Here is a 105,276-nt window from a genome sequence, read left to right on the forward strand (position 1 = left end):
TTTGTATCAGACAGAAAGTATTATTGTGTCTCTCAAAACACACACAGTCTCACTTTAATCAGGGTTCTGACAAGTGAAAACAGATTTTTTTTTTTCTTTCAGACAGAAATAGCGACTAGTGTGTTAAAAGTTATTCAGTTGACCTTTCTGCCGGTTTATGCTTGCAGCAATTCAGACAAGGGAATCATTTCAATCTGTGATCTCTTTAGTCGTACACAAAACACAAAAAGTCGATTTTTCTCAGTGTTCTGCGTGCCATGGATTCATGCCATAATAGCTTATTGCGGCTAAACTGACTTTCCCTGGTTTATGTCTCTGTTTGGTCCCAGGCTCTCAGTCTGAGCGTACACCTCTGCACTTCCACTCCTCAGTGGCATCTCAGTGAAAACCACATCATGCTATCTCATCCCCTCACAGGTTCCTTTGGCTCAAGAACTCTAACCACATTGTAACAACCCCCTCCCTCCCTGTTTTAAACCATCTCCGTCCCTTTCTCTCCAGCTGCAATCTGATTTTACTCCTTTTCCTCAGTTTAACTGCATGCGGCCTGCTTCCCTGCCAGCGGCCGTCCGCACCACACTGACCTCTCGGCTGGCCCCAACTGCAGCCACCAGATAGGGACCGAGTGTGAACACAATGAATGATTTACTGGACGCTGCTGACCGCAAGACAGTTCTTCTTTCACACAGGAGGTCCACAAACGTCTTGTTTTTCCCGCCTATGCTCTCACTTTTAAATCTTGTCGTCCTGCAACAGTAGCACTTCACTTGTCAGGATAATTATTCTGATTTGACTAACGTATGATCCTTGGTCCAGGGTCAGCATGGCTACAATTTCTAAGTAATTTTTGAAAGTATGATAGAAATGGAAGAAACACTGAAGAGAAACTCTCGCGTTACACTAAACAGATGTTTGGATTTATGCTGTAAACACTCCACAAATCACCTCCTCTCATCCATCACTGTGATCAGCAGCTCCCGTTGTTTTCAACCAGCCCGTTTCTGGTTGTAAATTTTTCTCTCAAATACTTAGAATCTCATTGGGGGGATGTTGGTGTGTGGATGTGAAGAACCCTGCTCGGTGCTTCCTGGTCATTGTGTCTCATGCATGTCTGTGGGGGTGCAGCGACCGTTCGAAGGGTCAGAGTTCAAGAGGCAATCCGAATTAAGCCTGCAGTTCATGTGTATGTCTGTACATTTGTTTATTTTCTACAGCACTTGTTTTTAATAACTTTTTATAGCTTTTGCACAGCTTTTAATCTTATTTTTCTCAAGTGTTTCTTTTAGCTGATGCTCTCAAGTCTGCGGTCTGTCTCTTGTAGATATTTTCACACACAAAACGCCCCTCTGTTCAAACCGGTTTGGGTGGAGTAAAAAGGCTGGGCTTTCACACAGTAACTTCGTCACTGCACCATCTCTGCATGTTCCTAAAATGTTTTGTCTGGTGTTAAAGTTATCAGAACTCAGTTAAGTTTCAGCAGAACTGATTTGGCGTTTGCTCAGAGTGTGTGTCACAGTTTGTCATCCAGGACACAGAACTTAAACTGTACTTCACATCCATATTATTCGAACACTGAAAAATATGTGGCAGGTTAATAAGATGCATTGCAGATGTAATATACCTGTTTCTTTTTACTGTGGTAGACTTGTAGGGAAAAATACTGACTTTTACAATGTCTCTGCATGAACACAAATGTAATCAGTGGTGAGAAAAAGAAGCAGGAAAGACAACAGTGTGTTGCTTGTTAACAACGCGCAGTTTTCTTATCTGTGGTGTGTCTGTTAGCACATTTGATCATGTGTGACTTTCTGCAAGTCATTTCTAGTCCGCTGTAACCTCAAAGTCATCTTCTTTCAATACTATTTTGTGACTTTTAGGTTGAAAACATTAATCAGCAGCACATAAAAGTTAAAACTGGTGAATCTACTGGTTGGTATCAGTATGAAGTTCAGAGAGCAAAATATCAAAATGTTGAATGGGAGCACAAAATTAGCTTGAAATCACCATGTAAAATGGATAAGTGCACTACCAGTACTACCCCTCTGTCCGCCCACCACACCCTCCGCCCCCGGTGTGAACCCAAATTAACTGCTGACCGCTGCTGCAGACGGATGACTGGACAGTTGCAGCTCTTCATTGTGAAATCAGTTCTGCAGAAACAGAGCTTGAGTGGCTGCGAGAAAGATGTCCACAAGAGTGACTTTGACTTTTCTTATCTAACGCTGAGAACATCTGCACAGAGAGTGACTGTGAAGGATATTATCTTTCTCTGCTTGAACGGAAAAGCAGAAGATCCTGGTTCCTTTTTTCAGCAGTTGTCGACAGAGCTTACAGATAGACTCACATTGAATAACTGGTTCATCATTTGGGACAGTTTTCAGGATTTTTTATTCCCATACAAAAAAATATCTCAAATGGACAGTTGACAATTTCATGTAACAGATTTAAGCCTACTGAACAATATTTTAACTTCTGATTTCCTCACTGTCATCCTGAAAATATTCACTATCTTTAAAATCAGAGGTGGCATGTCACTAATTTATTCAAATAGCCCATACTTTTATAAATTCCTCTTTAAATAATTTTGGGAAATACACTTATTCGCCTATTGAAAATTAGATGAAAAGACTGATCCCGCTCTCATGTCTGTGCAGTAAATATTTAGCCATGTCCAGCAACCAATTAGGCCATGTCCACACGGAGACCGAACTGATCTATTTCTTTTTCGTTTTGAAAAGGTTTTCTGTAAACACAGAATTGTCTCAAGAAATGTGTGTCCACACAAAACCACTGAAAAAGCTGTAGTATATATGCCAGGCCTGTAAATGGTGCTGCCACAGAAATACACCAAAAACAGAGAATAAAACATGGAGCATGCGCGTAAACATTGTGCTATGTAAACAAACACACGAAGAAGAAGATGGCGGAGAATATGAATCAAGCTAGAAAGAAGACATTTGTGTGGACCAGAAGATTTTGCTGTAAAAGCTATATCATGCTCAGTAGCTTCTGCAGCATGAACGAAATACTGTAATCTGCTATTGTTGTTGTTGTTGTTGTTGTTGTTGTTGTTGTTGTTGTTGTTGTCGTTGTTGGCGGGGTTAGCGCATGCAGGTTAAGAGAGAGGTGGGGATATGGCGTCATCGGTTCAGGAAAGATGCATATGGTTTGTAAATGCAGAAATGCAAGGGTGGCTTCTTCAGATTTAGGCATCTGACCAAAAATCCATCAAAAAAAACCCACTGACTTTTAGACAAGGGAATTTGGAGTGCTAAAATGCTGACCCTTTTCCATTTCAGAAGTAACTAAACTCCCCGCTTTTCGCTTGAGTGCCTCCTTGCTGGAATATGAAAAAAAGTTTCAGGGCTTGGAGGGGGGCTAAGACACAACTAGCAAGCCAGTCATGCCACCTCTCAATCCACAGCACCTCCCTGCACACGCACAAAGTAGTTGGTTGGTGAAAGGGTTTTGACACGGCAGGGACACGGTTAGTGGTAAAAGCAGGCTCCTACTACCAGAATCAGCCAATAGCAAAATTCAATTGCAATAGCCAGTTTTAACCTTTAGAGGGCAGTCACTATGCATATTTATAACACAAAATATAAAATTTTAATACTTTGTACTCAGATGTCAAGACTTGGACCTGAATCAATCAACAACACTACTAAATGCCCATATATATATATATATATATTGGTTTTCAACTGAAAAAAGTGGTTCAGGGATTTAGTAACTGTTGAAGTGGAACTCATGTTTTCATGTTTACAACTAAGAAGTCGTGTACAAGAAGTTGTGAAACTGAAGGGTGTTCATATGGTCACTTCTTCAGAAAAGAGGGTAATCACAATCATCATTCATCATTCCTGGAGCATTTTATTGGTCTGATAGTGCACATTTTTTTTAATAAAGAAAAAAAGACATCTTTCCTGCAGTGAAATACACCTCTAAAAAGCTGGTATCACAGAAATTTGACTTTTTTTTCTTTAAAATGTACTAAACCTGAACACTTCATTATCATATCATAGTTGGTGACTAATTTATTAGTTGATAACTAATTGATTAATCATTGCAGCTCTAATGATATCTAATGATATCATTGCAGCTCTAATGATAAATATGAAGCTCCAGCTATAAGCTGGTTAGCGAAGTTTAGTCACTCTGACTTGTGTAGCACAAAACCTTCCATAATGCCACAACTTGATGTTTTTACATTTTGGTAAAAATTAAACAAACATGATATAAAGTGATAATTAGAGGAGCTGTTTTTCTGTTTCCAGGCTTTATGCTAAGCTAACATAACCATGTCCTGCTTATTTAGCTCACAAATGTGCGAGCCCACTGCTCACATCCATTTCTCATCCATTTTTTGATCAAATAAGCATTATTCCAAAAACTTCCAGTATTTTTAAAAGGACTTCAGTACTGAAATAACTCCAGCTATTTACTACTACAAAATTACTACTACAAATGAACAAGGCCGGACATCCAGTTGCTTTGATTTTGTTTTTATGTATCTCATGGTGTTAGGTGTTCAGTAACTTGAAAGTCTCTCAGTCTGTTCCTCATATTTAGACTCTTATCTGTGTGGATACACTCCTGTCCATGTCCATGAAAACTGGGACCTGGGGAGTCATGAATGATGACCCTTTGAATAACACGGCCAGCATGACACTCACCACTCCTATTAATCACAGCAGAGTTCAAGACATGGATTATAGGAAACACCAGCCTCATGTTTGGAAATAGGTGGATCCATGGTGTAAGAGTCATTTCACTTTTACTGCTTTGGTTACTCATGTCACTCTTAGTAACTGCTGCTGAATGTTGGCTCAGGTGGGATGTGCCGTCTTTGACGAGTCACGCTGATGGATCATGGCCAGATTGTGCTGTATTGTACTGAGATGTGTAACTGACTGTGGAAGTTAAAGTTTCTGTTGTCAGTGTCGTACCATTTTATACATATTATTGTCTTTACACATTCAAATGTAACCTTTGACATGATTGTGAATGTTGAGCATATTGCTGAACCAGCAAGAACCAGTTCAAGTTATTGCAGACTTGTAAAAAAGAGATTTCCTCACTCTAACCTGTATGCAGCATTTCACTTTTCTGTTTCACATGGATGTGAGTGTGCAGAAATCTTTCCTACAAGTTGGGACTTATTCCAGTACCTTGCTAAGACTAAGCTGGATGGAGCGATAGTCGTTCTGCATCATCACAGAGGTTATGAAAGTGTAATGAGACTTTTACAACGTAGTGGTTTCATGTGGTATGAATGTTGGTGCTGCTGTTGCAAAGACAACTGAATCGCTTGCCATTTTACTTTGGTAACTAGCTACGGGTTAAAACAAAAAAGCTGTCCTTTCTTTGTTTTACTTGCCTTATGTTTGACAAACATAATGCTTATTTTTTCCTGGGAGATCGCACCAGAAGTGGTAACATCCTGGACTTTAGTGCAGAGGTGGGAACTGTAGTTCAGGCAGTAATCTAGCTCAGGAGCTGATTCAGAGGTCAAATATTGTGACCTTCAGAAAAGTCATTATTTATTCATTTCCAGCCCAAATGATTACTGTTAACTTGAATTCACAACAGCGATGGATGATACATCAACTGACCTGTCCTTAATCGATCACGTCTGGTCATCTGATAGCAAATAGGCCATCACCATCACCATCACTGTGCACGTTAGGAGACACGTTTGAAATGAGAGAGAGCTCTTCATTAAACCATTTATTGTAATTGTAGGGACTTTTTTTTTGAGTTCCTGCAGTGGCTTCCAATTTGTCATGCATTTAATCTTAATTCTTATGTTAAAAACTCTTCATGTATTTATGAACTTGCCTCAAACCAATGAATCAATATGATGCAAATGGTGGAAGAGCTATGGTTGTGATACTTTAATAAGTCATGCATTTTTTAATCATTTGATTTTGATTGTTTATTACTTTTACCTCCATCTTTTGTAGGATTATTTAAATATTTTATCTCTTGTTAAATTATGTTTGTTTTTTTTTTGTTTTGTAGCACTTTGAGCTAAATTTCTTGTATGAAAAGTGTTAAATGGGAACAGTTTATCAACATTGTAATCATTATTTAGTCTAACTAATAACAACTGGCTCAAATAATTCCATACTCTGGATGTCTATTTCTGTAGGTGTAATGAAAAACAAAAATCCTGCAAATAATTGTTAAAAGGTTTCTTGAAATACCTACATTATATCAAAAATACAGAGAAGCTTTGCAAAAATAATGAGTTTGTATCTTAAAGTAATGAGAAAATCCCTGACAATTAGGACTTTCTCATCATATGAAATAATAACTTAGTAAGTCAATGAGTCAGTATTTCAAAACAATGAGTCAGTATCCCAACATCATGGGAAACTTTGTGAAAATATTGACTAAAATCTACTTATCTCAGATAATGAAAATATTCATCAAAATAATTACTTAGTATTTCAAAACTCAGGAAAAGCGTAATCAAAATAACAACTTAGGCTAATATCTAAAAGTAATAGAAAACTTTACCAAGTCTTTTGAGAAAGTTTCTCATGTACACCAGCGACTCTGGCAGTAATGGACTTCCATAACAGCGCACTCATGCCTAAGCTTTTAGTAAGTTATTTAAGTACTTTTATATGACATTATCAACACCTGGAAGCTTTAAGTTATCATTTCAAAAAAGTTTCTTTGTTATCTTTTCCCATCACACTGGTGGAAATGGTATTCCATAGCAGTCAGCTCTAGAAATAACACAAATGCTCTTTAGCCCCTGAAACCTAGATTGATATCAGTTTTCTTTTGCAGTGTCAAGCTGCCTTTACAAACTATTTACCCATTGAAACATAAGCAAACTGGTTTAATTTCTTTCAAAAACATTAAGAAAAAGGCAATGAGCAAATCTGCAAGAAATGTCCCGCAAATTGCAAGGAATTAGTAAAAGGTGACAATTTTCTTGTTTGTTATTGTTTTAACTTTTATTTATTTATTTAGATAATTTCAGGTAATGTTCTTGTTACCTTTTTAATAAAAAAAAACCCAAACAACTAATTTCAAGCTAGTTTTTGGGCCATTTCTTCAAAACTGTGTTACAGGGGAAAAAAATTAATACATATATTTAAAAACAGGACAAAAAGAGGGTTTTTTTGGGGGGGGGGGGTCATTTTCTTGTTTGTTGTTTTTCCACTTTTCTTTTTTTTAAGCATATTTCAGGTAATTACCTCTTATTATTATTATTATTATTATTATTATTATTATTATTATTATTATTATTATTTATTTTATCATCATTTTATCATCATTTTTAAAAAAAAACCAACTAATTTCCTGCTAATTTTTGGGCCATGTCTTGTTAAGTTGCTTCTATACCCATGTTTTGTTAAAAAAGTCAAACCAATTTGCTCAAATTTTTAAGGGTTAAGGACAACAGCCATGTTCTCCATCGGGCGTTTCCTGAACTAGTCCCAAACAATTTTGTTCGGCAGTTGCACCATTTTATTAAATCACATATTAATATGGTTTTATTCTGCCTTTCAGTCGTTAACAAAGACAAACACTAAATCAGTGCTGCAGAAGTGGCACGAGGTCCTGCGGAGTCTCTGCTGCCCCCTGTCGGCTCCTGTAGTTTGTCCTCCGGGCTGCGGGGGGCGCTGCTGCTCACGAGACATCCGGCTGACGAAAAGTTGCAAAGTCAACCTTCCGCTGTCCGGAGACACGTCCGAGTCCGGGAGGAAGAGGAGCTAAATCTCTGCAAAATGGTGAGTGAAGTATTAAGATATACACTCAGGGCGCTCGGCGTGGGTGCGTAGAGATGTGTTTGATGGTTATAACGTGTTTCCAGCGGTTTGACGGCCAGATGTTGGTGGATGTTTGCGGCTGTTGAGCCGGTGAGCTGCTGGGCTCCAGCGTGGCGCCTCCATGGCTGACGAAACCTCAGTTGACCCACTCCATTCAGCGCTCACACCAAGCTTTTAACAGCTTATTTATGTACTTGTATGTGGCAATGTCAACACCGTGAAGCTGCAAACAGATGGCGTGTTTTTTTAGCGCGTTTTTACACTTTTTTTCCCGGTTTTAGTTAGCATGCTAATATGTTGACTCTGCTTTCTCCTGTCAGGGTTTCGTCAAAGTGGTGAAGAACAAGGCGTACTTTAAGAGATATGAGGTCAAATTCAGGAGAAGAAGAGGTGAGATCATATTTTTTTTCCACACCAGCTTCACAGCCTTGATTGTGTGCATGCATTATACATCTGTACCTCATTTAAATGTATTACAACAATGCTTTAATAAACATTGACCCTTTATCTCCACAGAGGGTAAAACTGACTTTTATGCCCGCAAGCGCCTGGTGGTGCAGGACAAGAACAAGTACAACACACCCAAGTACCGAATGATCGTCAGGTTGTCCAACAGGGACATCTGCTGTCAGGTGGGTGGTTTGGAGGGAAACGCATATTGCCACATTTTTAGAACAACCTGACTCAACCTTTCTCTGTCCTTCTTGTCCAGATCGCCTACGCCAAGATCGAAGGAGACCAGATCGTGTGTGCTGCTTACTCTCACGAGCTGCCCAAATATGGCATCACCGTAGGCCTTACGAACTACGCTGCGGCCTACTGCACAGGGCTGCTGCTGGCTCGCCGGGTAAGAGCTCAGAAAGTTGCAGATGTCAGCACATGCGTAGGACAGGGAGAGTTGTGCTGACACAGTAGTTTCACAGGTCAGATTTATTGTATCATGTGTGAGTGATCGTTGCTGGAAGAGATTTGTCAAATGTTTACTCCCATCCTGTTTTTCGTCATCTTCCGCTCAGCTGCTTCACAAGTTCGGCATGGACCAGGTGTACGAGGGCCAGGTGGAGGTGACGGGAGAGGAGTTCAACGTCGAGAGCGTTGACGGACAGCCGGGCGCCTTCACCTGTTACCTGGATGCTGGTTTGACCAGAACCACCACAGGGAACAAGGTCTTTGGAGCACTGAAGGGGGCGGTTGACGGAGGGTTGGCCATTCCTCACAGGTCAGTATGATAACGGTAGCACCCAGTGATTACTCACTCTGCAGTGTTTCATTTAAAGCTAGTTTTTTTTTCTTTTTTGCAACCCCACCTCAAAGTGCTTTCAAAGTGCACTGACGGGAATGGAAACAAAAATGTGACCTTGAATTGTACTTCTAAATTATGTCTGATGTGTCTCACAGAAGTTTTTTTTTCTCAATCTTCCTCTTACAATGTTTCCCAAAGTACCCAGTTATTCTGCCACATGCTGCTGCGCCAAAGTCCGTTCCAAAATGTAATACTCAAAAGTTTCTTTAAAAATGTAACACATGGCCTACTCTTCCCAAAATTACAAGTCATTCATAACAGTCACTCTTGGCATCAGCATAAATTAGATTCACTACACAGCACGTTAAAAAAAAGACACTTTAAAGCTGCTTTCTTCTGTTATTTCCTTCGTCTCAATCAGTGATGAAGAACATCAGAAGCAAATACCAGGAGTTGAGTTTTCATTAACACGGTTAACAGTGAGTGAAAACGGGTGCGCAGTAGCTCGCCTAGTAGAGCGGGCATCCCATGTACAAAGGATATTGTGTTGCAGCTGTCAAAATAAAAGCTAAAAGGCCTAAAAAAATCATCACTAAGAGAGATAAAAACTGAGTGAAAAACAGCATCACTGATCTGTTTCTGACCAAATGTTATCTGACGTAAAAACTCAACACACACACACACACACACACACACACGGCGTGTTAGTCACTACCAAACCTCTTTGTAATCTGCATTTTGCCAATGTGAGAACCCAACGACCATCCGTCTGACCGGAGATCCACTGTAGCAAGTGGGCATCTGTAATTTCCTCGTCCACGCACCGGTCATTTCAGGTCGTTTAATTAACCCATACTTTCATATGAAGGTAACGGACGCGCGACTGTCCTGTCTCTGTGCGGCTGCAGCATGAGTTTAGGGGAAACGTTGGCTTGCGTAGAGCCAATCTTTATTTTTGTGTGGCGGGTTGGTGACGAGTTTCCAGTCAGCCAAACTGGTGAAGTCTGTGGTTTTTCTCTGCTTCTTGATGATGTTACAAAGCACGCTGAGCAAAATGTAGTTGGTCCTTCATTTGCATTAGCTGATGTTTACTGTCCTTTTCAAGACGGGGCTGAGAGAAGCGAGATCAACCAAAAGAAACACCCGCCATTTTGTTACAGCTGGGTAGATGGATGAACATTGTTCCGAGAAAACGTTTTTTTTTTTTTTAAAACATACATTTAAAAAAAAGGTGCAGAACCTTGTTCATTATCCGAGAGCTGTGAGTTTTTGTAAATGCAGAATATTCTGACTCGCCTGAACCTGTCGTTTTCCTCTGCTCTTCCCCGTTTTAGTCTAAAACGGTTCCCCGGTTACGACACAGAGAGCAAAGAGTTCAACGCAGAGGTGCATCGGAAACACATCATGGGCATGAACGTGGCCGACTACATGTCTTACCTGATGGAGGAGGATGAGGAGGCCTACAAGAAACAGTTCTCTCGCTTCATCAAGAATGGAATAACGCCAGACACAGTAAGATGAACGCTCGTCACCCGTGAATACGGGCCGCACACGACACGTTCAGATCGCAGCAACGCACCCGTCTCTGACCATGTTACACATGCAGCCTCATCAGCCAGTCTGCCTGCCAGATTCGTTTTGTGTCAACTTCTCTTAATTATGATACATATCCTCTTTTCTAACGTAATGAAGTAGCTTGACAAAAAAAAATCTCAAAACACCGAATAACTTTGTTCTTCAGTGGAAATTGTTACAATCAGCATTTATCTCTGCGATAAATGACTGCTGTCTTATCCCTTTTTTTAGTTTTCATTTAAAAAAACAACAAAAAAACTTGCATATAAAAGAATTTTATTGTGAAAAGTGTTAAGTGTGAGAGAAGTGTGATAGGAGGTGATGAAAAGACATTTGCACAGAGATCCCGCTATACGACGCAGAAGAGCCGTGAAGGGCCTGATGTTTAACAAAACACCGTCTGTGTGACGTAATAAATGCGTCCGCAGCATTGTCTCAGTAACAGTGGCATAACACGTCTATAATCAGTCATGATCAATCACTTACTGTCCCCGTTACATGGCGGTTCATCTCGTCCTCTGCTCGGAGGTTAGGGAGTTACCTCCCCAATTTGTGGACATTTTTCTGCCACTCTTTGTGCGGTCCACGGTCCCATCCTGCTGATTGTCCGATTTACACAGACATTTGTTCGGCTCCTACCTCTGCTGCCGGCTTAAAGGCGAAACAACTCTGTCGTAAAAAAAAAACCGGCAGCGTGGAACAACGGCACAGCAGTCCTGCCTGAAGAGTAAGTGTCAAAAAGGCTATGAATTATTATTATTTTTATTTTATTTTTCAAAGAAAACTGCATTAGGATAATATGAAAGCACTATGCATTCACGTGAGAAAAAAATGCCTTGAGATTATTTATTTGTGTCAAATTAAGTTTTAAAAAAAATCAGATTGTTTTCACGTGAATGCACTATGCTTTTGTAGATGCTCATATGGGTTGTAGATGGGTTACATGGAGTCACTTGTAGTCAGGACACCTCAAAATTTAAGCTTAAGCAAGCTTAACTGATATGAAGAGAGGTGATCTCATAGTCACGTGAAGTTCAGCCCAACCAATACGTTTACGGCCGACTGAGATCAGCTCAGTGCACATGTATCACTATCAGAGTACAGTTTGCTTAGTAAGTAACATTATGTGTGTGAGGTGATTTAAACAGTGTCTGTTGCATATTTTGTCCACCAGAGAGCAGTCACATGTTTACTTTGAAACTGTCTAATGTTGCTCAGTACATCTCTTTCTCTCAATTTCTCAAAAAGTTTAAGGGAGTCGGACTACAAATGTGTCTTTTTTTTTTTTTTTTTATGTTAAAACAAATAGACGAAATGTTACTGAAGGAACTTTTCATGTATCAGTATGTACAAGACAACAGCAACAGTCTACCTGTGAACCCACCGCGCCGTCCACAAAACCACCGTGAAGCCGAGCGCCCAAACATCACGTCTCCGCCGCGTCTGCATCATTAGCTGCACATTTACATGAGCTTTACAGTGACTAGTTTGAGTGATTCGCCTGCTGTGTTTGCTGGTTCTTCTCTGCTTCTTGATGATGTTACAAAGCACGCTGAGCAAAATGTAGTTGGTCCTTCATTTGCATTAGCTGATGTTTACTGTCCTTTTCAAGACGGGGCTGAGAGAAGCGAGGCGAATCACCAGGCACAGAGCGAAAGGCCCTAGATGTGCTGGTGCGTCAACATTTATCATTGTTGTTCTTTTCAGGTCCAAGAAATGTACAAAAACGCACACGCTGCCATCAGAGCGAACCCTGTCCACGAAAAGAAACCCACAAAAGACGTCAAGAAGAAGAGGTGGGTTCTTATTTTTACAACTATTGATTTTTCTTTCTCTGCGGCACTAGTGATGCTGTAACACGAGACAAAGCCGAAAGGTCATTTTTCTGTTTCTTGTAGCTACATTTTGACAACATGACACTTAAAAACCGCAGAGCAGTTCATGGAAACCCTGGGAAAATAACCATTTAACGCAAGCTCCCTGTCCAAGTATTGAAGAGCTGTACTGGGAAGCTCCCAGTGCTTCCCTTGGTTGTACTGAATGTTAATGGAGCTGTTGTTGTGTCTCTTTCCGGGCAGGTGGAATCGCGCCAAGTTATCTCTGGCACAGAGAAAAGACCGCGTCGCCCAGAAAAAGGCCAGCTTCTTACGAGCGCAAGAACAAGAAGCAGGCGACGGTTAGGGGCTCTGCTGCGAAAACACCACACACATCACAGACAAATAAATTTATTGCAAACACAAACTGTTGTCTCTCTGTCAATATTTTTTTTAGAGTTTGAGTGGTTGTGTGTACTTTTTAAACATTCAGTCCTTGTTTGCCTCTGAGTGTTTAGTTTACACCCATGACTAATATTTACAGTGATAACCTTTAATCCACCTGAATGACTCAATAATTGCACACATTGTGATGTAGTACGGAGGCCCTGAAAGCCCCGAAAGGTTATTAATTTTTTATTTTTTATCTTGTGCGCTAAAGATAAAAAAAAAAACATTAAAAATTTTTTAAAAAGGGGGGGGGGTTAGTGAGGGCAAGCTTTGCTGTTCAAATTACAACTGAATTCAGAAATATGGGTGTTTTAAATGCCATTAAAATGGTAGAAATCCATTCAGCTAAGACGTATAACATCGGTGGTCTATAAACCGTAGGTGTGTGACTAACACAGTGACTCAGGGAAACATCAACTGAACATTTCACCAAGGGGAAAACATTGCTGAAAACATTAGGAGGCTGAATCCAAATGTGCGGACTTGCAGATTATCTTAAATCTTGGTGCTGGCTCACAGAATAGCTTGTTGCCCCACATTCTTTTAATCAGATCCGAATCAGCAGTGCACCTTATACATGGAATAATCTGCAACACCTTCACCCCGGCCTCTGCCGCATTGATGGCTGTTCAGCCCTCATTCTTGAGATCTTAAATTGATCGTAAATGTATTTAACTACACATTGTTTGTTATCCAATATTTTGACTTTTAGCTGTTACATGTCATTGTTTTGTACTTAATGCATATTTATCCATTCTAACTTATTTTAGGGTTTTCTTATTGTTTTTTGCTGTCTTTATTGATGCTTGGCATCTTTGAAAATTTACTTAAGTGATTTCTCTTGGAGGTTTCAAATGAAAAATTATAGGCAAAGAAAAATGGCTTAAAAAACGCCAATAGATCTTAAAATGTCAGTAATAATCAATTTATTTAGTCGTAGTTCTGCCATAATTTAGACACTTTTTTGTAGTTGAATGTGTACAGCCAAAGTGTCAGAGTCCCCCTGGCCTTCACCTGCAAAAGGTCACTCAAATGATCATGTCCTGAGCAGGACGAGACTCAAAGCGACCACATAGAGATGCAAAGGAACTGCAAAAATAACTACAAAAAGATGCAATATAACCAGAGGGAGACACAAAGGAAAAAGGATACAAAATGACTCCAAAGAGACACAAAGAACCAAGAATAAACGAAATGTGAGAGAAAGACAAACAACAAAGAAGATACAAAATAACCTTAAAGAGAGACTAAATAACTACAGGGAGACAAACCCGCACTGTGAGAGTGTCGCAGCGGGGCCTTTTGCATGTCTGTGCCCAGGGTACCGTTTGAAAGGCCTCCGTTAAGAGTCAGATTGGGAGGATATTTGGCTACAGTAGGACCCAGGGAACATAGATAAGATCCAGTTTTAGGGGTTTCATAAAAATAAAATGTGATAAGCTGTTCTCCTTTCCACGGCAGCTGCGTGTATCTCAAGTTCTTAGAGATGTAAATAAATTCATAGTTAATTGTCTTCACAAGATAAAAAAAAATACTTTCTGGACTTCGGGGGAGTAGTGTCGTGTAAAACAGACCCACAAATATATGACAACTTACAGTGAAGTGGTATGTAGTTTAATTGTGCAAAAATCATGCTGGTCTCTTCAATAAGTAAACTTCATTTCTTTTTCTTTTTTTTCTTTTTTTTTTTTAACATTTTTGAAATTCAAACAGCAGCATTGACCACAAGCTTGACATGCTTTACAGGTCACGTCTGTTCTGTGATGCATTTAAAGTGGTTAAACAAGTCACTCGGTCACAGCAACTTCACAACAGCAATGTCTGGATGGGATCATGGAAAATACTCTTTATACAGCATTCAGATGAGACCATGAGATTCGATAAACATCTCCACCTTCGCTGGTGGTAAACATTCATGAATGATTTCAGCATGACCTCTATGGCACTGAGACATGAACTCAAAATAACCATGTGATACAGCACACCACCACGAATGCTCTTTTAAGTGAGATAACATTCACAAATTAAATACATTACTTCTCTTCGTGTCGTTGATGCAGCATTGGTGATGTCACTAGCGTTAAAGGTGGAAAATGTACAGCAGAGTGAAGTACACTGGAATACTAACAGACAAAATACCATCATGATGTCCGCTTTGAAGCTAATGAACTGCATCATTTCATCACGCAGATAAGTCACAGTTAAAATCCTTAAAAAGCTTCAATGTTCCCCGGTATAGAGTCTCAATTCTAAATAGAGTCATTTGTTAAATTTCTCCACCAATTTATTCATGTTTTTCCTTTAATTTGTCACTAATCTGTACTTTTAAATGTGCGATATTCTACATTTTATCGTATCAATAACAGTACACCCCTGAGAAGACGCAAACCAACAACTGACTCATCTTTCTGTGTCGCCAAAACCAAAAATAGTTTATTTCTAAATGACAAGTTTCTTCGATATGATGAATTAGGCGACGGTAGTTTACTTTGAGTTGATAGCATATTCACTGTCCTGTTGCTGTAAATATTAGGGCTGGGCATCGGTAACTTGAACAAATCGATCAAAATATATCTGTACCAAGTCATACTAAAAGTGTTTCAATGGATGAGTTCATTTTATCTTTTTTGTACCCAGATCCAGAGAGAAAAAGTACTCTTTTTATGATTTTGTTCACAGCCAGCCACCTCATACATTCTTTGATTTAAAACAAAATCTGACTGGCCAACGACCAAAGCAACTACACCCCATACAGTCTGTAGCGTGGTCAAGTTAGTGTGGTTAAGGGTGCGGTGTATTTTGAATGTGGCTATGCTACATGCTTGAGTTGTCTGGTGAGATTTTATGCAAATGAATGCTGCCATTTACATGATAGGAATTGTATAAAGTCCTGTATTGGTATCTTTACCACTTTAAGGGTACTAGTGTTGTTTTTGGTTCTAAGTTTTGTCTGCAACCATTAGCTATATAGCTCTCTCTGTTGATTGGTTCAACCATCCTTTAGTGGCATCAGTTTTTACCCTAAGAGGCTGAAATTTGGCTTTAGGGTCAAGTATGTGTGCTTGCATGTTTGTGTAAAAGTGTGTTTGTGGTCATGCCATTTGTCTTGGAGGGGGGCAGTGGGAGTGGCCTATGACAAAAAGGTACATAACTTCCAAATTGATTCACAGACTTCCACAAAATTTTGTGGAAAGATTTGTCATGGGCCAGAAACAGCTGCTTAACAATCACAGATTGACAGATGTATGTACACACAAACACACACACACACACACACACACACACACACACACACCATTATGCCACATCCTCCTTCATAACTCATAAACCGGTTCTCATAGGGAAACTCATTTGGACAAGTGTTTGTGAGGTTGCGTGTGAATGCATGAAAGGGTGGATGCATTCAAGTATGTAGTTGCAGCTATTGCAAATGCACACTTGTTAAAATAATACCCAGTCCTCATAAATACTCACTAGTGCACCAAATAGAAGTCTGCAGCATTTACCTCTATTTGAGTAACCTTCACTAAAAATTACATTGAACTGTTTTTAAAGATTTATGATTTCAGTAGGCATCAGTGGTTTAGTGGCTGAGTGCAACAAACAGCACAGTACAAATTGGGAAGTACTGAGAGATGAACTAACACACTGTTGGTTTTGGTCTTTTCACAGGATTTGCTTGAAATAATAATCTAGAATATCGCCAGCCTTCATCTTTAACGATACACTCCCTGATTGTGTTACGGTGCTTCGTAGCAACTTCAACATAACAAAATTAAGGAGGCTTTCATAAAATTATCTCATATTGTAACACTTTCAACTGGAGCTATGTACAACACTCACTCTGATCTTCCTAAACATGTTAGCTCATAAATATCTGCAGGATTTTGTGGCAAAAACAGCAATTTGGTCTCTCAGCTCTCGAGACAAACAACAGTAAAATCTGTTAACGAGTCTGTTTTTCCAGCAGTGCCCCTGAAACATTCTTCCGTGGTGAACAATACAATACAATGTGGCTGCGTGGACTGTTTTGAGTGTGACTGATGGCAGCATGCAATCATTCAGTTTGTTTTAGTCCTGTATTCCAAACTACGCAGGCGTTTTTTTTCAGCCCACAAACCTCTGAAACAGCGATAGAGGAGGTAGAGTCTCCATGAGTCTGATCATTCATAAAGTGTTAAAAGTTGATAAAATCTACTTCATTTAATTTGCTATTCCTAAATCACAGCATCGTTAACACTAAGCTCTGTGTGAGGAGCTGACTGCCGAGATTCCAGGAGGTCGTCCTGTCCTCGTCACGAGTCCTTAGTGTGTGAGATCTGTCTCCACAGCAGAGCTTTCAGGTTGTTGAGAATAAGCGAGTGCTCCATGTTCATCTGTCCAGCGTTGCCCTTGAGAGCCATGCAGGCGTACAGCTGCCTCTCGAGCTCCTCTCTCAGTCCTGAAGGCGCCCCACGCAGGAGGTAGTCCTTTAGCGTGCTGCATGCCTTTGCCAAGTTTGGCTGAGCTGGCTCCTCCCTGCACCGTTTCTCCGACACGTCACATGACGTCTGGCAGTCAACACCGTACACACAGTCAGCGTCCGTCTCGCACTTCAGCCCCCGCATGGCGCGTCTAAATTCCTCCTCAGGAACCACCGCTCGGGTGTTAGTAAGACGGAGCTCATGGCGGTCGGTGTAACCAAAGTGCGCTGCTGCGAGGTCGCAGATCAGAAAGCTGCCGTAGGTGCCGTGGAAAATGTCCTCCACTAGTTCCAGGAGGCCCATGGAGATCTTGGCTTTGCGAGGCCATGAGGGCGTGAACCACTGGTCCATAGTGCGCTGCACGCCACTGGGCACCCAGGATACCAGCGGCCAGGGTAGAGACAAGCCATACAGGGGCCCGTAGGCGACTCGCTCTGTCATGTACAGGTCCCCGCAGTAGCCAAGAAGGCGAGGAGTGTGTCCACGGTCTTGGAGCAGCAGGCCCAGCAGTACCTGAAAAACAGAAAGCAGGAATCTCACCAAAAAGCTTGAGTCGAGTAATTTTGTGTTTGCAGACACATTTTTTTTAATGCTAAAGCAGTTTTGACCAAAGATTTGCAATGAGACGAGCTGACACTTGCAACTTCTTGCAATGCACCGGTCTGCAACGTTCTGAAATCGTTTACAACAACGTGACCAGCCAAGACGGTGTATCGTCTCCATACAAAAGACTCTGTACACTGTGCTAACTTTGGCTTTTCAGGTGCAAGTAACCTTGTGTTTTTTTGGAGTATACGTGTGTGTGTGACATGCGCACATACAGCCAGCAGCAGTGACCCACCGTCTGACACAACACACCATTGAGACGGATCTGATAAACGTGTCAACAGCTGCAGGAAAGTAATGAGACCAGCTCAGGGATGGAGGGCTGTTGTCAGAGAATGCCAGAATGCTTACATGCCGTCTGCTGACGGTTTGTAAGTGACTTGGCCGTCTGACTTCTCTGCAAGCTGATTGGCTGTTGAAACAGTTGACGTGCCTTATGTTCTAAAACCAGCCACTGAAGACTTGACAAGCTGAGTTGTGGGCGATGCCATCATACGGCTTGAGTTGAACGGAGATGGGACAGTTCACGCCTCTGCAACTTTTTGTTTTGTCTCTTCGCTAATCTTTGGTCTGAACTGGGCTTTAAGGAATACTTCCCCACAATATGACCATTTGTAACTCAGTTAGTCATGTTACCTTGAATTTGTAGAAAAAAAAAACCCGCCTCAATGGAAAACGGTGAACATACTGAATTATTGATTGACTGGGGTCCACATTAATCAACTTTCAAACTAAATCAAAACATCCATTTTACAAGCTCTCACACAACAGTATAATCAGTATCGCAGTATAATCCAAGTCTCATTTATCAACATATTTTGTCCCACTGATGACAGAAGCTTATGTTCCTAATCATCAGTGGCTTGTTTTTGTACCTCATCCATCTGCAGGAGGGCCCATGTAGAGCGTGCTTCTGGCAGTGATACCCGTCCATCTTTGTTGCCATCGGCGACAGAGAGGATCTGGCTGACGAGGCTGGCGAGGTTAGCCTGCTCTCCAAGCTTGGACTGATGGAAAGAGAGGAACAGAGACTTAGGGCTTTAATCGATTTTCTATTCTGTGCCTCCTTGACTCCTCCGTCCTCCTGCCTGTGACCCAGAGGCAAATTTTCTTTTCTTCAGATAACGAAGGCATAACCAGCCTTACTCTGCCTCTGACTGGCTATTACTCACTGCCTTCATTCATCGGGTTGGTTAAGTGTAAGAATGTCGAGGTAAGCCAACCAGAGGCAGAGTAATGCAAAGCAGAGTGGGTCATGTCTTCACCATCCTAAGAAAAATTATTTTGTGCCCCAAAAATTAATCTCAGAGTGTCATCTTAAGGGATGCTTCAGTTACTAAAATGAGAGGAGAAAGGAGGCGCGCTAGAGATTCCCTGATTTTGAAGCCAGTTCTTTGTAGTGGCCATACAGTTGTACTGCAATGTCTGGGGTCCGTCACGTAATGCCCTGCGGCATAAAGGACTTTCCCCACTGATTTACTTCGCTAAAGAGACATCTGTAAATCAGTAGATACATTTTTTGAGCGTCACAAGGCCCTACTATCAGGATCTGAGCCATTCAGTCCAATTACTTTTGGGAACTCCAGAAGAGCTGAATGATGAAATCATTTTATCCCTATTCAAGCTAACCTTCAAACTGGGAGTTAGCTGTTGGGCAGGTAGAAGTTAGCCGCTCGACTGCCGTAGGTTTACAGTCTCTATGGAGTGCACCGTGCAGATGTAGAGCCGATAATCCCCAGATCATCTGGGTAATTTTATATGAAGCAGTTGAACCATTTTGGGTTCATGTGCCACTGAGTAACTGTCATGGGAATGAACAGGGCCCCACGTTCAACGCTGTATCCAGGTCTCTCAATACATCAATGTGTGCCACACATCATATTTAATGTGCGCTGCTTTAAAATGCCTGCGTCCAAGTACGAATCTGTCATTATGTTAAGTGCCTTTCGCCTTGATTCCTCTCTCCTTGTGTCTCTTCCTTCACTCCTACTCTCACATCTCAGGTAGGAGAGATTAAGGTGTGAGGAGAGGAGGCGAGAAAAGGACTTGAGGATGTACAAACTGAAATGAGGAAAGCCTTTAGAAAGCGTTGTTTCAGGTTCAATCTGTAATGCCACAGACTAAAATATTTGGTTCTAAATTAACCTGAAGTCCTTACCTTGAGGTGATTAAAGACCATCTCTCTGAACTTCTCCACTGAAGTGCCTCTGGTGGGTTTGTCAAACACAGGGGCTTCTCTCCGTGGCTCCGGCTCCTCGCCCAGCTCGTAGTGCACGACCTCCCCCAGCTTACAGCGGATGATCCCATCGTGGTCTCCCCAGCTTCCTGTGTACACCTGGCAAACAGAATGTCCAAAAAACTGTGAAAATTCTGAACATTGCAAGCAGTAGACTCACAACTCTTATCAGAAATGTGTTTCCTACCTGGTTATTTGGCAACGTTGACAGACACCTGCTCATATAGAGTGTGTCTTTGTCACACAGACTGCTGCAGGCAGAGCCATCAATGATGCCCTTCCTGTATTTATCACACTTGGAGGAAGAGAGAAAATGCAGTAGATGGATTTAACCTTTAACTTCTTTATTATAATATTAGATAATGTCTGACATGTCTGCATCTCTGACATTCAGAGAGTGGGGATATTATTTTTCTAGATCTAACATGTTTAGTTGTCACAAGGAATTATTTCATGAAGTTGACTTGTGCAGTTTGATTTAACCTTAGGCTAGATGTTCCTCATGCTGTGTTAATTGCGAAATAAAAGTCCATTACATAAAATCTTACAAAATAACAGGATCCAAACAAACAAAGCCATTACTCACAATGGCGTTCTTGCACTCGTGTCCTCTGCACAGCTCAGTGTAGGCGGAGTATTGCACGTAGAGCACCCAGCTCCCCACCAGCACAGTCAGCCATGTGAGGAACAGGTACTTCACCCGCACAAAGGAGATCCGAGCCTGTGGAGCGCGAGCAAACACAGAAACTCTAAGATCAATCTACAGCCTGAAAACATACCTGCGTTAGAGTCAATAACAGACTGTGCAATCGTTAAAATGTCCACATCAATTTTCAGTGTCTGTTAAGCTCCACACTGAGGTGTACAGGCTGTATTAACATGTTATACAGGCACAGAGCGCAGAAAGGGTTGTTGATTCAAGCTAGACATTTGCACTCCTGATCACATAATAGGTCACCATGGTGACAGCATCAGGGTGTCCTATAACACGCCACTGGCTGACTGATTAGTCGCCATGTGCAACAATAGCTGGAATATGGTTTTGAGGTGCAGATCCAGTTGTTCTAGCGTCACGTGACACTCTGGCTATGGCTCGTAAAGAAAGAAAAATTGAATTACTGCCTGTGTCACAGGACGCACAAATCACATGTCCCACAATGCTGCTTTGGACAGAGCTGTTGTTGTTTCTGGGACATTGTGCAAGTTCCTGTAGTCAGTGACTTATTTGCCACAGTGATGAAGCGGGGAAATGCGGTAAAGTTAAAACAGAATCTTCACTTAAACGAAAATATTTAAATTTGCAGAACAAGATCTAAAGGCAACACAAATGAAAAAGAACAGAACAAGGTAAAACCCCACCAGAGCTGCATTCAATGATTTAATCTGCTCTCTTTAATATACTTTTATAAGAATTTAAAAGGTAAATTTGGTACTTTTCAATCTGGACCCTATTTTCCCATTTTTTGTGCCCTCAGTGACTAATGAGAAATGATTTTTAAAACTGGTGCAGTATTGAGCAAGAGCACTGTAGCTGGCAGCGGTAACCACTCGAGGCATGTTTGCACCATCAATGTGTGTCCACTAAAAGTGCTTGTTTTTGTCACCTACAGGCTCACATTATTATTCTAAGTGTCTGACAAGAATCACTACAGAGAGATAGCATTGCCAAACACACCAGACTCCATATAAATAAACAGTAATTTTATCTCACTTCAAGAGTCAACAGAAACACAATAAAACTCACAAAAACCATCTCAAAAACTGTTTGTCTTTCCACTGTTCTTACCATCTCCAACTGTTGTTTGCTGAAATAAACCCTCAATTCACCCAGTTATATGTGAAAATATGCTGGCTCTATGGGCACTCAAATTACTATGTATTAACAGTTAGTCTGGTTTAATAAAAAGGATCTTACTCCTTGAAAAAAAGTTTTATCTCTGTAGGGATCCTTATGTTGTCAGGCACTTTGAATAATAATCTGGGCCTGTCAGTGGCAAAAACAAACAAGTTTAGTGGAAGTAAATGTAAGTTACAGTGGTTACATTGAAGCCTGTTTCCTTGCCTCCTGTCTGCAGTGATCTCAAAATACTAGAAAAATGAAATAAATTGCTGTTCCCGTTAGTCACTTAGACACAGTAATGTGACGAAAATAGGGCCCAGGTTGAAAAATACAACACTCACCCTTTAACTGGCATTTACAGTCCTATTGAGGTAATCAAAGCCATGAAATTGCTGAATCTGGTTTTGAACAACAGTTGAAGTTAACATACTTCAAATGTGACTATTTTGATTAAACTCACAATTTAGCTGATTGGATTGACAAACCAAATGATCATTTTATCAGTAAGTGACTACTGCAATGCAAGCAGGTTAAAAAACGAAGAAAAGAAAGTTGTTGGAAAGCTTGCTGGAGCAGTGAAAAAAAATTTAGGTCAGACCTCCTCTGTCAGCCACAGTATGTGACTAACTAAAACAAAACTGCAGTGAGTTTTCCTCCAAGGACTCTAACAGCACTTGGGAGGATAAAGTGATTTTGATTCTCACTCTGATCACATGGCAGGAACAGCTTATGTTGTGTATATTTTGGCAGCGTGCTGGTCCTCGCGATTCAGCTCCAGCACAGTTTCCAAATCCCAACAAAATATGCACCCAGTGAGGCATAGACAGAGTAAACGACTTTTTTAATTTAGTTATTTTAAATCTTTGATGTGCTGTGATTACTGCACTTGGTTAAAAGCTGTGATTTGGACAGATGATGAGATTTTTCTGATTTGTGTCCATACAAACTGCAGCAGAGTGTCAGATCCACATTCACACACACACACACACACACACACACACACACACACACACAGATGGTCTGGTATCGTAAATTCTTTTAAGATTAAGGCATATGACTTTTTTGTGGGGTTTGAACTTGATGAAAAACCTAATGAGGTCTGGGGCTTTTGTAACAGCTTTTGTTCACTCAAAATATGCAACACATCCCCACAGTGAGCTACAGACTTCAAAGAGAAGCGCAAGGAGGATACAGGAAAACCAGAATCTTCCTGCCTGCCGTTCCCTTTGGTGCATTTTCATCAAATTGTCCACTGGCAGCAGCAGGCTGTAAGAGTTTTAATAGCAGTTTTGTGTTTTAGACCTGTCTCCTCAGCTGAACTGCACTGTTTTTTTAAATGCTCCGGGAGGAGATGAACAAACAGATAGTGGGCCTCCTGAGAGGGAGCAGAGTTATCAGGGGAGTACAAATCAGCTACACACCATTATCAGATGTGATTTCTTTTGGTATGCATGTGGGTGGTGTATGTAGAAAATGCATGGCACACACAGACAATGTTGTGGGATAAAAGTCATGTGTGCGCCATGTCTGTGCAAACACGTGATAAAGCCTCTGAGAAGAAGTGAAACTTGATCAACGGAGAGCGGTATACTTCCCTGACTCCCTGTGGTCTTTCACATTGTCTCCTGTTCCTTGAAACCTGATATGAAGTGTTTGTCTCAGCTGAGATAACATTAGATAACTTATTTGATTCTACACAGGGGACTCAAGTGCCAAAACAGCAGCTGAATACAATGCAAAGTACAAAGTGTGATATAGAGGTACTATATACAATGCACTGTAGTAAATGCACTGTAAAACTGTTCACCATTCTACACCACTGAGCTGACGGCTTGCAGCTCATGGTGCTAACTCCATAAACAGTTCTAACAACAGCAACAGTGCTGACAGAGCTAAAATTAGCCCTTTTTACACAAAGATTGTGCTTAACGACCACTACTAACTCCCTTCTTTACGGCACCTTTGCATTTTTACACAGAATCAAATAATGGTAGCATTATGCTGCTCCAGTGTGTGATTTAAGACAGCATGCTGTTATTGCGGAAGTAAAAGAGGTGTGAAAGGCATGGCGTTTCACACAACAGCGGCAGCCTTCAGCGTGAAATATAACACACGTCGGCAGCGATCTGTAAACAGTAACAGCGGCATAACATGTCAATAACAATAATGTGTGGACCTTGTTGTTTCCCTACTTTGCAGATGTTTATGGCTGCTATTTTTCTTCTTTGTGTTGGCTGCTAGTTGCTTTTTAAATCTCCTGTCCTGCCCATGGTCACATCCTGCAAGCTGTGCCTTTTACACAGACCTCAATTCGGCACTGTTACTATCTCTGCTGCCGGCTCAACTCTGTCCCCCCATTCCATGATTGTAATCTTTTAAACAGAAAGGCGAGGCGGAATAACGGCACAATATTCCTGCCTTTAACAGGCAGTGTAAAAGGAGCTATTATAACCAGGGGTGAAAGTGGAGGGACCAGAGGGTGGGCGCTATGCTTCCATGATGATACAGTCCCAGTATCAGTGGTAACTGCTATATCAGAACAGTGCAGTGCAGCAGTGATTAGCTTACCAGGGGGATTCACACACACAGGAACTTACATGCCCTAACATATATGTGTGGCAAGATTGTCTATCACAGCGTCAGAGAAGCTCAGATTACAACACACACAGAGGCAGCGTGACTTCATTCTCTGCTCAGGAGGATCCCAAAACTCCACTATATCTTTACATAGCAAATAGTGGTCGGAATTTTGCATCCAATTCCTTAAACTTAATAATAAATTAATACAAATATTGCACTTGAAAAAGTCTGGAATGAAGTAAAATACAAAAACCTATTCCCCATGAATTAAAAGGTGAAAAGATGCAAAATGTAACAGCAAAGGTGGCAGCTGATAATATATCATATTTGCACTATTCATCTCATTTGCACAATCATTCACTGCATAACTGAAATGCTGCTCACTGCTCACTTCCCATTTATACTTGAAGTTGTTTCTCTATACTTGAAGGTGGTGCCTGTATAATTTTAAACATACCTTCCTTAACAGTAATTGTATTACTTTTATTGGGTACTTACCTACTTTTCATACTCCTTTTTTCTATTTGTGTACTTGCATGTTTACACCGTGGTTCTGGGAAAACATACAGCAGAATTGACAATAAAGTTGACTCTGACTTGAATACTGGTGATAAAGAGAGCTGGTTATGGGCAGTGCAGACAGGAAGACTGTTATAGTTAAATGTGAAAAATCCACATAGTTCAAAACCCGCCTTGCAAACTATAGGGTTACCAGCTGTCAACAGTTAGATTCAGTTACGGAGCGTTAACCCTCATCAAGTATTGACTTCATGACTATAGTCCGGCCACTGCAGCAGGGACAGAAGACCTGCAGTATCACATCTTCATATACTGTAGATGCAGTAGAGCTGTCCTCATGGTTTTATAAAGGGATTGTGAGGTGTTGCTCGCGATGAACAGATTGACCATGATCCTTTTCTCTCCTGTGAAGTCTGAGGAGTTCTGTGAACTCCTCAGAGCTTTTCCTGTCTGCAATCCGGGGGTCACTGCCGCAGCAGACCAGAGCATAGAACATGTTTGACGCATCCCAGACTGAAAAAAATGTCCTTACAGACTCATTGCTAGTATGAAAGTCCCAACATGGGGCAAAGGTTAGAACACTAAAAGGGACAGTTCACCCGGAAATCAAAAATACATATTTTCCTCTTGCCTGCGCCTGCATCTACTCACGAATGAGAGGCTCGTGACAGCGTGAGATGTAAACATTAATGACGTTCTCCTTGGCTTTGCTGTAATGTTAGCTAGCTCAAAGGTGCTAGGTGAGGTAGCAGTAGATGCACGCTTCCTTCTGCATGGTGATAAGGTCAGTGGGTGTAGTTCAGTAGGAACAAAATAGTTCCTACATTGAACTGCTTACAACAATGTCTTTGGATTATATTGAGTAACCAAGTCACGATTTTTGGAAAGAGACATTGCTGTTGAGTTTTTCAATTGAGTTGTTTTGGCACTTTGAGCACCACAAGCAGAGAGGCATCTAGTTCCATTTTATTGGAGAAAAGGCAGACAGCTCTACAGCTGATGTCCCGAACAATCTGCAACTCACACCAAAACAAACTAGACTGATAAATAGCACAATAGGTAAGAGTAAAAATATGTAATTTTGATGCGAGGGTCAACTCCCCCTTTAATATCTGCAATGTCGGTATCAAAGAGAGCCAACAGGAAAAGACCGAAATTCACAAAATTCTAAACTGGCTTTCATGTGGCTTTTTGAACTTCAAAAACGCTTTGAAATACAAAAGCCAATGATCCCACTTTAGTCAGAGGTTTTCTACAGTGGTTATGAGGCTGCATGATTTTGTCCAGTACAGTAGTTGTGTGAAATGTGTGTGTGTGTGTGTGTGTGTTTGCTACTAAGTCTTATGAAGAAAACTTAGTAGCACTAAAACCTGGAACAAATCTAGAACATGGACTGATAAAGGGGAAAGAAACGTTCTGGGTTTGACTATGCAAAGTGATCCAGATAACCCTGTAGACTTGCTTCTTGGAACCTAGATGCAAACTAGACACCATGTCTTGTAACAGACCTGGATACCCTACCTCCACCAAAACATTTTGGTGTGTCTCCGTAAAACCACCAGGTCCTCTACCAAGACTTCTTTTAGATTTGTTATCAGCCAGAGTTGGCATTACGTTGGTGTGTTACCTTCTACCTAAATTTAAAAGAACTAATTGATTTGGATGTAAGGTCAGGAGGCTGCAAAATGCACTTGCTAAAATATACAAACGCTGACTGTACTTTTCCAAAGCTGTCCATCTCCTACATCGAACTCTGTACCAAAACAGGAACAGAGGCAACCCTAACAGACTGCACAATATTGTAAACAAACCTTGCAAAAGAATCCACTTTGCAACGTATGCAACGTAATGGTAAAACATTATTTTAAAAAATGTCACCCTATCACTGTAGAGGGTATTACAGTTATTATCACTGTCAGTTGCAATGACCCTTAATGGTGCAGTGTGTGTAGGATTAAAGGGCATGTAATAGGGTAATAGGGAATAGGGTAATGTAATATTCATATCTATGCTTTTGTTTTGGTCCTCTCTCATGGAGTTGTCTCCACAACAGCCCACAACAGACAAACCAAACACTGGTTCTAGATAGGACCATTTGCATTTTTGCGTTGACTACCTTGAAAAAAGGTTCAAGACTATTTGTTTTTGCGGAACATATGCTTTACCGTGATTGAAACTTGAAACCTTTTTTTTTTATGTGAAAGTTTATGTAAAAAGTCTGATGGCAGTTGATGGGGAAAGGAGATGTGCAGGTAAGATTCTCCGTTTGGGTGCATTTTAAACTAATATAATATATAAGCAAATGTATGGGGCAGCTGTGACTCAGGAGGTAGAGCAGGTCGTCCTCTAATAAGAGGGTTGGCGGTTTGATCCCTGGCTCCTCCAGTCAACATGTTGAAGTATTCTTTGGCAAGAAACAAAACATCTAATTGCCCCCAATGGCTGTTCCAAGTGTATGAATGCTTAAAAAACACAGGTGGCACATTGTATGTGAATGAATGTGTAGTGTGAAAGTGCTTGGTCATAAATTGACCATAAATACACTATATACTATATTCAGGTCCATAGTCGTCAGTTTTCATATGATGGTATACTGTAAAACCAGCTGCAACCCAACTGCTATTTTAGGGAATTATTTTAACAAGGAGGTCTACAGGATGAAATGAAGCCTAATTGTGGCTGATCTTGTTAAATAATAAGCCCATGAGGCCACAGGAAACACTGGCTGGTGTCATTAAATGTTGTCTGAAGCCAGATTAAATCAGCTCCACCATCATGTTTCATCTCCTGAACTCTACTAGAGTCAACGGACTGTAGTCCATCCCCAAAGTTTTGATAAGCAGACTGTACTGTTGTAATGTAGCAATATGTTTACCCTTCCCTAGAGCAAGTATAACCCTGTATTCTCTTCCTCTGTCATAAGCTCCTTACTGTACTGGGAGTCGCTGCTGGCGGCAAGCCACTGGTACCCAAATGAGAAGCTTCAACCTTATTATCCAACCAAAGGGATTACTGCTGCCCTGGCACTGGTAAGGATGATGAAACAACAGCGAGTTGTGAGTGAAAGTCTAGGCATGTTTTCAGTCAAATGTGAGGAGAAAAAAGTAAAAATGAAGTGGGATGAAATGCAGAGATCCCTCCCCGGCCTGGCTAATAAATCCTTGCACGGATTACTAATTTCTTCTCATGTTGTAGCCACTCCCAGCGGTAGGGATAGCTAATGGTTAATTCAGGAGTATTGTGGCTGACATGGACTCACTGCATCACTTGTAATATTTTTATGTGATAAAAGTACAAAAAAAATCTGAAATGTGACAGGTTGGCACACAAAGCATAGCTCGTGAATCTATGGCACCTGGTAGTCTAAAAACATGCTGATTTCACTGTTGAAAAATGTCCCATTTTATCTGTTTTTTTGTCCCACTTTACCTGAATGCATCAAGTACTTACTCAAAACCCCTTCTTATAAAAAGTAGAGTGTATTGTGAAAATATTTAAATATTTATTTAACATCCTAAAACCACGTTCTGTTATTATACCCTTACTACTCTTATTACCAATTTAAAAAATCAACATGCCTTCAAAGTCCTGGGACCAGGACTGGTGCAGCCATACAAGCTATGTCACACCATTAAAATGATTGTTTCATGTAAACCACATTTGTAATAACAATGCTGTAACATGTTTGGTGACTAGCTCTAAATGTAAAGCCTTATTTGTTTCATTTTACCTGATGCCCTATATTACCTGACTTCACCCTATGAAACAGCCAATGATACCCATCAGGGCAGCTCAACGAGGCACTGCCAGCTGTCAGTCTAGTGTGACACCACGACGACCCCATTACACACAGGTTCACACTCAATTTAAACACATCCCGGCGATAATCAGCTTTACAGAGCTCTTATAGATCAATGGTATTACCTGGAAGTAGAAAGACTTTTTCACCCAGGCCCGTGGAAACAGACCCTTCGCCATCACAGAAATAGATCATCTCAATACGAGGACCTGGCTGTGGGAGATCATCCAAAACACACGAGAGAGCGTCTTCCACATGAACCGACTCTTCTGGTTTACAGAGCGGGCAGAAACCACTCTGTGTTTCCAGATGTGAGCCCCACTGTGATCCACGGCCCCGGGCTGCCGTTTTGTCTTGTCCGTGTGAATATTGCACTTTGCCTCTGCTCTTTGCAGCAGCTGCTGATTTTCAAGCAAAGCAACAACATACCTCAAGCTGGGGAAAAAAACGTAGGATCGCGGCGCAGGCGCAACGTGTTCGTCTGCGAACAAAATGTTTTTAAGTTGTCAACCAAACTGACGAGCTATTTGTCAACGTGGATCCACTGGTGCGTTGATATCTATGACTCATAATGAGTATTGTGTATTTGCATTGCTAAACTCTGAAACCTTGGCCGGGTCAAGTTTGCAGGCACCAGTAAAACAAACTTCCGCTACGTCTTTCACAATAAAAGCCTCGTTGCAGCCATCTATTCACATTCAACAATAGATTTATTCTTTAATTGTCATTTTATCTGTGGTGCTCTCTGCTGCTAGGATGAACGGTGCAGGACATGAGTGAGGCCAGGGGGGAGGCACTCAGCTAAGCTTGAAATATGATTTGAATTTGTATGAATACTTTTATTTATTCATTCATTTAGCCTATTTATCTTATAGTGCACATGTGAGAAACTTTTCATATGTGTAGTAGAAAAAAGCCCAGGGTGAAGGGGCAGGTTAATGTTAAGAAGCATTAAAAAAATGCAGGTGTATTTTCTCTTTCATTATTTCTCTGTATCTGCTACTGTCGCTGTTATAATAGTAGGGCTGTATTATATGATGCATACATGTATTATTTATTTGTTAAGAGAATATCAAATATGTATTTAATTTGTTATTATGCCTAATTTTGTTGCTGTTGTTATTTTACATGTCACCTGTTTTTCATTGCCCTGATATTTATGTCTTGCTATATTGACAGCAGTTATTGTTTGATGTAAACCTCCAAGTTGTGTAGAAAATAGATGAGAACAATTGGTCCAAAAAAAAGCCTTTATGTAGCCATGTCCAAAGTCCGTCCATCCCAATTTTCAACAGTCTTCGGCTTGTTGTTCAAAATATACTACATGTATAAAGCCTCACATGATTGGTTAAAAAATCAGGATCATTTTGCACATTTTCCGTTCATCTCAGAATAGCAGGACTATCAAACAGTTTGTAGACATGCACCAAGTGGGAAATATGAAGGCAGAATTAATGTGTTTTCATGAACAGACAACAAACAAGCATCCTGTAACTGCAGCAGACATGTCCTGCTAGACATGGCCACAGCGAAGACGGGGTGTAAGAAAATATCGATATATACTTGAGTGTCACAGTTTTATCTTTTGTGATACTGTGTTTTTTGAGAATCAATAGCCTACAGAATTTATTTTTAATTAATATTTTTATGTGTTGTGTTAAAACCCCAACTGCTAGAAAGATTGCTGTAATCTGTCCTCAGTCATATAACTCTGCCGTTCCAACCTAACAACATGTCCTTAGTCTGTTACAAGGCTGTGATAAATACAGATACTTATGTTCTGATTGCATTAAAAACATTACCTTTTTCTACTAATTTTTTATGCATGTGATGAAGTGGTCTTTTTGGCAGTTTTCCCTAAGATAACAGAAAAAAAATCTGTTAGCATTTCAGCATTCTCAGTTCCCTCGTCTCATAGTCAGTGGGCTTTTTGAATGGGTTTTTGGTTAGAGGTCTGAAATAAGGTTAGTGATTAACACAAGCTTATGAACATGCTTTGTTCTACGACATAAAATATGTCTGAAGCTTTTATGTGTCTTTAAAAAGACAGTTGCAAACAAATGGCTGAATAAGACTGCAGAAGACGAACATGGCTTTACAGCCTTTTTTTTTTTTTAATTGCAAGACAAAAGACAGAACACAGACAAAACTAATAAACACCAACATGAAATAAGAACAGTAAAAACAGGTCAGTTAACAAAATTTCCACAAGGGAAGAGGATGCTGATTTGATGTTAGTGTATGTGGTGTGTATGTATGTAAGCATGTGCCTTTAATCTAATAAATTACTAAATACATAACTAAAAAGAAAGAAAGAAAAAACCCTTAATGAACAACTAATAACAACTTTACAGCTTTGTAACAATGGCGACATGACCACAGTGTGGTTTGTTTTAGTCAATAGCTTTAAACTTCTGGCGGTTGTATTTAGGCCTCAAAAACCCTAAGGTGGTGTTCATTTGTTAAGATTATCTTCATGAACAAAATGTCTTAGTTTCATTAATGTTTGTTCACCACAGAGCTTATTTTCTGCAACAATCCAAAGTCAAATGGAAAAATCTCCCATGCTTTTTGACAAGGGAACCAGGGTGATGTTAGTTTCCAGTAAGCCTACAGAAAAACGTCATCCCTGGGGCACTCCACTTCCGGTCAAAACATCCAAAATAATACTAATTTCTAAAAAATACCTGTCAGCACTGCACAATGTTGGTTGTAGCGCCGGCGAGTGGCCACGAGGTTACAAACACAGCCTAATTTAAATTTTGAACGTTTGTTCAATCTGCTAATGTTAAATCTGCAATAATATCTGACCGTTATTTTATAATACTGTTTGTATTTACAGATGAAGTTTCGCAGAACACATGCAATAATCCACGAAAAAGTACATCTTATTCTTCTTTAAGGGGCGGATATGTTGTGTTTGGTAAATGCCCTGCCTACATTTTCAAATGTTTGAAAAAAAAGGTGAACGTAGCAGTCAGCAGCAGTCGTTTAAACGCTTCCCATAATGCACTCCCCGATCATCAGCGGGAAACCAAAATGGCGAATGTGTTGGGGGAAAATGAACCGTTTGTTATCTTCTGAAGAAGGCACGAGCCCCGCAAGTTTCCGCGATATACTTTGAAATAAAAACACCGGCGGAAGAAGAAGGACGACAGCGGCCATTCCTATTTAGTTTTTTTTACTGTACGAGTCGTTTGTAGAAGCGGAGGTGACCGAATGAGGTATTGTTGTCATGTTTTCCTCCTGTCGGGGGTGTGGGTCCGACGGTCAGCGACCTCTCCGGGTTACCGCTTTGCATGCGGATTATTCATGCGAACAATCACGCGTGGGGGCTAGCTTTTTCATACACATGATATTACAACATAACGTTATCTCAAATTGTCCCTTTATACTCGCAAGTTGCTCATATTGACCATGTTCTCCCAGTATCCGAACAAAGGGAATCTCGGACTGACGGACTGTGGCTAAAGGGAAATAGAAATAAGAAATCCACAACCCCTTAAACAACTTATTGAATATTGTTTTGCAGGCAAATATGAAAATTAAGTCATTAATATGTATATTCACAACTGAAAAAAATGTCACTGACATTCAATTATTAGTTTATATGTAGCTATGTGTTAAATTTTTATAGCAACCTTTGCGTGTGTGTTAGTTTTTGTCGGTGGTCAGGCTATTTATTACTTTATTTATTACTTGGCATTTCCCTGCAGCCGTTTTACTGACCGCATGTTTGGGATTAATTACCAATTAGCACTAATTATGAGAATAATCACATGTTGTTTGTATGCACTGAAGGGGAAATGGCATGCGTTTTATTTTGAGTCATTGTTTTTCTGCAACCACACGTATCATGTATTTTCCAATGCACATGCAACAATATTTAACTTGAAATTCACAGTTATATCGGCACATTATTCCTATTATTTGTTACAAAGCAAATTCACCGGTGATCCAAACTATTATGCCGATAGTAGCATTATTTTTAAGCAAAAGATGTATCATTATGAAGAGACAAAGGACAGATGATGTGGTATGCTGCTCAGATTTTAAAGATCCTTGAGGCAAAGTTGTGATGTGCGATAGAAATGAAATTGACTCAAATTATATGTAAAGATTACCTCATCTTGTACTGGCATTTTTACCCTAACTCTCAATGGAATTATTTCTCTGCATTGCTGCATCTATGCTTGCATACATAAATATTAGTGACATAAAGCACACTGTCAGCAACACATAGACAATAACAACTGAAAATAGTGGGTGATGCCTCTATTCCTATTCTTTCAGAGACTCCGGGGTTGTGGATCACCTGTCTGTCCATCACAGAGCTCTCCCACAGCGGCAGCAGCAGGCTGTGTCCTTGTCCCCCACAAGCCTCTCTGCTAGGGGAGAGTATGGAGAGGACAGCATGTCTGACAGGTTCACAGAGGGACAGGACGTCTTGGCCCGGTGGTCAGATGGCTTGTTCTACTTGGGGACAATCACGAAGGTTAGTGTGAGGGAAAAACCCCCACTGATGCTAAAATGAGTTTCCTATCACAGTACACCAGATACTCAAAACACCGGAAACAGTGCAGTGGAAAAGCACCCTAGTAAAGGCTTCAGATGTATAAATTTGACAGTTTTGAAACTTTTTTGGCCACAGTTTTTTATAAAACCTCTGCTGTTACAGATAGATGATGCTTTGCAGTTTTGATAAAAGGAAATATAGAGTCTACCTGGCAAAAGTCTCTAAAGTAGGCAGATGTGACCTGAACTATTTTATCTCATGTCTTACAGGACTAGTCTAAAGATGTGAGATGCCTGAGAGGATGTTAAGGTTTTTGAGAACAGTGTGGTGTTTAGGGAGACAAATCTTTTTGTTTTCCTCCTCTAGATAGATCGAGACAAGCAGCGATGCTTTGTGGTTTTTGAGGATCGGTCCAAGTCTTGGGTTCTGTGGAAGGATATCCAGACAGGTAAGTTCCCTCAACTTCAAGATGTGCATGTTTATGAAATACTTGGATCTTACGATTGAATAAAAATGAACTCCAAGACAATTTGCAAGTAATCTAAAAAACATAAATGCTATTTAATGCCTGACAGCATCTGCAGTCTAGATTCAGTACAGTTTAATTGTGATTTTGCTGAAATTTTAAGAATAGTATTGTGCTGTTCACACCCGTGTCTGCTTTCCTCTGCGTTACTTATCTCCCTGCTCTTGCTGCTGGCAGTTAACTGTCCACAGTGTCTGGCATCAGTACAGTACAAGTGCGCTCCCTGCATGTGAAGATGAGCATAGGGGAGGTACACAGAGAGGACAGAGTCTATTCACCCTCAAACCAGTCAGTTAAAATGCAGATATGACACAGATTTGCTTTATAAGAAATCATAAAATGATTTATGATTGATTAAAAAGTGTAACATATTTGACAAATATCCACCATTTGAATGTGTATTTCTTTTTCAATCTTAACTGATTTTAAAGTGGACTGATACACATTTTGTCACACAGTTTTATGAATACAGTGTTAGTGCTGATTAAAAAGTTGACGACTGTTAAAAGCCTTGTTTTCTGCTGACCTCCAGTGGCTGAAGTTCGCACTCTGCTGCAGTGATGTAGACATGTACTGTTAGACTCAGATTATTGTTCTGTCTGACACCATTATGGAAAGGATCCCTACAGATATAGATCATTTTGTTAAATAGTAATATCATTTTTGTTAAACCAGAAACAGCCCCAAAGTCACTATTGTAAGACCTACCAGATAGATTTAAATAAACAGTAATTTCACCATTGTGAAACACACTTAATCCCAAGTCGACCGAAACAAACGGAAACTCAAAAAAATGTTAGTTTGTCTTTCCACTGTTCCAACAATCACCAACTCTGGTTTTTTGTTAAAATAAATTGTTAATTCACCTAGTTAGAATTGGAAAATATGCTGCCATGTGCATGCTAAAAGAACTGTTTATTTAATTGGAGTTTGGCTGGTTTGTTTTTGGTTAAAAAAATCTTACTTCTTTAATCTCAGCCTGTCCGTGGTAAAAAAAAACAAACAAACATGCTTTTAGTAGATGTAAATTAAAAGTGTTAACATGCCCCAAGTAGTTAAATTTCAGCCTGTTTCACTGTTGCTGGCTGCAGCGCTCTCACTCGGTACAAGACCAGTTTCAAAAACTATTGTCTCCATTAGATACTTTGACAACATGCAAACATGGATGAAAAGGCTCCACTTTGGAAAATATTGTAGTTTGCCTTTATAACACCACTTGTGATGGTCTTATCACCTTTACTCTATCACAATTTTCCCTTTGTCCATTTCAGGGGATGAAGATGATGACGAGGATGATGACGATGACATTGTGTGCTCTATATGCCAGGATGAAACTTCAGATGAACCCAATGAAATTGTCATTTGTGACAAGTGTGGACAAGGTACTGCTCATTGATTCTAGTGCTCTCATACCCATCAAGAAACTAAACAGTAAGGGCAGTTGTCTTATGTTATCCTTTTTCCCCCTTTTTTTAACAGCCAAAGTCTTTTTAATAAAATAAAATTTCTTTATTCATCTACCCATTGAACTGTAATCTCTGGTCATCAAGGGCATTCATGCATCTTCAAACAGTGATCCAGTGGAAGGCAGCTGCATGTAAATGTGTTCATTGTCTTATAGGCTACCATCAGCTGTGCCACTCTCCCATCATAGATGCCTCGGTCATTGACTCAGATGACAAGTGGCTGTGCTCAGAGTGTGAGCTCACTTCTATACCTAAGGTACACTTTTTGTTTGAGTATAAATACATGAAACCTTAAATGTATGACTTGTTGGATTAGATGAGTGGGTATTTACGTGATGGATGTTTTGTGAGACTTAATCTTTTCTGCTTAAACCTGAAAGTAAATTGGAGATAAGAGATTCTGTCGTGCTAAGATAATCCATGGAGTAAATACTGTATATGTACATAGTTTTGTGACGGGGTAAACATGTTTTTTGTCAATGTGGTTTACAGAGGGGCGGTGCACACATTAGGGGATCGTCTGCCAAAGGCTTTCTGCAGCAGCAGCAGCAGCAGCAGCAGCACATGGAGCTGCACCTGTCCTTCCCATACGCTCTGGAAGAACTGGTTTGGGATCAAGGCCATAAGACTAACATCCAGCAGTGCTACTGCTACTGTGGAGGTCCAGGAGAGTGAGTACATACTTACATACACATTACATACTTTAGAGGACAGAATTGAGAATGTGGATTAACTTTTTCCCACATGCCCCGTTGTAACCACAGTACTCTCTCTCTCTCTCTCTTTTGTCAAAGTTGGTACCTGAAGATGCTGCAGTGTAACGGGTGTCAGCAGTGGTTTCATGAGGCGTGTCTCCATTGCTTACAGATGCCCATGCTCTACGGAGATAGGTGCATATACCGTTCTGTATATGTGTCATACTTGTATTTTTATACCATGGCTGGGGAGAAGACTTCTGATTGCCTGGCAGGGGTCAGGTAGAATTACCTGGACACTTCAGGCCCTTATCAGACAGCGGGTTCATCACACTTCACTTTTTAAAGTCTGATCAGACAGAACGCTCTTGTAGCTTGCTATGTCTTTTTATTATTTATTTAAAAAAAATAAAAAGTTTTGCAAGGCAACCACCAAATTACCTGTGCTTAGTGTAACCATTATTTTGCCGAGAAGTAAACTCACAGATCTGTACCTTAAAATCTGCAGTAAAAATGGACAGGCAAAGCGCCCTTTTAGCTCTAATTTGGGGTGAAAGGTTGTTCCCAAATAGTATGTTGCTTACATTGAAATGGATATCTCTTTGGGCACACAAGACCCCGAGGAAGAGGAGAGGGGCGTCCCACCAGAAGGTCAAATTTTCTTGATTGGATAGGTGAAAAAACGGCAACGATGTCAGGTGCTTTTCCACTCTGAGTTCAAGTTTTTCAAATCAGGGCGATCCTGCAAAAACATGAATCGCATAGAGCGGACAAACACAAGGCACTCAGCAACGGAAAAACAACAAGCAAGATTTTTCACACTGCTTGAAAACCATTACAAAAACCTGCAGCAGGCTGCTGAAGAGCACTCTGGTAGGGGCCTTTAGCATCCAGTCAACACATTAACCACCATTTAAGATTAATGTATATAAGTATAAGAAACTGCAGCTAATGGTAGCAACAGCACTTTAACTTCTTGCTACAATCCAAGTTCTTACTAGTGAAAAAAACTTAATTAAATGATTGCACACAACCTTAAAAAAATAAATGGTTTGGATAAAAAAAAAAAAAAAACTGTTCACTCAGCTGTCCTACCAAAGAAAATGAATAAAATGCTTGGTGTGGTGGCGTTCTTCACCTCCACTTTGTGTTTGTGGTCACCAAATCCTTTTGCAATGTAAACCTGACGCTCTTTTGTGTTTGTGTAACTTTAGGTTTTATCTGTTTATTTGTTCCGTTTGCCATGGTGGACCAGAGTACCTCAGCAGACTGCCTCTCAGATGGTAAGTGAATCTTAAGATGCATGTTCAGCTTCAATCCAGACAGCCTTCCTTCAGAACAGTACACATTATTATGTGATTAAATAAGCAAGGGTGTGATTGCCTTTCTTCCCAAGTGCTAGATACCTATCATTAAGTTCCAGTGTTATGATATGTCTGAATTTTCCAACAGTCAGCGCCACTTTCAGGGGATCAAATGGTGATTGCTGGTATATTCACTAACTCTGGTTTAGTTGAAAATCATTGAGAGAGATGTATAAATATGTTGTCTTTATAACGTTTTTCCCTCACTGAGCCGGCTTTCACTTGTTCTTCTCATTGAATAATACCCGGCAATGTAGTGTTTTTTACACTTTAGCTGTCCCATCCCTTTGCTTATTTTCCATGACATTCTTTTGGAACCAGGCCAAGTAAAGAAAGTACAACTTTTGCTCAAATATTTCAGGGAGGATGTCGCACATCTGAGTCTGTACAACTTGAGTGTGATCCACAAAAAGAAATACTTTGACTCCGAGATGGACCTGATGACTTATATCAATGATAACTGGGATCTGCTGCAGCTGGGGGAGGTAAAGGCACCTTTTAACAAGTTGCATGTGAATGTTCAGTAACTGTAGTTTGTAACACACCAGAGGCCAATTCTGGATGGGAACACACACACACACGCACACACACACACACACACACACACACACACACACACACACACACACACACACACACACACACACACACACACAGTATTTGTATTTATTTTTGTAGCATAATATCTAATCTAAAAACAAAGATTGTATATTTTTGATTTGGCACTGGACAAGGACTAAACATTAAGTGTCTATAATATGTAGTTGCTTAATTCACTAATACATAGCTGGTCCCAGAGGGTTAATTATTTTTAAATGATCCCTGTTTGCCAAATCAGCTTTTGAAACCATGTTGTGTTGATACTGTGAAATATTTACCTTATGTACTTTTTTGCACCCTGTCTTTCCTGCTTGGCGACCTGCTCTCCCTCATGTCTTCAGCTCGCCAACACTCCCAGATCACAGCGATATGAAAGTGTTCTGGAGGCATTAAACAACAACAGCAGCATGTAAGTTATTTCTTTACTGGTTAATGCCATGACCCCCAGTCTTTTTCTGAACTCCAATCTGTCCCAGTTTTTTAAAAAACTCTTTTTAATGTGTTTCTACCTGCCATTACCTGCCCTCCTTCTCTCTTTCAGGTTTATGTCGGGGAAGGAGGTTAAGAAAAAGAAGCACTTGTTTGGGTTGAGGATCCGTTTCCCTCCTGCTCCCCCCAACTCTGATGAGCCAACCAGCAGGGGGATGGAGAGGGCTTCACATGAAATCACCATCAAGGGATGCAAGTCCACCAAGGGGCTATCTGGGATGAGGTAAGGCGTCGTGAAACCTACATTTGAACTCATGAAGTTAGATGTTTTGAGATTTCTCAGCGGGACACCAAAATGAATCACCATGCAGATTTCGGTACCTCATTTTGGTGCCAAATTGTGTGCTTGGTGAGTGTTTTGTTGTTGTGAGTATAGCAGAGAGTATAAAAATAAATGTAGCACTGCAACTTGTGAACAGTTTAGGCACTTTGTCAGTGAATCAATGCTACATCTCCTCACAACCCAAGACAAGCTCCCTTGTCACCTGCTGATCAAAGAGCACGTAAGAGGGTTAGCTCCAAAGTTAGTGAGCCAAGTTATCCTCCCTTAAGGTGGACTGTTATGGTGGACCAGCTATTCTCATTGACGATCTCAGGTGCTCATAAACAGATAATGAAGAAATGTCTGGCTGCTAAATCTTTTCTAAGTTAGGGAGGAGTAGAGTACATCAATAGAGAAGCAAAGGGAGATGAAAGATGTCATCCAAGAGGTAGCTAGAGTGTAGTGGCAGGTCCACAGCTTTGAGAAACACAAGGTGAGTGCCATCGAGATTTAGAAAAAGCAGACATCTCTACAGCCGATATCTCCAACACCAAAACAATCTAGACTGATAAAAAGTGCTCCAGGTAAGATGAAAATATGATTTTTGGGTGAACTGTCTCTTTAAGAGTGATAGTGTTATTAATGAACAACTGTCATAACTTGTGAAACTGTTGTTGTTGTTGTTATTGTTGCTCCAGAGCGTGCAGTACTTTAACTAATGGCACAGAGAAGAAGAAGAAAAAAAAGAGGAAGCAAGGAGCACGTTCTCTGGCTAAACCACAACGCAGTGAACTCTTGCCCCAGGTGTGTGTGCGCATGCATTTGAATGTATGTGTTAGTGGGCGTGAGCTGGGTGTGTACATAGAGAGGGGAGGGCATTGTTGCATTTCTCTATAGGTCTGAGCTCACACAAAATCTGTAACTTTTTCAGGGGATATTGAGAAACTGTTAAATTAAAAGGAAACCCACTGAAATGTGATGTATATGTTTTTGTCTTTGACAGGAAGTAAGAAAGTCTCTACCACTAGAGCCCCACACGTTGGATCACTTAACCTCTATCAAGTAAGTGAGCGACTGTGGTGCAGAATTATTATGACTGCTCTAATGTGTAATTGTTAGGGCTGCAACCAACAACTTTTTTTTATTTTCAAATAAACTGATTGACCAATTGATTCAGCTCTATGTACACGAACTGTAACTTAGTTTCAACAGCATTTTTCTTTATTTGTGTATAATTTTTATAACCTTTTGTCTCTTCTCTGCAACACCAGGAGTGAGAGGTCTCTGTTGTCTTCAAGAACCTCAGATGTGGAGTCCACAGGAGCTCTGAGCACCACTGAAACTACCTCAACTAGCATTTCAAGACAGTCCAGGTATGCCTGCTATGCAACTGCAACATTTACTCGTTTCTCACTTTGACATCTATGGCTGTATGTGGGGAAATGTCGTTTGGTTGGCCTGCTTTTGTGGTCCTCATTGATATATCTCAACAGCTTTTGGATGGATTGCAATGAAAATGTATACAGACACACATGGTTCCTAGACGACATATCCCATATCCCCATACCCCTTTCCTTTTCCTCTAGCACCATGATGAGATTGTCATGGATTAACATAAATTTGATTTAAACATTCACGTTGCAAGCAATTCATCCGGACTACCCTGATGTTTCCACACATTTATTCATTTGTGGTGGGCTGCCACGGATAGATTTTTTCATTTTCAGAGGTGGACCGTTCATTAGGAAGCACTGTTGAAATATATATGTACTGTTCAGAGTGCAGAGACAGAGCAGCAGAAATTCAGGTGCATTGAAAGTGAATTTAATCGTTCATTCTGCTGGGTCTAACAGTTTGCTTTGACTCACAAACAGCAGCTCCTCTCATCCATTGATCTGACCTGATCAGCTGTGAATGGATTGACAAATTATAAACCCCACGATTGACTATTGCTGAAGAAAAAAAGAGCTCACAGAGAGCTCCGCCTTCGCTGCAGTCACAGACCTGCAAAAACCTCTGAAATTTGAGAGGGGGCACAGAATGATACAAAGGGACACACAGGCATTTAAAAGAAAAAAAGGAAGTTTGCCCCACCATCCTGGACTGCAGTGGCAGCAGGTGTTTTTAAAAAAGGCTTTGCTTTTTTCGTGAACACTCATGCATGTAGGCAGTTCTCAGGTCAGTTGCCACATGGCGTTGTGAATACAGCTTCAGTTTTGATTTTGTAATTCCCCTCTGTATACTTTTGTTTTTGTTATTGCCCTCAGAATTAAAATCAGTTTATTGACTTCCTCTTTTCCTATCAAACCCCCTACAGCCTCTGTAGCTCCAGCAAGATGCACACCACAGCCTGCACCATGCCTGTTTCCGCTCCACCCTTAAAAAGGAAACGTGGGCGGCCGCGAAGGGCCCTGCAGCCCCCCAACCCAGAGATCCCCCCTCCTAGTCACGCAGACCCAAACCCCTCAGCTACGGAGATGCTGAGCCCACTCCCGGGGCTTCACTCCACAGACATAGTTCACGGCATGGACCCCAACAGCCAGCTCTCCCACCTCAAGAGCTCCATCAGCAGCTATTTCGGAGCAGCAGGGCGGCTGGCTTGTGGGGAAAAGTATAAAGTCCTGGCACGACGGGTCACCCTTGATGGCAAGGTGCAGTACCTGGTGGAATGGGAAGGAGTCACTGCCTCGTAGACCTGACATCATCACTTTTAACTTTTAACCAGCGCCTGCAAAAGGTTAATGGCTGTGCTGAGGACATGTGTGTACACAGCCTGTATTCAGAGCATTAATTCATATATGCCTTTGTTTAGTTTAGACAGGAGCAAGTTTTGCCTGCTAAGCTCACTGCAAAGCCTACCGGTTCAGTGCACATTCAAACATGTCTTTCCCTCATTTCCTTTAAGATTAATTGATTAAGATGAGGCATTGTCATCATGCCATAACATATTTGTGTTTTTCTGCCTTCATTATTTTCTTTGAATGTTTACAGCAAACCCCATTTATTCAGGGGCAAATAACTGATCATTGAACTGAACCTGTAGGCTTTCAGTGAATCATTATTATACTTATTTTTTAATCCAGTGATATGCTTTTCATTTCCAGATGAGTTAACTTTGCGACCTACGTTTTTTTGACAGAATGTATTTGGTTGGCACTGAACCATATATTTTGCAGAATAAGAGAAAAAGGGGATGTTTTGTTCAAAGATTTTTCATTAATTTCACTACTGCAATCATGCAATCAACAATTCATGTTTGGTTAACATTTATATTCTTACTAATCAGGTTTTGAAAAGTCTATCCCCTCCTTTTCTAGTCCCAGCTATGAGTACCTCTTGTTGTCTTGGGCAGACATATCCTTCATTTGTGTTTTGTAAAGAGGAACTCAAAACAAAAGAGATTTGCTGCTGCAAATGTTTTATTTTATATAGAATTATACTACGTTTATTATTAACTTTTCCACTTGTACTTTCTCGTATGCCTTTTTTGTCAGGCGTTTTCTTCTTTTTGTAAATTATGGATTGCACATATCAAATTATATGTTAGGTCGTCATCTCATTCTGAATAGACAATTTGAACTTTTCAGCTCCTAAAAGGCAGCATTTTCATCTGTGATGATGTTCTTTAAATCTCTTTCTTTATTGATCATAGCTCCCAGTTTAAATACAAACGAGATTATGAAAAAATAATATCCCCAAAGTTGAAAAGAAAAAATGGTGTATAAATGATAAATATTCAGGAACCCAAGAGGACTATAAGTAAATTGTGTCCATTCAAAAAAAAAAGAAAACCCTATACAAATTTTGTTTTCATAGTAAAGATTTGCAATAAGCTCCACCGCCTTAGTCTAAGTGCATAACCTTTAAAATATTTTGATTTGAAATTGATTAAAATGACTGTTAAATGTTGACTGAAATCTTAAAGGACCTATTTAGATTTTACTTTGTCTACTCGTTATTGAAATAAAGTGCTGCATAAGATGAATGTCGTTTACCCAGTTTCCACACATAGAATTCATACGTTTTTTGCTTTTTTTTTGTTTTGCCTATGCAAGTTAGTCCTCTACAAACGTGTTGTTTAGCCATATTTGGACCATGCGGCTTAACAAAATGGAGTTTCAGCATTATCTTTAAAATTATTGTGATAATTTGACTCAGTCATTTATTTTTTGTGAGAGGGGTGCAAAAATGCACTTGGATTTTGCTTTTACAGTCAAGTTCACCTTGTCTACACACTCAGGATATGCCCAATAACTTCACTGTATTGCCTAGACCCACATTTGCAGCGTGACAGCAGGTTTAAGTTATTTGCTCAGTGTTGTTGGTCAGTATTTTTATATCAGGTCCTCCATTTGTCACATTACTTTGGACCATCTGTATGTATGTATGTATGTTAGCTTTTTTCTTTCTATGAGCAAAATAACTTGTAGTCCATTTTACTGCTACACTTGTTTAAACTGAGTAAGAAAACAATCACTGGAAAACTAATATGCTGTAATTCATTGCATGAGGTAAATATTCAGTTCTCTTTTTTGAGATGTTTGTATTTTTTGTTAAAAAAAGACAGAGCTTTTTGACATTGATACCTCTTCATTATAGGGATGTAGTCAGTGCATTTGAAGCTTCTCTCCTCAGTTAAACCAGTGTTCCAGCCATCATGTTGCTACCACTGGCTTCCAGCAGGCTTCAGTAGCCAAAGAACATACATGTAACGTCTGCTTTGTCTCTTGAGATTCCTCTTATTACATTTTTATACATCATTATATAGGTTGACGTGTTACTTCTGAACCTGTTTAGTCAAAGGATAAATAAAAGCTGATATTTTGAACTGTTGTATTGCATAATAAATGTTTATTTGCTCTTTATTTGCCTCTTTAACCAAAGCTACAGTTGTGTAGTGATGGACAAAAATGAACGAACTAATCTTTTTGAATGGCACTTTTGGTTTTCTTTTTTAATGTCAGGTCACTTGCGTAACCAGAAAAAATCTGGTTGTGCAGTAAAAAGAGGAAAATGCAGGCAGAGGTTAGAGTCTAAAGTATTAAAAATAAACTGCCACACTCTTCTAGCAGGTCAAAGGTGATCCCTTATGGGGATTATTGTAGCATGTGTCTATATATATATATATATATATATATATATATATATATATATATATATATATATATGCGTGTGTGTGTGTGTTTTGCAGGAAAATCCTGCATAGTATATCTTTAAGTTGTAGTGTGGAAACAACAAACGCTATCAAAAAAGATGTGCTGTAGTTAATTGATCAGAGCATTTAGACAACACTTTGATAATGAAGTGCAAAGTAATGGATCAAATCCAGCTCATTTGTCAGATTATTCCGACACCACATGAATAAGGTAACCGAGGGATGCTGCGGATGGGATACTGAATCAATTCATAAAAATTAATAGTTTATTTTAATTATTCCTACCTAGTAAATGATTGTATTGTTTGGAGAGAAGATTTTGAGGCAGGCAATACTGACTGTCGAATAGATGGTAACAGAGTGTCAGAGAAAGGTGACACAATATTTTGCAAAAAGTATCAAAACTCGAAAGATTCGATACATTTACATGTATCGACTCAAATGAACCGATCCTTTGAAAACACCCATCACTAATAGTTGTACATGTGACAGTTCCAGTGCACGCGCCAGTGTTCGCGGCCACTGCCATTGACAACCGTCTCCACCAATCACTGCGCACGCATCTCCAGCTCATCCAATCACAGAACTCGTTGTTAGGATGTAGGCGGTGACTAAAAATACAAATTATTCCGGCTACCCTGCTTCTATGGCCTCAACACATCTACGTTGTGGCGTTTTATTTAACTAGAAATTTCAAATACGCATTTTTTTTATGCTGTCATAACACCAGGACGAACAGCTGTAATATTTAATTCAAAACGTAAGGCTAAACGTTATCTCTCCGGGTCGTTTGTCCGGCCTTTTACTAGAACGATAACTTTAACTAGCTAAGTTAGCCACCTGTTGATACAGCGAGCATCTTTGTTGACATTCGGCGTAGCTAGGCTAGCTGCTAATTTACCATGCTTTTACTGTAAACACAGGTGTTTTCATGCTGTGTTGACGAGCTAGCTGCTTTACTTCTCAAACATGCCCGAGCAGCTAACAGCAAGCCAGGGCAAGTTGATGGTCAACTTAAGTTAATACGCAACGTCACTTGACATTAATCGGATGTTTGACGACAAGAGTTTAACTGAAGATGTGGTCAATTTGACGAATCTGCTTCGACTGACGGAGCTCAGTCTTGGGAGAGTGGAACAGAGACTGAGGTGAGCTGACTGCCTGACACGAACTCACAGTCACACAGCTGATAGCAACAACACCACTTCAAGTACTTCAGAGAGGAGTGAACCTGCACCAGGAATACTAGAAATGTCCTAAAATCATTGAAATGTCCTAAAATCCTAGAAACGTCCTAAATCCTAGAAATGTCCTGTTATCTGTGAATCTTAAGATGTAAAGTCTTGGAAATGTTCTAACATTCTGGTAAAGTCCAAAAATCTGAGAAACGTCCTAAAATCTTTGAAACATGTATGGGGCTGCTGCGACTGGCCTCTGGACCCCTGTCGTTTTGCAAAGATGCCCCCCAAGCAAAGCAAGTTGAATGTCCCAGGGTATTTCTCAGACATTATTGAAAGTTTAGCATATTTCTAGATTTTTAGGATGATTCTAGAATTTTGGGACATTTCTAGGATTTTAGGACATTAAGGCTTTAGCTAGGACCTGTGTTGGGAGTGCAGGGGATCCTCCACTGTTTAATGGAAACCAAGTTCTACTTTGATGCTTTTTTATGCACTCTGGCACCTTATACTAAAAATACAAGAACAATTCCCACTGTGAATAATTTCATTTTTATTGTGAATTAGAAAATGATTGGGGGGCCACTCGGTACCCTATTGTGTGCCACATTTTGCCCATGGGCCATAAGTTGTATCACTGACCTACAGCCACCAGTTGAGGATACCACAAAGAGTCTGAGTGAAGCTTTATTTCTTCCTCCCTTTGCTGATTTTTCTATGTGCACCATCTACAGTCAGTCAGAAGGACATGATGACAGAAATGAGTGTGAGCAGAGGAGTCCTGATTGCCTGACCTTACAGGACCAGCAGACACCTGATGATCCTCCATCCCGGTCGGGCTGTGTTTGCCAGGAGAGGCCTCTCAGTGGGACGGCTGAGAGACGTGCTGTTGCTGGCAGTGTCAGCCCACCTTCCTCCAACTCTAAGGTAAGAAGAACAATATTTGTGAAACAAAAACAGCCACCCACATATACAGGTGCATCTAAAAAAATTTGAATATCTTGAAAAAGTTCATTTTTCTTCGTAATTTAATTAAAAAAAAACTTTCATTTATTGTATAATCAAATTGAAATATTTTAAGCCATGTTGTAATTTTGATGATTATGGATTATGTAGCTGCATGAAAATCAGTATCTCAAATTCTAACAATATTTCCTAGGATAAAATTGAAAAAAAGGATTTACAGTACAGAAATGTCCACCTTCTGAAAAGTATGTTCATCTATATAATCAATACTTAGTTGGGGCTCCTTTACTACAAATTACTGCTGAGGTGTTATTAAAGCCCAGGTTGCTTTGATAGCAGTCTTCAGCGCATCTGTATTTTTGGGTCGGGTGTGAATGACACAGGTTTTGGTGTGGGAGTGGGTGAGCAGACAGGAAGCTCAGTTTTGGGTGGAGGATTGGAGTATTTTGGTGGATTTGCAGGAGGGAGATGGTGAGTGTTTCTGGGACTGAGAAGGAAAAGGAGGGAGTGAAGACTGGCAATGTTTTTAAAATGAAGAAACGCTTTGTAATCTAGTTAATGTGGCATAGGGGGAGGGAGGATTTTTTTTTTTGGCTGGATTTTTTTTGAGAATTTGGGGCTGATGATAAGGGTGTGTCACTGTTGAGCTTTGGAAGTTATCTTGCATCCAGGATTTATATCCATGAGGCAATATGGAAAGGGTCAAGTGAGCAGTTAAAGTTTTGGATTTGGTCACGATGTAGAGCTGGGTAATGGAGGCCATGTTGGCGTATGATGGGACCCCTGACATATTCTCTTCTTGGATGTGTTAAGTGTATAAATGGGTCAACGAGGAGCTCAGTTGGTTAAGCAGACGCCCCATATGCTGAGGCTACTTCCTCATCACTGCTGTGGGTTTGATTCCGACCTCGGCCCTTTGCTACATGTCATCCCCTTTCTCACATAAACTGTCCTATCAAATAAAGGCAAAAAAAACCCCCAGAAAAAATAATCTTTAAATAAAGTGTACAAAACTGGACTTCCGGTGACGCCATGTTCGAAGTCGCAGCATAACAGTTGAGCTCCGTCCGTACAAATAATTTAACCCTAACAAAAGAACTAAAAACTTGGCAGAATCGCGGAACTCAGGATGACATCGTCTACTAGACACAAAGGTACAAGTAAGCAGGAGCTGCAGAAGGATAAAAGTGATAATTTGAAGCAGCTAACAATTCAAGCATCCAGTGGTGCACTTGAAGCTAACACACAGGGCCAAGAATCCAAAATATTAGCTGAGCTAGAGAAGCTAAGGAAAAAAAATCTGAAGGTCATTCCCAAACCAGGTTGTCGCTGACAAAGCTGGAAAAACTCCATGCAAGAACTGAAAGGTGAAATGACAAACTTGAGAAACGAACCACGGAGACGGAGGGTCAGATGTAGCAATGCGGAAGACGCAGCGAGGAGACATGAGAGAGCGCTCCGGTACTTGTTGCTCAGGGAAATGGATTTAACGGCTAGGTGTGAAGATCTGCAGAACAGATCAAGAAGGAATAACCTGAGAATTTACGGAGTACCTGAAGGAAGTGAAGGAGGAGATGTTAAAATCTTCGTGAAGGAACTGATTCAGTCGGCTCTTCAGCCGGCGCCCGAGGGGAATATACAAATAGAGAGAGCCCACCGGTCCTTGGCAGCCAAACCGAAGAATCCCTCTGCCAGTCCAAGGTCCATAATTGTTAAATTTGTGGATTACTCAGTGAAGGAAGCTATTCTGAGACAAGCATGGGGCCAAAGGCAGATTTTCTATAAGACAGGTCAAATTTACTTCGATCATGATTACTCCCCGGAGCTTCAAAAAAAGAGAGCGCTAGTACGGGATGTAATCAAACAACTAAAGCAGAAAAACATCAGAGCCAAGTGTATCTACCCGGCACGGCTAAAGACGGTCACAGAGACTGGTGAGAAGACCTACCCGACGCTTACAGAAGCCTTCCCGATGCTACAGGAGCTCGGCATCCAGGTCAGGGTGGATGAGCGAGAACAGGTGGAAAGAGAGCTGGCGAGCTACAGATGGAGCGCCGCGGGAGGGAGGAGAGAGCCAGCGGTGCTATCCAGGTCAGATGTTAAAGCCCTCCTCGGTGGAGCGGAGTGACAATAGAGTACGCCAAGTTTTTTTTTCTTTTTCTTTTTATAGAGTGCAAAACGATTAAAGTTAGGAAGGAAAAAAACAAGTTTTGTGTTGATGGACGGAACTTAGACTAAACTTAAAAGTTGCAAGCACTGCCTGCATATGGAGCTGCAGCGATCGTCCCACGAACCAGACGATAGCAGCCCCGACACTGTGTGTGAATCCCACAGAGGAGTAGTCACCACCCTCTGCCCAGATTACATCAGGGACTGGTTCTTTTTCAGGCTTGAAAAGGTAACAGGGAAAAATCGAAAATCCCAGTTGGGAACATGGGAGTTTACTGTTCTGTATTTGTTCTATGTTTTCTATATTGTTAAGCTGACCTTGAGACTAGTTTTGGGCCATTGTCATTTCACTGCATACCTGTTTTTATCTGACTTTATGTATATGTGGATAACAACGAGATGGGAGCACATCAACAAATACAAAACACTTCTTTATGGATAGTCTAAACTTTGTCAGTTACAATGTTAAAGGTATAAATAATCCAATTAAGAGGAAAAAAATATTCAGCCAACTTAAAAAAATGCACTGTTCAATAGCAATGATCCAGGAGAGCCATTTGTCAGAAAAAGAACATTTAAAACTGAAAAGGGAATGGGTGGACCAAGTCTATAGCTCCTCATTTAAAAATGGGAAGAAAAGAGGGGTTGTCATCCTTATAAATAAATCAGTCTACTTTAACCATGAAAAAACAATAGTTGACAGGGAAGGCAGATATGTGATGGTTACAGGGACAGCTGGAGGTACGAAAATTACAATGCTTAATCTTTACGCCCCAAATGAAGATTGTCCAAAGTTTTTTAAGACAGTGGCATCCCTTTTGGCAGATAAAGCAGAGGGAACTCTACTGATAGGGGGAGATTTCAACTGCATTCTGAAACACAATCTAGATAGACTTCCACAAGGAACGCACTCTATATCAAAGAAATCGGCTGCTCTCCTTGCAATGATGGATGCTCTAGGCCTGGTGGATGTCTGGCGAACCTGCACCCTAGGAGAAATTCTTCACCTTCATGTCTCAGGTGCATGGCAGTTACTCCAGACTGGATATGTTTTTAATATCAGGAGTAGACATGTACAGGACTCGTGAATGTAATATAGAGCCAATAACAATATCTGACCATGCACCTGTTACATTAAGGATTGAGATTGGAACAAGTAAACATTTTAAATACTGGAGACTCAATGTATCATTGTTAAACGATGAAGTTATTCGACAAGAAATGTGTAAAGAGCTGGCAGATTATTTTGCATTTAACGATAATGATATGGTTTCCTCTATACTTTGGGAGGGAGCAAAAGCTGTGATGAGGGGTAAAATTATTGCTATCTCTTCTAGGGTTAAAAAGCAAAGGCTAGCTCAACAGAGGGAATTGGAGAAGGAAATAAAGAGACTAGAAACAGAACACCAACAAACAAAAAAACAGGAAACATTGGCTTCATTAAAAGAGACTAGACAGAAATTAGATGACCTGTTAACTTATAAAGCTGAGGGGGCACTGCGATTTACAAACAGAAAGTACTACGAACTAGGCAATAGAGCAAGCCGACTTCTGGCCCTTTCAGCTAATGAAGGCTCAGTCCAATAGAGCAGCAATACGTGAAGATAAATGTCCAACCACTAATCAGATGTTAGCATGACCAAAAGATATCTCCGAAGCATTTTGCTTCATATTACCAAAAGCTATATGAAAAGGAGGATCTGCCTGATAAAAAGGAAAAAATCGACTCCTTTTTTAATTCAGTCAATCTGACTAAATTAACAGTAGATGAAGCAGATGCGATAACATGCCCCATTAAAGAAGAGGAAATTAGAGAAACTATTCTCAAACTTAAAAACAACAAATCTCCAGGGCGATGGTTTCCTGGAGAATATTATAAAACTTTAATAAACTGAACTTACCCCAGTTTTATGTAGAGTGTACAATCACTTAATGTGGAGAGGGATGCCCCAGGGTCATGGTCAGATGCAATTATTAGTGTCATTTATAAAGAAAACAAAGATCCGACCCTATGCTCGTCTTACCGCCCAATCAGCCTCCTCTGTGTGGATTTCAAAATCTTGACTGCCATAATAGCAAAAAGAATACAAAAGTATATCGAAAAACTTGTAAAATCAGATCAGACTGGGTTTATTCATAATCGACAGGGAACAGACAACGTGAGGAGAGCCCTGAACCTTCAATTAATAGCAGCTAAAAGGAATACCCCATCAATGCTTCTCAGCCTTGATGCTGAGAAGGCGTTCGATAGGGTCGATTGGACCTTTTTAGAACAAACTCTCAGATATATGGGCTTTTAATGATTAGCTTGTTAACTGGATAAAAACTTTTATAAAAGCCCAGGTCCAGAGTTAGGTAAATGGGTATTGTTCCAAATTTTCCCTCTGGGACGTGGTACCCGCCAGGGAGATGCTTTGTCACCTTCCTTGTTTTAACAGCATTGAACCACTGGCTGAACTAATTAGATCAACCAACTCATACAAGGAATACCAGATGAAGGAAACGAGCAGCATAAATTGGCTCTTCGCAGATGATATATTAATATTTTTAGAAAACCCTGCTACCTCCGTCCCTGCTCTCCTACACAGTCTTAGTGAATATAGTATAGTGTCAGGTTACAAGATTAACACAAACAAATCAGAAGCTATGATGGTATCCGGGAGTTGGCCTCCCCAGTTAAATGATTGGGTCACCTTTAAAAGGCCTAAACAGGGCTTCAAATACCTCGGTATTGTACTTACCCCTAAAATCACACAATTGTTTTCTTCTAATTATGATAAACTACTTAAAGAAATCAAAAATGATCTGGAGAGATGGGATGTGCTCCCCCTGTCACTGTTTGGCAGAATAGAGACGGTCAGAATGAATATTTTACCTAGGCTATTATTTTTGTTTCAGTCCATACCTGTCCTAGTACCTCAATCCACATTTAAGTTACTAAATAAAATGATATCAAAATTCATCTGGCAAAACAAAAGACCAAGAATACGGTTGAAAATACTGATGTCGACCAAAGAGAAGGGAGGTTTGGGATTACCCAATCTAAAACTTTACTACTGGGCAGCCCAGTTACGGGCTGTGGCAGCATGGGTTGTCAAGGACTCAAAGTCAGGATGGGTCGCTATTGAACAAAACTCCTTACCGGGGGTACCACTATCGAATCTCCCATTTCTTAGTCAGCAGTCTCAAAAAAAAATTAAAATCAATAATATATGGATCAAACACACACTAAAGGTTTGGAATTTGGTACAGAATCGATTAAAAGGGACCCTGGTTATATCTCGAGCAATGCCCATAGTGGGGAATATAGAATTTCTACCATCTATATATGATAAAGCCTATAAAAGATGGGCGGAAAGAGGCTTAATCACAATAAACCAACTAATCGACAGACATTTGTTCAAATCCTTTTCACAACTACAAGAGGAGTTTTCACTACCACCCAGTGATTTATACAGGTACTTACAAATCCGACACTATGTTACAAAAAATACAAACTGGGAAGATATTAAAAAAGAACCCACAAATATAGAAATGCATTTTATACATCTGTCTGAGCAACCTACTTTGCCCAAAAAACAAATATCCCATATATATAAAAAATTAATGATAGATTTATCTGAAAACACACTACACATTAAACAGCAATGGGAATTGGAGCTAAATACGGTAGTGGAGGATGAAACGTGGGAAAATATGTGTACAGCATGTCACAAAGGTTAAAGTCAGCTTTGGAAAGAGTTTGACTGGAAGGTTAAAATTAGGTTCTTTAGGACGCCACTAGTAACCTCGATATTTAAAAACAACTCTGGCAACAAATGTTGGAGGAACTGTGGCATGGTTGGCGACCATACACACACATTCTGGGACTGCCCAAAAATACAGACATTTTGGAAAAACATCAAAGAAGAGCTGGAGAAAATTTTGGAAGTGGATTTACCCCTGGAACCTGTGTTTTTTTTGCTGGATGTACTACCTGACCACTTGTATACTGCAGACCAATGTTATCTATTGCATGTTTTGTTGATGATTGCAAGAAAAATGATTACTATTAACTGGCTGAACCCTAACCCTCCTACCATTACTCAATGGTTACAAAAAGTCAAACATGTATACATAATGGAACATATGACCGCTCAGTTACAACTAAAAGTAAGGATTTTTAAAAGGAGGTGGAGACCAGTCACTGACTATCTGAGTTAGGAATTTTGTATTAGTAAGGGAAATGTTTCTATTTATTATTTTTATTATTTTATTTTCAACTAGTCGTTTGTCTCATCACTATTCGATTTTGTATATGGTATATATGTGTGTATATATATGTATACATATTTCAATATGGGTAGCCCAGTCTCAAGGCTGTTGTTGTTGTTTTTGTTTTTGACTTGTTGTCTGTTAATTGCTTGTTATTGATGGCTGGCAATAAAGTTCAAAAAAAAAAAAAAGTGTACAAAACTGGCAATTGTTTCCTCTACTGAAAACATTGGTGGGTAGATGAATTTAACCACTTCTGTAGGTTGTCAGAGTGTGTTGACGTACAACAGGGTAATTACACAGTGGCAACAGTCCAAGCAGGGATCCTGTTAAAGTTGGTTTTGAATGATGTATATTTTATGAGACAATGTCTTTAAACTGAGTCTGTATCACATAACCAAAAGGTAAACACACACACCTCTCTTCCACATGTGTTCTCCCTTCCTGTTCAGTCTGCCACAATCAAGGCCAGGTCAGAAAAGATGGACTCTTTTTCTGCAAGGATGAATAGAGGTTGTGTGCGTCAGGAGAACGCCTGTCTGACCGTGCAGGATGAGCAGCTCATCAGTGACTTCGATGCTTTGCAGTGTGAATTATTGACCTCCAAGTCACAGGTATGACGAGCATCCCTACACAGATGATTTGTGTGAATAAATGTGAGATACGACAAAATATACTTTATTTTCCTTGGAGAAGGATTTTGCCTAGACAATCGTGCTACATCCAGCTGAAAATTCACTTGAAACAATACAGAGTCAATATGTTAGCTGTACAGACATAATGACTTACATACAGCGAAAATAAAAACAATTAATATAAAGTTCTGCACGTCTTGAAAAAGTTAATCATATATGGGCATTGAAGAAATTAAAGGGAAGTCATAAAAACTGTAAGCCATAATGCATAATCCATAAACAAAGTGCAATAGTGAATGAATAAAAATTACCTGCTTTCTTGTTGAGAAGTATGATAGACGTAGATGAAAAGTTTGTAGCGGCTGCTTTTACATTTACTGGCTCTGTGTGAGTGTGACACAGTCCTTCATAACTTGTGTTCAAAGTTGCTGTAATCTTTAAATTGTATTATCTTGTGCTTCATGTGTAACGTAAAGCTACAACCATAAAATAATGAGAAAGATCTGTGATATAAATGAACAGAAACTAGTGGAAACATAATGCTGTATGTGTTTTCTTTTTTAAGGTCCGCCTCAGAGGCCCCAGGGTTGGGGTTAAAAACAGTGTGGCAGTCATGAGTGAGCAGATTCGACAGCTTCAAGCAGAGCTGGAGACTCAAGCTGCAGAACTAAAGTAACCCCATGACCACACCATAGACGATTGTAGATGTTGCCAATTATATAATTGTAATGTGGCCATTGAATGCCTATTTATATACACTGGATACGGAATTGGTATTTATATTATGTACATGCTTAGGGTTAAAGTCAGTCATTCATAATACTATAATCTTCTTCTACAGGCCCTTTAATGCTATGCAAATACTACTATTTAGTCATGCGTAATTGTTGCTTTCATAATTTGCTTCTTTACCTTTACTTTTTTCTTTTAACTGTCAAACTAACCTCCTAGTTGAACATTGCATTAATATCCTAACATCCTGTATTTGTGTGCGTTTCCCAGGGCAGCAAAGCTGAGGGCCGAGTGTAGCCAGGACGCAGCAGCTCACAGTAACATTTTGGTGGCGACTCTCACAGAGGAGCTCAGCACGCTCAGAGAGGAGCTGGACAACAAGACGATGCTGGGCAAACGGTGAAGCTTTTATTTTGGGCTCCACACACAGTTTCATTAGAGCATATTTCATAGTTTGTTATAGGTCTTTTAACATTTTAGGTAACAGCATGAACACCTTATGAAATTAATCTGCTGTCTTTTGTCTCATAATTACATTTGGTACATGTGATATTTAAATACTTTAATTTGAACCAAATGAAGGCATTAACCCTGGCCTATTTTGAAACATAAGCAGATATTTCATGTCTAATATACCTTCACAACATGATGGCGTTATTGTGTTAGTATTTATGTTCTACCTCATCCCTTACAGGGCCGAGCAACAAAGAAACCAAGCACTTCAAAATGCAGAGAAACTCCAGGAAGCCTTCAAAGATTATAAGAATACAATTTCCATTAAACTTAAGAAGGTAAATTTAATTAATTTGAGTAATTTCATTATTTAAGCATGTAATAACTCAGTCTTAATAGCATGTTAATGCTAAACGTTGTTTTTTTTGTTAATTTTGTTTTTAAGGTGATGGAAAATGAGAGCAACCTAAAAGAGAGTCTTATTGAGTGTGACAGAGCGAAAGAGGAGTTGGGAATGAAGTGCACCATGCTGGAAAGAGGAAAGAGAGAACAGAGCCAGATAATTAGGTGTGTGAGATTGATCTTCTAATTTCATTGCTTCTGTACATTTTTCTTAAAGATAGACTATTGAGCATTTTCCTACAAAACAATGTATACACTCATACAGAAGTAATCCCCCTACAATCATCCCTTGTGACCCAAAAGAAGTGTGCAGTGATATATTTTTCTGCAGAGACTATTTCTTATTATTTGTTTGGGATGCTTCTGGGCTCAGTTTGCAGGGGAGCCTGGGACTTTATAAAAAGACAGCTCCAATATTGTGGACACAACGCAGGAAAAAATGAAAATATAGTGAAGCTAAATGCCAAGGGGACAAAGTTTGTTCCAAAACAAGAGTAAATCTGGGGCTGGCTTTCACTTTAACTTTTGCTGGTGATGTTTACAGAGTGACCAACCTGTGAACTATACCTTTAATATTTCTATGTAAAATTGGAGGACTTTTCAGAAGAAATTGCTTTGATTTGCTGCTTAACATGTTTTATCCCTGATCATTCCCCTCGTCCGCCTCCCAGCCAGCTGAAGGAGGAGGTGATACAGGTCAAGTCTGTGGCTGATGGCCTGCAGACTCAGCTGGAGGAGGCCGCACGAAAGGCGTCACATCTTGAACGGCAGCTTATGGAGCAAGGTGCAGAGCTCAGGGAGCTGGTTTCTCTGCGAAAGGAGCTGGAAGACCTGCAGACTGTGAGCCAGAGCCAGGAGCAGAGGGTGGCCCAGAGCCACAGAGAGGCTCAGCAGAGCCAGGCGGAGCTGGCCAGTCTGGAGGCCATACTGGCCCTGCTGCATCTACGAGAGGTAGGGAGCAACATACACACACAATCACATCGTTGTTTTTGCTCTCATGTCACATGAATTTTTTAAGTCCCCCACAGTGTTTTTGACATAATGGTTTGTTACATGATCAGCTGATTTGTTTTCCCAAACCAGATTTTGCTACCACAGTTACTGCCCAAAAAAAGCTTCCATATTTATCACTGATCTTGCACAGGGGATGATTGTTTACTGTTGTCATATGGTGTATTTAATTTTCAGGGTGCTGTTGGGACACTGTGCGTCAGACCCTGTGTGTTTCCCCCAGGAACAGCACAGCTACTGAAGCCAAAACCAGGTACACCTACAAACCTCAGCTGTACTTTATTACATTCTGGTATCTATGCCTTTTAACAGAGATGTAAATGTTTAGTTCAGTAGATTTAGGAGATTTGAGGACTCTACCTCTAAATTTAGATTGAAATAAAGGCCCCTATATAAACAATCAATAACAGATGGTCTAAAACGTATGGCTCAAGTGCGTGTAATTTCCTGGCCCTTAATTAATCATAGGTGTGTTTTAGGCATCACATCAGAATGTCCCCCTGGTTTTCTACTGTGAGTAATGCTGTAAGAGCAGTGATGTTGTTGCAAAAAATATTGTGGGACATTTAATAAACATAACTAAACTTTTGGCTTCTGAAATAATCTATGACATTATGCTGGTGCTCGTGTGGAAATGTGCACAGTGTTTTTATTAATGTGGAGTCAAACAGCAGCTTTGCATTTTACAGTATGTGATTAATATTTTCCCCATTAAAGATGCATTATTTCCCTTACCTTCAACCCATCCTTGTGTCCTTTTGTGTGTAACAAGCAGAGTGTATGCGTGTTGTACACCCACTTATGAACAATGCACTCTTACAATAGCAGGAAAATACTGCGTCATTCGGACTTTACACCAGGTTTTCGTTGTTTAATGGTGCAATAAATTGCTGCCTTGAAATAGCAATATGCCAACAATGTGTCTGACCACACCTCATTTAGAACCTACACACCCATGGTTGCACAGATGGGTGAAAAAGTACATTTGCTTTTTACACAACGTGGGCATGAGCCAAGAAAATGATAACTGTGTCAGCCTGAAACTAACAACGACTGTTTTGTTGCTTGGTTTGCTGCTTTGCAAAACATGTAAGATGGGCCTAATTTTTAGATTATTGGAACTTAATAAAATTAGAAATAGAGACTCAGTGCTGATCTTTTTTGTGTTTGAGCTGAAAGAAAGAAATGATGAGATGATGGCAATTTACTTACTTGTTTAGCAAATTATAATAGGGGCAATAAGTACATATTTTCTCTTAATATAGGTTATAAAAAGTTTGAAGCATTCCTGTCCTTCCTTTCCCTGTCGCTCATCTTTGCAGGTGAAGGCTACCAGCAGCTTCTACGAGTGCTTCAGTCGCTGGAAGCTGAGCGGAGTAAGCAGAACAGCCTGGTGGAGCGGCTTCAGGAGCGTCTGAGCAGGGCCCAGGAGGAGATCTCCTCCCTGCAGAGCTCCATGGCCCAGAGAGCCTCCCACTACCAGAGCCTCCACACAGAGCTGCTGGACAAAGTCAGCCAAGCCACTGACACAGAGAAAGAGGTCATTTTCCTGATCCGTCATCACCTTTCATCATTTCTTTCTTTCTTTCTTTTTTTTAACTTTTGCACAAAACCTGATATCCTGCTTCAGGTAGATTAACATTCCTTCTTTTTACTTAACTGTCTTGATGTGATGGTCATGATATGTTGTTTTCATGTATTTCAAAACAACATTTTCAGCTATCAAAAGTGGGGGTATGGTATAGTCTTTTAAAACGTTATCATATATTTGATCAAGCTTGAGAATCATTGGTTCTTACATTGTTTTATTCCTGTTTCACTTCAGTTGAAAAGAAAAAGTGCACGTGTGTCTTCACTGGAGAAACAGTTACAGGAGAAAACCTCGGCTTACAGTCAGGCTGCACTGACCAACACTGAGCTGGAGAATCAGCTACTGGTACAACACATGCTTTTTTTTATCTATGGGTTATAATTTGAACATGCTCCCTCTAAATCCACCCTTTACCTTCCTTACTGAATCTTCTTATTTTACTTTTTTTCTCATTACAGGAGAAAACCAGTACTCTTCAGCATTACCAGTCACTGATGACCAAAAAGCAAAGAGAGTACCAGCAGTCCTTGGAAAAGTGTAAAAAATCTCACTCTCAACAATTCACGGAGCAACAGCACAGAATAGAAATGGTGATCTACAGCGACATCTTTGTCTCGCCCGCTTTCTCTCTTCAGAACCTCCACAGTGCAATTCTGCCACACAACCTTGTTATTGCTCAGTTCGTTTCAACCAACCAGTGTCTTTAACACATGTCAAGTGTGATTTAAGCTCATCTGCACCTAGAAACACTGTCTGAGCAGTTTTATGTAGGAACTACTTATATTTTTTTAATTTTTGTATTTTTAACCCATTGTAGCACAAGGCAGTCTTATATTGTACACACTTAACACACTCAGCACATTATCTATATTATAATGTAAATATTCACAGGTTAGCGCTCACTCTCTATTACTGTATTTCTTACATTTATATTTTTACACCCTTACATACTCAGAATACTATACATAATATGTTTTATATATATATATATATAATATTTAAATACTGTGCTAATTGTTTACTCTTACTGTATTTTTATTTTATATTTTAATATACTTGTGCTGGTACTTATTTCTACTTGCGATAATTCTCTATTCTGGCATCAGAGCGACTGTAATGAACCACAGTTTCCCCTGGTGATCAATAAAGTATTTATGATTTTGACTCTGATTTAAAACAGAAAAAGTGACATTACCTGCAATAAATAACAGTATTTTCTCTCGTTTGCAGTTGCAGCTGTCGCTGAAGGAGGCTCAGTCTCGGGTGTTGGAGCTGGAGCAGGAGCTGAGCTCCCTCCAGAAGGAGCGAGATGAAGCTCAGGAAGCAGCTCTTCAGCTGCAGAGCTCTGTGGACCAACTCATAGAGGTCAGGACACTTCTTACAGTATGTAGGACTATGTTGTTCTACACTCACTGGTTAAAGCATGGGCAGACTTAAAGGGACAGTTCACCCCAAAGTCAAAAATACATAATGTATCTTACCTGTAGTACTATTAATCAATCTAGATTTTTTTTAGTGTGTGTTGCAGAGTGTTGGAGAACTAGAACTAGATGGGACTCAGCTTGTTGTGCTCAAAGCACAAAAAAAAAAAACCAATTGTTAAACTCAACAACAAATTTCCAGAAATCATGACTTGGTTACTCAAGATAATCCACAGACTTTGTTGTGAGCATTTCCATGTAGCAAAAGATTGTAGGGACATGATTGCTGGAAAGAGACATTGCTGTTGAGTTTTTCAAATGCATTTTTTGGTGTTTTGAACACCACAAGCTGAGCACCATCTAGATCCATTATGTTGGAGAGAAGGCAGACATCTCTATGGCTGATATTTTCAACACTCTGCAACTCATGCTAAAACAATCTATATGGATGAACAGCTGAGGGGAAACATACATATTTTTGATTTTGGGGTGAGCTGTCCCTTTAAGTTAAAGACACAGAAACTCCAATTTAACCCCACGTGTTTACTTACTATACATATTTTTTATGTACTTACAGCAGAGGCAGACTGAAGTTAGACACAATGAGGAGTTGCTGCAGAGTTTCAAAGAGCAGGCCGCTCAATCTGCCACCAAGGTTTGTACAAAGACCTGATCACCACAGACAAACACAAATAACATAAAGTTAAGTGTACAAAAACATTTTTTAGAAATCATAAATTCAAACAAGTGTGGATTATCTGTTTGTACTTCAGGTGAGTGAACTGCAGTCGTCTCTGTCAGCATGCAGAGAGGAGCTGAACTTATACCTGCAGCAGATGGAGAAGGAAAGGAAAAACTATGAGAGTGATCTGCAGATGAACAAAGACAAGGTGTAGTGCTACAAACAACAAGACAGTCTTTGAGATTCTTTTCTACAGTTTATGCAGAAACCTCATCCTCAGGCTCATCCTCTCCCCTGTTCCTCCCTGTTCAGGTGTCCTCCCTGCAGGAGAAGCTCCACAATGCCACCCTGGCCTGTCAGAGCTCCAGCAAGGAGAACGTGCAGTTGCAGCTTTCTCTCCAGCAGCAGCAGATCATGCTGACCGAGAGCACCGCCCACATCTCTGAACTGGAAGGGAGTCAGAGCCAGCTGCAGAAGCAGGTTAGAGAGAAACTGTTAAAAACTTCATCAGATAGCAGGAAAATGTACATCTGAAAATCTATTCAACGCCAAATAATTGAATATTTTTGAGTTTCCTGTAATATTTAGTGAAACCAACAGGAATCCATTAGTTTGTCATGAAAACCTTCACAATATGAGCAACTTAAGTGGATAAAAACAAATCAAGACATCACACTCCAACTCTTTTCCAATGAGCTTAATTTGCAAATGGAAAGACAAAAATACAAAAATGTTTTCTGTCAGATGACAAGTTGACATGGTTTTTTAATGACATTCAACAATAAATCTAATTGTAATGTAAATACATATAACATGTGTTGTTAGTAAGTACATTTTTGCCCCCCCTCAGTGGTTGGTCTGATTAGTTAATGGTAATTGTACTATTTATGAATTTATTTAGGAAGATGCACCATGTAGGACTTATTATATGAGCTTGAGACTCCTCTACATATAAGTTCTTAATTTGGTAGGAAGTTTTGCCGAGTCTCCAGCTTTCTTTGGCAGCAGAGCGAGCACAGTGTGTCCTCTCCAGGCAGCAGCAGGTCTCATGGCGTCTGTTTTTGCCAAAGTTTTTCTGAGTTTTGGCTCAGTCACAATGCACACATAATTAATTTTCACTTTGTTAGCTTCAGGACAAACTTTGTTAAAGGTCTTCTCTTGGCATTGGACCATCTTACCAGTGCCAGTCAGATTTACTGGGTACTATGTGGCAATAGAGACTTTTTAAAAAATATTTTAAGAATTCCTTGATTTTGATAAGATGATACTTGCTCTCGGGCTGTTGCTGGAACTACAGCCGGTATTTCCACATTTTTTATGTGGAAATACAGGCCACAACAAGAACAAAGAGTATAGAAGTAAATCCAGAGACGTCTCCCCCTCTCCTTCTCTATCTCTATCTCTATCTCTATCTCTATCTCTATCTCTATCTCAACTCTCTTGACTGAATATTTATGTATACAAAGATTATGTTACTATATAACCTTTTTCTCGCCTAAAATGTCTTTAGGAATGTTTTTTTTTTTTTTTTTAAATAGTTCTTTTTCGTGATTGTTAACAGCTGCCCACCATATTGGTTGCTGTGTCAAAACAGACAGTGTCTTTTATTGGTCTGGTGTGGTGCGGTGCATTGTGGTAGTTGTAGTTTTTCTAACTCCTGACCAAAAGTGACTGCTACAGCCCTTTTTTGCTCTGTTTTCTCTGGTCATGTAGTACCAATTTCAAAAGTATTTACATCTCTCTGTTGCATAGACAGCCTTGTTTTTATAAAAATACCCTCTCTCCAGTAGTGAAACACTTCTTTAATGTAGCATTTCAGCTTCAGTATACACCATTTCCATGTTTTATTTTGCCAAGAATTGTCTCACAAAAGGCTCAAGCAGTTTGATATTAGCAAGGACTGATACACTTTCATTGAATCTTGCATCAGCAAACAGAATGGCATATAGGGCAGAGGTAAATAGAAATGTAGCAGCAATCTAACAGATATGCAAACTTACTGATACACCCCGCACATGTCACAAAGTTATGGTAAGTCTGTCATGCTTGAGGGAAATGGCAGTTTGAGTGCGTGGTTTCCTTTTAAGTTCAGCACATTTTGCAGCTGGTTGTACTTTCTGTCCTTCACAACAATTAGAGTACAACAGTCTCCATTCAGCGAGCAGCGCCTTACAGGGGCTGTAACATGGCTCCTCTCTGCACATGACGGTGTGATCTGAGTTACAGACCGGAGATCAGATTATGTGCAGGCAGAGATGGTGAAATTGTTATAGTTTTGAGTGGTAGGGCAGTTTGACGCTGCAAGACAATTTTCTTTATTAGAAATTATTGGCCAGGGTTTCGTTCAGTGTTTTCCTCCGTGATTTCTCCAGCTTCATAACGTAGAACAGAAAAATATACATGAAATGGATGTTCTTTTTGTTTTTATTTATGAGGGAAATACGCTAGATGCTCATATTGTGTCTGTCTCAGAGTTATTGTAGGAGTAATACTGTAGTTAACTAAACTAAAAAACTAAAACAAAATATGAAAAAAACATTTTAGCAAACTGAAATAAAAAATAAGACTTTACAAAAAACAAAAAACTAACCAAAATGATATTTTGTAATTAAAAGAAACTTACTAATAAAAATAGAAAAATATACAGGAAATGTCTTAAGTTTTAATCTTTGTCAATTTGGTTAAATTTGTCAACACAACAAGCAGGAGGAGGTGTTGGTGCATATGTTTGTTGAGACTGGGCTGTCTACATGACTGTTAGTCTGTTACCTTTACAAATTGTTATGTTTGTATTGTAACACCTATTCTAAACTTCTTAAATCTTGCCTCTGACAAATACTCCCCATATTGTGCTAAAAAAATAAATAAAATAAACACTGAATCTGATCAAATTCAGTTCAATTCATTATATACAAAAAAAAATTAAAAACTAATGAAGAATACAAAGCTTAGATAACCGTTGTCCATTCTCAGGTGTCAGGTCTGGAGCAGCAGCTGGAACGGGAGAGAGCCTCTCTGCAGAGCGAGGTAAGGAACAGAGAGCAGGACGCTGAGGAGAAAGACAAGGAGCTGCAGGAGATGAACAAGCAGAACACACAACTGTCCGAGTCTGTCAGGTAAGAACACCTGTGCACTCGCAGTCGATTCTCAGGAGCAAAGGAATCTCAGTCTCAGTTCAGATGAGTCTTTTCAATCAGAGTAAAATTAAAATTTGCATCAGCAACATAATTTTTATCACCATTTTAACACATTAACCGTGTCACCAGTACTGTATCGTGTCATCTCGTCTCATCACCACACATTTGGCCCAACTCAACTGGGATTGCAAGACACCATTATTTTCACACATCCTCCACTTACACAACATACAGAGCATGAAGAAAAGAAAAAGAAACACAGACAAAAGAATGAATTTGATGTTCACAAGGAGCTAACAGATATTTACAGATTATATCTTTTCTCTATGCGAATCAAATAATTAACAATGCTAACCGTAAAAACAAAAGCATATTAGTATAGTCAGTAACTCTCCATACTGACATAGATTTCAACTGGCCTTTATACTACAACAGCAGAATTGAAGTTATGATTTTTGGTTTCTGTGTTACACCCCAAAATGTTCATTGGCTCCATTGGAGCATTCCTATGAAATCTTTCTGGGGTTTTCATTGGTCAATTCATGCATGTGCATCGTCACATTTAAATGTCAAAGTTTGTTTGTATCAGACTTCACTAAGGAAGTGATTACAATATTGTACTTTTAGTCACTTCAAGATCCAGTACTTTATTCCTGTTTTAAACAATGGGAATAGTCTTAAGTGAGTCCACTTAATCCAAAAACTAAGCAAAGAAACCTCCCGGCCTCATATAACCACCATAAAAAAACAATCATCAAACAACAAAACTTATAAAATAACAGAGCTACACAAATCTGCCAAAGACTATCAGCAAGAAGCACTTTTTACCCGATATTTCCTGAGTGTTGGGTTTGATAAGTTACAGAATTTCAATTTTCCCTGAAACATTAAGTAATAATAAAAATAAAAACAGAAAATATAAATAGTCTCCAGACACCATAATCATATTCTTGGTTAATTAATAATACATCTATAGAAAATCTATAGATAGCCTATGCAAACAAGTAATAGCATAAATAATATAAATACATTCTGTTACTCTGAACAGGACACTGTATAAATACAGAATGCAGGTTATTGTTCATCTGTTGGTGTTTGTTAAACAGAGAGAAAATATGCCACTTCTCCACTGATAACTGTGTGCCTTTATAGTATTAGCAAAATGTACATGTGACATAAACTCCATCGAACATCTACAGCTGTTATTAATGCCGAATGACGGTTGATCCCGCTGTGATCTTGATGACAGATGACAAGTTGAAATGTGTTTTTTAATGATAGCATTAACTGTATTCAGACTGTAAACACATATAACTGCTATGGTCAGTAATATTAGTCAGTCAGTTAACTGTTCTATGTGATTCGTTAGTAATATAAGAAGATATTTTAAAGCAGATATTTTGAAATTACATTGGGTCTCACTTTAGTAGTTTTGATTGTTATCCAATATTTTTCCCCAAATTTTAAGTAATCGGGGTTATTTCCCAGCTGTCAATATTGCAGCTATTAAATGTTTGTATGGGGCTTTTATTAGTGACTATTTTCTTGCATAAGATTTTTCTTGACCTGCAGCAAAGACAATCAAACGCTTCAACAGTCTGCAAGATAGTCTTATGATCACACCACATCCCATGTGTCTGAAGGCATGAAGCTCTCCCTCCCCGCCCTTCTGACACATGAATATGTGTATATAAATGGGGATCCTAGTTGTTTGAGACTGGGAGATAGAAGCCTGTATTTCATTCTGCAGGGCTGCTTTTTAGTTTTATTTTTGTGATATTTTTGATTCTTAATTTATCTGGATCCCAGGCAGCCACTACTTAGGCAGCAGTTACTCTCCACACCAGTTTGAAGACTCCAATGCAAAGGCATGTTGGTGGTTGAAGCATGAAATCAAACGGCATGTTTGCCTTGCTCAGCTAAGCTACTGTTTACAGTTCTGGAGGAATTTCCTTCTCTTTAAGTCAGCGATGGGAGCCCTGCTCACATTGAGGTGAGGAAATGGACATGTTGCATGCCTCCTGCTGCAGTATCAATCTAAAGTGTACACTGCAACGTGTCTTCCCTTTATTGCAGGACGTTCTCTAAAAACAGATGGTTCATTAACACTTTCATTTTTGTAAAGATTTTTTTAGGCTCTTGCCTGTATTGTTCATAGGACAGCTTCAGTGTGAAAGGGAGAGAGAGAGCGAGGATGTCATGCAGCAAAGAGCCGCAGGTTGGAGTTGGATCAGCAGCTGCTGCGGCGAGGACAGAGCCTTTGTACATGGGACGCCTGCTCTACCGGGTGAGCGACTGGGTGCCCTGTTCTGATTATTGTTGTGTGTGTTTTTCTCTTTGTGCTCCCTGCAGCCATCTGAGTTCAGAGATGACAAAGTATCGAGGGGAGCTGGTGTCCAAAGATTCTGAGCTGCAGCGTCTCAGGAGGGATGTCACTGTCAAGACTTCTCTGATCAGCCGCATGGAGGAAAGCCTGCAACACACGAGGAGCCAGCTCGACACCAAGAATGACACAGGTATGTTGCACTTTCAGTGTAGTGTAGTAGATTTTTTGTTTTATTTAATTTTTTTGCAGATAAGAGGCAGTTAAAACCAGAAATACATGTCTGGTTTAAAAAACAGTCAAACTAACTTTTTTTTTTCCTTTTCCTTCTCGCCCCTCTCAGTCATTGATCTGGAGGAGAAGCTCCATCGCTGTGAGGCCGACAGACTCAATTGTGTCCAGCGGGTTCAGATGCTGGAGGGGCAGCTTCAGTCAGTGCGGGGAGAGTTAGCTGAAACTCTGGAGAAACTGCGGGACCTCAGAGATGTTCTACAGAGAACTCAAACCATTGCTGATGAGCGGCAAGCTTCGGTGGAAAAACTGACTGTCCAACTTAGGTGAGGTCACGCCCTTATGTGAAACTCTCCTTCTGCACACAGGGACAAGGGACGACCCCCAGATGGAGAGGACATCCACGTGGTGTTGCTCAGACAAGATCCTCCACTGGATCGGGCTTGTCTGTGTTTGAAATAATGTCCACATTGTAGTATCACAAAACACTGGCAGACACTCACACACATCATGGAGCTTGTTTCCGTCTTGGTGTCCCTCTTCAAATCTCACACATTTTTGTTTACTGAAGAAATCCTTTTCTGTTGAATAGTATGAATTTCTGATTATTATTTTTAAGTTATATTATTTATGTCCAAAGTGGAACTGTAATATATCATGTAATTTACTGTGATGGATTTACGCATATGCTCTGGTGTGTGATGTGAGTTTTCTATTTAAACATAGCACTGACAGATAAAAACTGTGAATCACTTCTGCTGTGTAACACACTGTGTGCAGCTACTGTACATCAACCACTCAACTGAAAGTACACTCGACTGAACCTTTTTGTTGTGTAAAAGGGAAAAAAACAAGTTTTAGTTCAGTTTTAATCTAACTCCATCAGTTCGTTTAAGACTTTCTCTGGTTTTAATGTTTTTCAGAGAAAATTGAGCTCAGGCATTAACAGGGACGTGCCGATACTTGCTACAAAAAACAGCCTTTAAAGAAGAACAGTACAGTTTTAATGATCTCGGTTACAGTCAGGAGCCTCTTTACACACAAAACCCCTGAAATAAGTTCAAGTACATTCCCAGTCATGTTGTACGTACTCAACAATACAGAAGCCCTCAGAGGCAAATACGAAAAAAAGAATTTGGTCCTCCATTTTCTAAGTCTGATCTAAACTGGTTTTCTCTTGTGTTTATGACTTAGGAACAGGTGAAAAAAAGATTTGCCAGGCTCATTTTTGTAATTTACTTTTTTTTTCATCTGTGAAAACAGGTGAAAAGAAAAATTAGGAGATTCATTCAATTTGTTGTCAGGATCATTTTTTGGTGTGTTGTTAATAAAACTAATTTTGGCCACAATAGGCTGAAGTGTACCATTACCCCAAGTTCCACATGTTTTCTTCCTGGTGAATTTTAGTTTCTGCATGCACTCTAAACACAAGGTACATAAACTGTGTACGCAAGTTATGTAACTTTAAAGACATGAAAATAATGTTACACAACTTGCTGACACAATACATACACCTACTGTTTACAGTGCATGAGGAAATTAAAACTCACCTGTAAGAGAACATGAAATCCTTTAAGTCCTATATAGGATGTGGGGTAGAGGTGCTTGTCAGCCTCTTGTGGCAGAAATTAGTATTACAATAACAAAAACTGAAAATACTCCTGACAAAAATAAATAAATAAATAAATAAAAAGAAAATATGAAAATTACTAGCCCATACTTTTTTCATCTGTTTATTTTATTTTTTATTTATCTATTTTTAAAACTAATATTTATTTTTATTTAACCAGAAAGTTCCCATTAAGATATAATTCATCTTTTACCAGGGAATCAGGGTCAAGATAGGCATCAAAATTAAAAATTTCCAATAAAAGTACAAAAATGGGGATGGCTAACATCACAAAAAACAATCACAACATCAGACACAAAACTTATAGGACTCGGGGGATAAGAAGAATCTTGAAAAATGATGACGCTTGTTCAAAGCAAGGACAGTGTTTTGTCAAAAAACTTTTACAGATAAAAAAAAAAAGACAAAGCACCAAGGAAGATTATCCTCACATCACCATTTTTTCAAAGTTCTTAAGTCATAAAAGAGGAGACAACAGTTTCGATAAGACAGAGAAAATGGATCAAAATATTTTTTTATTCTCAATTGCCTCTCAGTGCTTTTGTACGAACCAAAATTCAACCTCAAAATATTTAACAATAAACAGCAGAAAGTCACTCAGTGTATCTACTGTTCAGAGGATACTTCCTGTTACAGTGTGTGTATTTTTTAAGGAACTGTTCAATGAAAGTGTGCGTGCGTGTGTCTGCGTGCGTGTGTCTGCGTGCGTGCGTGTGTCTGCGTGCGTGCGTGTGTGTGTGTGTGTGTGTGTGTGTGTGTGTGTGTGTGTGTGTGTGTGTGTGTGTGTGTGTGTGTGTGTGTGTGTGTGTGTGTGTGTGGCTTCACAGTGACACCCAGAGGGAATTAGAGGACAGAACTCATGAGGTCTTAGACATGGACAATGCACTGAAGGAGAGACAGGGGGAGCTCCAACAGAGAGCACAGCTGGTATAGTACACACACACACACACACACACACACACACACGCATTTTTCAGTATATATGTTTGACTGCTATTTCTCTAGTCATCCTTTCTTTTTTCTTCTTTGTGTGTGTGTGTGTGTGTGTGTGTGTGTGTGTGTGTGTGTGTGTGTGTGTGTTTTGATGTCTTTCCCCTGGCTGTCTCTGTCGTCCTCAGCTGGGTCAGCTGGAAGTGGCCATCAGGGAGCACAAGCAGGAGATGGAGAGGAAGGTGGCGTCTCTGCAGCAGAGCCTGGAGGCCCGAGAGAGAGAGCTGAGAGACACACAGAGGGAGCTCATGGACCGAAACATGAAGGTCAGGAGCACACACAGGATAAGTGGCCAAAACATGTGTAAACATGTTTTGTTGACTCGCCCATCGTCATTGTTGCCAGATTGGAAATTGTTAAACTGTTGTACCAGTGGCTCAAAATTATTGTATTTTGAGGAAAATTATCGTACGCCAGTCACAATCACGAACAAACAAGAATTAAAATGACTTTTTGACACATCTACAAATCTGCCCATACCCACTGCCTTAGAGAGAAGCTATTTCTCAGTCTACACAGCTCCGCCCACAGCTGATGTCAGGTTTTTTTTACAGCAGGTGGCCAGTGTTTATGAAACAAATGACACTGTGTGCTTGACAAACATGACCCAAACGTGACAAGTCATCACGTTCAGGTCACGTTCATGCCGTCATGGCTTACACCAAACGCGATTGGCTGTAAGGAGATCAAGTGAGAAGTGATGCATAAACACAGATGTAGGAGCTAGAAAATTTGTTAAAATGAGACGTGTAATCTAAACTAAGTGGTTATTGTAAGTGCCTCAATGGTCAGTTTTGGAATTATTGGTGGTACATGGTACAGAGGGCAAAAATATTGTATAGATGCGATAATTATTGTACATCTGGCAACACTGCCCATCATGCACATTTGAATAGAAAACTTTTTTCTTTTCTTCTCATTCGTTCTCATTGAATGTAAAGTGCAAAAACACAAACTCTAATCATAAAAGCTATTGCACAATGCATGCATATATGAAACGAAAAAAATGTTAGAGTTCTCTGACTGAACAAATCTTCATCTTTTGACGGGATTAATTCTTCATTTAGCTTGTATTGTATAGGTAATCCACCGCAGTGAATACAGTCCCTGGTTACCGTCAGCTGTAATTTGAGATCTGAGGAGCATACAAAATAAAATGTTAATCAGACACTTTTGGCGACACAGTTAATCTCTGACCACACAATGGTGGAATAAATATTTGCACACCTTATCTTTGCATTTATTTTTTGTTTTAACTCCTTAAAACTATAAATATATAATTTTGTGTCACAAAACTATTTAATTATTACTGTTTAAATGTGTGTGTGTGTGTGTTTGGCATTAGGAGTCCCAGGAGCTCGAACAGCAGCTGCGTGTCAGTCAACAGAAGCTTCACACTTTACTGCAGGAGCTAGAAGAAACTCAACATCACTGCGAGGCTTTGACCGGAGAGCTGGACGCCACCAAGCTGCAGATTAAAGAGAAGGTAAAGTCACAGCACAATGTAGTGATATTTACTTTTTGGTGTTCAGGGTTAATTTTGCCCCGTACATGTGGTGTGCCACTACTACCAGTAATTTGTCCTTGGTGTGTGTGTGTTTGCAGGAGGTCCGGCTGTGCGGTGTGGAGGAGGAGCTGGCTCTGAAGGAGGCGCGCTGGCTACAGTCGGAGGCCGAGCTGCAGAGCATGGTCACCTCTTTAGAGCAGGAGCTGGAGCTGGAGAGGGAGCAGCACGGCAAGGAGGTACATTAGCTACTGAGGCTTTAAGACTGGTGTCGTCTTCCTCCATTCAATGCTTTAAATCAGTCTGTCAAAATAGAGACAACTCAGCAAAGTTTCAGGTGAGACAAGTCTAGACTAGATTTTTTTGGACCACTGTAAGCCTTACATCCAATTTATGATTTTTGTGATAAGATCTGACACTGCAGCACTGTATTGTAATCACAAGAATGTGGTGCAACTTGTTCTGCAGAATTCCTGTCAATGCCTCATGTGTCAGTTTGCTTCCTGCTTGTCTTTCCATTCACATGATGATGAACATCTTGTGGGTTTTGGTTGGGGATTTATCAGCCCTTCTGGTCATCACTGGCGTTCCCTTTTCATATCGGTTTTCTTCCTTTTTTTTTCTTTAAATGTCAGTAAGACCGTGTGAGTTCCTTATTTCTTCCAATTTCAGTTTCTATTTAATGATCTAATCTCTCTCACACATAGGTTGATAACATCTAAAAGCTTAATTTAAGTATTTTTCAGCCTGGACCCTAGTCTCCCACGGTTTTGTGCCTTAAGCTAAGTTTACACCACTCAACTTTCAAAGTCGTCAGACCACTGTACTGTTCACAGTACAAAACCAGCTGTCTTGTAATTGGGAGTCTTAAAGTCGAGGTTTTCAAACGATATGAGTGATGGTGACCGGTGAGTGACACACTACAAGATCTTTTAGCAGACGAAATCTTGATAAGTATGTCATGTGATGCACGGCCTGATCCACAACTGAGAGTCGGGGTAGTGTTTACGGGAAAATAGAAAAGTCAAAATGTGACAAAGCATTCGTGAGTTATTCAGCCAAAAACTTATAGACACATTGCATGCAATAGTCTACCTTCCACCACCTGTTACCCTCTCCCTGTCACATTCACTTCCGTGGAGCAGCAGTTGTCTCTGTCCTCAACCAGTGCCTTGTGCTCTTACTGTCTGTAGCTCACTGAAATAGTCCCTGACAGGTACAGATATGTAGCCTGCTTGATATCTAAGGAGCATTTGCATTGCAAATACTGCTTGAACGCCAATTTGCAAGCGCAGAGCCAACGCTGATTTGCCTCTGATCTGGGGATTTTGTCAGGGAGCTAAAAAAAAAATGTGGTGAAGCAGAAAATCAGAGTTTTAATCATATAGTGTGAACTAAGCATAAGTGAGTAATGGGAATAGCAATTGTGAGATTGGTTTAGTATTTAGCAAGATGGCCTCAGACGCAAAATGTTAATGTACATCCACTAAAAGTGCTTCTTTTTGCCACTGACAGGCTCTCATTGTTATTGTAAATGTCTGATGACATTATGTAAATCCCTAAAAAACTACAACTTTTTGTCAAAGACTTATCCCCAAAATCACGTTCAAACCCACAAGGCTCTATATAAATAAAAGTAATTTTAGCGTGTAACTAGGCATCATGTTTTCACATTTAACTTGGCAAGTTGAGGATTTATTTCAACCAAACCAGAGTTGGAGATTGTTTGAACGGTGGAGAGAGGAAACAAGACAGTTTTGTTAGTTTTATTTTGTTGTTTTCGACTTTAAATGAAGTGTGTTTTGTGATATTAAAATTACATATTATTATTTATTACTTAAATGGAGTCTGAAGGTTCTGGCGATAAGGATTTCGGGGCTGTTTCTAGTTAAACAAAAGGATCTTACTCTTTAACAAAAACGTCTGTCTCTGTAGGAATCCCCCCCATAATGTCGTCAGACACTTAGAATAATAATCTAAACCTGTCAGTGGCAAAAGGCACTTTTAGGGGACATAAATGTGAATGTGTGCTCATGCCCTAAATGGTAACATGGCAGCCTGTTTCGCAGTGCTCTTAAAACTGGACCATTTTTAAGAATTGTTGTTTCCATCAGTCACTCGGACACAAAAATATAGGAAAATAGGTTGAAAAAAATCAAAGTTTCCCTTTAATTCCTGCTGATAATTTTGATGGTGCTATTTGGTAACTTCTTTGTCCTTCTTTGAACTTTAGGATCATCAAAAGGAGATTAATCGTATTATTAACACAGCTGCATATCAGCTTATCAAAAACCAACTGGTCTTATCTGTCTGTTTTCCCTCCTTTCCCCAGCTGGAGTCCCTGCAGCAGACTCGAGGCCAGCTCCTCAAAGTCTCTGAGCAGATCTCCTGCACCATGCGCTCCCCCCAGGAGCAGCTCACCGCTAAACTTCAGCAGAGCCAGAACCAACTTGAGGAAGCCAAAACCCAGCTGGACCAAACTAAGACAGAGTTGGATCACACGCGGAACCAAGTGAGTCACCTCCAAACACAGAGAGACCAGAGTCAGACGCAGCTCCTTCAGAGTAAATCACAGCTGGAGCAGAGCAGGATTCTGTATGAGCAGACAAGAGCCCAGAACTGTCACCTCCATGCCCAGCTCGAGCAACTCAGCAACCAGTTAAATCAAGCCAGAGTCCAGGCCGCCCAGCTCCAGACTCAGCTGCAGGCCTCAGAGAAGTCCATGGAGACCTCCAACGAATCCCTGCTCATCAAGGTAGAGTTCTTTGGGAGTGTGAGTGTAATGAGAGTTGCATCATGGAAACTGTGCAAAAGCCCCTTTGCACATTTCCAGATGAGTGGTGCAAATGTTTGACAGTGCACAGACACAAGCACTGCTGGAACCAGCTTCACAGCAGCAGCCCTTTTTACACCGAGATCACACTACAGGGACACTATGAAGTCCCTTCTTTAAGCCGCTTTTGTATTTTTACACAAAACCAAACAACACCGGCATCATGCTGCTCCAGTGTGTGATTTTACACTGCATGCCAGCATTGCGGGATCAAAATAGGCGTGACCAGCGTGATGTTTTACACAACAGCATATGAAATATTCACCTTGGACTAATCATTTCTTTTTATTTCTGTATTTCTATTTTATACTTTATATTATATTTTACACATATTTATAGTTTTCAAATATTCACATACCAGTGCTCATTGTTTTGATTCTATTTTATTTTATATTTTACATATTTACATACTTAGTACTGGTACTTACTTTTAATGTCTATAATTATCTATAATTGGCTTCAGAACGACTGCAACAAACCACAATGTCCCGCAAGAATCAATAAAGTATTCCTGATTCTAAAAGTGAGCTCTTGTGCTCCTGCAGGAGTCTGAGGTGACCCGTCTCCAAGCCAGGATCTCCAGCCTGGAGCGAGCTGCTGGCCGTCGGCATCTGTACAATCACACACCGTCCCTCCCCGCTCTGCACACAGAGAACTCCTCCTCCCCTCCTCCCTCGCCCAAAAAGCTCCAACTCCCCTCTTCTGAACACGCTCACTCGACTCGCCTCCTCTCCCCAACACACAGACAAACGTGCTCATCACCTCCCGCTCACACATACCTTCAGCCAAACTCAGCTTCTCGTCTGTCTAACCAAACTGAGAGCCGACAAACATGCGACTGGCTGCAGAGCAGCATTGACTCCTCTCTAGATCTCCCTCTGAGTCTGAGAGCCACACTGAGGGAGGCTTTGAACAAGCATCCATGCGAGTCCTCCGCCTCCTTCTCCTCTTTCCCGGACACAGTGGACCACGGCTGGCAGGGCCTCAGCGCCACCGAGGCCTCAGTGACCTCTGACCTCTCCTTCAACCCCCTCACATACATGATGGACAAGCAAGATGACAGTAACCTGAACATGGAAGCTACCACCATGCAGGGGGGACAAGAGGAGCAGGCGAGTGAGTCAAGGAGGGAGTCTGTTTGCACTCTGGTGGGTGAGGAGGAGGAGGAGGAGGAGGAGGAGGAGGTGGATATGAGTTCACTCACAGGGATGCTGAGGTTTGTTAATCAGACGTTGGCCATGCAGGAAGACCCCTCTTTATGGAGCTCCACAGGGCTGTCACAGGCCGGCCTCACTCTCCAGGTAACAGCCGCACCCTGTCTGTCTGATGTATACAGTTATTAATTAGTTACTCAATAAGTCAATTGATAAGAGCTTAAGTAACCACTTTGATAAGTGTTAGTTAGAGTAATTTTAAGAGAAACATAATTTTGTATCAGCTTCTCCAGTGTAGCACCAGAATTTTAAACTTCAGTAGAATACTAGTTTAAAAAATCAGTACTCAGTTCCTCTTTCAATACCATAGCAAAAACAAAAAAAACCCTAGGCACATAAAAGAGGATATATATTTTTCGTTTTTCCAAAAATTAACAACCTGCACACAGTGCTAGTTGAGAAAAAGAGACTGAATACACTAAATAAACTTCTCACGACAATGTCTGTGGATTATCTTGAGCAACCGTGTCATGATTTCTGGAAAGAGACAGAGACACCATCACTCATAGTAAGAAGCTGATTGGGGAAACAGGTTTTTAGGTTCTTTAGTGTAGATTTGTAGCATTGGTGTGTCACTGACGCATGTTTTCTTTTCCCTTTCAGGGGGAAGTCAAGGACACGTGATGCTGTGTTGCCAAGGAGACGTCAGAGAGGAGAGAAGCTGTTTATATTAATGTCATCCCTGTGTCAGTGTACATTTAATACACATTCATTAACACCTCTCATATAATCTGTCCCATTGTAGTGTTATTGAAATCAAACTGCGCGGAGTAGATAAATGATGACCACTACTGTCCAGTCTGTAAGTGATTTACTGTTTTGTTTCAAACAGTATAACTGTAGCATTTCATGTTTTATCTTTCCCTAGCTGATATTTATATATTTTTACACAATTTTAAATAAGCTAAGTGAATAAAATATGTTTTTTTTTATTTGTCTACCACTGTGACTTATATTTCTCAGGAGAAATGTAATGCCGTGTTTTCATTAACATCTGTTCAGATGTTCCCATGCTGTCTGTGACTGTGGGGTCATGTTACCAGAACAACTGGCAGCTTCCTGTCCAGGAGAAGGATTTTTGGCTCAGGGCCGTGGAAGGAGTCATGCTGGATCTAATACAGACTCAAGCTGGTGAAATTGGATTTGGCACTCTCACACGGGTTTATATAACATCAGACATGTTTGGGCTCTGGAGAGTTTTAGGACGAGCTTTACTCTTCTAGTCTCCTTTACTCAGGTCTTGGTATGACTCTTTGTATGAGTTAACAAAGCTTTATTCTTCTTTTATTTAAAAAGCAGCTTATTATATGTGCAACTATTTCCTATTGCTGACTCTGCTTCTTTGTCAGCACAAAACCCAACAGGTCAGGGGGCCCGTAAGGCTGGAGTCTAATAACATTTCTCTTTGTAAAGCCAAAAAGCTTAGTGAAATGTTGCTCATATCATGTTTGTTGCTCTGGCTCTTGATCTGGTCCTGTAGAGGAATATTTTAACATCGTGGGACAGAATGTTGTGTGTTTGCTTTCTTGCTGAGAGTTAGCTGTGAGAGTGGTATTGCTCAGTTTGATAACATAGGTTTCATGAAAGCTACAGCTACACTTTTTACTGTGAAAAGTCCATTTTCCAAGCCTAACTGGACATGTTCCAGCAGGGTTACAGCACAAAATGAGGGAGAAATTTACAACTTTGGCAAATAACATTACATGTTTGCATGTAACTACAATTGGCAGTGCATTTGCAGCAGGCGATGAATGTAACGCAGTATAGTGGCCTTTTCTACAGTGAAAAATCATCAGTAATTTTTTCTAAACCAAAATCTCCACAACCTGACATGTTCCAGCAGGAATATAATCCGATACTGGGGAGAAATTAACATTATCTGCACCAAGATTACAAGTTTTTCCCAACATAAGTTAATTACATGTAGCAGTGTACCTGAAGCCAAGAAATAACTGTAAAAAAAATCATTTAAAAAAATGCTCAACTAAAATCTTTAACAGCGGACAGCAGAAATTGTATGCAAAATTGGGTCTAAATCCAAAAGCTCGGCAACCAAAATTACATGTTATTACAGGAATAACTGTAAAAGTCACTAATAAGAGTCTCTAAACCAAAATCTTATAAGACATGTTTTAGCAAGATTATGATGCAAAATCAGGGAGAAATTAAGAACATATGCAACCAAATGCACATATTTCCTTGATGTTAGCATGTAGCTACATGTAGCAACATACTTGCTATCGAGGAAAGGCTGTAACAGAGAAAAGTGGCACTTTGTACTGTGGCAAATCACCAGTAAAAGCTCCTAAACTAAAATCTTCACAACTGGACATGCTGCGGCAGGATAATGATCGAAAACTGGGGAGAAATACACAACATCAACAACCAGTTACATGTTTTCCTAATGTTAACATGAAGGTTCATTGGCCACGTTTAAAATGTACAAAGTCCATTTATTAGTCAGTTTTTAAAGTATAATAGGTCCCCTTTAACTCGGTATAAATACAGGAAGCAGGAAAATGGCTACCACTGCTCCGTCAAACTAACAAAAGCGATTAGCTGGTTGCCTGACAACCTCCCTTTTCTTTACTCTTCAACCTCGCTGCTAAGTAGCAGAGCATAGGGCTTTGTGTATCTGTGCTCAGGAGGAGCCCCTCGTCCTAAAATCAGTCTATGCTCTCTCAGGATTAGAGCCTACAACAACACGAGGATCATTCATAGCAAAATATCAAAAATGATGGTAACTTATTGCAGCCTTGAGCTCTAATCACTTGTTGCAGGTCATATAGTGTTTGGTTTGGCAGATGGGCCATCAGCAGACCGCTTAGATGCTATAAATGACACCGTGAATGATTTCCTGCTCACGTAAGAGAGGGGCTGTTCATATTTACATTTCCTCACCATGGGCCTCAATTACTATTTTCTCTTTGTGTTTGTGTGCGATAGAAAGTTTATGTGTGTGTGTGTTGCTGCTGGAGACAGCAATCATTTCTGTCTGCAAACCAACCTGTCTGTCCAACATGTGGCAGGGGTTGCATGTCTGAAATGAACTCTTTCATGCATTAACAGATCACCCCGAGCCTCGGTGAGTGGTCAGGCCTTATTATTTAAATGTACTTTGTATATTTTCAGTATGGTCTGTCTTTCTGCTCTCATTTTTCCTTTGCAGAATGTGTACACGTTAAAATTTTGTACTTAGAGGATGTGGTTTGCTCAATGGTGTATTGCGTGTCAAGTAGCCGTGCTTTAGTTCCTCCATGAAACTTCCTTAGTACAACTTGCCACCACAACTGTCTGCAGTGTATAGACATGTTTTTGTGCAAAAAAAAAAAGCAGTTCTTAATTTCTGTAAATGAGATCATCAGTGTATTTAACCCCTTTCCCTCTGACTTTTACTTAAAAAAAACAAAAACTAAATGGTTGAGGGGGCTTCCTATTTGATACAAACTGGTATACAAATATCTTTAAAATAAGAATACAACAGACACAAATTTGTGAATCTAGTCTTATTCAAGTCCAATTCATGTGAGTTGAGTCCACACCTCTGCATTTTATGTTTATTGGTTTGTGTTTTGTGCAAAAGTAACGTTAGCCACAATATTGTCCTCAGAAAATGTTCCATTGTTGATAATAGTCAGGGATTCAGTGAACAAAGTGGCTTTCTTGGTCTGCCTCTGTGCTGTCCCACAACGTACCCTGACTGCTCTCCCAGTGCTAAATTGGTAAAAATGAATAGAAAAGGTTTTGCAAGTGACCCCACAAAAAACAATGAGATTTTGTTCTTGCACTAATTCTTTTTAATGCATTATACAAACAAGATATCCGTTGATTAGTGAGGTTTAGAGGTACTGGTAGGCTAGCTGTTTCCCCCTGTTTCTAGTCTTTGTGCTAAGCTTCACTAACTGGCCGTAGCTTCAGCAGATCTGAGAGTGATATCAGTTGTTTTCTCATCTTGTCATCTAACTTTCTAACAGAAAGCAAATATGTCCCAAAAACAGAACTATTTCTTAAAGAAAAATGAAGACTGCATGACTTTTATTTGTAAGGGAATACTTTTAAATTGTGATATTGCTACTTTTAAACAAACAACTCCGTCAGTTGATTTAGCAGACGTTTCATGTGAGTGTGGAGAAGCTGACTGCATTTTTTGCATCAAACAGAGCACTTAGAGCAGTTGCTGTTCTTGAAACTCGAGCCAGGCGTGTGTGCCGCAGGGGTTACTTCCAGGAGATGTTAACCACACTGGTGCAGACACACAGCGCTGTGGAGGTTCTGGTACACGAGTTAACCAAAGCTGGCAGTGCGTGGGCTGAAGCGCTTATTGAGTATCACACACGGGGGATGTAGTACTGTACCATAAAGTAATAATGGTACGATTAAAGGAACAAGATCCTTGTTTGCTCAGAGTAGCATCAGGATGTTGGCTCTGTGGGCTGTTCTGCTTCACTGCGTTAATGCAACAGAGCAGAGTCACATCAGGTTCAGGGATGATAGACTCTGATCCTCTTTTTTTCCCTGTGATTTGGTGCTCACCAGATCATCATGCTCAATCTACTGCAGTATTTCCTACAAAATGTGTTCTGTTTTGAATAGATATTTAAGTTGGGGTTGGCAGTTTTCTGTAAAAGTCACAAAAAAATAAAAGCTTGCAGAAATTTGAAAATACACCCTCCTCCTCCTCCTGCAGCTCTCCCTTCTCTGTCCTAAGCCCCTCCCACCAAATGGCCAGAAAGTTGCCAAGCTGGCACGTTGCTCTCTCTTCATTGTTAATACAAGGTGTTTAATGTGCTTATAGTGAGTGAATTTGACTCTCAGAAATGTAAGTCCTGGAATACCTTGAAAATCAGAATTTTTTCAGTTTGGTCTGTGAAAAAGTACTTGAATGTAATTGAGAGGAGAACAGAATGATAAATTATTTTAGATAAATGTTTTATTCTTTTTTGTCCTTTTGTGAGTTGCATGTGTGAATATTTTAAACAGTTATCAATTATTACTTAATTTTAGGGCCTGGTAGCACGTTTGCTCCATTTACAAATTTGCACAATTCTTGCAATAAATGGTTGTGGTAAAAACAACTTCTTCCTTGAAAAAAAAAAAACAGTGCTTAAAAAAGTACTTGAAAGTCCTTGACTTTGACTTGACCTTGTCTGTACGAAGCCCTTCTCTGTCTCTCCGTTTATGCGACCACACGTGAGACAAAAATTAACTAGCTGACCATCCCGAAGTCTCTCAGCCTCACAACCCGTCGCTAAAGACGACTTCACTGGAGCGTCAGGGGCTGCGGTTCGTGTTGCTTCAGCTGCTGACTGAATTCTGTGCCTGTAAATCCCTGTGAGAGGACACACGGTGACACAAGACCCTTTAGCTACATTAAAAAAACTTGAATTCATAAACTTGAATAAGCTGCAACTGTGAACCTATGACTTCAGGTAGCAGAGGTTATCAGGTGAATCAGGTTTTCACAATCTGAAGGGACATTCTCCTGTATCTGCATTTGTAGAACAGCCGATGAGGAACCCCTTATTTCTGAAATGACCTGCGATTGGCCAAAGTTTACTGTCATAAGATTTTCCAAATCCTTAAAACAGAGCCAAGAGGAGGTGCAACAGTCCAGTTTTCTCTCACCACTTAAATTACAATATGCTCAAAGGTTAATTTGGGATTTTTGTTCAGTGACACTGAAATAACACTGCCTACCCCAGCTGTAATGTTTAACTGCCTCAGGTGTTTTAATCTTGGGGGTCAGGGTGGTGGACAATACAGGTTATCTGTGTCCACGCCACTGACACCTACCTCCGTAGCATTTAAATGCCTTTATGGACCAGTAACCAAGGAGCTGTGCAGGCCTTATCTCACTGCCCACACACCCAGGAGGACTAATGATCATTTTGACATGAACTTCCTGTAAAAAAATCTTTGCTGTGCTTGTCTTTTAAATATCAGCACAGTAAGAATAAGATTTTATGAAACTCCATAATTTTCATGGACTTGATGGGTTTGGAGGGTCAGTGTTGTTTCACATGGACACGGTTTGACTCAACATGATAGAAAACAACCATTAGTGGACGACATTGATGAAAGGTCACCGCTATCTCCCCCCACAGGAGTCCTCGATCACTGACGTGCAGTTCCCTGGTTTTGACCTTTCCCTCATTAAACTGAACCTTTATACATAGAGGGTGGGAGTGGGTATCCTAGTTACCGTTTTTATGACAACCCAAGGTTAGAGACTTTTGTGCAGGTTTGGTTCGATCGACACTCAGTGGTTAGTGACGCCCCGCACGTTCTTTGCTCTGTGTCATGTTTGTTGACCCTCCGTGTCCAACCCAGTAACCATGTCTTTACTTTAGACACTTTCTATTCCAAGTGTCAAGATAACGGTAAGGGTGGACGAACCTGCTCGAGCCACATTTCTGTCTCACAGAGAGAGCTAAGTGCAGAGGGCTGGGTCTCCATACCTGAACCTTGACAACTATGAACATTTATTTTCCCATTTTAGACCCTTTAAAACAGAGTTATTAACATGTTTTGCCAGATTGCAAAGCAGGATAGTCCAAAGACAATAACACAAAAAACCCATAGTAAGACCAAGCAAAAGCAAAACAAAACATGTAAGATCAAAACAAAACAAAATTCAAAAAACATAGTAGAAAGAATACAAATCATAATGAAAGATAAAATGTAAAAATAAGAACAATGGAAACAATTAAAAGTCAATAAAGATTAATCCAAAAAAAGATTAAAGGAATAAAAACTAAAAAAGCTATTTACTTTCTTGCTGAGAGTTAAATGAGAAAATCGATACCACCATTACATCCAAGAGTGGTATTCATCTTCTTGTCTAACTGTTGGGATAAAATTGGATAAGTTTTTCCGAAGATGATTCCTGGATATTCCTGGTCCACATAAACAAAGGTATTTTTATGTGTTTTGGCCTTTTGGCTACACAAAATACGGGTGTTTCTAATCTTGCTAACAGGACTTTAAACATGTTTAGACATACACGCACAGTTACTTTACACAATATTGAGGAACATATTCTGTAACAATAATGGGTGTAGCTACCGTGATATCACTCACTGGTTTGCAGACTCCCATTTTGAAGCCTTGAGTTTGGCATTTCGGCAGTCATCATCTTGTTTTTTTTTTTGGAGCCAGAGGTGACCATAGTTGGGCAAGCGTCTGGAGCTGTGGGCAGGATCTGACTTTAAAACAGAGGATACTATTGGGAGACAGCCTGTCAATCAAATCGGCCCGCCCTTAATAATGCATAACTTTAAGCCTTAATGTTATGTAAATGGGATATAAAAAGATTTACTCCCGTTCAGTTGACATGAATGTTAAAATTTACTATAGAGACCAAAACCATTTTTGTACCAAGCTTTAACATGTTTGTTTCTAATGTGAAGTCGGCATTTTGTCATGGGTGTCTGTGTTGATTTCTGCAGCCAGCCTCAATTGGCCATTCAAGACACTGCAGTTTTTGGCATTTCTGTGTTCGTTTCAGTTTTTAGCCCCGGAGGTTGTTGCCTAGTCAGTCATAACTCAGTCAGTTTTATTATGAAGGGCGCTGCTCCGGATAGCTTCCTGAAATTGTTTTTTTCCAGGCTTCTGACTGGCCAACTTCTTCTTCTTCTTTACATGGTGTAGGGTTTGGGTTATATTGCCAGCTGCTGGTTTGTCATGCTCTTAACAGCACTTAACAGCACGTGTTAGTTTTAAACATAACGGGTGATAACAGAGACTTTTCAAAATGAAGGGGCAGGCATGCACATTTGCACACTGTTGTGTCTCATCAGATGTGTCAAGTTAAGACATTATAGCTAAGTCATTTTGTGATTTTCATTGCCACCTTAGTAAAAGTACCATCTCTATGTCAGTCTAAGAAAGCTTGGTCTTACTTGCTTGGTCTTATCGCCATCTCTGTAGTATTATCTGTAACCAGCAACTACTGCGAAGTTGAACAATCTGCTTCCTGTTTTTATCTGCATGCACAAGCCCAGTGTATGTTAATAGTCATCTAATATGCATTTTTTTAAGCATGTTAGTATGGATGGCGATTATTTCTAAAATGGTGTTAAAATGTTGTGATGCACGTAGATTATTGTTCATTTAAAATGTAAAGCTATTAGTGTGGATGTGCCCTGAGTTTTTGAAAAGTACACAAACACATTTGGCTGCAGCAGAAAAAATGTAAATGCAACATAGTATTTTTAGCTTTACTTGGCATCCTAATAATTCAGTGCAAAGTGCTGAACATTTCTGCTTCATTTGCCTCAGTGAACCAGCATCACCTCTCACAGCGTATAAGCTTCTGACTATAAGAGTCTAATCCATTTTGGGTTGGTTGTATTGTCACTGAGGATGTGCATCAGTCAGCTGTCAGGGAGTGGAACAATGGAGCTCCGGCAGGCAGCCGTTCGGCCTGCATGTCACATCCTGTTTGATGATAAGACTGACACGACCCCCAGTCTGGCACCAGTTGTTGTCACGCTCTGCACAGATGAACAGAATGATGGTGTCCATACTTGTGAAAGAATAGCAACAGAATTAGGTCTGTTTCATGAGAAACAAACATATTTACATGCAGAAATAAATGGAGGACTAAAACAACTCTCTTTGAAGGCTCAACAATGAGCTTACAAAACTGTATTACTCTCAGAGGATAGAAACCAGAAAGACATATGTTTCCTCTTTGATCCCTTAAGGTCCTTCAGTCAAATCTTATTTGAATGCTTTTGTTACTATGAGATGTGCACAAATCAACACAAACACCAGACAAATGAGGAAATGTCACATGTTTGTGGTTGTAAGGTGTGATCACATGATAGCCAGCTGTTGGTACCATCTATATCTAATGAATCGCAAACAAACTGGAACCTGTTCTGATGAATTATGTACAAACTGGTTGTACATACAGATTAATGATAAATTTAGGTAATTTTTTTGTTTTGCAAAACTGTCAAAATGAAATGACATGAGAAAACTGTTGATCATCTTAACCCACTTCCTGTTAAAACTGAAATGTGCAGACGCTTTGATCAGCATCATCAGTGACATGTTGTCACTACACCAAAACAGAAAAGAGGAGCTATTTAAATGTCCAACTGACCGAAGACATTTTGAATTCAAGTGAAGTGTGGTCTTAAGTTTTGAATAATCTGTGAACAAAGATGGCCCTGTTTAGCTGGAAAAGTCCCATTCAGATGATTCAATAAAAAGGTCCAGTGTGTGGGATTTAGGGGCATCAATTGGCAGAAAGGGTATATATAACTCATAACTATGTTTACATTAGTTAATAATGTTCCAAAAATAAGAATCATTGTGTTTTCATGACTTTAAACTGCTGCATTTTGTTTGTGTCTCTGCCAAAAAGTTGCACTTGAATACACTGCAAAGACTACAATTGACGGCCAGCTAGCACGCACGTTCTGCGCCTGCATGAGAGGAGATAACTTTTCATATCAGTAGATGGCCGAAGTCTGTATTCATCATTCTAAAAGGGAAACTGTGAAACTGACAGGATGGATTAGCACTAGCACAGTAACAATGCGACCTGACGTTGAAGAAGCAAATTATATTTGCCATGCACTAGCAAACAATAACACAAAAACACAAACCATTTCTGCTGAAGAGCCTGATGGCAAAAAAATAATCTTACCTAATACAAAAAAGTTTGTTTGCACTCTTACTTCCTCTGGACATTAGCCGTTTGTTTACTTTTCACACTTCCGTTTCTCTTCTTGTGCCAACTGCTGAGCAGAGTGATTTTATTCACCAACAGGCTCTGCCGTCTGAGACGCTTATTTAACATGCTGAATCGGCTGAAAAGGCATAGCCAAAGAGGCCCGATAAGGCCCAACATTGACCAAAGGCTAACCATCGGCTTGGTGTGTCAGGGCCTTCAGAATGAGTGGTTTACATCTACATAGAGATCAGGTCTTCTTCCACAGAGTTTGCTGTTTTGTTTGTATAGTAGCCCAAAATGGACAAATTAAACACTGAAAATTCACCACCTTTAAGCAGGAGGCAGAAAATAACCTTATCACAGCCTGACTGAGGATTGCCCCTTTTCCTCTGGGCAGCTTCCTCCGTCTGACTCAGACTCATTCTGGGTCTGGGTCTGCAGCTGTCTATACTTAGAGAGCAGCGTGAAAGCAAGGAGCGCTCACTCTGCAGCTAAATCTGGAGAAGCTTCCCTAAAAGTACACTGCACACTGACAAAAAAAAAAGAGGCGACTGCTTGATTTTAAGAATGTCAGTTGACTGACGGGTCTCCGATTGTTGATTCTAACCTCTGACTCCAGAGGGCAGCCCCATATACTGTAACATACAACTCACTGCAAAACTCACTGCCTGGAAAAATGTGAACATAGGCTCTTCTGGGCTGCATGTTTTAAATTGTTTGATTAATTTAATCTGATTTAAGAATAACTGTATGGAATGGTCATTCTTCTTACTGATAGTCTTGTTTGCTTATGCAGGTCATATAAAGGCATCTGTATCAAACTGAGAGTATTTCGTGGCCAGTTAAAAACCCTTTATAGCTTTAACCACCAGCTGTGGCATTAAGTCTGTGGCTTTAAGCTCCTGCCTTTATATGGATTTGTATCTGCAGGATGTGTACACATTGTCTTCCTTTAAAATATATGCATAAACAGACATGTTTATCATCACCTTAGAGGTGATGAGTCTATCCTAATAAACACTGTCTGCAGCTAGGGAAGCCGCACAGTAGGTATGACCTGTGGGAGCATGTCTTCAGAGGGTTGAGTGGGGATTTACTGTGTTTAATGAGCTTCGCAGCAGGTTCTTTGCAGAGTGGTGTCAAAGAGCTGAGATGTAAATATGTGTTTGGTCTGTGGGTGATAAGACACTGCTCGTCAAAGTCAATATTTAGCATCCTGTCTCAGTGCTGTTTGTGGTGTCTAATGTCTGCAGAAATCCGCCTTTAAAATTGCCATTCATCAAAACTTCTATGTAGCTATTGTGCCAGTCTCTCCTGAATTTCCCCTCCTGTAGCTGACTCAATCCTGTTGGCTCCACATTCCAGGAAATTAAAGGGAGGCACATTTTCCCCGCTGTTATTTTTTTTTAGTCACTTTTTCTTTGAGCTAAAGACAAACAGGCACTCTGTTGATTCAAGTGTTGCTTCATGAAGAAAATATATGACTTCATGGACTTTGCCCCTCCCTATCTGAACACTTTGTAATCTGCACAGTAAATAAAAGAGCGAGTCAAGTTCGCACAGCTCTCAGAGAGGAAACTTTAGAAATTCAAAGTGTGTTCCTGAATGATGACAACACAGTTTAAACGCATCTTTGAGGAAATCCTCTCTAAGCGCACTCAGACTGACAGAAGCATCTTTATCATTGCTGCTCCTGTCGACCAATCATTGCCCTCTCTCCTCCTCCTCCTCCTCCTCCTCAGACAGACCCACGCACAGCCTGAGCACTCCCTCCTCCTCCTCTTTACTACACATTAAACCATAAAGACTCCCCACTCCGCTCACTCCCACATCTACAGCCTCCATCAGCACTCTGCTCCTCTCTCCTGTGTGATTCATCCTGCAAACTGTGAGTTCACTCCTTCAGTCGACATGAATGCACCTTTTGTTGCTCTGTGGACTTTTGATTTATCCGACATGCCTTTTAAACCATGCAGAATTTATTTCTCTTTGCTGAAAGTCTCGCGTTATTAACCGATCGTTGATGCTGTTTTATTTCTTTTTTGCACGTACGTGGCCAGCTCAGTTTACAGTTGTAAAGTTTGGAAGTGATTTTCCAGATGTGGAAAGTCTCTGTTCATGTCGCTCCACTGAGTCACAGCAGCACAGCGAAAGCTGCGCGAAAACAGAAAACAAAGCGTCTCCGTTTATTATGGAAACAGCTGCGTTGCTTATTATTGAGAAATACTTTGTTATTGTGTTTTATTATTTAGAGAGTGATGCGGAGAGTGAAAACGGGCGATAGAAGTGCAGGAAATGGTGGTCTGGGTATTATGTAATACTGGGAAAAAAAGAAGGAAAAAAAGAAAAATGGAGTCATGCAAAGTGTAAATTAATAGCCTCTGAATGGATGATACGTGCTTCTGTTTTATTTATTTTTCAAAAATGCATTTCTCCTGTTATATAAATAATTCAAACATCCCATCAGCCTCACCCCCAGTCTGACCAGTCAGCATAAACAGCAGTATGATGAAGTCACTATAGGGCTGGGCAGCCATGTATTGATAATATATCAATATGGTGATATGAGACTTGATATTGTCTAAGATTTTGGATGTCTTAGTATTTTAAGTGTTGTCTTTTACAGCTTTTAACGGTTGCATTGCAGTAAAGTGATGTCGTTTTCTGAATGTACCAGACTGTTATTGCTGTTTTATCGTTTGCCTTTACTCACTCTCATCATGTGAACACTTTATAAAAGCAGCACAACAATATCAAGATATTTGATCAAAAATATCAGGATATTTGATTTTCTCCAAATTTCTACAGCTCTACTTCAGTCTTTGCTCTTCTCAATGGACAGCAGACACATCTGCAGTGTCATGATCAGTATTATGTCACACCAGTGTTATTAATGGTGCATTAGCAGACTTCCATGCATCTGATGTGATCTGAAGGCGTGTCCATGGAGCAGCATTTATTGATCAGCCCCTTACAGGAAGTCTGCTGCTTGTTTTCTCTGAAACCTGAGCTACCCATCATTAAACACACAGCTGAACAAACTCCACAGTAATGCTACTGCTTCAGGTGGTGTTGATGATGATATGGTTGTTTGGATTGTTTGTGGTTGGTGTAATATTATAATATAACTTTAAATAATTTGCCATGCACTGTGAGCAGGTGCAGGGTGTAGTTAGTTAGAGTGCAGTGTGTGGATCACAGGGTCAAATAAGCCTTGACAGAAGTGAGGAAGTGGACGTTGTGTCATTACGGTGGACGTCAGCTCACTGCAGGCAGCAATAATCCTGCTGCCGCAGCGACTTGTAATCTGGCTCTTGTGTAATCAGGGGAAATCTGCATAATCTCTTACTCTCATCATGATCTGAAGTTTATATCTAAATGCCTTTGACTCCAAGTGCCAGATTCTGAGATACTGAAGAATTTAAAGGGACAGCTCACCTCCAAAGCATAAATATATATATTTCCATTATATTTGAGAGAAGGTAGACATCTCTACAGCTGATATCTCCAGCACTCTACAACTCACGCCAAAACAATAGATTGATAAATAACACTTCAGTTAAGAGGAAAAATATGCATTTTTGATTTTGGTGAAAAATGATAAACTATTCCTTTAACCAGGCCCTTTAGTGAGTTCAGAACATTAATTTATTGAAGCCGTCTGCAGTAAAAAGCAATAATAAAACAATAGAATTAAGCTGTGTTTCACTTCATAAAATCATAAGATATGGGAGTTAAGGTCATGCCGGTGGTACTGTGTTGATATCTGGGTGTGTAGTGTTATCTCTCTATATTGGCAGTATGGTCCAGATTAAACATTGACTGATAATAGTTTTAAGTTCCTGTATCAGTATGCTCCTTGTTTTAAAACATACTTCAGACAGTGTTAAAAGCTTTTTCTCTCTCTGACACTTGTGATTAATTATACCAGACTTTGACATGAGCATGATCCAAAAGGTTAGGGGCCAAAGTAACATGAAAAATCACATATCTCTAAACTTCGCATGAAAACAGCCTCGCTTTAGGCTTTGTGGTAGTACATTTTTGTGAATACTCAGTTTGTTTTACTGTGCAAGAAGTAGAAGAGTTTTCCCAAATGCATTAAAAGAGCATTGAATCTTTTAGATTATGTGAAGCTTAATAAGGAGAAGAGTGATTTTTTACCTGTGAGATTCAAATGTCAGATGGAATTCATGTAAGAAAATCACTTTGACTAATGCATTTTAAAATAAATGTACTGATGTAACAGCAGCAGCAATACCTGACTAACTGCAAGTCTAAGAACTAGTCTTACTGGTTCAGTCTATACACTGAGAGCCCAAATATGGTGAGAAACCCTTATCAACAACACATAAAGTACAGTGCATAGCCACTGTGGGTTTGTCTTTCACAGCTGTAATCCACAGCTCTATAGATACAGTTCAGGAAATAATGCTGATGCCTAAAAAAAAACGTCCTCACAACTAGCTGGTACGTTCTTTTCACTGTTTTCTGCATTGCACTGTCTTTCTCTGTATCCTTGGGTTGGGTCGGGATTTACAGGATTTGCAACAAAGTTTTGCAAGGGAAAAATATTGAAATCACCCTTTCTTTTCTCCATCTCCCTTTGGCCTCTTGAATCTCATATTTACTCTCTTCCCCCTGCTGTCTCTCTCTTTCCCTTTCTCTCAGAGCCATCATGGTTTCCCATAAGGAGTTTGTGGGTGCAGGAAAGCAGCCGGGGTTGCAGGTGTGGCGAATTGAGAATTTGGACTTGAAGCCGGTTCCTAAGGCTCTGCATGGCAGCTTCTACAGTGGGGACGCCTACCTGCTGCTCTTCACCACCTCAGCTCCTTCATACAACATACACATGTGGCTGGGTAAGACATGCACAAATGTTGTGCATCCAACAGGGCAACATGTTAATAATACCATTTTTAGCTACTTAGAATTACAAATATTTCAAATTTTACCCGAACCATCTTCTGCTAATTGAAATCTTCCTCTTTTCTTTCTTTGTAAAAGGGACATTTTCAAAACAGGAACAGCGTTGCACTGTATTTTTGAGAAATGATAATTACTGCAACATGTTCCCTAAATGCTATCGCTTGTTTGTCTTTTCTGTTATTTTGTAAGTTTTATTGTTTGACAATTATGATTTTATGGTTTCACCACTTCTCTGAGTGATTATATGATGTCATGAGGTTTCTGCTTAGCTTCTGTTTCATGTGAATCAAATTCCTATTGTTTAAAAGGCCAGAAATTATTGGATCTTGAAGTAAGTTAAAGTAAAATATTGCAATTGACTTCCTCTGTGAAGTTAGTTCCAAACTAAAGTTAAAACTACTTAAAAAGGAAACTAACTCCAAAGCAGATATGCATACACATTCATGGCTCAAGGCTAAACAACTATGAATTTGAGACAGGCAAATATATTAACAATCACAAATCCACAAGAACTGTGACCATGTTCTTGCATGCATTGACCAGTAGTGCCCCCAGAAATGTTTCAATGGCCCTATGCTGCAATTAGGGTGTCACACACCAAAACCAAAATCCATGACTGATTTCAAACAGGTTGTCCAGACAATGATCTTTAATTTGAAGGAGTAAAGGGGCAAAATATTTACTGGGAACAAGCCCTTTTCAGTTTAGGGAAAACTTTTGGGTCCCTGTAGAGCCCATTTTCATTTCGATATCCTGAGGTGAGAACTCAAGAAACCCCTTTAAAAAATGGGCATGCCAATTTCTCCTAAGGCAAAACATTTGCCTAACTTTTCAGTGTTATGATGTTTTAAGTGTCTAGTTTCACAAAATACCGGTTTGCACCATCTCTCAGGGCCCTTACACACCAAGCAGCTGGTTGGTTATTGGTTAATGTCAAGCTGTCGGTGTGCGTCCCTTGTGGCAGTAACGCATACATTCACGCATTTGACCTCATTGGTAAATTTCAGTGTCCCAGGCTGCCAAAAGGTGGGGAAATTATTTGTGGATGCACCAACAGAGCGACCTATACATCTAAAAAAACTTTATGAGACAAATAGAGCATTTGAAGCATCTTCATGTTGTTGCTTCACTATAGTTGTGGTTTTGAAGTGACTATAGATCAGATTAGGCATCTGATCTCAGAGCTAAAACATCCTCTGCTGAATGAGTTGGAAATTTCTTCTCTACGAGTCATACCAGTTTGTGAAATTCCTCTCAGCCACACAGCTCCCCCTCTGCAGTCTGCTCTCATACGCTCAGTTCAGCCTATGAAGAGCGAACAATGACAGTCAGCTTAAAACGTAAATTGAATGCACGTTTTCCCAGGCTCTGTAAATGCTCAGTTACATAACAATAACAAAACCACTGTAGGCCTGTAACTTACGTCTGGAATACCCCTGGAGGCCACAAGAGACCAGTTCATGCAAGTTTGCAGTGTTTCCTGCCAGTTTTCCTCTGGTGCCAGCATACAGTCTGTCCTTTTACTTCTCGGCTGCTATTGCAACTGCCTGGGAGAGGTTAAAGTAGAAAAAACATGAGAACATAATTAATCCCTCTGTCTGGTATCGATGTTAGTCATGTTGAACCATGGAAGAGTTTATCCGTGTTGTGTGCCATCTGACAGTAATAGCAGGATACAGCGTGGCTCTGCTGCAGATGTGGTTTTTGTGATTCAAAGACTTTGGTCCTGACTCAGAGGCCACATAAGGTCACTAAAGAAACTACAGTGCTGCACTTTGCTCTGTTAATGTAAAGTAACTGAATGTTTTTGTGGGACACTCAGTCCCTAACTCCTTGTGTGATGCAATCAGAGTGTGAAAAGAACCTGGAAAAATACCACAAATGTCTCTTTCCCTGCAGGAGCGGAGTGTTCCCAGGATGAGAGCGGAGCAGCGGCCATCTTTGCCACACAGCTGGATGACTTCCTGGGTGGTGGGCCGGTTCAGTACAGGGAGGTGCAGAACTGCGAATCCAAAACCTTTCTGGGGTATTTCAAGTCAGGAATCAAGTACCAGGTGAGCTTCCCTGTTCAGGTGGTGTTGCTATCTAAGTGAAAATACTCTAAAGGAATGATTCCCAACCTGGAGGTCAGGTAATCATTATACTTGCTAAACATCAGCATGCAGCTGAACCCTTTGAAGTGTAAGGAAATTGGTTTGATTTCTTCCAAAAATATGGGGAAAAGGCAATGAGCAACTAAATAAGACATGGCCCAAAAATTTGCAGGAAATGAACAAAAAGTTACAAGAAAACTACTGAAAATAAGTAAGTAAAAAAACAAAACAGCAGTACATTGCTCAGCTTTTGTGCTGGTAGATTTGGTTCATCAAAGACACTAGTAAAGCAACACAGCAGAAACTTCAGATAGGTTGGACTACTTTGTTAAACTGAGTATCTTTAAACATTACTGTTAAGGCTGAGAATGTCAAAAGAAATAACCAAGTGGGTCAATTTCACATTTTCTCTGCAAATTAAATCAATTGCCAGTTATCTACCTGGTAGTAATTGTCGTTGTTGGAGCAATCTCACGTTGATTCAGCCTATTGTGTTGCCAGTCTGCAGTTCCAAAACACGTGCTTTAAAATAAAAATAGTGCAATGAAGAGGTTATAGTAAATTTCTTACAACCTAAAAAGTGGAAGTCATGACAACAAAAAAGTGACAAATGGAGCAACAGTCCACCTCAGGACTCTGTTTGACCTAAATATGTCCGCAGGGTTTAATGATTGTCAGCATCCCGTGAACTTTGTCAGACAATGAAGCTAATGAGTCTGAGGTTCAGAGGTAACACAACATTCCCCTCCCGCTTTGCCAGGGTGTGTCTGCACGACTGACTGACTGACTGTCACCGAGGCAACCGCCCTGTTCAAAGGAGGACATTTTAAAAGACAAGCAAGACCACTTTTTAACCAGCCATCTGTTTCTTATTGCCATGAAAACCATCCAAACCTCCTTCTGGCTATAGTTGGATGTAATTAGCTCAAACTCTTGTTTACCGCTCATGCAGCGTTTGAGGGTGGAAACTCTGCTCTGCACATGTGCAGAAAGTCCACTAACACACACAGTCACACAGTGTTCTTCAGAAAAAGAGGGCGAGAGACAAAACTAAACCTCATTATCTCTTCATAGTTTTGGTAAATTCACTGTTAGGAAACAATCCCACCATTAGAATAAACAGAGCCAGCATTGTTGCCATGGAAAATTTTACTGCCTCTCTGTTGAGAAAGATGAACAGCATGAATGTGGTTTCCATTTTGAGGCCTCAATTGCCACTCCTCCAGATACTCACAAGACTCTGTGCCTTTGTTGGGAAGTGCTTAGCCCTCGACAGACATTTTAAAACAAGGACATCCCTCTATGTATTTGTCCCTATGTAGAGACAGGGGCTGAGCTCAGCTTTAGTTTCTAAATGTTTGAAAGTGCATCAAATATCAGCGTATCAAAGCAGTCTTGTTGCTTTTTCTCCAGCAGAAAGTGTACCTGTTGCTCATTACAATCATCTGCATGCCTTGTAAATACCTGTTTTGTTTACTGGCTTCATCAAGGACGGCACATTACGAGACAATCCCGCCTCCAAGGTAGACCACTGTTGCACAGAACAGACATGATGCTCCTTTCCAGAGGCAGACATCATGTTTGTTTTTTTTGTCCCCATTTGATAAGGTTTATGGCTTTATAAGCTGTGATTTATAGCACATGTTAATCTCATTATCTGGCAAAGCACAATTTACATTATATCATCCTTTGAAGTTTTTACAGCGTAATGTTAAACTCATATCCCTCTCACTGTGCAGCGAATGTTGAGCGTGTCATGAATTCCTGCGTGTCCTCACATCCTGCCTCAGACCTCTTACTTGTGCATTTGTGAGTGTTTACTTGTAATGTGTAAAATGTGTCTTCCCTTCCTGTGCTCATGTACACATTACAGATGAAGCAGAGGGTATAGAAAAGTTTTTCCTTTATGTAATTCTTCATGTATTATTTTTTGTCTCAGCGAGGGGGCGTGGCCTCAGGTTTCCAGCATGTGGTGACCAATGACATGAACGTGAAGCGCCTGCTACATATCAAGGGTCGCAGGGCTATCAGGGCGACAGAGGTGGACATGTCCTGGTCCAGCTTCAACAAGGGAGACTGCTTCATTGTTGACCTTGGCAAGGTGAGCTGGGTTTGCTGGGTGAAACCATATACTGTATACATTACCAATACAGTACTTAATGTGTCTGTCATATTAGAAATGACATAGCTCATGAATTATACCCTCATATATCTGCACTGTAATGAATTTGTTCACCCTGACAGTTTAAACTTAGTGTACGCATCCTTCTGCACAGTGATATGGTTGGTAGGTGTAGTTTGGTAGAAATAAAATAGATCCTACATGAAGTCGTTAGAACAAGCCGTGTCAAATATCTTGATTAACTGCATCATGGTATCTGGAAATAGACATTGCTGTTTACTTCTTCAGATGTATTTTTTTTTGGCACTTTGAGCACCACAAGCCGAGTGCCATCTAGTTCCATTATATTGGAGAGAAGGAAGACATCCCTAGGGCTTATATTAAACTACCATTTATGGCCAGCATTGTTTCAGCAGTGGCCATTCAATGTATTTACATCATGTAATCATCGCTTTTGTATAGCAGTTGTCGTTGTTAGTGGCAGAGTCCGCCATTGCTGAATTTTTATTGCCTATCAAAGCATGACGGATTCACAGGAAATGACCAGCATATTATTTATGCTGGTGAAAATGTAAACCCAATACTAATTTACTGATACTTATTAACCAGATCACAGTTGTTCATGACATGATGCAAAGAGCACAAATAATAAGTCTATCCTCTGTTAAAACAAATAAAGTTTGTTTGCACTGTAAACAGATACAACAGTTGCTCTGTAAAAATGTGCTGTTTTTTGCTGCCCCTAGAAACCTGTAGTATTAAACTGTACCTGGTGTTACCATGAGTAATATGCATTTCCTGTCTTTCCCTCTGCTGCAGGACATCTATCAGTGGTGTGGCAGTGAGTGTAACCGCTTTGAGAGGCTGAAGGCCTCTGAGGTCAGCATCGACATCAGAGATAATGAGAGAAATGGCAGAGCCAGAGTGCACATGGTGGAGGAGGGGGAAGAGCCAGCAGCAGTCACTGATGTAAAACACAACTTCTCATACACACACACACACACACACACACACACACACACACACACACACACACACACACACACACACACACACACATTCCTCATTTTCTGTCCTTCTTCCGGTTGAATCTCAGCCACACACTGAAGTTCTCAGCCCAAAGGTGATCAATCGTGAGCCGTAGCTATAAGTGTTATTGATGCATTTCACGGCCAATGATTAGTCAGCGTGGGAACGAGTGGACACAATGCAGTCTTTTGTAACATGCTGCTCATTTGCCAACTTTGTGCCAAGGCGGCATTGTAAACACTTCCTTTATAACCAGAGAGGAGGGTAAACTCCAGAGAGGCCTAATGAGAAAGAGAGAGGAGGGGTGAGGTCTACACGAATATAGTTTAAACAATGAAGATCATTTTTAGTCTGAGAAAATTTATAGAATGTCATCTACAAAACACATCACTTTCAAGGCTGTATTGTCTTTACTTGTGTGTAAAAGCACTGTTGCAACTTGAAGCATTAGTGATAATTACGACAACGTGAGAACAATGATTCATTCCTCTGGTTGTGAAGGCTCTGGGGTCCAAAGGCGACATTGCCCCCGCTTCTGGGGATGACGACAAGGCAGACATCTCCAACAAGAAGAAGGCTGCCCTCTACATGGTGAGTGATGTAAGTGACAATCAGTTGAGTCCAACTGAATTTATATTTAAACACTATGTGTGATTTTTATTTCTGTGTTGGAAATAAGATTTTAACTCAGACTGCAAAGGGATGTTTTAAATGTAGCCTGATAACTGTCAGATATAATTTTGCTGCAGTTTTGTGGTACTGATTTCAATTAACACAAAAAAACCCACAAAACTTTAGTATCACAGCTTATTAATATGCAAAGATACTTGCATATTTGAATTACCAATCACTGAATGCAACTTTTCAAAATAAGACTATAATTGTAAATAAATACGCAATTAGTCCATATAAGTCTGCAGTGTTACATTTTACATTTACAACATAGGACCCTAAAAATATGTATTTCTGAAACAATAAGGTTTGATATTGTAACAAATGAAGATGTGTTGAGATGTTTTGAGGTTATTGAAAAACAATTAATGTAATACTTCACCCCCCCGTACTCATCCTGTGTTACATAGAGTTCATAAAGAAAACTTTGTTTTTCTTGCTTGCCTCCATTTTGAACCAAGAATCAAAACCCGAGAAAATTTTTGTTGAAGTCATAGTGGTTCACGCTGAACAAAAGAAGAACTACTTAAAAACATCTCTTTGCAAACTCTCACAAAACTCATATAGTATTATCCAAGTCTAATTCTATTTCTAAGTCATTGCTCATTTCTTCACAAACACATGCTTTTTTGCAAAAAACTTTTTGCGTGCATTTGTACTCTGCGGGTGCATTCCATTAAGCAGAATTCAAGTCCAGGCAAGCTACTGTACTTGCCCGAGTTTGAGACAGTTTATGCACATTTTTTTTCAGTAGTGAGGCTTTAGTGAAAATGCAGCTGTTTTGCAAGTACTGAGTTAGTGTGCTAGCGTATAATGAGACTTGGATCATACTGCATGAGTTTGTGAACTGATGTATTGATTTGGTTTTGCTGTTGTTGAACATGGACCCCTTTTACTCAAGTTCATCAACAATTTTCTCAGTTGTTGGATTCTTAGTTCACTGTGGAGGCATGTGAGAAAAACTCAGTTTTCCTCGTGAATTCAACATAATATGCTGTGACTAATTGATATATAGTTCATTTTGTATGGGAAGTTTTGCTTTAGCTGTGCACTTTGAGAACAGTGCTGGTAGCTGATGCTGTCCCTTTGCTTATTAGATCTCTGATGCCTCCGGCTCTATGAAGGTGTCATCTGTGGCTTCGTCCAGTCCATTCAAACAGGCCATGTTGTCTCCTGACGATTGCTTCATCCTGGATAACGGGATGGACCGCATCATCTTTGTTTGGAAAGGTGCCAAACAGAATTATAGACTCAATAACACAGAAGAAAATGAGCTTCCCTGGATGTGCCCACCCACTGTTTTTTTTTTCCTTGCTGAAAATTTTAATATGCTAGTTGAAAAACCTGTATTCACTAGTTAATTTATGAAATAGATTTTCTCTCAAAGCAGAGTTAGGGAAGGTCAAATTACACAGTCTTGTTGAGAGTTATGACCTCCTCATCATGTCATGTCTTATCTGACTCCAACCAGGTCCCAAGGCCAACATGGCGGAGCGTAAAGCAGCCATGTCAGCAGGTCAGGAGTTCATCAAAGAAAAGGGATACTCCTGTAAGACACAGGTAAAACTGAAATGAGCATAACCACCCAAACAAATATGAATCTGGCAGAAAAGCTGCATCTTGTTTTTTTTACATATGAGTGGAGTTTTTCACCTGCTGTGAAAATTTTTAAAGTATATTCACAAATGAAATGCCATGCCAAAGATGTAGGTCATGAAAATACCTCCTTTTCTTACAGATCCAGGTAATTCCTGCTGGAGCTGAAACAACCATCTTTAAGCAGTTCTTCTGTGACTGGAAGGACAAAGACGAGACCACAGGCCCCAGTAAGGCCTACACCATTGGCAGCATAGCCAAAGTGGAGCAGGTGCCCTTCGATGCATCCACCCTGCACTCCAACAAGGCCATGGCAGCTCAGCATGGCATGGTGGATGATGGCAAGGGCAAGGTCCAGGTACGACTGTGCTCTAAATGTTTATTTATATTTAAAAAAGACCAAGGTAAAACAGTGTCATGGAAAAAAACAGCTTGTGTTCTGGTTTTCAGATTTGGCGTGTCGAGGATGGCAAGGTGCCTGTAGACCCAGCCTCCTACGGTCACTTCTACGGCGGAGACTGTTACCTCATCCTGTACAGCTACAGACTGGGAGGCAGGGAGCAACACATCATCTACACCTGGTAGGTGAAAAGGAGATCCATGCCAAAATGGTGGAACCAGACTCTGTAACGATTTGGGGCTAAGCCCAAATGAGATTTTTTTTCTCCATTTGCGGCAGCTATGTACACTAGTTTTCAAGCCATTTGAGATGCCTTCAGATTCATTCATCATTTGGTGAAAACATGATTGTTGCTAAGGGGAAAAAAAATCATACCGTAGAGCCTGCATCCTATTTTGTCTCTAATTGTCCTCTAACTGTCTTCATTATTCTGAAACCAAAACACAACAAATATTGAGAATGATTAATTTTCACTCCTGCCTCCTAAAAAGAAGCAAAAATTGTCTAATGTTGCATCGGATAGGAATTTGGAGTCAATGGCATAACTAATCTTGAAATCCCTCCTTCTCTATACTATGCTGATACATTATGTCTGTATAAAAGAAGTGGACGTGGCCTCTGGGTCTGAAAAGTGAAGCCAATGCAGAAGTGCCTTAAATCTGCATTTTTTTCTAACAGATAGAGGAGGGTGACTCCACCGGTTGCAAAAAGAAGTTTGACTGTATAGAAGTTAACGAGAACTAGACCCTCACTTTATTTATTACTTCTGGTGAATTTTTTCCAATGAGTTTATGGTCTCAATTAAGGACGGGCGTTTCTATGTAACTTCCCTATTTGAGTACTCACGTTTAATTATCATTGAGTACTCAAGTCTTCATTACAGCACGTCATTTATTTTGTAGATCATAGTCCCATTTAAAGCAAAAGAGACGATAAAGCAGAGGATGCTCTGACATGTCTGCCTTGTGATTGTCGCTTATACAGTGGTGTCCACGGGTTCTCAGTTAGATCCACTGCTTTTTCCTCAATAGCTCCACCCTCTTATCCAAGTATGGTCACTTCTGCATCCAAAAAAACAAGATGGGGATGGTAAAAATGCCAAACTCGAGGTTTTAAAATGGTTGTACAAAACAATGGATGCCGTTACAGTTGCCGTGGATGCCGTGACTAAGTCGTCTTCTTTTATGGTCTGTGTGCTGTAGTGGAGTTCTCAGACTAATATTTAAATCAATGCCATATTTGCAAATCAAGGATCCCCAGCAATGCCAAAAAATGTGTTTGTCAATATGAATTGAATATTAAGCCAACAGAAACAAATTTATATGAGATTTCTGTATGGAATAGCATAGTAACATAAAACACATGGGCATGTGTTATTATACAAAGACATAAAGTTGAAGGTATTTTTTAAAAAGTGACAGTGATTTGGGGCTTTTGAAAAAACATGCTGGTCTGAAACTCCAGAAGTCACCTCCTCTGCTCCTCTTCTGCACGTATGTTAAATATAATTTATGTAATACAGTATGAATAGCAAGCTGTAGTCAAGTTGAACACACAGTACCCGACCACACCCAGTCTTAGACAACACGCAACCACACACACACACACACACACACACACACACACACACACACACACACACACACACCAGTAATGATTTCGATTCCAAGAAAGTCATGCAGCCTCTGTGTGTGTGTGTGCGTGCGTGTGTGTGTGTGTGTGTGTGTGTTTCTGTATCAGGCAGGGGCTGAAGTGCACACAGGATGAGTTGGCAACTTCGGCGTTCCTCACAGTGCAGCTTGATGACTCAATGGGAGGATCCCCGGTTCAGGTTAGACCTCAACCCACTACTGACGCACTGCTCACCTCTACATCACATGTCACTACAAGTCCAGATTCTGCACAGTGTCAAATAATATTTGACAAAATAGGCACCACACTGGCACACTCTGCATGGCAAGAGGATTCAGGAAGTTAAGTAAGAAGTTGCAACAAAGGTGTCAAAATTGAGAACTAACCAGAAACTTTTACAATAACGTTGAATGTTCAGCTTCTTATTAGCTCATTTATCTTTGTACAAGGTTATTTTATGGGTACTTTAAATTATGACTTTAATAGAGATAGAAGAGCATAATGTGTGGCTAATTAACGACAGCAGCACTGTGTAAAAACAAACATTTAGTGCTGATTAGGGTTCATCTCCTTAAATCTATTAATCCATTAATTGCAGAGGATTAAGTCAGCTAACCAAGAAAAAAAGTTAATAAATTCTTTCTTCTACAATGAAAAAAAACTGACCTTAGACAACCAGCAGAGGGCAGTGTTACTGTAAAGTTCATTTTGACACCACTCTATTGCAACTACTGCACTACTGTTCTGTATATACCACATACCACGATTGGACATGACATTCAAACAAGATACAAGGCAAGTTACAAAAATGTAGTGCAGAAATGAAAAGTATGCATACAAGTATTCCTACCCTTTAAAATCTAATAAAATTTGCCTGATTTCTTACAAGAACATAAGAAAAGGCAACTGAGCAACTTTACAAGCAATTGGCCAAAAAATTAGCATGAAAGTTATAACACAAAAAAAACCCCAAAACAAACAACAACAACAACAACAAATAAGGAAATGACCTGAAAAACTAAATAGATAAATACAAATATTATGATAATAATCATAAGCTTTCAGGCTTTCTGGACATTTTTTCCTAGCTTTTTTGGTTATTTCCTACTAATTTTCTCTCTGTCTCTCTGTTTGTTCAGGTTATTTTTATGGTCACTTTTTATTTGATTTTTTTTTTTTTTACATTTGCAGAGCTTTTCTTGCAAAGTGACTAGTTGCCTTTTTACCACATTTTAAAATGAAATCAAACTAGTTTGTTTGGGTTTCATGTGTTTTAAATGCTTGTATTGTATTGAACGCAACACAATGAAACTTATGTTGATCCAGGTTTTAAAGGTTTAAATAAATGTAAACAAATGTAAACAGTCCCTTGAGGATATTTATCTAGCAATCAACAGTTAAATCAACATTTAGACTTCCTACATCCAAAAATTCAAAATGTATTGAATGCATTTAATAACAGTCAACCAAAATGTAGTATATGCACAATTTGTTGTTAAAGAGCTAAACATATTGACATGGTTCTTAAAACCCTCATACAGGCTGCCTGTAAGTTTGACATACAAACTTAAATAGTACAAGATATGCTGACAAACAATATGGTAACCCCAAAAATCAGGATTTAGTTCAAATACTAACTCAATTATTCCATGATTTACAACTAGATATTTTTTCTTAATTTTATTATTATTATTATTTATTCAATGATTCAATTTGCTATCACGTATAGGCAAAGCTAAAATAGTCACCAAGCTTCATGGTGATTTTTTTTTCATGACCTCATCCACAGGTGAGAGTGACTCAGGGTCAGGAGCCTCCTCACCTGATGAGCCTGTTCCAGGGCAAACCCATGATCATCCACAGCGGAGGAACATCACGCAAAGGCGGACAGACGCAGGCCAGCAGCAAGCGCCTTTTCCACATCCGTCAGAGCTCCTCCCACGCTACCCGGGCTGTGGAGGTGAGCTGTCCGTCATCACATGGCCTTGTGTTGTTGTCACATCCTCGAGTTCCACCTCTTACCTGTCTGCGTGTTTTCCAGGTCGAGGCCTCTGCTTCCAGTCTGAACACCAACGATGTGTTTGTGCTGAAAACCCCGGATGCATTGTTTGTGTGGCGGGGCGTGGGTGCCAGTGATGAGGAGATGGAGGCTGCCAAACATGTGGTGGGTTTCTTGGGTGGCAGTCCCAGCCAGGTGTCAGAGGGCAAGGAGCCAGGTGAGTGTCATCTTAGGACCAATAGACTCTCTGTAGTATAGAAAGGACAAATTATTTTGTGATAATTAATACTTATCCCCAGAGGTGGGACCAAGTCATTGGGTACATTTACATGCACAAAATATTTCCCTATTATTCTGAATATTACAATATTCCAAAATTTGATACAGGTCATTTAAACATCATATTCTGTTTAAATAAGCCAAAGTAGGTCTTATTCTGAATGAAGCATTTGACGTGTGGCATCTGCCACATTATTCAAGTGCATTCTTTGGACATGCATACAGTGCATTCAGAATATGCGTTTCAATTATGAGTTCGCCATCGATATTTTAACATGATAAATGACCTGTAAGGGCCCATTAATCAGAGTGCATACAGCTGCATGTTAACAGGAATATTAGAAGATTTTTAATCTTCATTAGACATGTAAACAGCTAATTAAGAATATTATCTTTTTCAAAATAAGGGGAAAAAACTGAAATTTTTGTTCACGTAAATGCAGTCATTGTTTTTCCCAAGTAAGTCTCAAGTTTTTGCACTCAGGTCAGCCAAGTCCTAAGTGAAGACTGGCAAGTCCCAAGTCCAAAACAAGTCATTATGTGCTCTTCACCAATTGTAATGCCATTTTAACATCAGAGTAATGTATTACATTTACAGAAATCCTGAATGCTTTTTTAAAATTGGTATTTATTTGTTCAAACATTTCATATATTGCAATTTGGGTTTTCCTGACCACAAACTATTTTTTTGGCGTGAACAAAATTATCTTAATTTTTTCCAGCTGGTGCTCAGTAACGCAATGTTAGTTCTTCATGGTTCTCCCATGCAAGTTTGAGCTTGGGGGGAAGGTATCAAGTACTTAAGTCTAACGGCTCAAGTCCAAGTGAAGTCATAAATTATTGGTGTTAATAAAGTCCAAGTCTAGTTGCAAGTCTGTTTTGATTTTGTCAAATTGATATTAAAGTCCTCAATTTGTGACTCGAGTCTGACTTGAGTTCAAGTCATGAGTCAAGTCCTTACCTCTGCTTGCTTACCCTCCATGAAAAGAAACTGGGGGATTGGCCAGGATGCTTTTTACTTCACTCATATGCCAAATATATAAGGGGATATTGTTACCAACGCTGCTCTGATTTTGACAGTTATGTAGGGAGGATGCATTATTGCTCAGTGTAAACATTATTCTCATTAGCTTGTTAGCAGTGCAGTCATTGAAACCAAAAGTTGTATACACATCAGTTTTACTTGTTTTACTTGATCTAAGTCAGTGTTCTAATTTTGACATAACTTTTGAGGATTAAAAGAAGTGTTTTGTTGTTTAAAAAGAATCACTGATTTTCCCAATGAAAGTACAAGACTTTAAATGCAAAAAAAATTGTACAAAGTCATGTCTAATTGCTACATGCTACATGTTGCTGTGCAGATTTAGCTTTCCAACAACTTATTGGCTCAATGACTGATTGTCCTGATAATACTTAACTTCTGTATTTCTGGTCTGGTTTTGATTAAACTTGAAAAGATGATGCATCTTGTCACTAATTTGCTTGAAGAGTGGCAGCATCAGTCTTTGAGGACGTGATTCACTCAATTCACTTCCTGATCAAACAAACAAAAGCACTAAATATGGGACAAACTACTTGGATCTGATGGATGATGTGTTTTCGTCCCTCACAGCTAATTTCTGGACTGCTCTTGGTGGAAAGAAGGATTACCAGACCTCCAAGAGTCTGCAGAACATGATCAAGCCCCCACGTCTGTTTGGCTGCTCAAACAAAACTGGAAGACTTATAGTAAGTCACAGTGATATAAGAGCACAATTATTTTGAGGCTTATGCTATATGCTACAGCTGTGGAAGATTTGATTTGGTTTACCCTATCGGTGCAGTAAATATAGTGTAATATAAAATAATCTGCACACAGTGAGTCTAAATTTTCCTCTGCTCTGTCTATCAGGTTGAAGAAGTACCAGGAGACTTCACCCAGTCAGACCTGGCCACAGATGATGTCATGCTCCTGGATACCTCGGACCAGGTAAAAAGAGCTCCCTGTTATTGTCATTAGAGCTTGTAGAAACATTTTTATGTGTAAAATGTGCTTATGCAATTCATAGACTCCACAGACTACATAGAGGCATATATACTCTTAAAACTCTGCATAGCTGGAGACAATTTGAGTGACAATGCGTTTCTCTTCCCTGTAGATCTTCCTTTGGGTTGGCAACGAGGCTAATGCAGAGGAAAGGAAAGGAGCTCCCAAAATAGGTCAGTTGCATGAAAACAAAAGAAAGAAACACACAGATCATTCTATCAGTCTACCAGACAGCACTATAGAGTCATAGCTGCTGGACTGTATATTAAAGTATTTTCCAGTATTTTTCAAAATTTGATGAGAAAGTACCCATTGTACATTTTCAAAAACAATCATGAATGTTCTGATTCAGGTTGCTTCAGTGGGCATCTTTATTCAAATATATTTTTATTAATCTGATAAAGTCTTTCAAGGCAGTTGTGACCCGAGTTTCTTTCTTGCTGGGCATATTTTTCCAGGTGCCCATGTTAAGTTTTGAAACTTTTGAAACAATGTTAAAGGAATACTTCACCTGCAAAATGATCGATTATATCATTTATTCACTCTTCTTGCATTACTGTCATATGAAGAATATAAAAATTGAGAAATTCTCGATGAATTGGAGTTAAAGTGTTTAGGGACAGCAAAACTTTATCAAAACATCTGTTTACAAACTCACACAACTGGTGCAGTATAATCCACATTTATCCAGTCGTATGCTCAATACTTTGCAAACACATGCATCTTTGCTAAAACTTATCAAAAGCTATTTAAAACATTTCTGCATACAAATACTGCACATGGGCAAGCGTGTGTGTTGAAATCTGTTTGTGTACTTTATTGAGCAGAGTTCAAATGGGTGTGCATGCCAAGGTGCACTACCCATCTGTGCATGAGACTGTTTATGGGGAAGTGTTTTAAATAGTAAGATTTTAGTGAAAATGCATGTGTTTGGAAAGTACTAAGTATATGACTGGATAAATGAGACTTTGATTATACTGCACAAGTTATGATGTTTTTATTTAGTTTTGCTATTGTTAAGCACGGACCCCCTTTTACTCTAATTATTCAAGAATTGTCACATTTTTGGGGCTCTTTATTGGAGGCATTAGATAAAAGCAAAATTTTCTTCACAATTTCAGTATAACATGGAGAGTAATTGATGTATGACTGATCATTTTGTGGGTGAAGTATTCTTTTACCCATGTGTACTTAAATACATAATACTCTATAAATGTGGAAATTCTAAAAAAGCATAATATTGGGCCTTTATGGCCTACTGTTCATACAGGCATGACTATATATCTGTGACTGCTATGATACATCCATCTACGACATCTTAAAGCTGCACTAATCAACATTTTATAATGATGAATAATGAAAAATGAAACGTGATAATTTTGCTCATAGTGACAAACTTACAGAATAGGTCATCTAACAGCTCTTTTGAGCTTTTTAGCCTTTATGAGCTCATTGTTTTGGTTTTCATGCCTGCAACTTTATTGTTATCATTGTAATTGCTCTCATCAACCCACTTTTAGTTGCATTTGTTTTTAGCACACACGCTCTTTAAAACTCACTCTGTGCTTGTAACACCAGCATGAAGCAGCAGACAGACACAGTTAACAGCTAGCTGGGTAGCATAGTGAAGCATTTAGCAGCTAAAGAGACAGATATTTTTCTCAGGAGTTGGTGGAGACCAAAAACAGAGCTAAAAGGAGAGTGAATGTTGGACTTGCATTTTCAAGGTGTTGCTTTCATTGTGGTGATATTGAAATGTTTTGTTTAAACACAAAGTGGGCCAAAAAATTAATGCAGATTTAAATTTTCTTTATTCAAAGTATGTTGTCTGCAAAGGTATGCTGTTAGATTTGTACGTATTCTCACTATCTGCCTCCGTGTCTGTCTTCTTATCAATCTCTCCCTCTGTCTACATCTTGTCATGCAGCAAAAGAGTATGTGGACTCAGACCCCTCTGGTCGCAGAGGACTGCCCATCACCACCATCAAACAGGGAGCAGAGCCTCCAACTTTCACTGGCTGGTTCCAGGCCTGGGATCCCAAAATGTGGGATATAGATCCATTGGACAGAATCCGTGCCCGTTTTGGAAAATAAAACTAAAGGCTTTTTTTTTATCCAGTCTGATACCTTATCTGTCCAGCACCTTCTATGCCATTTTGTTTATCTTAACTCCAATCCCCAAGTGCCAAAACCAATGTTATCACTGTTATCAGGTTGAATGGCTGCCTCTATGCCTTGGTCACGGTGCAGAGCACCGCACTTTACAATCAGGAATGCACCAGTCAAAGTACTTACTGTAGCAACATTATCTTTAATTAATAGAAACGGTTTAATGATCTGTTGCATCCAACAGCTTGTCGCCTTCATGTCTTTATCTAAGCCCCTGAAATGAAAAAAAAGGAAAGGAAGCCATTTTAGACAGCTAGAGATCTCCTCTGTTTCTCTCTGCTCTCTTTCACTTCAGAAGACACCATCATTCTTTCCTTTATGTCTTCACAGTCTTTCTTTTCATAATGAGATAGTGTATCAGAAAAGGTTTACTTTATTACTACGCGATGTTTGTTGTGTTTTATTGTTGGTACTGGAATGCTGAACACATACTCAAAGTTGCATGCATCATTTTGTTTTTTATCATATTCTGTGCTTGTGAATTTAAAAGGCGTACAACAGTTTGTACGTGTGTCTGCTGTCTTTATTACTTGACCCTGAAATCCTTGCATGGATGGCTTTTAAATAAAACTCCCAGTGTTTAAAACCTGTTTTCTATTTGAATATTTCCAAAGCTTTTGAGTACAGGAATCGGGTTAATCCTAAATATGCACATTCTGCACATCCAGCATTTATAATTTGAAATGTATAGAAACTGTCAGAAGGTTTATCAGCCAGCGCTCACTGAGTTTCTTGGTCCTCTCTCGGGAAGAGAGTATGGGATCTTGTTGCAGCTCGCAGCATCTGTCTAAGAACGAGGAAGACATGAAAGCTTAGTTCACAGCTGTGCCGTCTTTCAGGATACACAGACACACTGGTTTCTTCAAAATGAAACAGCAGCCAGCATTAAGACCTGGAAATTTCTATATCCTGCCAATATACTGTGAATAGAGACATTGAGCAATTGCAGTCTAAATGCTGTGTATGTACAATACAAATTTAGTGGAAATCCCATCAACCCAACTCACAGAGTGCCCTAGAAATGAATCCTAAAACTGTCACTTTAGTGTGACATCAGCTTACAGGAAGACATCATCCCTGGAGCACTCTATATAGGCCTACAGAATATGTTTTTTTCTTTTGCAGCCATTATGTTTCTCTCAAACGATGTACAGATGTTTAGGCATTTAAAATCTCAAATAGCTTGAAAAATAGTGCACATAGCTGCTGTAATGGGAAAAAAAAATCTCCTGGGGGAATATGCATCCACTCCCTGCTAGGTTTGGGCTGAGCCCAAAAGTTTACAGCATCTTTCTCCG

At 39.9% G+C, this 105,276-nt stretch overlaps 5 protein-coding genes across 7 annotated transcripts; 4 read left to right on the forward strand and 1 right to left on the reverse strand.

The window, feature by feature from the left end:
* Nucleotides 1-7,570: 7,570 nt before the first annotated feature.
* On the forward strand, nucleotides 7,571-12,852 carry rpl5a (ribosomal protein L5a). Its single transcript, XM_042497541.2, has 8 exons — nucleotides 7,571-7,754; nucleotides 8,114-8,183; nucleotides 8,310-8,425; nucleotides 8,506-8,640; nucleotides 8,810-9,012; nucleotides 10,371-10,548; nucleotides 12,319-12,407; nucleotides 12,690-12,852. The coding sequence occupies exons 1-8, from the start codon at nucleotides 7,752-7,754 to the stop codon at nucleotides 12,790-12,792; spliced, it is 897 nt and encodes a 298-aa protein (XP_042353475.2). The 5' UTR covers nucleotides 7,571-7,751; the 3' UTR covers nucleotides 12,793-12,852.
* Nucleotides 12,853-14,473: 1,621 nt separating this feature from the next.
* On the reverse strand, nucleotides 14,474-30,685 carry dipk1aa (divergent protein kinase domain 1Aa). The gene is made up of 6 exons (XM_042497242.2): nucleotides 29,044-30,685; nucleotides 20,767-20,901; nucleotides 20,368-20,475; nucleotides 20,103-20,279; nucleotides 18,820-18,951; nucleotides 14,474-17,851 (listed from the first exon to the last, which is right to left on the reverse strand). The coding sequence occupies exons 1-6, from the start codon at nucleotides 29,095-29,097 to the stop codon at nucleotides 17,171-17,173; spliced, it is 1,287 nt and encodes a 428-aa protein (XP_042353176.1). The 5' UTR covers nucleotides 29,098-30,685; the 3' UTR covers nucleotides 14,474-17,170.
* Nucleotides 30,686-31,914: 1,229 nt separating this feature from the next.
* Nucleotides 31,915-43,664, forward strand: mtf2 (metal response element binding transcription factor 2). Its single transcript, XM_042497241.2, has 15 exons — nucleotides 31,915-32,142; nucleotides 33,212-33,413; nucleotides 33,801-33,882; nucleotides 35,232-35,342; nucleotides 35,582-35,682; nucleotides 35,919-36,097; nucleotides 36,221-36,316; nucleotides 37,336-37,404; nucleotides 37,847-37,970; nucleotides 38,427-38,494; nucleotides 38,627-38,797; nucleotides 39,535-39,640; nucleotides 39,840-39,898; nucleotides 40,108-40,209; nucleotides 41,154-43,664. Exons 1-15 carry the CDS (start codon nucleotides 32,138-32,140, stop codon nucleotides 41,527-41,529), a joined length of 1,851 nt encoding a protein of 616 aa, XP_042353175.2. The 5' UTR covers nucleotides 31,915-32,137; the 3' UTR covers nucleotides 41,530-43,664.
* A 950-nt stretch (nucleotides 43,665-44,614) lies between these two features.
* Nucleotides 44,615-78,859, forward strand: ccdc18 (coiled-coil domain containing 18). 2 transcript variants are annotated; one of them, XR_015778136.1, is made up of 27 exons: nucleotides 44,615-45,139; nucleotides 45,904-46,096; nucleotides 53,011-53,172; nucleotides 53,759-53,865; nucleotides 54,196-54,324; nucleotides 54,620-54,716; nucleotides 54,824-54,945; nucleotides 55,452-55,731; nucleotides 55,969-56,044; nucleotides 57,114-57,331; nucleotides 57,617-57,727; nucleotides 57,841-57,972; nucleotides 58,613-58,747; nucleotides 59,381-59,458; nucleotides 59,577-59,693; nucleotides 59,798-59,965; nucleotides 62,459-62,601; nucleotides 64,975-65,138; nucleotides 65,289-65,502; nucleotides 67,634-67,733; nucleotides 67,925-68,062; nucleotides 69,142-69,282; nucleotides 69,402-69,539; nucleotides 71,633-72,055; nucleotides 72,679-73,434; nucleotides 73,951-74,149; nucleotides 74,350-78,859. XR_015778136.1 is itself a non-coding variant. In XM_042498468.2 (26 exons), exons 1-26 carry the CDS (start codon nucleotides 45,042-45,044, stop codon nucleotides 73,969-73,971), a joined length of 4,461 nt encoding a protein of 1,486 aa, XP_042354402.2. In that variant the 5' UTR covers nucleotides 44,615-45,041; the 3' UTR covers nucleotides 73,972-74,279. The 2 variants fall into 2 exon arrangements, 1 of the variants encoding a protein (XP_042354402.2); XM_042498468.2 differs by lacking the exon at nucleotides 74,350-78,859 and having other exon boundaries at nucleotides 73,951-74,279.
* Nucleotides 78,860-84,764: 5,905 nt separating this feature from the next.
* scinlb (scinderin like b) lies at nucleotides 84,765-104,564 on the forward strand. Of its 2 annotated transcripts, none has more exons than XM_042497343.2 (17): nucleotides 84,765-84,923; nucleotides 87,707-87,894; nucleotides 89,861-90,015; nucleotides 91,994-92,155; nucleotides 92,996-93,145; nucleotides 93,707-93,805; nucleotides 94,975-95,107; nucleotides 95,349-95,437; nucleotides 95,616-95,831; nucleotides 95,924-96,054; nucleotides 97,614-97,704; nucleotides 99,295-99,465; nucleotides 99,547-99,721; nucleotides 101,396-101,511; nucleotides 101,675-101,752; nucleotides 101,922-101,982; nucleotides 103,737-104,564. In XM_042497343.2, the coding sequence occupies exons 2-17, from the start codon at nucleotides 87,714-87,716 to the stop codon at nucleotides 103,901-103,903; spliced, it is 2,175 nt and encodes a 724-aa protein (XP_042353277.1). In that variant the 5' UTR covers nucleotides 84,765-84,923; nucleotides 87,707-87,713; the 3' UTR covers nucleotides 103,904-104,564. The 2 variants fall into 2 exon arrangements, with proteins under 2 accessions (XP_042353277.1, XP_042353278.1); XM_042497344.2 differs by having other exon boundaries at nucleotides 93,707-93,796.
* Nucleotides 104,565-105,276: the final 712 nt, after the last annotated feature.

This window comes from Plectropomus leopardus, chromosome 12, assembly GCF_026936395.1.
Source record: "Plectropomus leopardus strain MGB_pleo_1.0 chromosome 12, ASM2693639v1, whole genome shotgun sequence".
Lineage (NCBI taxonomy): Eukaryota > Metazoa > Chordata > Actinopteri > Perciformes > Serranidae > Plectropomus > Plectropomus leopardus.

Excerpts from the sequence above, each read along its gene's own strand:
- dipk1aa (XM_042497242.2), bottom strand. The coding sequence starts at position 29,097 with ATGGCGAAGGGTCTGTTTCCACGGGCCTGGGTGAAAAAGTCTTTCTAC. Across the intron at positions 20,902-29,043 it reads AAAAGTCTTTCTACTTCCAG|GCTCGGATCTCCTTTGTGCG; the intron begins GTAATACCATTG and ends CGCGCTCCACAG. Across the intron at positions 20,476-20,766 it reads ACGAGTGCAAGAACGCCATT|TGTGATAAATACAGGAAGGG; the intron begins GTGAGTAATGGC and ends TCTTCCTCCAAG.
- rpl5a (XM_042497541.2), top strand. Across the intron at positions 9,013-10,370 it reads GGGTTGGCCATTCCTCACAG|TCTAAAACGGTTCCCCGGTT; the intron begins GTCAGTATGATA and ends TCCCCGTTTTAG. Across the intron at positions 10,549-12,318 it reads ATGGAATAACGCCAGACACA|GTCCAAGAAATGTACAAAAA; the intron begins GTAAGATGAACG and ends TGTTCTTTTCAG.
- ccdc18 (XM_042498468.2), top strand. The coding sequence starts at position 45,042 with ATGTTTGACGACAAGAGTTTAACTGAAGATGTGGTCAATTTGACGAAT. Across the intron at positions 54,946-55,451 it reads GAACAGAGCCAGATAATTAG|CCAGCTGAAGGAGGAGGTGA; the intron begins GTGTGTGAGATT and ends TCCGCCTCCCAG. Across the intron at positions 67,734-67,924 it reads TCCAACAGAGAGCACAGCTG|CTGGGTCAGCTGGAAGTGGC; the intron begins GTATAGTACACA and ends TGTCGTCCTCAG.
- scinlb (XM_042497343.2), top strand. The coding sequence starts at position 87,714 with ATGGTTTCCCATAAGGAGTTTGTGGGTGCAGGAAAGCAGCCGGGGTTG. Across the intron at positions 92,156-92,995 it reads TCATTGTTGACCTTGGCAAG|GACATCTATCAGTGGTGTGG; the intron begins GTGAGCTGGGTT and ends CCTCTGCTGCAG. Across the intron at positions 97,705-99,294 it reads TGGGAGGATCCCCGGTTCAG|GTGAGAGTGACTCAGGGTCA; the intron begins GTTAGACCTCAA and ends CCTCATCCACAG.
- mtf2 (XM_042497241.2), top strand. Across the intron at positions 35,683-35,918 it reads AGCTCACTTCTATACCTAAG|AGGGGCGGTGCACACATTAG; the intron begins GTACACTTTTTG and ends TGTGGTTTACAG. Across the intron at positions 40,210-41,153 it reads AGCATTTCAAGACAGTCCAG|CCTCTGTAGCTCCAGCAAGA; the intron begins GTATGCCTGCTA and ends AACCCCCTACAG.